General features: G+C 36.7%; 6 protein-coding genes across 9 annotated transcripts; 2 read left to right on the forward strand and 4 right to left on the reverse strand.

The window, feature by feature from the left end:
* The first annotated feature begins 5,538 nt into the window (after window positions 1-5,538).
* On the forward strand, window positions 5,539-6,775 carry LOC129272968 (octopamine receptor-like). Its single transcript, XM_054910041.2, has one exon. The coding sequence runs from the start codon at window positions 5,539-5,541 to the stop codon at window positions 6,622-6,624; it is 1,086 nt and encodes a 361-aa protein (XP_054766016.2). The 3' UTR covers window positions 6,625-6,775.
* Window positions 6,776-18,629: 11,854 nt separating this feature from the next.
* On the reverse strand, window positions 18,630-26,948 carry LOC129273597 (probable cytosolic iron-sulfur protein assembly protein CIAO1 homolog). 2 transcript variants are annotated; one of them, XR_010295212.1, is made up of 7 exons: window positions 26,393-26,686; window positions 24,922-25,182; window positions 23,979-24,070; window positions 23,005-23,206; window positions 22,146-22,233; window positions 19,978-21,678; window positions 18,630-19,860 (listed from the first exon to the last, which is right to left on the reverse strand). XR_010295212.1 is itself a non-coding variant. In XM_054910653.2 (6 exons), exons 1-6 carry the CDS (start codon window positions 26,535-26,537, stop codon window positions 21,435-21,437), a joined length of 1,032 nt encoding a protein of 343 aa, XP_054766628.1. In that variant the 5' UTR covers window positions 26,538-26,948; the 3' UTR covers window positions 18,630-21,434. The 2 variants fall into 2 exon arrangements, 1 of the variants encoding a protein (XP_054766628.1); XM_054910653.2 differs by having other exon boundaries at window positions 18,630-21,678; window positions 26,393-26,948.
* On the forward strand, window positions 26,665-37,400 carry LOC129273596 (spermatogenesis-associated protein 24-like). The gene is made up of 5 exons (XM_054910652.2): window positions 26,665-26,835; window positions 31,985-32,050; window positions 32,952-33,082; window positions 34,024-34,094; window positions 35,442-37,400. The coding sequence occupies exons 1-5, from the start codon at window positions 26,731-26,733 to the stop codon at window positions 35,654-35,656; spliced, it is 588 nt and encodes a 195-aa protein (XP_054766627.2). The 5' UTR covers window positions 26,665-26,730; the 3' UTR covers window positions 35,657-37,400.
* An 11,810-nt stretch (window positions 37,401-49,210) lies between these two features.
* On the reverse strand, window positions 49,211-75,323 carry LOC129283738 (bifunctional UDP-N-acetylglucosamine 2-epimerase/N-acetylmannosamine kinase-like). Of its 2 annotated transcripts, XM_064107304.1 has the most exons (13): window positions 75,070-75,321; window positions 74,599-74,643; window positions 67,619-68,048; window positions 67,087-67,261; window positions 66,379-66,591; window positions 63,526-63,613; window positions 61,977-62,187; window positions 61,213-61,345; window positions 60,240-60,308; window positions 57,191-57,343; window positions 56,311-56,493; window positions 54,889-55,005; window positions 50,217-53,408 (listed from the first exon to the last, which is right to left on the reverse strand). In XM_064107304.1, the coding sequence occupies exons 1-13, from the start codon at window positions 75,267-75,269 to the stop codon at window positions 53,170-53,172; spliced, it is 2,256 nt and encodes a 751-aa protein (XP_063963374.1). In that variant the 5' UTR covers window positions 75,270-75,321; the 3' UTR covers window positions 50,217-53,169. The 2 variants fall into 2 exon arrangements, with proteins under 2 accessions (XP_063963375.1, XP_063963374.1); XM_064107305.1 differs by lacking the exon at window positions 74,599-74,643 and having other exon boundaries at window positions 49,211-53,408; window positions 75,070-75,323.
* A 28,033-nt stretch (window positions 75,324-103,356) lies between these two features.
* LOC129272458 (uncharacterized) lies at window positions 103,357-111,248 on the reverse strand. The gene is made up of 8 exons (XM_064107769.1): window positions 110,789-111,248; window positions 109,600-109,851; window positions 108,739-108,795; window positions 107,866-108,134; window positions 106,898-107,014; window positions 105,704-105,891; window positions 105,233-105,457; window positions 103,357-104,847 (listed from the first exon to the last, which is right to left on the reverse strand). Exons 1-8 carry the CDS (start codon window positions 111,030-111,032, stop codon window positions 104,409-104,411), a joined length of 1,791 nt encoding a protein of 596 aa, XP_063963839.1. The 5' UTR covers window positions 111,033-111,248; the 3' UTR covers window positions 103,357-104,408.
* Window positions 111,249-118,815: 7,567 nt separating this feature from the next.
* Window positions 118,816-137,887, reverse strand: LOC129272964 (beta-1,4-galactosyltransferase 6-like). Of its 2 annotated transcripts, XM_054910038.2 has the most exons (8): window positions 137,556-137,887; window positions 134,395-134,481; window positions 132,601-132,657; window positions 128,309-128,577; window positions 127,338-127,454; window positions 125,485-125,672; window positions 121,011-121,235; window positions 118,816-120,618 (listed from the first exon to the last, which is right to left on the reverse strand). In XM_054910038.2, exons 1-8 carry the CDS (start codon window positions 137,647-137,649, stop codon window positions 120,489-120,491), a joined length of 1,167 nt encoding a protein of 388 aa, XP_054766013.2. In that variant the 5' UTR covers window positions 137,650-137,887; the 3' UTR covers window positions 118,816-120,488. The 2 variants fall into 2 exon arrangements, with proteins under 2 accessions (XP_054766013.2, XP_063963599.1); XM_064107529.1 differs by lacking the exon at window positions 134,395-134,481 and having other exon boundaries at window positions 119,919-120,618; window positions 137,556-137,843.
* Between the last annotated feature and the right edge of the window lie 6,292 nt (window positions 137,888-144,179).

Here is a 144,179-nt window from a genome sequence, read left to right on the forward strand (position 1 = left end):
AGTATCTGCACTGGACGCTGGTCATTAGCCTTTAGATTTGTTTGTCTTAATGGTCGTACGACTGCATTTCCCAACATGGCAATACATGTGATGAAATGAGCTTTAAGAATTAAAATGTGAACTTTAAGCAGGGGCCGCGGAAGCGGGGGGGGGGGGCTTCAGCCCCCCAATTTTTTCAAAAACCGTATACAAAAACGTAAAAATGACCATAGGATTGTGATTTTTTTTGCATGGTCAGCCCCCCACTTTTGGCTCCGCCCCCCCCCCCCACTTTGAAAACCGTTCCGCGGCCCCTGTTAAGAACCTTCTCTTTTGGTATTTCAAACATAATTCTCCACAGATGAAAACTCTTAGCTCATACAAATGGTTATTGACCGATCTATATATTTTAATTTCTGGTCTAATGAACTGTTCAATAAACTGATAAAGAGACCGTAGTTCCATTAAACAATGCCTTCTACATTCTAGAATTGAAAAAATGAGCTACGGACACTGACGTAAGCCTTTTGATGGAAGATGCATAGAAGTGAGGGGGAGGGGGAAACTTGCCCCCAAAAATCAAGAAAAAGCATAAAACAACAGAAGCAAAATAATGGAAAGCTTGTTGGGGAGGGGATCATTTATTTATTCTTTTATTTATTTATATATTTATATATATATATTTATTTATTCATTATGACCTCAATTGAATGTAAACATTGTAATTTAAAACATTTTTTCTTAATAAATACAAATTCTTCCCTAAATTAAGGCTTTTGTTAAAAAAACTTGGTCAGTCAGCTCGCTCACCAGCAGCGTAGCTAAGCTTTTGTCAGCAGAGGAGCACGGGGGCGGGGTTTGGTATTTTGCAGGGGGGGGGGGTACCAAATTAGATTCATTTATCAAGTATTTATTTTTAAGTACATATTAGCTTTATTCTCACAAGCACGATTAAGTATCTGACAAGGCCTATTTGAATAATGCGAGCGCAAAGCGCATGCCAAGCAGTTTTTGTATATGCCATGAAATTTAGAGCTGAAATTTAGAAAGTTACACAATTCGTACGTGTAATCATGAACATGATTCGTATCTAATTGTAATGTTAAAAATCTCAGAATTTTTTTAATATTCTGACATGAAAACAGGGCATTTAATACATATTTTAAAAAAATAATACACTGTTGGTCATAAAGGTGGAATAAAATATTTTTTAATAAAAATCGACAGTTTTGTTGGTATTTGAAAGGCTACGCGTAGACAAAATGGTAATTGAGTGATAACATAATGTTTCCCAATTACACAGGTGGCATTATAACGTGAGAAATTTGGATTACGTAATAAATTCTTTTGTTGTAGACTATAAAAGCCTATGCATATGATATTCTGTCCCTTTCCCTGATTTAGCACTGTGTATATGAAGGTTGTATTTTTTCGAGTTCCTTGTACCGTTTGAAATAAAAATCGGTAGAGACGTTCCCTGGACTATGCCTGGTCCAACGGCAACAGCAACACGCGAGAGAGTGGTAGCACTGCGACAGGAGGGCTACAAGCAGACTGATATCGCAGAAGTCCTGGGGATATATATCACAGAGTGCAGTCTCTAAGATCCTGAAACGTCAACGTGAGGCGGGGAATGTGCAGCCACGGAATCTCCAGGACGTCCCAGATTGACCACAAGAAGAGATGATCGCCAACTGTTGAATTTCAGCCGCAGAAACCGGAAATTGCCCACGAGCCGTCTTCGTCGCTTGTGGAGGAGATATCATGGGATCAACGTTTCCCGGTCAACCGTTAATCGCAGATTGCCCCAACATGGTTACCGAGCACGACGGTTGACCAAATGTCCTCACCTGTCTGTTCGCCATAGAGTAGCTCGTCTTCTTTGGGCTAGGGAGCACAGAAGGCTTCATCCAGGATATTGGCAATATGTGGTCTTCACGGACGAGAGCCGGTTCATCCTTGACCGAAAGGATGGGAGACAACGAGTTCGTCGATTAGCCGGGGAAAACCTTCGCGATGAATGTATCCACGAGACGACTCAAGGCGGAGGCGGCTCAGTGATGATATGGGCCGGCATCCATTGTGGAGGGAAAACGCCACTGGTGGTTCCGGACGGAAACGTCAACGCCGCCGCCTACAGGGATATCTTGGAGTTCCACTGTCTTCCATATATGCAAGACGAGTGTATGGGCACAATTTCCGACTGCAGGATGACAACGCTAGACCGCACAGGGCAGCTGCAGTAAGGGAATTCCTGGAGGCAGAGGGCGTCGTACAGTTGCCATGGCCAGCTTGTTCGCCGGATATGAACCCCATAGAGCATGCATGGGATGCCCTAGGCCGAGCCATCAACGACAGAGAGGTCATTCCTCAAAATCTGCAGGAGTTGGCAGATGCTCTGAGGGAAGAATGGGACGCTATGCCTGTTGACGTCATCAACAAGCTAGTGGACAGCATGCCACGACGTCTGCATGCGCTGATTCGTGCCAGGGGTGGACATACCCGATACTTGTGACCGAGTAAGAACAATGACTCAAGTTTGATGCAAATTTGTCCATGAAATCACAAAAAGAAGTCATCTGGAAAACTGAGAGAGATTGAAAACAAATATCTCATGATCCTCTAATTTACTGTATATTGTCGTCATTGTTGTTCTATGCTCATGACATCCATCGCTTAGGACATAAACTTGTAAAATATCACTGTCAAACGTGTGTAAAAGGCAGAATAATAAAGTAAAGTGGTTATCATGCACCATAAATGCCATATTCAAATCATGTTGTAATAATTACGCTGTGAAAATTGGGTGAAAAAAAAATATTCCACCTTTATGACCAACAGTGTATATAGGCTATTGATGCGAGCGCGAAACGGAATCTGATTTTTATATTCCAATCCGTAAACTGGACATTTTGAAGAAAATAATGTTATGTATCTGTTTAAAAAAAGCCAGTACAAGCCGAGCTGGTTTTTTTTTTATTAGAAACGAAACATTCTAAGGCGCGATAGCTCAATCGGTAGTGGGGGGGTTTCGGATTCCGGTGGCCTGGGTTCGATTCCCACTTGGTGCGCTAGTGCCAAGGAAGGCATTTAAATGCCTTACTTGTAATGGTAGTAAGACATTTCAATCCTCATTATAGGTCCATCGGAGAGTACCTTAAGCCATCGGTCCTCTGGTTGCTTGCTTAGAATTTATTAATACCAGCGCGAAGCTCGAGTCGAAAATTTATTTGGCATCTTTTTTGTAATCCCGTGTAGGGTGCCTATCTCGCTAAACCAAAATAAAGTATACACTCGAATCGCGAGCAGAATACTTTGGGTATATTATCTTGAAAACGGGATACTTTCAGCTCCATGTAATCCTTTCGGACACTACACATGACCTTAGGCAGTGGGGGGGGGGAGAGGGGGGGGGGGCAGAGGCAGTTGCGGCCAGAAATTTTGTAACTCGTTTTAAGTATGTACTTATTCATGTAATTATGTTTATAATGTTTTTACATTAAAAATGCCCCCCCCCTCCCGATAAATTTTGCATGTCCCCTCTCCGAAAATATATCTTCCATCTTACTTGAAAATTCTTTTGATATTTGTGACATTAGAAACGATCGATATTCAATAGATGAACCAATTTAAATCGAAGAATTTAAGTTGTAAAAGACTTAGAACTATTGATAGTGTTCACAAACTTTTATTTTTAGTTAATCACGATTTTTTATGTCATATTGCCATATATGTGTGTGTAATATTCGTAATTGAAATGCATATTTAGTAGACTTATAATTTGAAACTCCAAATATAAATGATTGCATATCAAAGGGAATCAAAATTTCTTACAAATCCCGTCAAAAGCTCAAAATGCGTGATTTTAGACAGTCTGTCAGATTTTACGCTAAAATGATACTTTCACGCAAAAGTGCACTTGGCATCCGCCCGTACGTTATTCCTCAGTATTTCCGCAAGACTTTTAGCTGGGATGCAAAGAATTGACAAATTGTGCTATTCAATTAAAAACTCGCTATAGTGTGTACTTATACATGTAATTAAAAACTCACTTTAGTATATTACATGTAATTATGTACATAATGTACGGTATTTTCAATTTTTCTTTCAAAATGCGCACCTGGTAAAATGCACATTGTCTCCTTTCGGATTACATAAAAAGAGATATCTTCCATCTTACTTGAAAATTCGTGTAATATTTGTGGCATTAGGACATTTACTATACATTCGATGGATAAACGAATTGAAATCGAAGAATTTAAGTTGCGTAAAAAACTTCAAACTATTGATAGTTTTCATAAACTTTTATTTTGAGAAAATCGCGGTTTCATGTTTCACTGTGCCATATGTTTGTGTGTAATATTCAAATCTAAAATGCACATTTATGAGACTTATAATTTGAAACTCCAAATAAAAATAATTCCATATCAAAGATAATAAAAAATATGATAATCCGTCAAAATATCACAATGCGTGATTTTCGACATTCTTTCAGATTTTACGCTAAAAATGACACTTTCACGCAAAAGTGCGCTTGGCATCCGGCCGTACGCTATTTCTAGGTATTTTTGCAAGACTATTAGCTGGGATGCCAAGTATTAGCAAGCATTAACAAATTTTGCCGTCCAAAGAATAAAAAATCATTTTGGCCGGTCTACTAGTAGTATAAATCATTATTATGCTAAAAGTGAGAAGAGAGAAAGGGGGTTCGGTGTGGGAAGAGTGAAAAGGTTTGAATAATTTAGAAACTAATATGCCCGATGCAGGCGTTTTCTTCTGCCCACAGCACTCGCAATTTAAACCTTTCATAAAAAATTGGGGCGTGTTGACGAATTCTGCCCGACGTACGCAGACTATAGACGCTAGTGCGTCTTCGTTAATATGATCAATATGAATGTTGCGAACGTTATCCTGTCAGACGTTTTGGGTTCAGACAGTATACACTGAGCATGATAAGATACTATTTAATATTTTTGTTTTCATCTCTTCATAGCTTGGATCATGTCAAAATAAAAATCGTGCGCAAAGGTGATGACAAATTTCACCCATTCAGCAGATACTAGTATACCTTTCGTCAACTCTGCATGCAGTTGTCTGCATTTTAAAACCATCGACTCATAATGACTGTTTCTCATTGTGATCAGCTATTTGGCTGTGTTCGCCTTTCCTTCATGATTTCGTCGAAAAACTAAAACTTTGACATTAAAAAATAATTCCCGATCCATGGCTTACGAATTATTTCCGCTTATTCCATAATTATTTGACATGTTGAGGTGTTGGAGAAAGCGATCGGTTTTATCTTGTGGAAAGTGGTAAAGAGTCTTTACTAAATTCCAACGTTTACAATGAGAATATTAAAAATATTGGAACGAATCTTATTCTAGCCTCTTGGATTCAGATTGTACATTTACTTTCCTCTATTTTAAGAATGTACTAATGCTATTTATGTGGCTGAAGCTGAGTACGTCATCTATAATCACTGATCTCAAAAGGTTAGCGGACTTAATGTTGTGAATTGAATTTAGCACTGATATTCTTACAAATCTTGGTCGACCTGAAATGGAAACACCCAGCGATCCAACGGAACCATCAAGTGTCTTAATGACGACATGGACGGCTTTTAAGATAACCATTTATGTTGTCATCATGTTAACCGCCATCATTGGAAATTCTATGGTCTTTATTGCCATAGGATCGTTTCAGAATTTGAGAACAGTATCCAACCAGTTCGTCTTATCACTTGCGACATCCGATTTCGTTGTATCTCTTGTGATCTTACCCTTTTCAGTCCAGGAAGCCTACTATAGTAAGTGGTACCTTGGAGATGTCCTCTGCAGGTTCTGGCTTGCATGTGATGTCCTCTTTGTCACGATCTCCATTTTCAATCTGGCGGCGATTTCTATCGACCGGTACCGCTCCATCAAGAACCCACTCAAGTACTCCCTCAAGCGCACCAACCGGATGGCTTACAAACACATAGCAGTTGCCTGGCTGCTTTCGCTTCTTGTAGGTGTACCTCCTTTCTATTTTTCTGCATATCATGACAACAGTTGTTACCTGAGACTATATCCGTACTTCATCATTCCTGCCACCACGATAGGCTTCTTTTTGCCCCTGGCTATAGTTATTTTCACGCATATCCGCATCTTTTGGATTGCCAAGAAACACGCGTCTCGAGTGTCCCACGGACCTGGAACAGTTTCAGAAGGCACCAGAAGTGATCCAAACCGCAGGAAGGAGAGCACTGGCAAGAGGGCCACATCACTTGCTGTAGCTGAAACAAAAGCTTCTGGTAGCCGAATCCTCAACGAAGATGCCTCGATAGCTGCAAGACCTACTCCGAGCGGGTTACACCAGCCAGAATTTGGGAAACCCATCAGCAATAAAATCTCTGTGGCTCGAGAGAGAAAAGCTGCTCGCACTGTTGCGATTGTAATAGGAGTCTTTACGGTTTGTTGGATGCCTTTCTTCGTGGCAGTATCGGCGGCTTCAGTCTGTCCGTCTTGTGATCCTCAGCAGTTCCATCTTCAGGTTCTTACGTTCATAGGCTATGCAAATAGTGCCGCCAATCCGATCATCTACACTATCTTCAACAAGGAGTTCCGACAAGCTTTCAAGAAGATACTACACTGTAAATTCAGATAGACGTAGATACAATCATAACCTGGCAAGAACGGACTCGATATATACTTGATGTGTAAAATTACCAAATTGTGCTTTACAGAATTATCAACTCTTATGTGCTTTATTAAGATTTAGAATGATATCCTGAAATCATGCAAGGGCCGAGTAGGACTCCCATGATACCACCCACACTTTATGATCTTGTATCATCAGCATTCTTCACGACATTTAATAGGTTGGTGCTACTGAAGTAGAAATCTATAGAACTTTTGCACAGATTGATGTATAAAAAGAAAATCGCCTCAGATCTAAATTAGATGTGAAACTCCTGCAGACTTCACATTGGGCAAATTCAAAATAAGCCTACAAGATGCTGCGGTAGTACTGTGGTGGTTTTCTGTTGTTGATGGTCATGTGCTAGTTGTGCCAGAGGTGCTGGTGGTAATGTTGTTGATGATCGTAATGTAATTGTGGTTAGGGTAGCTTTGATGTGGTTGTGGTGAGGGTGGTAGTAAATTCAGGTGGTGTCAGGTGTGTGGATAAAAGCAGAATATAAAGTGCAGAATAAAGTAGGGGAAACTATCGCCTCTATTTCAGACAAAAAAGTGCAAGAATATCCTGTACTTGAAAATGTGGAACTGCTCATTGATTTTAATTTTCTGTAATATTTATCAAGTTGTTATGTTTCGGGGTTTTTTTCTTCGCTCTGTGGACTGGGTTCAATTGGTTTCATGTAGTTAGACGAAAAGCCGATGCGACACGATTTACAAACCATGTCTACCAACACTCTTATAATGGATTTACGAAATATCTAGATCGGCTGTCACAGTAGTAACTGCATGGCGGAATTTGAAATTATATATTTATTGGAGTTACTTTAATTAGATTTCTGTATCTGTTGCTTTTTTATTGCCAATAAAATCCCTGTGGAGTGAAAAAAAGTATTAAAAAAAATTACTCGTGGAGTATTTTAATTTAAACATGAAAGTTATTTGATCTCAATTCATATAGTGAATTAAATCCAGAGTTCGTCTGAAGGTCTACTCACATAATCAGTGGCGTACCGTGGGTCACGGCATTGGGGGGGCACCCGAAATTTTTTTGAGCCACTTACTGATGCGAGCGCGAAGCGCGAGCTGAAAATTTTTTATATTCAGACCTAAAAAAGGACATTATAAGCAATTTTTTTTGTAATCATGATACGTACCTGTCTAGCTAAACAAACAATGCGAGCGCAAAGCGCGAGCTGATTTTTTTTATATATTGACCCCAAACAGGGTTATTTTAAGGGCTATATTTTAGGACTCCATTAAGAGTATACATATCTCACAATAATCATGCGAGTGCCAAGCGCTAGCTGATTTTGTATACATCTAAACACATGAAGCAAATGTCATTATAATCATGATTTAATAACATACGCATCTCACTAATCAAATATTGCGAGCGCGAAGCGCGAGCTGAAAATTTATGAAATTCAGACTTGAAGAGGGGCATTTTTAGGCTTGTTTGTAGGAATTCACTAAGACCATATTTTATCAACATAAACATGCGAGCGCGAAGCGCGAGCTGAAATTTTTTTATATTCAGATCAGAAAAAGGGACATTTTTAAGGACCAATTTTAAGAATTCATGAAGAGCAGATACCAATCCAATCCACTAATGCGAACATAAGCATGGACAGGAAATGTTTTACATTAAGACCTTAAAATGGGGCAATCACTTTAAGAAGTCATGAAAAAGAAGCATATGTCAGTACATAAAACAATAATAACTCGAAGTGTGAGGAAATATATTTGGTTTATATTGACTTGAAAACGTGAGGTTTTAGTATAACAGGATTATCTCGTTAAACAGACAATTCAAGCACCAGGAACAATGAAGACATAGGCCTTGAGCAAATTATGTTCATAAAGTTATCAAAAAATGTTTCTTATGTAATATAACATAACATGATTATAATATAACATTATAATGAACAATAACTTCTCCTTTCCCACTACGTTTCTCTTCCTTTCTCCCTCTTTTTCTCCTTTTCCCCGTTTTTTTTTTTTTTTTTTTTTTTGCCAGCCGATTGGGGGGGGGGGGCACGTGCCCCCCCCATGCCCCCCCCCCCCGTAGTTACGCCACTGCACATAATTATCAATTCTCTGATAACAATATTGGAATACCCCGCAAGATTGAGACGACTTCCTTTGAATATGTAAGAAGATTAATGTTGCCGCCCACTCAGTATAGTTCATACAACACAAAATGTAGCGAATTGCATGGGAATAATGAAAATTTAGGTCACGACGAGGAATAAACGTACAACTTTCCATGATCTAAATATTATAGATCATTGGAGTTCGTCTTTAAACATTGCTGGATAAAAATTTCGTAATGAATGATAATGTTACAATATATTAGTGCTTAATACCTAATATTTCTAAGCGCTTTACCTTATATACCTTATATTATATTAATTATTATTTTACACCATACTTCCTCTGGATTTAATAATTGGGATATGGTAATTGTATTGTGTTTTATTTCAGTTTTTAGGTCAAATAAAAATATTTTTTAAAGATCTTAGACGAAAATTGAAACGGTCGTACAAGAATTTCGAAATTAAAAGTTGGTTACAAAGTTATATTTTATTCAAACGTTTATCTGGATGCTTAAATTACATATATCGATCGATCCCTTAAAGCTATATTGTAATAGTTTGATATAACTGTTAACTTTGATAACTTTGATAATAACTGTTTTGATAGCTAGTAACTAGTGCCTTTTCATCTTTGTAAATATTCATATAGGATTTTTTTTATTTGTGTAGTGTTTGCCTATTTCTTGGTTATCCTGTCTTCATCTAATAGGCACAATATAAAACTCAGTTTATGATGATTATACGGTGTCTTGTTAATTAGGTATTGGGTATTAGAAAGGATGGTGCGACAGGATGGATGGGCAGGGGTGGTCACCCCCCCCCCCCTTCCCCGCTCTCCTGAAGATTTTGAAAAAATAGGCACGGGGAGAAGCATAAAGAGGAAGAAAATGAAGAACGAGGGAACAAAATAGGGAAGAGGTAGCTTTATCATATACAACGTCTCCTTTTTCAATAAGAATAATTTTGGGGTCAATACCCCCACCCGACATAAAAATACCCTGGTATTACATCTGAGCATATCCCCTGCCTCTGATTTTCATATCTATATCATCATCATCAGCAGCAGCAGCATCAGTATCGACATCACCACCATCGCCACCACCATCATCATCATCATTTGCATCACCAATTTACCGTGACCATACCGAAAACACCACCATCATGACCACTTTCATCATAATCATCCTCATCGCCATCACTACAATCTTCACCATATGGTCATCGTCGTCGTTAAAATGAACTTGACCTCTCAACATTATTGCTGTATTATGTATGGAACTACAGTACATGATGTACCACGGAACTACGTGATGCGCGTACGCACATTATTGTAACAGGGCTTAGGAGGCGCGTATTAAAACCTCCATCTTATATTGGGAGAGTCCCACATCACAATCACAATGACAAATTCTGCTCTGCACTTAATTGTAAACAACATTAATACAACAAACAGAGGATATGTTATAATGTATCCTTTATGTGCTCACCCGTCATGTCAGTACTAATTTGCTGTCGGTCACATATTGAAGAGTAGGACGTCATCTCTTTATAAATGTGTTTTCCATAGGCCTATATTAATTGCATGCAGATAAAAGAATGAGCCTCGACCACTAACATCGACGTGAGAATAAATAACCACTTAATGTAACTTGTTAGCTAAGATATGACATTTCACTTTTCGTCGTAAACACCAAATGCTGCGTTCTCATCTTAAATGCAAATCTTACAACATAATTATAACATGATTTCGAACTTTTATTATACTCACGCACGCTATTGATGGTATCCATGGCAACTGTGATAGACACTTAGCTCTCAATATAATTACGATACTTAATGTTGGTGTACTTAATGTTGCACATAATTTGATGTACTGAATCTTTTATATATGACATTTGGATTTTATGTGTGCCAGGTGTGTGTCTATACTTCGGGTGACTGGTATTCTCCTCCTGTATACAGTGAACGTGCTGCTTTTAATAGGACAATGGAAATGACGTTTTGGGCCGAAAAAATAAACCTACGCATAATCTGAGAAATTCTTTTAAAGGTTTTAAAATAAGTAAACAAGAATGTATATTTCTTTTTTAAATCTTGGAAGGGAATCAGTAGCTTTAAAGGCAGACCTGTTGGAACAGCAAAACTATGTTGATCACCATCATCGATCACCTTTCTCCGTTTATTGGGGAGTTTTCTCAAAGCAGGCACTTTCTGGAACGTAGAGAATCTTTTTTTTTTTCAAATGCCCTTCATGACAGAGTTCTTTGTCGAGGATCGCTATATCGAAACAGCAAATTCATCGGTGACTCTGGACAATGACATAATTATTTTCTTCTTTTTTTCGTCAGCTCTGAGCGTCTAATGAAACTGCTGTTTCGAATCACCGGCCCTCGATAAAGACTTCATTGTGAATTGACTTGAATTTTCAATGCATTTGCTGTGTTGACGCAGTCATTTCGCGTCGCCGAGCAAAAACTCGCTATTATCCCGGCCTTCGCCGTTTGCACCTCTCATTTCTTTAATGTGAGGGTTAATTTGTCATTTATAGCACTTAACTGCAGCTGCTGTCCATCCATTTCTCTCCTAACTACTTTCCAATATCTGAATAGCCTCCCTTCTCTTCATTTTCTTCTTCATCGCCAGGAACTCCCCCGCCCTAATTAAGGCCGCAGGCGTACACTGCAAAAACTCCGGTGTTGATTTAACACCAGCCCGGAATTTATATATGTCCACACCAGAGAAGTATTGAAACAAAACCAGTTTGGAATCAAACCGATGCTGTTTTAATACTAATTGGTGTTGTGTAAACACCTATTTGGTGTCAGACCAAAACGAAACTGGTGTTGTTTAACACTTCTCTGGTGTGGACATATATGGATTCCAAACTGGCGTTAAATCAACACCGGAGTTTTGCAGTGTATGGACTTAGAGAAACAAAAAATGGAAGAATAAAGGGTGACTTTCGCTATCATTTTCGTTCTCTGAATATCATGCCAAATCTATTACAAAATTAAATTTTCATTCAAATTAGGTCAAATTTTTCTTTCGCTGGCATACTCGCGAGTTTTCAGAAATTTTGCTCCGTTGATCGTTGTTTAGTTATGTACCATCCTTTAAAACTTCAGGCTGGGATGATGATCCTAAAACCAGGGTAATAAAAGTGCGCCCCGTAACAGATTATTTCTCGTATGTCTCAAAATACTGCATAATATTAATGCCTTTACCATTATTTTTTTTCTAATATTATCAGTTTACTACCTTAACCATCAAACCAATCATGAAATTATCATCTTACAAAGTGGACTTTATGCAACATTTACTCAAAATGTTTTCCGATTATTCTACCCGGCGGTGTACAAACAGATTCAACTCACCAAGCACACCTTGCAAATAGTTTTGATAAAAATATGAGATTGCTGAAAACGATTGCCCAAGACCTCATCTTCCTATGTAAGGAAGCATTAAAGTGCCACAACTGGTCGTTGTGGCGTGCACCTGTAATCCAAGCTGTGGGGAAGTTACAGATTGATACAGAGGTTTGAGGTTCAAGCCCTGGTCACGTCTTTCGGATGGTGACGTTAAAGGTCGGTCCCAGACGTAAATAATCATATCTGATTGATACACGTCTGACAAAACTCAAATACACACACATCTCCTTTGACGAGACTGTGAGATATATTGTCTCGCCATGTCGGCTTTATAAGCTTGTCATGTCGACATGATGAGATACGTTATCTTGTCAAGTCGACGTAAAAAATCTACATGTCGATACACGCCTGCATGGCTAGGTCGTCATGGCCAAATATACGCTAGCTTCCTTGTAATGTCGACTTTTACGAAAAGCTATAATAGGCTTGTCTACACAATTCTTGTTAACTCGACTTGTAAGGTATTTCTTGTTTTCATGTCAACACATAACGCTTTATAAATCGACTCGTCGAGATTTCTTATAGCGCTATTTCGACATGATAAGGCTATATCAATTCGACTTTGCAAGATAAAATATCCCGCTAACACGATCAAGTAATGTAAACGGCGCTTTAAACTATGAGACAGAAAGGCAAATGGATTTTAATAACCATTTCAATGATAGCATTCATCAGATACAGTCCTCATCCACAGAGTTTGTTCTGACTATGTTGACATTGCAATATTCAAGGGTACTGTAATATACCTTAACAAATTCCTAATCAAACCTTTTCACGGCTTACCGCCGGGCGAGAGGTTTGCTCTCTTGCATATACCTGGCTCGTTAAGTAGCATGTTTTAGGCATTTCCAGTCATCAACACCCCGATGGCATTACCTAAGGAAATAAAGAGAAGATTTAGGAATACCTCACTGTCAGAAAAATCAATTGCACTCCCGTTCTTATGAGTATATAAAGTCTACTTTTGGGAGTGAATTTAATGTGAATTAGTAGTGGATGTTTTTTTTTTCATTTTCATGACGTTCATCCAGGAATAGCACTTTTGGCCTTGGCCTCTCTTATGTTCCCCAAAGCCAAACATTGAAGGATACTTAATAAAAGGCAACAGTACCCCTCCCCTTGCGACAATATTGGTAGTGATTTTGCAATTTTGGCGCGTTTTGGCGTCAAGACAGTTGGTTGCCAATGAAGTGTATTACGTCGCAATGGTGTGTGTGTATGTCGGGGGAGGGGTATGGGTAATTTGATCTTTGTGAGTCTCACTGTATGATGAGGTGTCGTTTCGTTTCTTTCTTTTATTTTACTCACACGGTATAATATGTTCCTTGGATGACTTGCTCGGGGCAATTATCATAGAATTTATTACAATCCTCCAATCAAAAGTGTCAATGAATGATGTATTGGAATATAATTAGAGCTGTATACCGTTGTCGTCATGTCTTACATTAATTTTGACATTACATTATTAAAGTATTTTTTATTCTTATTTCACCTCGATTATGCTATCACTTTGAAGGTATACCTGTGTAGCGCCGGACCATGGCATTAGCTGATCCATCGAAGAGACGCATTATCATGATGTCATCATTATCCTTCCATTCCTTTCTAAGGCATCTACTCATACTAATACATGTTATTTGTCTTGAAATATTGTACGAAAATACAGGACATCACTTAGCCTAAAAATATGAACCTGGCTATAGGTCTTTTGTGAGAGGGAATTGTACCACTAACATGATGCTAGACGTAAGTGGGTGAGCATTGGAGCTAGAAAACATCCTTTTTTATGAGAGGAAAAATACTATAAGACCAAATTTGAAACTTTAACTTAATCTTGATGACTCTATCAATATTAATGTGACCCCTACTGTAACTATACATATTTTGAAGAAAAAAAAACTATGAATTGCCCTTTCCGTCCCATTCTCTCCCCTCACACATACACACTTACCACCTCCTCCCCCCCCCCCCACACACACACACACACGCACACACCCTGAGCCTAAGACAAACACGTACACAAACGATGGATCCATCGTGGACACGAATAGAAGGGGGCACTCAATCAGCCGGGGTCTCCTATTTTCGTCCAAAATTATTTGACAAAAATTGAATGATATAGCCAGAGGGTTGGGCAATTTCTTAGAATCATAGAATCATACTTGTCCTTGTATTGTCTTTAAATCAATGGAAGATGTTGACATTTTTACTCAAGACCAGAAATGGGGTGCCATCCAACCCTAGATCAACCACATACTGCTGTATATACATGCAACCGTCACCTGTGACAATCTACGATAAAATAAAAGTTCATTTTGTATCAACCGATGGTGGGCATATAAGCGACAATATTAGATTGCAACCTGTGTAATAAAATCATCGCAAATATGATTACAATGGATCTCCTGACAAGAAGGCAAACTAAGAAAACGATAGACACCGGAGTAAAGGGGGTCAACAAATTGGCATGATTGACATCCGCGGAAGACTCTTCCTCGCCGGAACATCGGTCGTCAAGCAGTAAATTGGTGATGGATATTTCCTTTATATTTACAAATATCTCATGTCCAGTATGAAAAAAAGACAACCCAAAAGCATAGCATGGGAATTGATAGTCAATTATCGATGATACGATCCCGACAGATTCATTTTACAACGTGTACATAGTGATAGGGGAGCTTATTCAGGGGCGGCACCGTGGTATATTTTGTATTTTGATGAGGGGGGTAGGCTTAATGAGATAAAGAGGTCATTTATTTATTGAACAACACGGGGGTCACATTGCACGACACGAGAGTTCCTTTTTGACACTATTCCATTCTTATTTCTTCATCTTTACTCCACATATTCATTTTTTTTAAAGAAATCAAAGTGGACACGTCGCCTCCAGAGCACCGCTCCTAGAATTTGCAGATATCAGTGATGGGAAGCAATTTGTCCCGTGTCAATCGAATAAAGATGGATTAAATTCGATCATATTTAATTCTCTTTCAGTCTTTCTCTTGCAAAGTTGAAGTGATATCTTCGCATAGCTGAGATGGAACTTTACATAAATCTTTATTTTCATATTTTTATACTATACTTTATAAAATAAAATTTTACATTTCAGAGCACCCGGAGAGCAGAGTGTAATTTCGCATCATTATCCGTTACACAATTACAATTCAGTCATCTAAATATTTAAGGGGAAATCCCAAATTCAAGGGGGACCCCTGCCTCCATCTCTGTTTCTTTTTCCTGTTCCCGGTACAAAATCGGAATATTTCTAAATTGATTGGAATTAAGCAAGTCAAATTAACGGTATAATCAATATCACCAACATAACTTATCAGTGTGGAACTGGGATGAAAGTTACAATTAACAGCTCACGGAATGTCACAAACACGTGAGGTTGGAACCAACTCAACCAGTAGCGGAGGCGGTCACGTTTCCAGTATTACTTTGCAATAGCCAATTCGTAAATAAAGTTAATTTCAAAACAATTAAAACCCTTGGTCTTAGTGCGGCATTCAAAACGTGTATTTATTTACTTTAAAATGTCAAACCTCACAAGCTCAGAATTGAGCACCGTAGAAAAAAATGATTTCGTTCTGTCAGGATTCATTTTAAAAATATAAAATGATAAATAATATTTTATTGGGATTTCTACATCTGTGGCAGATCTACCTACCTTCCTCGATCTGGATTCGATATTCTCCTCTCATACTTTTTATATTTCAAATTTCCCTTCCTCCCTTCTTCCATTGACCCCAATTCTTTCCCTATGTTAAGTCAGAGATACTAATAGAGTCAGAGAACATATCTTCTTTTCATATTATAGGCAACTCGCTTTAAAATGAAAACAGGATCCAGACACTATACTTAATTGGCAGAGATTTTAAATAAGAAAGGTTAGTAGGTTACACACATACCACTTCGTTTGACTCGTTAGACATTTTTCTATCAAATTATTAACAAAATGTAATTTGCGATACTCCAGAATATGAATTAAGTTTTGATCAAGACTTGTACTTCAATTACAATCAAATCAAGAAAATTAAGTCTGATTTCTTCATGACAAGATGTCAAACGATATACTCGAGAAAATTAACCCAACAATAAGCATTGTGTGGTCGACCCAATTTTATTCAATACACCTGTCCATCTACCGGAGGTTGTCATCTGTCATGAATATGTATGAAAAAAAGTGTACTCCAGTGACTTTGGAATAGTGGCATAGCCAGGAATATCGGCACTGGGAGCATGTGCTGAAATTGCACCCCTTTCAATATGATTGTGACAACAGAATGTAAAATTTTGATTTCAACTTCAAAATTTTTATGCCTGTGGCATCTTTGGTTTGTTGGCTGTTCAACTTTCCTTTCCTTTTTTTTTGGTGCTCCTCCCCCCTGAAAGTGGCTCTCAGGGCACATCCCCCTCTGCATGGGTGTAGAGCTTGGATGGCTGGCTCCTGCCCCCCCCCCCCCCTCAAAAAAAAAAGGAAAGGAATGAGTCAAGGGTGATATATGATATTATTTTCCGAATTTCATGTCAAAATCTATCACAAACTTGGATTTTTGTAATAAAAATGTCGAAATTTTTGCTCGCTCGCTTCACTTTCTCGCAACTTCTTATTAATTTTACACGATACGCCATATCGAGCCCCCTAAAAACTTTTGGCTCATTACGCCACTGCCCCTCCGTCCTCCAGATATGCCACTGTATTCTGAAATATTGATAACAAATACTGATCACTAATAAATTCATATCTATAGTTTAAACACAAATTTATCTTTTCTTTTGACTGTTAATGTACCTTTAGAACCTCAGCCTCAGGGTAAATCCAAATATTTTTCTTTCTACCTATCTCTCTTTCACCCTAGATCATTTCTCTTCTCCCTATTACATGCCCCCCTCCCCATCCCTGTTACTTTTATTTCTTATTAACTGCACCATTAACATCAAGAGATCAAATTCACAGATTTTTTTCTCTCTCTCAAATGCATAATGAAGTTACAAAATACCTGCCACAATTGCCATTTAACCTTTACTGAGCTTTGTATTGCTACATTGAACATTGGCAAGGTGTCACTATCACTGGAGTGGTTAATATGGCGTGCTGTCAGTCAAAGTACTGCCATTTAACCGAATTTCATTTATTACTTCCTCAAATATATGTTTAAAAATGCATTCATGACATGAGCTATTCACATACCAGAATGGCAAATTACATCAACTATTCAAACATTTCGTGCCCTGGTGCAGTCATTCATGTATCATATTTGCTTGGCAAATAAAACGCTAAGATAGGGAGTAATACAAGGTTTTGCTCATCCCTTCCTTCCTCTCTTCAGTCTTTCAACATCTTCTGTCAATCATCCCCCCCCTCCCGTCATCTCATGTACATCATAATTTCCGTTCTATTGATAACAGTCAGTTGGCAAGCCCTCAAAAAGTAGCTTCTTTTATCAAAGTGATATTCATGGCCAGAAGGTTTTTGCATTGTTAATGAGCTTGGTGCGGAAGAAAACACTTCTTTTTATTCGGCCATTGCTGCTCTAAATATCATGTTTTTGGTATCTTTATAAAGAAAATCGTTCTTTTAGGTCATGTTTTTGGACTTTTAAAAAGATTTTGTTATATAGGTGAAACTTTTGATCTAAAACATGCAACAAAATAATTATTTTCATGCAACAAAAGTTGTTTTTACACTTGATTTCTGTTTGAGCCCAAATGATTTTTGGATTATGATAAAGCTGAAGATCTAAACTTAATTATGGTATAATTTTAAAAGGTATTTTAGATGGGTCAGCAGCCAGCTTTTCATAGGCCAAGTACATTTGGTAGGTCAAAAACAAGAATACTGCACTCTGATTGGTCATAGACGGAGACCACACACCCACGTATAAAGAGTGGCATTGTAAGAAAGTAGGCCTATAGAGTTTGAGCTTTCTGATGATATAAATGTTTGTGCCCAAAACACAGAATTTTGCACAATTTGCAAGTGAAAACAGAGCAAGAAAATTCTGTTTGAGGCATCTTTTCAGGCATGAAATTCACTTATTTATCAAAATATTTTATACACAAGAAATGACCAATATAAAGAGTAACATTACTCTTTCCTATGGTATAAAAAAAAACAATTTTACTCATGGAGAAAGTGGTAAAATTCTTTGAGAAAGAAAGTCTCACAATTCACGAGATTTTGCAGGGATATGAATTCAGCCACGAGAGGACTTGGATAAATCTTGCTCATTTTCTCATTAGGGACTTGCAGACTGACTGATTAAGCTTGATTTCAAGTCTTTACCAAGGAACCATCATGGAATAAAAAAACAAACAAAAAAACCCTATATATTCCTGAACAACCGGTGGCTCCCTTCACGAATCAACAACAGAGACATTGAATGCAAATAAAAGATGCACAAAGAAAGCAAACGTGCGAATGACGGAGACAAGAGAATCATGTATACATGCATATGAGGAATAAAATTTATTTTGACTGCTTCAATAGTACTACTCTCAATACTATTTTCACTATTACTGAAATGAATAAATGTGTCACATGCACTGTCACAATACAAATATATGCCTCAAGCAAGTTTGTTCAGCATTAAGGCACTGTAACACATGTCTGCACTGCATCTTTTCGCTGGAAACCAACTCAGTATTTTTCACAATGACTTTCCTGTATTCTTCATTGTGTTGTTGAAGATGAAATTGGATGATTAGACTTGTAAAGATGCTGAGCAGGGTGGTGTTTCATAAAGCTGCTCGTAAAGTTACGCACAATTTTAGGAACGACTGGAACATGTTCTTAGGTACTTGGTCAGCTACACGGGGATACATCCTGCAGCATAAGCATCAACAGTCGTGTGTTAAGTCAATCGTAACTTGCGAACAGCTTTATGAAACAGCCCCCGGGAATCCTACTGAAAGCCCCTTTTTATACATGTAGAAGCTTAACACAAGTGGATTTTTTTTTACAGAAAACAGACAAATCGGATTTAAGAAGTTTGAATCAAAATCAGATGAATCATACGTTACAAGAAAGTTAAGAATTTTCGAATATTTAGTAATCATTATACTTAGAGTAGGGGGATTTCATATTGGTAACACACAGTAGGTGATGTCATCGAGATAGAAGGTACGGGTAACTCCTCAGTTTGTTGAAAGCAATTTTTTTTAAGGAGATTGAAACTTGAGATTGTGGGGTCTTTAAAGACAGGTTTTCTAATATATTCCTTTCAAATAGGAGATAATTGTGTTACTCACCTAAGACAGGTGGCAGCACAGACATGCTTGACTGTACACAAAACAAAAACATGTGTAATCTAATTTCTCAAAGTAAATGATTTAATCAAGCATCATTGATATATGAAAAACATTTCCTAGAGTAATAACCTATTTGGAATACCAAAGACATTTATCGCATCCATCTTTCAGGAAAAATTTGAAAGAAACTGGACAGATCAGCATCATCACAAATATTCCCATTTTAGGTAATCAAATTTGCAATCAGGGAGTCACTGATTATTGGTTGTTCTTTCAGCTGAAATTCATCTACTCTCCAGGTCCAAGTCTTTCTGATAAAAACTTGGGACCTCTGTGCATGGACCAAGTGAAATGTTTTGAAGCTCTACAAGCCCTGGGGGCCGTTTCATAAAGCTGTTTGTAAGTTAAGAGCGATTTTAAGAACAACTGGTGACTCTTTCTTACGCGCTAGACCATCGGCAATGAATATACCATTTACCAAAAGAAAGGATCACCAGTCGTTCTTAAAGTCGCTCTTAACTTACGAACAGCTTTATGAAACACCCACCAGGCCCTTATTTCATCAAGACCTCTGATTGCCGGGGGGGGGGGGGGGGGGGGGCTACTTGAATTATAAAATGACACCAAAGTCGAAAATAGGGGGCTCTGGAACCAAATCTTGCTCCTAAACTGGGGGTTTCTGAAACAGCTCTTTGATCAATTATTGCTAAAAATCCAATGCTCTGGAACTGACCACATAAAAAATGGGGGTCTCAAGAAAAATATTTGTAGCATGTAGCAGCTACCGTAGGCATGACTCCGCACCATAGGGGATCGAACTCTACTCTGTGCCGATCGAGCTCGTCGCTCTAACCGGCTGAGTAGTTCATGATGGGCGTGCACTGGAACGAGAAACCACAAATTTGAGAGTTTCTGGAACGGAGGGAAATAGGAATTTCTATGGCTTTCTAAATTGGTGATACTCTGGAACAGAAATTTAGGCTGAAAATGGGGGTCTCGACAGCGGCACATATGTATCATACAAAGTAGCCCCCTCCCCTGAGTTCCGATTATGGTAACCTTGCCATTTTAACTATCATATTAACAGTGCTCAGCAGCCAATCAACATCAAGATTTCCATGGTAGTTTCAGTAATGGCAAGACTCTTTGAAACAGGGCCTTTGTACTGAAATCCAGGGCCCAAATACAAATAGTAATAGGAAAGTGTTATATTCCCACATTCCATTTCTATGATTATTTCAATCCTATTATGATATCATGATATGGAAATATTAAATTACAAGAAGTACATTTCAGATTAATGATAGAGATTAGATTTGCCAAAGCAGTTTACAAACTTCAATGTCCTAAACAGGATTATTCTTTTCAAAAATCATTCTATTTATTTTGTAATTATTAGTACTGAAATATGGGGTTAATCCAATAAAGAATAGACAACGGATTCTGATCCTGATAAAACAATGACCGTTTTAATACTTTGATCATTTCAATTGTCAAACATTGATTCATGACACCCCAGTATGGCACCATGCAAGGAGTAGCTACCAATGCTAACTCTGGGATACTGAGTACCGTAGTTTTACTCATAGTTCCCACCCGACATAATTCCATACATGTGATTTTCTTAGGATACTGATAAATTGCCCAACCTTATAAGCCAGCGTTTTGGTGCACAGATGTATTTTCAAGATTTTTTCATTCATACAGCAAAGTCACCAATTCTCTTTAATATTCTCATGATTCTCATGCTGTCATGATTCGGGAGCAGCAATGGCAATATACAAAAGCTGTAATTCTGGTGATGCATAACAGATGAAATTAGCAGAAATAAAGCCTCTGATCAATTTTCAGATTATTACAAAAGCTGTTCATCATCATCTTCAAATGTCCAAAGTCAATCTGAAGAAGTCGAACAAGGCATTATGAGAAGCTTGCAATTACAGGATATCTCAAATATAGTCACTTCTGCAGAGAACGTTCAGTCAATGGCTTACAAAATATCAAGACAACTCTGCATCGTACTGCCATAGTTTCACCGAGCCATCATCAGAACATGATGCCAGGAGTCCTGGCTGCTTAGGGTTCCAGCATATGCTGTTGACATCCTCAGTGTGAGCTCTGCTTGTCTTGACCGCAAGATCAAAGGTTGGTTGGTTCCGCCTGTCTTGGACTGATTCATCCTCCTTGAAGATGAGGATGCTGTCATCCGCTGCACAGGTTGCGATCAGGCCGGTCTGATGGCACCTGGGGGGGGGGGGGGGGGAGATGGAGGAAAAGAAGAATCTGCATGAGATGACCGTCTATATCAAAGGAAATTAATTTGATAGATCGATACATACAAGCAATTAAAATAGTAATGTGCTAAAAGGGGTATGAAAACTCTTTGCTAAAAATAGATTTTTGGTTTGATACAAAGTGCATTAGCACCACAATAGCACAGGGACTACTTACGAGAATGAGTGTGTGTAGAAACGACATACATTCTTGTTAAGTGTGACTTCACAAGAAGATTGAAGCCAATGCCTTCAGTACAGTCATGTGGCCATGGTCAATCTTCAAAAGATAAAACTTGGGATTTTCTATCTTTGACATTTGTTCAGACAGATACTTCGATAATATAATAAACAATGCTATGCTTTCAGGAACTTAATTTTCCTCAAAATTGAATTTAGTTCCTTTTGGTATTTAAAACTGGGTGTGTTCATACTTACCAATTGATGTCAAAGATAGTTCTGGAATGGTATCCTGAAAGAGTACAAACGCACTTCCAAGAAGGCATACTACCTGATGTAACAACACCTGTGGAGATAAAACAAATAATGACTGAAACGGTGAGTCAATAAAAGCACTAATCTTGCACGTGATATGTGGGTACGCTTTGAAGACAACAATGTCACAAGCTTTAGATTGGAATGTAGATCTATGAATGGATCTCATATCACACTGGAGTTGGTATAGGCTTTTGGATCAGGAACAAGTCAAGCCACACCAAAGACTTTATGAATAGGACATCCTTTCCTTCTAGTCAGGCACTCAGGATGTTAGAGTGGGGGATTACTTTGAATTGCCTGCAAGAGCTTTTCACAGTTGTCCAAGTTATGAAGACAACTACTATTACATTATCTGGGAACAGAGATATTGGTAAGTAGATTTCTTCCTTGATTGAATGCAAATGTAAAATTTAGGTCTGAATTTGGTTCAATAAATGCCCACACAAATCATAATTAGTTTTCATTCTGTCTTGCTATTAACAAGCAAAGAGATCAGACATAACAGTTAGCACACAGCTTGCTCTTTGCCATGAAAAGCAAAACACAGTTCCCATGATCTTTCTCACAACTTTTCATTGTTTTTGCTTTTTACACTTTCCTAAATTACAATTTGTGCGAATTAGGCCTTTCCTGTAACAGGAAAAGCATGTAGGCAACCACAAGGATAGAGCTGGGCCCTGTGATATAAAGAGATACGACTAATATTGCAACCACTTGTATTGACCATAGAATTAAAGTTATCCATAATTGTTCAATCAATCTTATCTCTTATGTTGCTAGGCCATGTTTGTATATATACCTTCAGGATTTCCTGGCTGATATTCCTGCCAGATCTTGACGGTCTTGTCATCGCTGCAAGAAGCCAGCCTGGAACCGGTCTTATCGAAGCTGATGGCCCATACCGTCGACTCGTGACCGTCGAGGGTCTCAAAGCTGCTCCAGTCATCGTCTTCCTCGTGGAACAACCGGATAGTGTTGTCATAGCTACAGGATGCCAAGATCTATGTGGTAAAGATAAACATGAACAGATGGAGAGAAAGTGAAAAACAAAGCATTGTGAGAAGAGGACAGGGAAGAACAAAAATTTGAGGGAATAAGGTAAGAGAGAAATAAAAGAATAACTATGTATACTCAGGGTTTCCACAGAAATTTGAAAACAGAATTCCATGACTTTTCCATGACTAAATTGCTGCTTTCCATGACTTCCTGTGACGTCCCGGGAGTAATGTAGATTTTGGGATGTCACAAAACTGGGAAAAATGGAAATCATGAGCACCAATTATAATAGCATAGTATGAGAGTTGCGAAACACGACAAACTGGAAAACTGCCATAGCCAAGAGGTAAATGCAATTCCATGACTTTTCACAAATTTCCCAAAGTCCCTGACTTTCCATGACCACAAATTTTTCCACGATTTTTCATGACTGTGGAACCCTGATACTGTTGAGAGACAGAACACATTAAAGGTGAAGAAAATTCAAATTATACTAAATTGTAACTCAATAGAAATAAAACTACATAATTACTATCATTGTTTAAGAAAGGCAATTATTGACTCAATGACTTACATATCCTTTCATGATGCAATCTTGTATGAGTTTACGGGATATTTTCTTATATATACCTGTATGATTATTCATTTTCTATTCCATAAGAGTGTCAATACTAATTATGGTATCTTAAAATTATAACAAGTTACATATCTAAGGGAAAAATGCAGTCTGATAGTTATGAACAGGTGTATTGATTATTCAGAATGCATATATCGTACCTCACGTCCAGGCTGCCAGGCGATATGCTTCACATCTTGAGTATGAATGCTGAGTACACTGGCACATTGGTAATCATCGTCTTCTTGGTCAACTGCAAATTAGTCATTCAAATATAAAATAAAAACACAAAACAAAATAATACCATATCGATAGCTCCCCCGATCATATGTCCAAGCTTTTTCAAAAGTTAATCAGAACAGTTAATTCAGAAGGATTTATGAACATCCACAAGAAGGCTATTGCAGTAAGTATGCTTTTCTTAATAGTCTATCAAATAATCTACATGTATGATCCAATTTTTCTACACCTTGGAACAATACCTATAGAAGTAGGCATTTAAAAATCATAATTGATATAATAATTCATCGAATGGTAATATGGATCCTCATCAAACGATTGGCTGAAATCAATCACATGGCCATTCATCAGTAGCTAACAAGATAATTTGACAAGTTCTATTGACCAGTCATGGTTTTGCAATGAGGATGGTTCATCAAATAACAAGGATCAAACATCACTATCCAGGGGTGGATCCAGGATTTTCCAAAAGGGGGGGGGGCATATTTTCCAGAGGAAAAATTTGACAAGCTGAAAAAAAGAAAGAAAAAAAAGAAGAGTTTGACAAGCAAAAAAAAAAAGAAAAAAAAGTAAAAGGTCTTCACTTTCAAAGGGCGGGGGTACACTTCTGTTTTAACAGCATTTTCACATTACAAATTTTAATTGTGCTTCTCAAAAGGGGGCACCGGCCGGCTTTGCACCCCCCCTGGAACTGCCAGTGTCACTATCTCACAAAACATAATCCCATAATACACATGATTTTGCTTGGACATGAGAATAATTACACTTGTTACATCTGAAACAGACCAAATAATAATTATGGGGCTCTGGCGTTTTATTCTAACACATGCCCTTGATGATGTGTGTTGTACTGTCAATGCTTACCTTCCCAGATCCAAACACTTTTGTCCCTGCTGCACGTTGATAAGAGTGAGCCAGACTGTGACCAAGCAACACTCTTCACCTCATTCTCATGGCCCTCTAGGGTGGCGCTGCACTCAAACTCTCCGCTGCGACGATCCCAGATGCAGGTCTGGGCATCAAAGCCTGCCGAGGCCAGCAGCTGACCGCAGGGTGACCAGGCAACACGTCGGATGGTCCTTGTGTGGCCATCCTGGAGGATCTTCTTACAGACCCAATTATCACCTTGTGAGAGAACACAATAATCATTATTGTCATGATAATAAAGTGTTTAATGGAGTAATGAACTAGAACTCTCAGTATAAGACAGATAAAAACAGCTTCCAGCAGATTTTCTGTATTTTTTTAATGCAAATAGAGTCTCGTCACTTAATGCAAAAGAAGAAAAAAAACACTACCGTATGGGTACTAGTATTCAACCCGGCATAATTCAAAGATTTTGACATATTCCCCAAAATATTTAGAAATAGGGAATTTATCTTACTTTCATACCTTTGTTATTTCCAGGGTAATCTGTTGTCGATATTTTCTTTGTCAATCTGTCGACTGTATGCGCGGAGGATCGAATTATGCGGCGATGGCCTTTTGCACTGAATGGTACTAGTATTCAACCTAGTGAGGATTGATAGCAAATCTCAAAAGGGTTTAGATTGCTAAATTAGATGTAGATCTATGTAAGTCTCTGGCTTTGATTAATTCCCCGTTTGGTCTCATCTCAAATGGTCTAGTCCATAGTCGGATGGGACAAGGGCAGATTGAGAGACAGGGCCATCTTTCATCGCTAGGTTGAATACTAGTACCGACGGGTTGAATACTAGTACCAAAATTCGTCGCCGTATAATTCGATCGCCCGCGCACACAGTCAACTGGTTGAAGAAAAAAATAACGGAAAAAGAATCACCAGCATTTGCTCTTGGAAATAAGACGGGTCTGAAATTCAGGTAAATTCTATATTTCTATATATTTTAGGAAACTCTCCAAACGGGTTGAATACTAGTGCCCTTACGGTACCGGTACAAAAAGATTTTAAAAAAAAAGTAAATTAGGAGTCTATATATTACAAAGAGCAAGAAAGTTATTGGTGTAAATAATTTTCATAACGAGTAGACGTAGGGGTCTACAATCTACTTGAGTCTAGGCCCGCCCTAACATTAGACCCAACTTAGATATCGAACTTGTTAACGTTAGATCTAACGACAACGTTAGATCTAACTTTCGTTTAATTTAAGGCTAAATGACGCACGTGAGCGCCTAACGAAGTCAGACTAACTTTAAGTTTTTAAGTTTTAACTTTAACCATGTTCTAATGTTAAACTTGTTAGGCTCCGCCATTTCAAAAATCTTTGTAAACAAGGCACAAGTGCACACATTATTAGCAAGAATCATTCCCTATAGATCTACTTAGCATTCAATTCTTTGATCGGGAATTATCTACCTTCTTTGCCCCAGATTCTGACCGTCTTGTCACCTCCACAGCTCGCCAGAAGTGTCCCGGTCGGATTCCACGAAACGCACCAAACGCGGTCGTGATGACCAGACAATGTTGAAATCGGCTGCAAATTTCCATCCATTTGGTTCATTGACTGTTTTACAGGTCCTTTCCACTCCTGATCCTTTAGGGAGAATAAATAGATCGTTAAAGTTATCAATAATTGGGAGTTGTTTTTCTTCTATTTCGGCTGGTTGCATATGCACATCACAAACTTTCCGGTGTGTAGCGCCATCTCGCGACATTTATAAAAAATTGAAAATCCGGGAAGATTAAATTTGGAAATGACAGAACATAACATTTCAGGATCATCTCTGCAAATCGTCTTTAACCAGCTTAAGGATGTTTTGACTGCACAGAAGAAACTAGTGGACCGTAAATATTCAAATGTGAGTTAAATAACCAACCGACTTCAATCAAAAATACAAAGGAGAGCGAAAGAGGGCGAAAGAGATCCATTCCAAGCCGAGCGCGCGCCGCTACGTCTGCGACGGATGCTCATGCTCCCCGCGGGCCGGTGCGGTGGCGTGATGAGTCAGGCCAGGGCCGAGAGCGAGAGCAAGGTGGTAGTGTAGATCAAAACAAGCTTCGGTCTCTGTTAAATTGGTTGTTCTGCTGGGGCCTGTTGCATGAAAGGGTCTTTCGTAGAACCATTCTACGTAAGAACGAGATATCGCTCAACTGTTTAACAAAGCCGATTTGGGCGATTACGAAGAATGGTCCTTGGAAAGACACCTCCAGAGGACCAGACATGTCCTACGACGAGGCATGATCTTCTTTGCACACCGCCCGCCACCGTCGGCATTGAGAGAAAATGCATTTACGGCAAGCCACACTGACATATCACCTCTAAACATTTTTTTGGTTGCACTCTGATGCATTTTATCTGGGTGGGATGGCGCCAAGTTATTTTTTATATGGGGGCTGGTTGTCATCAATTTCAGGTCGTCTTTTTGCACGGCAGGACGACCAAAAACGGATGTCATTTTAACTTCTCCGGGGTACATGTATTATTCCCGGGGGTAATGTATAGTAGCCAGGCGGCTTCTTGAGAGTAAAAATCATTTACTAACGTAGGCTTACTCTCCATGAAGCCAGGGAGTCCTTCCTATTCATCTGCGTGTACCGCAAAAAACCCTGAAACTTTCGCCCCCGATCGGCGATCCGAAGAGAGCCTGAGGCTATTTTTCCATTAAAGAATATTGATGAGAATCATAATGTAGGCCATGATACATGTATATATTTCCATAACTAATAAATTTAGCTAGTTTTTGTTATTTTGGGGGAAATATAGTCCTTTGCAAATCGGACTTTTGAGTTTGATCATTACAAGAAAGGGGGGGGGGGGGGTTAGACCAAAAGCTTCAGTCTCTGTATTTTGGTTGTTCCGCTGAACTGTGTTGGCTCCACTCACCAATACATAGACTGAAGAGTTGTTGGCAGTATTAGCAGTAACATTAGATCTAACATTCGGCGGAAACCCGATTTTTGGATTGTTTTTTTTTTACATAAAATGTCACATTATAAAAAAGAAAGTACATTCAAACTTAGCAAAAAATTAAATCTGTGGTAATTCTTACAGCTATAGACAGCACATCTTTCTCTGCCACCCATAATTAAGAAGAAAAGTGATGTTAGACTCTGGAACAAATATGACGAGGCGTTTACTGGAAGTTAGCAAAATGTTGGCTGCGGCGTTGATCCTATTTTGATATACTATGGAAATCGTCCACTTTATTGTCGGCTGCTTGCGTTCGCATGTCCGCATCCGGACAATAGCGGCGCTATTGCTCCCTTTTTGATCCCATGATCCTTTTCGTGAATCTATTTGCGATAAGGTCTATCCTGGTTTAAGTCACCACTCCATTCACTGCCGTTCATTTTGTAAGCGGTGGTGAATTCTTTCATCTCCCATTGACTTTGTACACAGCGAGCGCACACACACTGACACACACGAGAAGAGAGGTGACATATTTCAGGATAAGGCCTAATAATCTTTATTTTGGTCCAGTTCTTTTTATATATTTTTATGATATAAAGACAAAAATCGATGAGCCCCGTCCACTCAAGGGTTCATTACATGCCGCCACGCACATAAAAATCAAGCCATAGAAGTCGTGTGTTGTGGACACCAGAAGTGGGATCGCAGCACGCGCGACCCACTAGTTAGAAATCCACTGCCAAACGCGGTTCATGGTGCGAGGTTATAGTATACTAATACTAACCTCGCAATATGTGTGAGTGAGCCCCATCGGGGGGATTTTGCATTGTTAATGCCCTAATGGCGGCTGCACGATCGCGAGCCGACTATGTACGAGGAGAAATAAAAAATTAAAAAATGTTAAAAAACTCCTCGAAACAGACGGCTGCCAGCTGTCTAGGCGGTACAGTAGACTGCTGGCAGCCGTCTGTTTCTTAACATTTAATAAATTTTTTTAATTCTCCTCATACGCAGATGGCTCGCGATTGTGCAGCCACCATTACAGGGTTAACAATGCAAAATCCCCCCGACGGGGCTCATTGATTTTTGTCTTTTTTTTTCTTTAGACCCTATTTCATTGGTCTAGCCCTAAAAAGAAGATTATTAGAATTTAGATTCCATTTTGGCCTGAAATGCACCAAAACGGGAAAAAATAAACTTAAAAGGAAAAAAAAGAGTGACTTACTTCGGCTGTCGAGTAACTCCCACTGCTCTGGTTTATCCGAACTTAATACATGTAGTTCATAAACATATGGCCATTGAGTCCCTGTAACTACAGATCAAGTTAAGTTAGAACTTCGGTCTCTGTAATTGGTGAGTGCAAGAGCCAACGGAGTTCAGCGGAACAACCAATATAACAGAGACCGAAGCTTTTGGTCTAGGTGGTAGGGAGCCAGCATGACCATGCCTGGGCCTGTTTCATGACGAGATGAGCATAGTAGGGACGTCGAAGGACCATTCTTCCGAGATAGGAAGATTGGCGACAAATCAGCGCTTTCAGTTTCACGAAGGCAAATTTGTCATCCAATCCAACTTTGACATTGAATTGTTTGATTAGACTACCTGGTATAGGCCTAGACTACATGTATATACATCATTTAGTCACGACACGTTAAGTTAGATCTAAGTTAGTATCGTCAAAAAATTTTGTCTTCATCGCCACCTGAACCTAATTCAACCTATTACGGAATGACAACTTTTCATAAAATCGTATAGACCTATTTAATTTTCCATAAATGGAGATCAAAAAATTATGTATGTATTACAGATTGTGGAATTGATGTACATATGGAGATGTTGATATCCGGAGCTTACATGTACTTTATGAGGTGAAAAAAAAAGAGAAACAACTTTAAAGTTAAACTAGATCCACAAACATAATAACTGGATAAAATCGAAATTTTCATTATTTTCCTTATCTAGAACACATAGTCTTTTTAAGGACACCTTTCATTGATATACGAGAGAGACACTTGTTCGAAAATGAAAATGGAAGTAAATCAGTAATTTCGACATATTGAAATATTCTGAATTTTTATGAATACTTTAATATTTGAAGTGATAATTTTGCAAATTATGCTTTAAAAGTTATTTGTTGAGGTAAAAATAGGGTTTGAATCAAGTAAACAAAGTCAACGTGTCTGACTGTATGAGACTAAGAAGGAAAATATGAGAGGCTGCTTGTGAAAAATCTAATTTATTTATTTCAAACGTCAGGTATAATGCAAGAAATACAAATGTGATTTAATGTTTAGACTTGAGAGAAAATTGGGTATGAAAAGTAACCAAGGACAAAAAAAAATGTGAAACTTGCACAGATACAAACATGCCAAGTAGGTAAAGTAGCATGGCAATAATAAACAAAATAGAAAGATGTGTAAAATCAATATTTAGGCAGTGGAAAAATACTATTTAACAGAAAACAATGTTAAAAATTACGATGATCATAAATGTTGGTCATAAAGTTCATAACTTTATGGAAGTTTATATACAGAAAGTCAAAAAGGGGCCTAAGCTTTTGATCCTAGCAGAATCTTCGTCGGAGGCAAAATGACAAACATATAAAGTGGAACAACCATAATATAGACCACAAACAAGCTACAGCAACACTATAAACAAGGAGACAAAAGGGGCATTAGTGAGTAGAGAAGACCAATCAGGTTAGTGAAGGGGATGAAAGAAAAGGAGTAGGCAGACACAAAGGGAAGTTAGTATAAGTAAGGCCAGTAAAAGACCTCAAGCCAAGAGGGATTAAGATAATGAGGCAGGCAATATCAAACAGGATCTGGAACAAAACAGTGATAATGGGATGAATAACAAGAGAATTAGTGAGAGGTGGGTCAAACAGGTTACAAAGAAAGGCATAATAAACTGGTGCATAAGAGTGGGGGAAAAAAGGAAAAGAATGGGGAACAACTGATAATGTGCAAAAGACATATAAGTATATATGATAAAGCATTAAACAAACTAAGAGAAGAAGGTAAGTGTAAATATGTATCTATAAGTGATATGTATAAAAATATATCCAAAAAAGAAATGTATATGAAAAAATATAAATAAACATATGGTGTAACTGATATTGTAATCCGCTAGGTGTGACAGGAAAAAAACATAAGACTATATAGTAGGAAAAAAAAAAAAAAAAAACCTGTATATGTGAAAAAGAGGAAGCAAATTGCCTAAAAAGGTAAAAGCAAATATAGAAGAGAAGGGGTGTATTATGAAGAAACCAAAGTATACATGTAAATAAGCAAATGTGGTAAATCTAAAAGAGGTGAGTGGAGAAAAAACAAATATATATATATAATAATTATTATATCGCCTGAATAAGGAAGGAAAATTTGGAGCTGAGCTTGTATGAGATATGGGAGGAAAGTAGAGGAAGAAACTATAATGTAACTATTCAAAAGAGCTGAGGGGAAAAATTATATGTATATATAAATTGAAAGTGGATAGGAAAGAAAAATCAGTCGTTCCCCTCTTGGATGTTCAGGCCATGAGGTTGGGTGGTGCGAAGTCGTCTCATCCAGAGCTTCTCCCTGCTAGTACGGACTGAGTCAGGACGGGTACCTAAAGATTCGATGCCCTGTAGCATCATGTCAGTGATGGAGTGGTTTATATACATGTAGAACATGAACTTCAAGAATATTAAAAAATATATATACATGTATATGTCAAACACTAAGTTAAGGAGTCGAGACATTATTTATTGCTTTTGACACCCTATGGCTTAAACTTTATGATGTCACAATCGTTAATATACAGTGTAATAATAAATATTTTGCTTAAATTTGGCTTTAATAATAAAGTAAAATACTTAACAAGTTTAAGAATTTTGCTTTGCCATTGTTAAGTATTTTACTTTGCCAAGTAAAATTATGCTAAGTAAAATTAATACTTTCAATTGAATACTGGCCCATTGGCAATTTGACAACAATGAATGTGCATATATGCATGAAATAGTGTGCACTGGGGAACCTTCCCCCCCCCCCCCCCTTCTGTTCTCCCTAAATTGTTATTTGTAGCAGTTTACAATTTGAATGTTTGTTTTGTTTTAGGTGCCTTCATCAAAGAGCTCTGGTATTGAACAATCAGAAGTTGACAGACTTCAACAAGAACTTGAGGTGAGATTGTCAAGATCATCTTGTATCCACCTTAAAACCAAAATTAAATCACCAGGAAATGTCCTCTATAGTGTCGTTAGTCAAAATAGTCATGTGGTTTTCATGAATAAAAAATTTATAATCTGAAGGAGGCCAACAGTATTATCTTTTTCTCCAAACTGTAAAAATGTTAGTTGAAAAGTTATTAAAGACAAGAAGATTTTTTTTCTTACACTTTGTTTCTGCATTGCTGGAATCTTGCACATTATGTATCATGCCGGGAAAAACCACGAATTTCAAATATTAATTTCTCTTTGTTCTTTGAGAAATCCCCTCTGGAATTATTCTGCCTTATACTGTACATATTTACAAGTATAATTTGAAAGCTAATTCAAACTTCAGAATTCATTTTGGCTGACTTATTTGGTTTGAGGCAGATGGTCACAAATGTAGAAAAAGAGGAAAGTGAAATGATAAAAATTCAATAAAGAAAAGAGAGAGATATATAAGAGACAAGAGGGAAAGAGCAAGGAAGGAAGGAGGAGAAGACAAAAAAAGAAAGATAATTAAATTTGATTTTCATTTAATTTATTACTATGTATCACATGATACATGCATACATTTATCACATGGGTAATAATATGTACATTGCAAACAGTGAGGGCAGCTTAAAGATACTTGAAGAGTTGCAATAACATTTATTGAAATCACAATTTAAATGTATATCAACTTCATTGCCATTCAGAATTTCTTGTTTGAATGATACCATAGATATCAGGAGGGGGAGGAAGGGAGTTCATATTTGCTAGCAAACTCAAACTTGAATTATTATTATTATTTTTTTTTCATATTTCCCTTTCTCTCTCATCGTCATACTGCACACCATTCTAATGTCCTGGTCCTTTCCCCACCCTCATTTTAGGATGAAAGGAGAGAGCATGAAAAGACAAAAGCATTGCTAGCAAGCCAGTCGGACAAATTTCAGTATGCACTGGGTGAGATTGAGATCCTGACAGCTCAGCTTACCAGAGAAAAGAAGCTCTTTGAATCATCGTAAGTTCATTTTTTAAATGCTCTTTTTAAATTTATTTTTAACCAGAATAAGAAATTGACGTTCCCAACATGATGCTATAATGCTATTTATGATCGCAAAAGGGTCCCTGACAAAGTTAATTGAAAAAAACAATAGAAAACAAAGGTTTGAAAAACACAGAAATACATAAGAATAAAAAAAGCAATGAAATACATATGAACAAAATTGTGTTTTGGCATTTTTTGTAGCTATTTGTTAAGGCCAACGCACACCTTACGACCCGACTGGTCTGCAACTGGCTTGCGACTGAGTGAGGGGAGATGAATCGCAAGGTGGTCATAAGCCTCGACACCGCACACCTTGCGATCCGATCTGCGACTCACGCATGCGCTTTTTGCTATTTGGCATAGCAACTGAGAAAGTGCACTTACTAGTGCGTATGCGCGTTGTTTATCATATACGCGTCGTGCAACTCTGCTGTCTGATTGGCTGGAAGCTGGATTGAGCTTGCGATCAAGTCATAAGGATTCGACATGTCAAATCCTTCCGATTTTCCTTGCGACATGTCTCTGACCGGTCTGCGACTCGAAGCTGACAAGAGCTGTGACGTCACATCTCCCCTCACCCAGTCGCAAGCCAGTCGGCGACTGGTCGGGTCGTAAGGTGTGTGGTGGCCTTTAGAAATGTAATAATCAATATTTTCATTAAAAAATTAGCATTCACTAGCTATATAAAGTGAGTTAAAGAAAAAAAAAGCGTATTTACCGCAAATTTTGTGCGCTCATTTGCATAATTAATTAAAGGATGTAAATAATCAAGTTTTTGAAAATTTTACAATACAGTCTTGTAGTTGACATCCGGTTTCAGGTGCGTGCAAATTTTCACGGCGATTGTGCCATCGGCTTATATCGTGGTCTGAAATAGCCAAGTTAAATAGTGTTAATGGTTGTATATCTTTCAGGTTTGGTAGGATCAGTGAAAGAGTGAAGAAAGAATCGTCAAAGAGTCAGCAGCTGGAAACAAAATGCACAAGTAAGGAGATAGACAAATCTAGACAAGTCTTACTTTTGGACAAATTAGCAAGTTTGGTGTGTATATGTTTGTAACTTTGATATTTTTATGCAGTGCTACATGTGGGGGTGGGATGATATGCCTCCGAGAAACAAATATTTATTATGCTTTTATCATCGCTGACAAGCATGTAGCATTGCTCCATTCTGTATCGTTTGTTTTTACCATAAGAAAAGTCATTAATGTTTGTATCAGGATTCGGTCAAATAAATAATACTAATAATAATGAATAGTATCCACATAATATTAATTTTGTGGGCCCCTTTCGTTTTATACACAGTGATTCCTACCTACTTTTCAAATATGCTGAGATTGATAGATCAACATTGCATTTTTGCATCAGATTATAGTAGGCCTGATGCAAGTGGAACCTGTTACTAGAATTGTTTTTCCCATTCCTTTGTCCCATCGAAACAAGTAAATAGCATTTCATACCAATTAATTCTATGTTGTAGTTAGACAGCAAATATTCTTTTTATTTTGTGTTTCTCACAATATGTCAAACTAAGTGAAATCATTCTATAGATGTGGAAATAGAATGCTGTACTGCATTTTTTCATATATTATTGTCCAAAGTCATTGTCCTTAATGTCCATCATAAACAAAGGTTGTCTATGCTTTCTTGTTGCAGTGGTTGCAAGCGATCTCTCTACAGTTTCTTTTGATTTGGCTGATGTGACTTGCATATTTTATCATTTCAAAAAGCCTGCTGGGCGACAAATAGTGCATATCATCGTAGCCTCATATTACGGAAAACATGAACATTTGTGTCCTTGAACAAGGAAATTATTAAATGTGACATTCTAAAATCCTGTTCTAACTTTTGATTTGATTGATTTAGCATTGATTTAGCATTTTTTAAATTCTGATCAATGTAGTTTATGGATAAAGAATTTTCGTTTTTTATTAATGGGGGAAAATAAACTATAATCTGATGCAAAAATGCAATCTTCTGAGATCCATCTTTCGGAATACAGCTTTCCGTCCCGTAAGACTTGGTCAGAGTCATGATCTGAGTGACAAATTCCAACAACACACAGCCCTAGGTTCCAGCAATTTTGTAGAGAACAAATTCTAAGAATCATATAGTGATTAAACACAGCTTGGAGTTAAGTATTCATTAGCATGAAGTTTTATAAATTGTACTTAAATGATTAACATGCAATTAGAAAGAGGGTAATATCTTTACTTAAACGAAGCCTCGCTTGTGAGCTTATCTTTAATGTTTCAAGGTTGATTGTTTTACATTAGTTTGGAATGATCTCATACTGATTATCTCATTTGATTTTTAAATATGTGCAACTACAGCTATCAAGGCTGAGAAAGAGAAGCAAGAGGAGATACTGGCCTTCAAGGACTCCAAGATCCTGGATCTCAAGAAACGTCTTGCTAGTCAGAAAGAGAATCATCAACGGCACCTGGAGGAAGTCAAGATACAGATGGAGCAGGAGGCTTACATTAGTCGTAACCTATCAGCCAAGCAAGGGAGAGATAGGACTCTGAGGAACAGTTCTTTGAGATGACACTGTATGATTCATCATTGCCACTTGGGAGAGGTTGAGATGCAGATGGAACAGGAAACCTTACATCAGTCATAACTTATCCACCAAGCAAGGGAGGGATGAACTCTGACGAACAGCTCTTTGAGATGACACTGTATGATTCATCAACGCCACTTAGAAGAGGTTGAGATACAGATGCAGCAGGAGGCTTACATTAGTCGTAACCTATCCACCAAGCAAGGGAGAGATAGAACTCTGAGGAACAGTTCTTTGAGATGACATTGTATGATTCATCAACGCCACTTGGAGGAAGTCAAGATACAGATGGAGCAGGAAGCTTACATTAGTCATAACCTATCCACCAAGCAAGGGAGAGATAGAACTCTGAGGAACAGTTCTTTGAGATGACATTGTATGATTCATCAACGCCACTTGGAGGAAGTCAAGATACAGATGGAGCAGGAAGCTTACATTAGTCATAACCTATCAACCAAGCAAGGGAGGGATAGAACTCTGAGGAACAGTTCTTTGAGATGACATTGTATGATTCATCAATGCCACCTGGAGGAAGTCAAGATACAGATGGAGCAGGAAGCTTACATTAGTAGTAACCTATCAACCAAGCAAGGGAGGGATAGAACTCTGAGGAACAGTTCTTTGAGATGACATTGTATGATTCATCAACGCCACCTGGAGGAAGTCAAGATACAGATGGAGTAGGAGGCTTACATTAGTCGTAACCTATCAGCCAAGCAAGGGAGAGATAGGACTCTGAGGAACAGTTCTTTGAGATGACACTGTATGATTCATCAATGCCACTTGGAAGAGGTTGAGATACAGATGGAGCAGGAAGCTTACATTAGTCGTAACCTGTCAACCAAGCAAGGGAGGGATAGAACTCTGAGGAACGGTTCTTTGAGATGACACTGTATTATTCATCAACCTCACTTTGAAAAGGTTGAGATACAGATGCAGCAGGAAGCTTACATCAGTCTATCGACAAAACAAAGGTGAGATAGAGCTCAGAGAAACAGTTCTTCAAGGTAACATGGTATAAATCATCAACATTATCTGGAAGAATTTGAGATACAGAAGCAGCAGTAAATGGAGTGATTACAACTTTCAATAAAGTTAGGTCTTTCTCAGTTCAAGTTGGCTTCTCTGATTTTGTCGTATTTAGATCAACTTGCAGATTTCTGTACTTACAGCTGCTCTCCTGCAGGAATACTGCAACATTTTTTTTATTTTTTTATTACCAGTCCATACATTTCATCATAGACAAAACGATTGGTTGGCAGGATTCCTTGTAAAAGATGCAGTACAGACATTTGGTAAGGTGTTTGCAAGTGCCTGCACATTGAATGCATGTACGATCCAGACGCTAGTCTGATATTAGGGTTCATATTAACCCTAAAATGACCGGGGGGGGGGTTGAATCAACCCCCCCCCTCAACATTTTCTGCGATCATTTCGCCGTGCGAAATTTTTTTACCGCGCCACTCACAGAGTTTATACTTTCAAGTCTCGCGCATCTTTTGAGACCAAATTTGCGACGCCCGGGTACGCGGTTCCGAAATTACGCAACATTTCGTAAGTGCATGTCAGACCAAAAATTGTTCCAAAACGTGATTTTGTGTACAAAGTCAATGCAAATTGAGTTTTCTCATCTTATTCATAAAGATATGATTATTTTTGCTTTAAACAGCTGAAATCAATTGATTTTAGCATAATTATGCTTCAAAAAGGTTGTGCAATAAATCTGGTGAAAAAAACAAAGAAAAACAAAAGGTTGAAAAACAAAGAAATACATAAGAAATTCATAAAACAATAAAATACATAAGAAATTGATTTTCAAACCAAAGTTTTTTTCAATTGTGATTGTTAAGAATGCTACAAAGAATATTTTTACCAAAAATTAGCATTCTAGAAGCTTTATTTAGTGAATTAGAGCAAAAAGTATGATTTATGCATAAATTAGCATAATTAATTCACATAAAATAAAATCTCATTATTTTTTAAAATTTTACCATACAGCCTTGTAGATTACATCGCAATCTACCAGCGTGCAAATTTTTGCGGCGCTAGCGCGATCGGCGGCCGAGATCTCAGGGGGGGGTTGAATCAACCCCCCCCCCCCGGCCACAGAACAGCCAAAAAAGCCTGGTCTAGTTAGGGTTAAGATAATGGAAATTAATTGTTTTTGCATATTCTTTCAGAAGATGATGTTAATGCCAATCATTCTAAAACAAGACAATTACCAGAATAGATGGTTCATGCTCACTTGGTGTACAAGCAGTTGGTCTATTTTCAATTGATATAATGGTCATTTAATCTACACTTCACTTGATCTAATACCCACTTAGTCTAATTTTCACTTTTTCTAAAGCCCAGTTGGTCTAATTTCCACTTCGTCTCCTTTTATTGTGTACTTTTTTAGATGAAAAATTTGCCTTTTAAACAGTTCATCTTACCATAGATTAATTGGGCATTGCAAAAAATGTTATATTACATATACAGTGCGTCCCAAAAAAAACTATACACTTTTGAAATGGCTGCCAAACAAAAAATATAGCACTTTGGGGAAAATAACTTATAGATATGAAAAGCCAATAAAGTCAACTTTCAAGTGACACCAAAAAGTTGGAAAACTATTCATGCTTGAGCGAGCACTGCCCACTGAAACAAAGGGTATGAAAATTAGGGTGGGCCGGAATTAGCCTTCCAATTTCTTTCAGGTTTTTTGTTTGGTACTTGCAAAGTTGAGGGTTATTTGGTGAATTAAAGATCAGTTGTGATCAGTTTGTTGTTTGTGAAAATTTAATGCGTTATTAAATTGAATTTATTACATTGAAATTTAATGCATGAGTGATCGTGAATTGCAATTTTTAGTGCAGCATTTTGTCTTTTTTCATGTGGATCTCAACAATGTGTTTACGAAAGTCAGGAGAAAAGGGGGTAATATGACTTAGGTAGGTGAAGAACATTGATGGGAGAAAGGTCAACAGAACATTTAGCAACCCCTCCCTCCATCTCAACCCCCCCCCCCCCCCCCCCCGCTTCTCTCCTCCTCAGACACTAAGCTCGGCTAGGCTGGGCAGGAATTAGCCTTACAATTTTTTGAGTGGTTAGTCCTTTGGAACTTGCTAAGCTAAATTAATGAGTGAGATAAGTTTTGGTTTCTTAGGCAAATTTCATGAGTTACTAAATTGAAATTTAATGCATGAGTGAACAGGAATTGTAATTTTAGTGTAGCATATTCATCTTGTTGACCTCAGAAATGTGTTCGTGAGAGTCAGAGTAATGTGATGGTACCTGTTACAAGCAAGAGGGCGAGATATGCTAAGACTTGGTTAAAAGGGCATTCCTCTTCTTTTTGTCCTTTTACAAATTAAAAGTCATATGTACCCTCCCCTCTCCACCTCCATTTCCCAGCCCCCCTCTCTGTCTCCCTTCCTGGCTGCCAAGTGACCGGTGGCTGATGGTCATTTTTTATTGAATTATTACCAAGAAATTTAATGATTATGATGATTAATGAAATAATTTATAGAAGAAAAAAACCTGAATGTTTGATTGATCACATTGCACATTGAATGAGTTGATTTACTGATAAATTGTTGATGAAATGATTGATAGGAAAAAGTTGATGCCCCAATTCAGAATTAATCATTAAATCAACATTCCGCTCTGGACTTCACGCGTACATGACAATAGCCATCAGTCTCTCAACAGGAGGGGAGGGCAGGAAAAAGGGAGGGGGCGGGGGCTGAATGTTCTGTTGACCCTTATTCGATCAACCTACTTCTCCCACTTAAGGCCTATCTCACCCCCTATTCTCCCGACTCCCATGAACACACTGCTGAGATCCACATGATAAAGTTGAAATGCTGCCCCAAAAGTGTAATTTGTGTTGACTCATGCATTAAAGTTCAATTTAATAATTTAGAAAATTTGCATAAGCAACCAAAACTGGTCACGGTTGATCATTAATTCATCACAACGCCCTTAACTTTGCAAGTTCGTAAGGATTTGCCTCTTAAAAACTGACATAAATTGGAAGGCTAATTCCAGCCCACCCTAATTTTCATACCCATTGTTTCAGTGGGCAGTGCTCGCTCAAGCATGAACAGTTTTCCAACTTTTTGGTGTCATTTGAAAGTTGACTTTATTGGCTTTCCATATATGTAAGTCTTTTTCCCCAAACTGCTATATTTTTTATTTGGCAGCCATTTCAAAAGTGTATAGTTTTTTTTGGGACGCACTGTAAATTACATATTGCACGCTTCGAGCAAAATATATTCCCTTGGGAAAATATAACTCCACCTGGGAAATGAAATGTTATATTCAAAGTCGAACTTTACATAGGCAATATCTGTATAATGTTCAATTGCAACTCAAGCAAAAGTCCCAAGTTCAAGCATATATTGAAAGGTGTTCTAAGAATTTTGAAATGCAATTGGGCACATCAACTACAAATGTGGCTTTACCTGGCTCAATTTTTTAACACTTTAATTGGAATTGAACATCGATGTCTTACAAAACAAGTTTTATTAGACCAAGTCGATTTTAGACTAAATGGATATAGCGGAACTGAAAATTAGACAACATGGTAAATAGGCAAAATGGCATAGACCGATTGTTTGGAACACATCCTGGTTGTAGAGGAACCGTGAGACCACATTGGATGAGACTGGACAGAAAGAAGACAAGGTGTAGACCAAGAGGCAATTCACCAAATAGATAAGGCAGTCATGTCAGAAAGAGATTTGATCAGGTTTGGAGCATGGTTACTCTATTAATTATGTGATAAGCAACCCCAGAACCAAAAAATAAGTTGCCAGGGCAGGTTCTCTGTAAATAGCCAAAATGGTAATTTGGTCTTCAAAAAAGGACAAAATAGAAAATAAGTTTATCTGAAAGAGTAATTTTTCTTCATACTGTCAAGACTTCAAGTTCTAAAGTTGACTATAAAAGGAGATACAAGAGTTTCCATGACACCAGTCTTTGTGGACTGTTTGGAATTTTCACTGAGATTACACAGTGGGCTCATCTCATGCTTGAGTGAACCCCAAACTTCAAACCTTGTTTTCTCATTTTTTTAAAGCTATCGCTGAGTTTCTTCTACATTCAGTCAACGACTTATATGAGTTGTTGTTGATCAATTTTGCCAAGTTATATATCTTTTTAAAGCTAAGGATATAGGCCTACTCTTTCAAACTGAATGAAAATCCCAAAACTCTTTGGCCCGAATTCACAAAGGTGGTTTTTAAAACCATCGCTTGAACCCATTGTTTATGCAGATTTCCTGTACAAATTTACGCCTATTTACCACGTATATTGAAAAATGTCCAATGCTGATGCATGCTTTTGTCACAGTGCGCCAAATTGAAGCCAGCTGCTATGGTTATCCACGCTATTTTATTCAATAGTCCACTGTTTTGAATTAATGAGTCCACTCAAACAGTAGACTCATGAATAAAATGACGTGCTAAACCATGGCATCAGGCGTCAATTTGACGCACCGTGACAAAAGCGCACATCAGCATTGGAGGTTTTTTAATTTACGCGGACAATAAGGGTAATTTATACAGGAAACCTGCATAAACCATGGGTTCACCCGATGGTTTTAAAAACCACCTTTGTGAATTCGGGCCATTATGGGTGACTTATTGTTTTAGGGTGGCTGGTCACATATTAAGTGTGTTGGTTCCTTATTCATTGCCTTTCTGTTTTAAAGGAGAATGAAACCCTTGAAACCAGCTGAATCCATATCAAAGAGAAAAATCAAAGAAACATATTGTTGAAAGTTTGAGGAAGATTGAATGAATAATAAGAAAGTTATGAGCATTTGAATATTGAGATCACTAATGCCATGTAGATCCTCCCATTGGCAATGCGACCAAGATCTGTGATGTCACAAACGTACAACTCCCTCATTACTTTAGTACTTATTTCACTTATATTCTCACTTTTATAGAGTCTATCACAAGGTGAGGTGTTCTCTTTATGAGAGGACAAGTACAGAGGTTTCACAACATTATATCATTGACGAATCGTTTGTCATATGATTAGAATGAGCAAAAAGAGATGTTTTGGGGTATATTTTCAGTGTCCAAAAGGGGAGAGTTGTTCATCTGTGACATCATAGATCTTGGTCGCATTGCCAATGGGAGGATCTCCATAGCATTAGTGATCTCGACATTCAAATGCTCATAACTCTTCTATTGCTAGTCCTATTTTACTCAAACTTTTGTTGATCTTATTTGATTTTTCTGCTTTCACAAAAGCTAACTTGCTCCAAGAGTTTCATTTTCCTTTAAGCTTTATGTGGGGTATGAGTAACCACAAATGAAAACACCTAAAATTGCAAAAGTACACAAAAAGCTGAAAAAATAGCAGAGTTCAGCTAAAAAGCTAAACTCTCACATCCCTGCTTTTGTGTACATGTATTTGTATCTCTGACTGGTGCTAGGAGCGTGCTGCATGCATTAATATCAACAAAGATCTATATGAGACTTTGAGTGAAATATTCATGAATCACCACAAAGACTATTTTGCGTGTTGCAGAGTGTTGATGGTAATGGGGGGGGGGGTGCCCCTAGCTCCCTTTCTGTACAGTAAGGATTAAAGTGGTTTCATTTACATGCATAGGTCGATATACATATTCTTTTTACGAATTCAAAACTAATCTTTTGAGAAGATCAGATTTGCTCAGTCTGGACAGATTGACTTTGGGAAGGTCACGTATGTGTGTGAATCAAACATTTTCTGTATACTTGTGTATGATTTGTATATGATATTGAAACAGAATAAAAAGTCTATTAGTAAAATGTGATGATAAATATAATCTCTTGGTTTTCATGAAATTCTTTTGATAAAGAGAAAGGCCTTGTGATTTATTCAACTTTAATAGCAAAGATTCAATTTACATGTGGTTATCATGACACGGCCGACAATGTAAAGAATCTGAAATACAAACAGAGCAACTTTGGTGGGTTTATTTTGTATTTAATACATTATTATGAACATCTACAAGAATGCACATTTTAAATAAGCAAATACAAAGATAGTAAACTAAGCAAAATACAGAGGGTAAAGATGAACTTGATAGATACACAATAGTAAGACATGGAATGCTTTGACAGACGAGGAATAAATTAACATTTCTACAGCAAAACAAAAAAAAATCTATTTCTTTGTACAGATACTTATCTACATGGTGTCCAATATGCACAAAGCATTAGCTACAACAAATGATAAAACGTGTCAAATAATGAGCAACTACAAGTTAAAATTGTCCAATGTAAGGAGGGCATTAGCATACATGAAATGAAATCAATGATCATTATACAAAAACATGCAAATTGTTCAATAAAATAATACATATAATTTTGTCTTTGGTGAAACTCAGAGCAAATGTCCAATTTAATGTGCAATGGTATGTCTAATAAAGCAGCTAAGCATGTGCAATGCTATGTCCAATTAAGCATTTGGCTTCATAAATACTGAATACTGCTATCATTTAAAAATTAAAATCAATCAAATACTGATTAAGAATCTTTAGATTGTGCATTGGAAGAATACATTGACATAGTATTGGTAAAAGCAACTCATGAAAATCATGTATATCATTATTTAATTTTTACACTTCAAGATTGGCTCCCATAATGCATTATTCTTCCTTTTTAGGAGCTTCTCATACTTCATGCATTTTTTACTTGACAATAAGTAATGTTTGTAAAATATATAGTACCAATAGAGAAAAGTATACTTTATAATTGAATTAGAGTGATCAAATATAATTTCAATTTTTTTATGTGATAAATGTAATCTAAATTACATAATGCTGTCATTCTTTGGGTGTTGCACAAAACTTGTATGAATTGCAAGTCAATATTAGGTCCCAAAGTCAACTGAAATCAAGTCGTGTAATTTATTGCAATCTTGCTAACAATTATCTTGAGAACACATTTTCAAATGTTTGGGTTCATCAACTTTGACATGTCCTTATGACTCCTGATAAATTGTCCTTAATATGAATAGCATTGCTTATTCCTTATGGATAGAGCTATACCCAAAACTTCTACATTTGCGTTTGAATGCAAGAATGGTAATTTCTCGATACATCACTGGAAGTAAAGTTGATCTCCATTAAAAGGAAAATTAGATCAGCTTTGGCACATAGCAAAATCAGAAATTCAAATAAGAATTGAGAACACATTTTCAAATGTTTGGGCTCATCAACTTTGACATGCCCTTATGACTCCTGATAAATGACATATGAAGATTCCTAATACTGGAAGTTCAGAATTTGGTGCAAGCAATCAATTTTATGGTAATGAACAAGTTTCCAACAAAAGTTCCGGGAAGATGTAATGCTAAGAACTACATGGAAACTAAGGGATCTGTTTGCTATTCACATACTGTATAGGGACAACTATTAAAGCAAAACGTGGTCTCATGTTTAAACGGTTCTGATGCATACATGAAATTGTCCTTAATATGAATAGCATTGCTTATTCCTTATGAATAGAGAGCTACACCCCAAACTTCTACAGTAATGATTCAAAATTTCCCATTATACTCCTTTCTTTCAAGGTTTCAGTGCCATTTTATAAGAAGTTGAATAAGTTAACATAATGTAGGGTTAAAGCCCTGCTACATGAAGACAATCGATCAATCCCACCATCAATCGCAACTGAATGGTACATAGTGTGCCATAGACCTACAATTGATATCAATCATAAAATCGATCCTATCTTTCATATAACAGGACATACTTATTACAACAAATCTGCCTTCTGAGAGGTAGAAAGTGAATAAACAAGGAAAGATATGAATTGGATAATGATGAAACGGGTGGCAATTAAAGGAAAGATGAGCATACGCATGGCGGCGTATGGACTACAAAAGGCGATACGCGACAATAATGGTTACATGTCTTTACATACGTATCAGAACTACACAAATTAGTTTAACAGACTCCTATATTGACCATGATGTCATAAATCCTCATGTAACAATTAACTCCCCCTTTCCTTGATATTAGAAAAATCATATAAAATTGAGTTTATTGACAATTCTATAAAAATATCAGATATAAAATATAAAGGTTACACTTACGGGAAATGCATACACATCTTCATTAAATAATACTATGCATGACAACGGTTGTGCAAGTACATACTGTGTACTGTATGTGAAAAAGTGAGCCAAAGCTTTTCCCAACTCACTTTTATATTTCATGTATTCAAATTTGTCACTCCAATAATGTTAGATGCGATTTTACATTAAACCCAATGAAGAAAAACAAATTATATTTTTTATTTGCAGTAATTTAACAATGAATTCTTCTTTTTTACTGCGTTGCACAAAAAAATTAAATATTTGGACACTTGATCATCAATACATGCAAATCACTGAGATATGTGCATACACCATTAGGTGAATCATAGACAGGTGAGTGTGTCATAATGCTGCTTGTAAGTTACGAGCGACTTGAAGAACGACTGGTGATCCTTTCTTACGCGCTAAATAATCACCAATGAACATTTGATGGTGAATATCATTTACCACAAGAAAGTATCACCAGTCGTTCTTCAAGTCACTCTTAACTTACAAACACTTTATGAAATGGCCCCCAAGGGTTATTGACGTTTCAATTTGTGAACAGCAAAAAGGAATATTACCATGTGATACAATTATAACAAGATCATAATAATCAATACTGAAATAAAAAGAATACAATTGTCCAATACCATCACGCATATAATATATAATATGCAACAGCTGCATCTTCTGATGGTGGCAATATCTGGCAATTAAATCATTCTTATGTTAATCAGAATTAAATCATTACTATGTGAGCAATCAAATCTAAAGCAAATTTAAAATATCACAAACCAGGATATCCAACCTATCTTCAACTTTGAAGACCAAACATATCAATTACAAAGCATTCCTTTTTTGTGTGTTCCTATAATTGACACCGAAAAGCTTTTCAATAGTTTTTGTCGCTTTTACTAAGAAATTTAGGGAGAAATTTACAACCATTTATACATTCAGGTTTCCATACACTTATCGTTTTGTCTATCTAGTACTTGTGATCCTTTTCATATAGAATTATATTTCACATGCATGCTCAGTCAGGCCACAGCTCGCGCTAATGAGCATATTCACGAAGATTTATTCAGCGGCCCTCTAGCGGTCTCCGAAGGAAAACGTGCGATCAATTTGGCTTGATTTTCCCAGTGAATTGGAGGGGCTGAAGTTATAGCTCTGTACTGGTCGCTAACTTCAGTTTACGTCCGAACTAATTATGGTAAGTTATTCTCAAGACCTTCATCTAACATCATGAAAAAAATCATTTTTTCTAAGCTAAATATCGGTCTTCAAAATACGTTAAATGTGCATTTTATTTAACTGATCAGAAATTTCAAAGTTTTATCTATAAAATAAGACCAATTTTGTGAGGAATAAACGCTTCTAAGAGCAAAAAACACTGATCGGAAAGTTCGTCTTCACAGCTCATTACGTATGCATAACCACGGACGGCTATGCATACCGCTGAATAAAATAGAGCACTTTCGGACGGGCTGCGGACTGACTGTGCTATTACAATATTTTAACATGTAAACATTAAATAATCAAATACTAGTTTTAAAACAGTTATTTGTAAACATTAAAAAAAGAACAATACTTTTGCTTCATGGTACATCATATGAACTCAGCAAAATTTGTTACAGCATAAAGAGGCTGACATGCACAGAGAGTATCATATCAAATTTCATCTGCATGCCAATAATAATGATCATATTTGCTCATATAGCGCTTTGAATTTTATCATGAATCTCTAAGCTCAACAATAATGCAGCAGAATTAACCTGGCTTTAGAAGAGCAGCTGTTATACCTTGGTCACATTTGTTCTACGGCGGCCGTACGGCGAGTCGAAAACAGCCGTTTTAACATTTTTTTTGTACCAGCTACACATAGGTGGTTTGAATAAAAATGAATAAAACGGCTGTTCTCGACTCGCCGTACGGCCGCCGTAGAACAAATGTGACCAAGGTATTATGCACCCTGCATAATGTAAATGATTTACGGGAAAATTTCAAAGAATAACTGCATATCATATGTCAGCCTTCTAGTTTCCCAATGCTTGTAACTATATAAGAAAACAAAATTTATGTCAAAGAGAAACATTAATCACTTTTTACTAATTCATGAAAAGATGAAATCCTGATTTTTGCTGGGAACACAGCGTTTGGCATTTAACATCTCAGAGTTTGACTATTGTAAAAATTGTTTAAAAGGTGTTAAATCATTTCAAAGATTTAAATTCATTATAAAATGAAGTCAAAAGTTGTGGGTGCGATCTTTTATGTTTTTTATAATCGAAGCAAAGAATGAAAAAAGTGAATTTACATATGTGATTATATGTTCAGGAAAAACATTAAAAAATGTACTTCTATATGTACCATCTTGTTACAAAGGGAATTTTCAGGTAGGGGGGGGGGTATACAAATTAAAGGGACACAATATAACAAAGATCTTTTGAAAATCCTTAGTAGGGAATTAAAGAAATTTGTTGCTTTAACATAACAAAATCATGTACCTTAACTAAACAATTGTTTGCTCAAAACAAGTAATAGTTGGTGTTATAGGAATATAATACTTCTGAAAAATCTACCATAATCTAAGCGCTGACAGAAATGTATTCAGAGTAAAGACATTACTCTTTCCTCTCAAATCTTCTTTTGGCTGCCTTCTTTTATTTAGATACATAAGAAATCATTCAAATACAAAATCATACCATTTTAAATAAAGAATGACTGAACTGATATCTAATGGGATGTTGCAAGAAAGTTACGTTGCAATTGATTGCAAATCGACTGCAACTTTGCAGCCGATCCCGATCGACTGCAACTAGCAATCAATCGCCAATTTGCGTTGCAAGAAAAAGGCTTGCGATTGAACGCAAGTTGCAGCTGATTTGCAGACGATTTGCAGCTGTAAACAGGGTCTGCAGCACAAGACTAGCTGATGAAGCAAAATAATCCTTGCAATAATCATGATTGTGGAAGAGAGTAAGTAGAAAATATTCATTTTTCACTGCTTTCTTTCTCCATTATGTATGTTTTCAGAGAATTTATATGTTTTAGACCTATGCCAGGGAAAAAATTATTTTGTAAAATGTGAAAATTTATCTTTATCGCCAGTCGAAATTTCACCTTCAAATTTTTTTTAACCACAGTTTAAACCCAGTCCCACACTTGACTTTTTGTGTCGGTAATGCACTGTTGTACCAACAACACGGCAGGACATTCCCGGTGCAGTGCTGTTAAAAATCACCCTGAAGCAAGTAAATTTGTAGGCTCTAATTATGTATGAAACATCGAAAATGACCTTAAAAGATTATTATTGTTCATATTTGAAATGATTTTTAAGTTATATAAGTTTCAACGGCTAATAACCATCCAGTAAATGGATTCAATGCAGTCGAATGGCCACAACTTTTGAGAAACACTCGACAGAAAGCAATTTTTTGTTTTTAACTTAAAGGATTTTTAATCTAACGTTAGGCTTTAAATCAAAGACTTCCATTATTAGATCCTCTCCATTAGTCTCTCTTTTTTAAGAGTCTGTCTAACCTCCCTTTTTATGACTTTCCTTTGCCTGGCCTGGGATAGAATGAAAATTTTGCTCTTGACTTTGGAGGAATTGTTTAGATTTATTTAATATTATTTTATTTATTTATTCCTTTATTTTTAATTTTTTGGAGGGGGGGGGGGGGTTCTCCACATTTTTCGCCAGGCCAAAAAAAAAAAACAAAGGTATAGGGGGTCTACATGTAGGCCTATATTATTAATTATTTTTAAAGATGTTATTGGGCTATTAAACCTATTGGCCACATCTGCCACATTCTTTGGGAAGTTTTAACATTGAACAGGGAGTTGCCCGCCCGGGGCTCTTTTTAAAATTTCTTACGGGCAGATTGCACAAGAGGTTCTTTGCAAGGACAGTCTATTTGTGTCGTTGATTTGTAATGATGTGCCGTATGAGTCACATTTTTAATATCCATCACATATAAATATAAAAAGATATAGGGCCTACATGTAAGCCTAAATAAATCTATTTTTTAGATTCAATATGTAGGTCTACTATGCCAGGGGGAAGGTACTTAGATTTGGTTTGGACAAAGGTGTGCGGCTGAAGGTTTGAAACCCGTACCCATATTTACAGGTCATTTCGGCTAAAAAGGTACCCATTATTAGGGATTCATTACAGGGGCGGATCCAGGATTTCCACAAGGGGGGGGGGGGGCACATTTTCGCCTGGAAAACTTGACAAGCAAAAAAAAAAGAAAAAAGTTATTGCCCAAAATGTAAGGTAATTTTGTATTTGCACCAAAGACAAGAGTAGAATATGGACCCATGTTTAAGGCCAGTATCTAAAAATTGGGCCATGTTTAGGGATTTTCCAGCATAAAATCATACCCCATGTTTAGGGATTTCTTCCAAAAAGGCGACCCATTCCAGCGGCACATCCCCATATGCATTATTTTGTGAGTCCCCCCCCCCCCCCCCCCCCCCCGGGCTACTATTTAACTGACTCTAGTCTTAACTTGATTTTTATGCAAGCACATGAGGTGCTATATAGATGACAGATTTTTTTTCACTTTAAATTGTTTAATGGATGATTACAATGCTTTTCCAGGTGCTTACAGTAAAAGGGTGTCTCATATGGTGCATCATTATCATTTTATTAATATTGAATGCATAATCATGATTTTTTTTTTACATCCTTTTACATCAAGCACAATACTCGGGGGGGGGGGGCATATGGTCCCCCTTCACATTTTTCAGAATAAATCTGCCACTCAAAATTTTATTACCGCACCACTGACTGGCGTTTTACTTTCAAGTCTCGCGCAACTTTTGAGACCAAATTTGCAATTCCCAGGTACAGGGTCAGGAAATTTTGCAACATTGTGTTTGTTTAAGTACATGTCAGACAAAAACATGATTACATGTAAAAAGTTAAATGGGTAATTTTTTTTATTGACAATAGTAATTTAATGTCACTGATGAACTTTGTCTTGAAAATAACCCCAAAAAAAATACATTTAAGAAGTTAAGAAAAAATATTTAAAAAAAAACATGAAAGGATTTTTTTTTATACCAGATTTTTTAAAGTAAAGTTGTTAGGAATGCTCTAGAAAGGAATATGTACACCAAAGTTTAGCATTCTATTACAAGCTTTTTTTAGTAAATTAAAGCAAAAGGTATGATTCATAATTTTTTTATTGCGCCGCCCATAGCTGAGGAACCATAGTACCCCTCCCCAGGACAGAAGTGACTTTAATCAAAACACCCTGGGACTACTATAATGATTAACACACTGGCAACTGAGCTTAACTTGTATATTAATTTCATGAACATGTTTTATCTCTTTGCTTTTTGCTTTTAATTGCTTACTACAGTTATGACAAGGAAGTCTGGAATAAACCGAACCACCATAACTGTGTCTGCTACCATGTGTGTTCTTGCAACCAGCTGATTGATTCATTTTATCAACTCTTGAATGGTAGGTTACATGTAAACTGTATTATTATTAATAATTCACCATGATTGTAATGCGGATGGGGGTGAAATCTGTACACATTGACCAAAGGATAATGCAAAATGAAAAAAAGGCAAACACAAATCTCTATCTTGACTGGACTTCTCAGCAATGAAGACATCCCATTGATGGGGGGGGGGGAGGGGAGGGGGCGGTTGTTGTGCTCATCCAAGGTGTACTGTATGAAAGTGTGTATTTTGCTTTCATTGATTTAATTTATTGCATATTTTAATTTCCATGATTCATTTATTTGGGGAAAAACAATCAGTTCACACTTTTTTAGATTACATCATGGCAAATTGCCAATTACTATGGTCTCAGGAGTAAGCCACTTTCCCTCTATCATATCATCATGTCGGTGCAAACAACGCCCTTACCAGCAGGCATAGGGGCATTTCTGCACCAATGGGGTGCACAAAAATGTTTTGCTAAGGGCGTTTTTGCACTGAAAGGACAAAATTTGAACTAACCCAAGCTACATGTATGTATAGTTATGGGCTTGCATTATTTCCTATATTATTATTTTTTTATGGACAGGTTGATTATCAGAACTGAATTCAGAGCTGCTCCTGTCTGTAGTAAGATCATTTAGAGTGGACTTCAGAATGAGGGCGTTGCTTGTTTAAAATCTTCACTCCATGAAGCTCTCCAAATTCATCTCAAATTAGACTGCTTCTGGTTTCTTGCAACACCCCATTAGACTGATATCATAGCACTACATTTCAGTTCAACTATTGTGACAATGAGCAATGTTAATACTTCATCTTAAATGCTTTGTGTTAACATAATTATACAAGATTGTCATCATTAGAATAAGTCAACATTCTATGGCACCTTTCAATTCATTTATATTACAAATCAATGTTAAGCTAGCAGTCTTTGGCTAGAGCTAAAAATTGTTCATCATTAGAATAAATGTTCTTTCTAGATATGGCACCTTTGAATTCATCGATACTATGAATCAATCTTTACCGGTAGCTAGCTGTCTTTGGCTAGAGCTAGAAAAAGTCAATCATTAGAATAAGTGTACTTTCTATGGCACTACCGAATTCATTGATATTACAAATCAATGTTTAGCTAGCCATCTTGAACTAGAGCTAGAAATAGTAAATGTTGATCTTATTGTAAGCCACGGCCAGACGGCACTATTAGCCAACACAAGTCAAATGCAAGTGGAAGAACTTACTAACAACGTCACAGTTTACTCCATTAAAATGATACACAGCACAGTTCAATTCTACTGTTTCAACAGTATCAGAAATTAAAAAGAAAAATCCTAATTTTCAAACTTGTGTTTACCATTGAAGGACGCAACAATTTCAAATCATGCCTTTGTTCCCAAAGGTGTATGACTAATAATGAACCAAAATGAACCAATTGTCAGATTTATGTAAATTATTTAGATTAAAATCATATTAAAAATATGAAAGCTAATGAATTAGTAACAAATTTTTCATTTCTTTTAAAGAAAGAAAATACAAGTAACAAGTGATAATTGTGCTACTATGTGTTTGTCTTTTTCTTCCTTTCCTTCTTCTTGTGATCTTGTAAAAAAAATCATTGGAAAAGTATTTTATTTCTATCTATCAAAAATATGTTCACATAACATAAAACTCTCACAATCTGACCAAATTAAGATTCTTCTTTAAAAAAAAGTTGTCTTTTAAATGAAAGTTTATCATATTGTCACAAGCATATTGATGAAATTAAATAAAATTCGTACAAACACTTCCATTTTGATCGATGTAAATATTCCGTTCATGATTTTCACAACAGTATAAGAGCAAGAAACAAATATAATTGTGGGGAAAACCAAGAATGGATATTGCAGAAATAATCATCGATGTTTCAGGGTGGGATTTCACTAAAAACAGGGAATTATTGATGGGCTCTCTTAAAGAGGTGCAATTGATTTAAATCAGACTCATACAGATTGATCTCAAATCAAATTGAATTCCATTTTGAATTAATCCCAATTCGTGTAAAGTGGGCCCCTGGACCGACATCAAATTTCATTAACAACTATGACTCACCTCTTGTGAGGATGAAATATAGTAAAAGGTTTTCTTTACTGTCTATGGATTCATTGCGTCAAAATTACCATCAATATTTACTTTGCCATCAAATGGTAGCTAGCCAAGAAACTGATTTGATTGGTTGTTGAGCAATGATGGTAATTATTAATACAATTTTTATGCACTGAGCTTTGAACCCTCAGGCCCGTATTCTGAAGCCGGGTTTAACTTAAACTCAGTTTTAAAGCTGTGGTTGAAGTATGGATAGCCAATTGTTACATAAATCTCTAACAGTAGAGATATCATTTGGCTCTCAAATTATTCATAATTGTCTAGGAAGTATAAATAGATGATTGTCTTCACCATCGATGAATCAGGAAAGAGCACAGTAAACATAATAAACATACAACTTAATAAAAATGTTGATACTTTTGGCTTCCCATAATTTTAGCACAGAGTTAGACCACGGTCTAAGTTAAACCTGACTTCAGAATACGGGCCTCAGTCTTCAAAATTGTCTTGACTTTTTAATATTGCAAATACTCCCGAAACAAGAAGATAATGTGGTGGGATTGTACGTTGGGTTAAGGTATAGTCGTCAGCAACACAAACTCCAAAGGTGCTGACGATTACCTTCAATTGTTGGGTTAAATCTCACTAAAGATGGTTATACCTAAGTCTCTGGAAAACTGGCCCGGATCGCACAAGATATAAAAGGATTCTCATATCAAGCAAGCAATATACACCAATAAAAATTCATAACATTCATACATTCTCATACATGTAGTACATTTCTTTTTGAATCATTCACGCTGATAGCATTGCAGAGATAGATGTAATAAATTGAATAAGTGCTATGCAAATGCAGCCAAGTGTTCTATGTCCAAGGCTTTTTCACATCAATACGTTCTCCTTGTGGCGTATTCCAACACCAGGCTTGCGGCACCGAGCAGGGCCGAATCCGTCAGGTGTGAACTGACGATTTCCACATCGGACATTGCCGAGGGGAGACTGTGGGAGGTTACCGCTTTCTTGACGGGTTCCAGGTACACGCTGGACAGGACACCGCACAGGATGACAAGGCTTGGGTTCAAGACGTGGAGAAGGGATGTGATGGCTATCCCAAGGGCTTGGGCACCTACAACAACAAAGGTACAGGATATATGTGAAATGGGATGGGAAATGGTGCTGTTCTTCTGACTATCCTCAGGGAATCAGAGGACCATGTGTTAAAATTTCATTGCACAGGACTCCATTGGCACGACACGTTGCAAGGCACTTCTTAAATCGGTAGCTGGAAGGATACAAAAGCAAATATAGTATGCTTGGCTATTTGAGCTTGGAAGCTCTAGCAGGGGAATGGTTACACTGCATCCGAATATAAAGCCAGATTCAGATGGCCAGTTTGATGGTATATCTGTAAGCACATGCAGGTAAAATCTTGCTCGATTTCATGTAAGTGCAGAGCTGCCAAGTTGTATTTTGCATTTTCAGTATTCTTATCCCCCAAAATCAGTATTTTGACAAAAAAATCAGTATTTTTACCATGTGAGATAAATATGCATGCATAATGGCAAAGTTCGATCACTTTTTACATTTGCGCCCCACACGTAAACAATTGTGTTGAAGACTGAACACTCCACAATGAACAGAACTCCCTACCTCCTGTGACTTGTGCTTTTTTTATTTCAAGTGTGCTTGAATGTCATTCGCTCCTCCATGGCTCACAGAAAAATCATATTCACAAAGTGTGCATCTCGCACTGAACTGGTCCCTCTTTGACGCAATGATACACTTCCATCGTTTGCAAGATTCCTCCTTGAAATGTTGTTTGCGTGGTTGAGCTGATTTAGAAGACATTTTGATGATTTCCACAATAAAATCTCAAATCAAACCACAAAACACCACTGGCACAGTGCACAGATGAAAACGATGCAATGCGCGATGCGATGCGACACACGTTCAATCAATGATGTCGCATGCACACGTACACACACACACGTGTATATACATTGGCAAGTTGGAGCACCGATTTACTACAAGCACCGCACACATGCAGAAAACATACACACATGGATGTACGAAGTCCGTTGCGAGTGACGCGGGCTGGCCGCCATATTGTTTCCGCCCGAAAGCTCCCGGATGCGTAGTGGGGCGAACAATACCTTTTCTTCTCTAATTTGTTTTTTTCCCGTATTTTATATCATGAAAAAGCGTACTGCCGTATTTTGAATTGATTTCCGTATGAAATACGGGAAAATCGTACTACTTGGCAGCTCTGTAAGTGCCATATAAAAGCAAAAAGCTATCATCATTATTATGCAATTCTCGGTTCCATCAATAGTTTTAGGAAAAACAATTGACCAGATTGCTTGTAAAGCAGTGGTCTTGCACTGGCGAATAGTGGTCTCTAAATAACCTCATTATCAAGGCTCCAATGAAATGACTGAATACTAGTCCCTAAAAGCTGATCATTTGCTTTCAAAATCAGGTGAATGGTTGAATCATGAAATAGATGAATGGTTGAATTGTGAAATTTTGAATTTCAATACAATTTGTAACAAGGACAATAAAGTGAAGAAACATCAAAATTTGAATGATATTCTACAATTACACACCTGTCTCCAGTGTCTTCTTAGCTTTTAGATTTCCATGGTTGGAAGCTTGGATGAGATGTTTAGCAGTGATCTCCTCGCCCTTCTCTAGAATCATGCCATCTACAAGAAGTGCTCCAGCTGCAGTAAACGATAGGAAAGAGGAGGATTGTTTAAACAACTATTAACCCTGTCGTGACCGGCTGCTCAGCGGATGTTTCGCCCTGGCTTACCGGGTCATATTCAGTGTCACATGTGCAAAACAACTCCATGATTTCCATGATGGATAGAGTGGTCAGAACAGCAATTTTGGCACATGTAGTCAACATAATATATATTTAGTATATCATAAACTTCTATGTCTTACCTTGAACAAAATGTATTTCCAATTATTTAGGTCAGGGGAAGGAAAATAAACATTGTTTTACCTCGCAAAACGAGATATCAACGCGTCTATGGGATTTGTGTACATTACGAAAATCTGTGCGAGCGACTCGATGCGACCTCACACACAGAAAAGATGGTGCTTGAAAACGGAGTGAAGACTCGAGACGCGTCCGATGATGTCACTCATAGCGTGGGCTACGTGTATTGTATGTGTACGTTGCCTGCTCGGACCAGGCAGAGTGCCTAATCCATCATTCAAAGAATCCCGAGTCCGCTCGTATTCAGGCTTTTCAGCAGCTCTCCGCCGACATGCATGGAGTCTCTTCGTCGGGGAATGGCCCACAAGAAGTTCATCCTCCGAAGAAGTTTCCATCCTTTCAAACTCGGAATCACCATGAATTCGATCTAATGTGTTGTCAGAATGATCCGAATTTGATTCTGACATCGTGTCCGCGAAATACTCTCCGCGTTGCTCCGCCATCGTGGACCTTCTCAACGCTAAAAAGTGAAATACTTCGATAGTTTCTCAAACTTTGATGAAGGATTGCGTAAAAACTTTCAATAGAAGTGTGTGTAGCGACAGTCACGGCCGGACAATGAGCTTTCGGATGATACCAAACTCGACTTGTAGGGGTGTTTGGTTCGTGAAATATTCTTTTTTTTTCGGAGGGACTGATTCTCAAATGCGACATTGGTAAATGGCGCGGGGTTGCCGCTTGTCGCAATTTGGCGACAATGGTCACGAAAGGGTTAACAACTATTATCACGGCAATTTACAACTTGTCACAAGGTCAACAGCTTGATGAAACAGGGGGGGGGGGAATTTAAGGCTATTTGTAAGTTTATGTGACTTTATGCAAGTCTTGTATCCTTTTTTGTGCTAAAAGATACATCCCTATGCAGCCGACTTAGCACCTGTAAACATTCCAGTTGTTCATAAAGTCATGCATAACTTTAAAAGCTTCATAAAAAAACATTCAGGACCAGCACCTAAGAGGAACGTGTGAGTGATAGAAACATGGCTTTAATCAACAACAAGTGCCACTGGAGGATACCCACCTTCATGCAGCTTGATGGCTTCTCTCTGCAGAGCCATGCCTGAGCTGTAAGCCTCCACACACCCATGGCTTCCACACTGGCAGGCAGGGCCATCCAGGGATACCTTCATATGGCCAAGCTCAGCAGCGCAGAAGTTAGTGCCATGGATCAGATGCTTGTCTAAGACTATTCCTCCGCCGATACCTAACCAAACAAATAGAATACAATAAATGACTTCACCAACATGTTAAACAATGCTAGTACATTTGCGGTTTGAGGTGAAAACTAACATGTAGACTTATGATGCATCACTTTCACCTATAAACACTTACTATTATGCATCTTGGAGCATTTGTGCAGAACAAATGCTAATAGAGTCAAATGCAAGTTCTAAAGCCTCATTTGTTGCAAATCAAGTTGTCCAAATATGTATTACATGCTGGTAAAATGGGGAAATTATGACCCTACGCCTTGAAACTACATGCATCTTTAAAAATCTTACTTCCAGTATTTGGGGTGTGTATTTTAATTCAATTTATAATATTTTCCATCTAAGAGAGTACAAAACTATAATATGAATATGACAACAGAAGTTTCTTAAGTAAGGTTAGGAGCAAATTCCCCTTATTTAAACTAAACCTTTTATGTGCTCCATTTACATGTATTTTTTAATGATATAAAGCTATTTTAAGTGCAAGTTTCAAGTTTTCAAACTTTTCAAAACAAATAAATTTTAAAAAATAAATAAAAATGGAATACAATAAAAAAGGTTTGAACCCTGAGGAAGCAATTTTTGTGAATTTGAGCAAGAACCTCAAAATTTCAAAAAGAATTCTTACAAATGAAACAAAAAATGCCAATATCTCTTTTTCTCGACAACTATTTGAAATAATTGACTAACCTGTTCCCGTTGCTATGGTGATGAAATCTTTAACCCCTTTGCCCAGTCCAAACTTTCTCTCTCCCAGTGCGGCACAGTTACCATCATTATCCACCCAGACGGGGAGGTGAAGGGTAGTTTCTATTGGTGTTCTGAGATCAATCTCGTCCCATCCTAATAAAAAAAAAAAAAAAAAAAAAAATTATAAAGATTTATGAATCATAATGCTTATTTGACAACCATCAAATTGGCAAACTTTGGTATTCTTACTGAAAAATAGCAGCTAGCTTCAGCCCATCAACTAATAGGCATGACATCTCTACATTTTTACATTGACCTTTAGCATACACGTATTTGACAACTCTACTTGCGTGCAGACTCGCTTGAGAATAAGTAAATCATCACACGTCAGAATCGCAATTGGAAAATTTTCACCTCTCTTCTTCAAGATTCCAGTGTTATTCCATGTCTATTTGGACATTATATTGGAAGGCAATTGAATGTGAGAACACATAGGTCTACAACCTATGCTCATTTGGATCCATTATAGGCTATTATTAATAGGAAACAAACAAAATAAAGAACCTGTTCAGGGAATAATTTTGCTTTACAAATTTGAATTGCATTTTTGGTCATAAGAGAAAAGCTCTCAACTAAGTAATGTACAGTCCTATGTAAAAATATGCCATACAAAAGACTTCATGCATAGCAGTCTTTCAAAAATGTGGAGCAAATTGCGATGTGATACCAGGAAAATTATTCCCTGCTATTAATGAGTAAGGCTGTATAAATTAACAGAAACACCCCGTCAATAAACATAATGGACTATCATAAACACCTTTTTGCAGAAACAGGAAAAAGAATGCATATAATGACATGATATTTTTGGCAAATACCGGTAATTAAATTTGTACTCGTACCCCTATATATTCAAACAATGCAACTTCATGCACAACCACTCATTCAAAGATAACGAGATGGAAACCTGTAATGAATTACTTCCAGACAAACTGTTTGTCAGGGGCGATACCGGTTCAACCATTTTGTGGATTACATCGACAATGTTTACACATTACAAAGCCAGGATATGGGATGAGCAAGATAAATACACAATGGAAGAATAAACATGAACTTTAGACAGAGGCAAAATCTTATGAATTAGCTGTGCTTGGGAAGGTCTTGGGAAAATAATTCACTTCAATGTCATCTTGTGTCACCCTCAGTCACCCCAAAGGTAAATAGTTTGACCTTTTTTTCAGTAAGAAAAGTAAATAAGAAAGGCTGTAGTTCTTTCATTCATTTTTTAGTACTTTGCAGATACAAACTTTTCTTAAAGGACAAGTCCACCCCAACAAACAGTCGATGTGAATAAAAAGAGAAAAATCCAACAAGAATAACACTGAAAATTTCATCAAAATCGGTTGGAAAATAAGAAAGTTATGACATTTTAAAGTTTTGCTTAATTTCACAAAACAGCTATATGCACATCCGATCGATATGCAAATGAGGAGACTGATGATGTCATCTACTCACTATTTCTTTTGTATTTTATTATCTGAAATATGAAATATTCTAATTTTCTCCTCATTTACAAGTGAAACAACGATTAATTCCTTCCTGAACATGCGGAATTAGTATTGTTTAATACTATATGGTTCAGTCAAGTTGGTCCTTCATTTCAAATCTGTAAAAAATGAAATAATGTATAATTCAAACAATAAAAAACAAAAGAAATAGTGTGAAAGACATCATCGACTGTCTCATTTGCATGTCACTGAATTGTGCATATCACTGTTTTGTGAAAAATAAGCGAAACTTTAAAATGTCATAACTTTCTAATTTTACATCCGATTTCGATTAAATTTTTAGCATTATGCTATTTTGATTTTGCTCTATTTAACCAAATCAACATTTTTCTGGGGTGGACTTGACCTTTAAGTCCAAAGGGTCCATTAGACTATCCCTCAATGTAAACAAGTGTATAAAGAAGAATCCTCTTCCACATCCACCAACATCATCATTCAGGCCTGCCAACATTTGAAAACGAAGAAAGGAATCCTAATTGCGCAGCGCTAATTTTTCTGCAAAATGTCTGGTGTGTCTCCCTCACTTTTTTTTTAAAGGTCAAGTCCACCTCAGAAAAATGTTGATTTGGATCCATAAAGAAAAATCAGACAAGCATAATGCTGAAAATATCATCAAAATCGGATGTAAAATAAAAAAGTTATGACATTTGAAAGTTTTGCTTATTTTCACAAAAAAGTTATATGTACAATTTAGCCAGATGAAAATGAGAGAATCGATGATGTCCCTCACTCACTATTTCTTTTGTTTTTTATCGTTTGAATTCAACAATATTTCTATTGTTACAGATTTTATAGTAAGGACCAACTTGACTGAACCATAAAATGTTAAACAATGGTTATTCCACAAGTTCAGAGAGAAATAAAACTTTGTGTCACAGGACAATAAGGAGAATATTTCACATAATAAAATACACAACAAATAGTGAGTGAGTGAGTGATGTCATCAGTTCCCTCATTTGCATACTGACTGGTTGTGCATATAACTGTTTTGTAAAATTAAGCGAAACTGAAAATTGTCATAACTTTCTTATTTTACATCCGATTTTGATGAAATTTTCAGTGTTATGTTTGTTGGATTTTTCTCATTTTATTCAAATGAACTTTTTATTGGAGTAGACTTGTCCTTTAATTAAGACATGTTTAGCATTCTTATATTTAAACATTGAGAAATTACAAGTGTTGAAAAACTATATTACTCTTACACCTATACCCCACCACACAAATACATATATGGGCTGATTTATTTTTTTTATCTTAAATAAATGGAAAAACGGAATGCTCCTCTTTTTGGTTGATAAAAAATCTTAAAAACGGGGTAACTCCTGGAAATAGGACGGGTTGGCAGGCCTGCATTATTACTACACAACTACTACTTCTTGCCAACTTGGCATATGTGACGTAGAACATGCAGAAATGGTTTACCAACTGTAATCCTGGCCGTCTTCCCATACAGTAAATGCAAATAGCATATTTGGCCAACTCACCTGCTATGGCTTTTGTTGAATGCATGACAAGTCCTTCCTTAGAATTGACCCTGCCTCCAGTACTGATGCCTATAAAAGGACAAAACATAAAACTCTTATCAGGCTAAGCTTCCACATACATGGAGTACACAAAAAGTCTATGTAGTGAAAATGTACTTCTCTTATGGGCAAGGAGCATAACATTGGACGTGTACACTATTCATTTTGCAAGGTGGGGAAAGAGATCCAATAAGATCTCTAAAATATGATCTGGGGCTCGTTGCAGAAAAGAGCTTCGATCAAACGCAGCTCGTAAAATCGAACGCAACTTGACTTTCGAACCAATGAAATGCACATATTAGGGACTTGTGCCTGATGTTTCAAGCTGCGGTTAAATGCAACTATTTCTGCAATGGGCCCCTGATGTAATTATAATAATAATAGCTGGATTTATATGGTGCTTTTTGCCTGAGGACACAAAGCGCTGCTATTATTACCCAAGCTTTAGCTGCGCCGCCTATATAGGCGCTCAAGCATTCAAGGAATATTTCTTTGTACCGGGTACCCATTCACCTCACCTGGGTTGAGTGCAGCACAATGTGGGTAAATTTCTTGCTGAAGGAAAAAACGTCACGGCTGGGAATAGAACCCACATCCCCCAGATTGAAAGACGAGACGAGACAACACCACGACGCCCCCACTAATATCAATATTCACATCATTCAAGGAGATGCTTCCTACAGGGTCAGGCAAATATGTGTCGGCAATTTCAAATGAAAGGAACGCTTCAAATAGCCGACCCCAAAGATGCAGCCATGATACAGAAACTTCTAGTACTTTTTAAATTGTCTATCAGTAACTTGTATTCTTTTCTAAATTATTGCTTATGACACATTTTCTTTAAAATTAATACTTGTCAAATTGTAAATATCAGTGCCATGAATGGTATCCTGAAAAAAAAAAGAAAAAAGAACACAGAGAAAGGTAAACTTACCGACACCCAGAACTCTACAGTTAAGGGCATAACTCTCCTGCATAGCTTCTAAGAGAAGCTCCAGAAGTGCTTTTATTCTTTCCTCATTGGTTGTGTGGGGAGTTAACTTTGATTTCCTCAATTTAACTTCGCCCTGTTATGAAAAAAAAACATGTAAGACCCTATTTTAGTTCACAATTAGTTTGGCACACCCAAAGCCTCTCTCATACTCATATCATATCATGCATGGTATTTTTTAATGGAAATCTACTATTATAAATTCTTTACAAACAAGAACCCCCCCCCCAAAAAAAAAAACCTATTGTGGACAATAATGTGGCTTTTTCATTTTGATATAACATGGGAACATGGCCCATCAGCCCATCAAATCCAGGTTTTAATTGTACAAATATACCTCAGTCACATTTGCTCTACTGCGGCTGTATAGCGAATTGAAATCAGCCGTTTTATTAATTTTAATTCAAACCACCTATATGTAGCTGGTACAAAAAACGTTAAAACAGCTGTTTTCGACTCACCGTACAGCCACCGTAGAGCAAATGTGACCGAGGTATTGGTTAATATAATGGCAGAATTATAATGGTAAATCTTTTGGGCCCAGACCCGTTTCCTCTAGCATGTACCTGCTGTGAATAACCCAGAACAATGACATGGCAAAAATTTATATTTATAGGCAATAGAAAGAAAATATAAATTCAGTTTCTTTTGGCAATAGTTTGTAACCTTTCAATAAATACAAGTTTCATGATAAAAGGCTCACTCACATCTGCAGCTATCAAAGCCACCCGGAGCTGCGTTCCTCCCATATCAACAGCGAGGGCGCTCTGCGTCTCTAGGATGTGATCGATGTCTATGCTGGGGCTCTCTGGCATGGGTGGGAAGATGAACTGTTTCTGGATGGCTTCATCCTTTTTGATTGATTTTAAAAACTTGATGATTCTTGGTACAGCATGCCCATCCCCATAGATGTAAGATCTAACATGAAAAAAAAAAAAAGTAGATGATGGATTCATCTAGTGCTATGTCAGCTGGAGAGGGTACGATGGTTATCATTCCCATACATGTAATTTTCAGAAGTGTGATCCAATGGGGACATAAGGGATCCAATTTTTCTTCCAAAATGTTGAAAAGCAATAAAAATTTCACTACAATCACCCATTCCCCTTGATGAGAGAATTGGGGCGGTTTTTTTCACACTTTTCAATTGTTTTTCCCAGAGTTTTGATATTTTTGCTCAAGGGAAGGGGGGGGGGGCTAGATCCACAAATGGGCTGATTTACTATGGCAGACACTCATCAGTATTAAAGGGGGTGGCTATATTTAATTTTTATTTTTTTACAAATATCATACTTGCCATGCAATTTCATAAACACTAAACATATTGTTTACTCTAAAAATGCATTTCATCATTTTAAAAACCTTCAAGATCTTGGCCAACCAGTTTGAGTAGAGTAGGAGTCTAATATGAAAAGTAAACAATCATTCTACAGGTGATATGGATTTCATTTGGTGCATATACGTCATTGCTATTTGCATAATCAATTTGAGCTTAGACATAAGTGCTTGCGGCATTGTATACCCTCAATAGAATAGGCATAGCACAAGAAGCTAAGTTCTTTGCTCTGGAAAATTACCGAGTTCACATCAAGGCCTTGAGTAGTTCTTTCTACATGAGTTGTTTGTTATTTTAAATTCTCTATGAACTCCATGAAAGGAAACAATTGAATGCAATGATTGTAGAGTTAGGAAATTCAAACTAAAGACATTTAAAATATACCCAATATGATTAGGAACACATTAACTGAAGGACATGACCTTTCATGTAAACTGTTTCACTTTTTGCTATCTGTTGCAGATAATCACATATAATGTCAGTTCATCAGACAAGCTACAGATGTAATACATAATTCACATAAGCAAGGATACAAATCATTTTGCTGTGCAAAGGGTGGCAAGAGTGATAAATATAGAAAGATGAGAAAGCAGAAAATATGGAAAAGGCAAAATTAGCCATATCTTCAAATAAATTCTTTTCCACTTCAAAGTCCAATGATCACCCCTATCCTCCATCCACCCATCCATCAATGATACACATACTACACCATAAATAAAATTTTCACTTATCTATTTGGCCAATCCTTCATATGAAACCGTAACCAATAATGTGAATGTAACCAATCCTAAATATATATACATGTATAGGCCTATATGGAATCCTGGCTTCTATGATAACTGGTATGTACAGCACACAAAGATTTTTCTTTTTACAAGTAATTAAAGACAAAATGAGTGTAAAATGAAAATCCAACTTACGGAGGGAAGTGTCTTTGGTATTGGATTTCTAGAGCATGGTGTATCTTTTCTTTGGTATCCGCATCTCGACAGTGTAACACATTTTCACCTGAAATGTACAAAAAACATAATTATAGATGATTTGAAACTATCCATACACATGTACATGTAGGTAGATTAGCATTGTATACACAACAAAAAAATCTCACATCCATCCCTGACTTTTGTTCCCTAATAATGATGAGCATGGACAACATGACAACCCCTAAACCCTGGTACATAATTTGCAACTGTCAATCAACTGCCCACTTCACAGCATACAGCTGCATTGTTACAGGAGTATTTTCTTTGAAGTCTCATTCATGAATGTTTTGCTATCAAAGTTACAAAATCAAATAGGTTTGTGAGAGGAAGGCACAGTTTGTTACAGTATATGAGCCAAAAAAGCATATAAATAGGCTCAGAAGAAATAACAACATAATGATATCAAAATATACCAGGTTTTGAGTATAGCAGGAATTATTCATCCGAGGTTGGACTGGCATTACTACTTAATAACAAATATTTTGCCAGTACAACCGAGGATGAATAATTCCTTCTATACTTTCGAAATAAAGGCCTTGTATATTTGTTTTATATCCTACTTTGATAAGTTAGAGCAATAGATCTTGATAATCTAGTTCCTGTACTCGTAGTTCATCCGTTTTTTAAATCTGAACCAAATATAATTAACCTGCTGCGCTGAATTTCATTTTCAACATCATCGCAAATAGTGAGAATATGTTTGGTCATATTATGATATTTAAACCAATCAGCACACAGGATTTAATTCATGTAGGATTTCATAATAATAAGTACCCAAAATATCATCTTCTTTTTTTTTTAATGTGCAATAACACAATTTACACCTGTCTGGAATGTTCATATGTTCAGTCAATTATACCTTCTGGAGAAGAAATCTGAAGGTCAATGGAACAATCAACCCCTTCTTCCAACGGTTATCTTCAAAAACAATTTCTAAAGAATTGCTATTAAACAGCATCTTATCAAAATTTGTTTGAAATGTCACTGATACATGAGTACCTATCTTAACCCTAATTCTCCCGGGGGGGGGCCATAATGGCCCCCCCTTGACAATTTTCGCGATATATCTGCTGCGCAAATTTTTGTTACCTCGCCGCTCACTGACTTTTTACTTTCAAGTCTCGCGCAAATTTTGAGACCAAATTTGTGACACCCGGGTACACGGTTACGACATTACGCAACATTATGTAAGTGCATGTCAGACCCAAAATTGCTCATAAACGTGATTTCATGTACAAATCCAATGCAAATTGTGTATTTAGCCAAAATTCATAAATGTATCATTATTTCTACTTTTACTGATTAAACTGAATTAATTTTGCCTTGTTTATGATCAGAACTAAGTCTGGAATGATTTCCATTGAAAAAACAATAAAAAAAAAAAGTAAAAAAACAAAGAAATACATAAGAAATTCATAAAACAATAAAATACATAAGAAATTGATTTCCGAACCGAAGTTTTTTTAATTGCGATTGTTAAGATTGCGACAAAGAATTTTTTTACCAAAAATTAGCATTCTAGGAGCTTTATTTAGTGAATTATAGCAAAAAGTATGATTTATGCATAAATTAGCATAATTAATTCATATAAAATAAAATCTCATTATTTTGAAAAATTTTACCATACAGCCTTGTAGATTACATCGCACACTACCAGTGTGCAAATTTTTGCGTCGCTCGCGCAATCGGCGGCCGAGATCTTAAGGGGGGGCCATAATGGCCCCCCCCCCCCCGGGATTGACAAGAATCAAAATACCCCGGGAGATTGAGGGTTAAACATACTTTATTGCCTTTACCAAATCAGTTGTGTATCAAACGACATATCTGACGTCCCTGCCACACCGTTCCGTGCAAGCCTTGTGGTTGAGTTGTGGGCAATCCCCCGCAACTCACCCACCATTCAAAACTTTTCTGCATGCAAATCAGACTTGTGTGCACTTCTGTGAGCAACTACATGTGAGATACGTGCAAGATTAGGTCATTGCGAGCAACCTGCGGGTAAGAAAAAAAGGCACCCGCAAGTCCACACAAGGCTTACATGAAACGATGTGACGGGGCTTAAATTTTGCAAAATTACATAATCAATTTTAATGAATGGTAAAGGTAAGCTACGTAAGCTACATGTTTGTAGCTTGTTTCTTGCAATCTTAAATTGTAAAACAGGTTTACCCACAAGAATGGCCTTGAATAAATAGATATTTGTTTGTATTGGAGTACATGTAAGTATCTAAAAATGCATAGGCCAGGTTTTATTGATTCTGTACTAAATAGCAGACATGATAGTTTATTACTGCCACGTACTAGTGGCACATGTGTATTAATACTGCTATAAGTTAGAATTGGACATTTATCTTCAGATCTGCCAAGGGAGATTGTGTATGTGTGTGTGTTTGGGAGGGGGTCTGACTTTTTAAAAACAAAAAATAAATCACTTATGCTGGAACCCAGCAAGAACCCAGCTGGAAAGAGTGTGTCTTATCCCATAAGGAATGACTCACTGGGTTGTCTCCAAGGTAACTTCTGACTATCAAAGTACAAAGTGCTTGAATTCATTTCTGACTCTTCTGCAGTTACTGTAGATTACCATGCAGACATTTATTTCTTCGATGACTTTAGATAAACATCGGGTGTGAGGTTAGGATTCATGTTAGATTCAATGTTTAGATTTTCCATCAGAATCATAGTAAACGTTTCCAAAGAATGTATGGGATTGATTTGATAACAGGCATATCGCAAACTGCTTAGATGAAATTTGCAGGGTTTTTTTTCATAAATAAATCAATTATTAACCTGTCTCTCTCCCTGTTTGCCTTGATCCAAGGTTGACTACCGGTGTACCAAACGCTCCGGCTTCTCTGACTCCCGCACTGCTGTTCCCGATCATGCACCCTGCATTGGCCACTAAGATGATGAATTCTTCAAACGGTATATGCTTGACAGGATAGAACATGGGGTTGGTCTCCACTCCCTTCTGCCGCATGATGCGGACGATGTCTTTGCTTCCTGGAAAAGGATGACATGGAGACGAAAACTATGTCGTCGTTCACATACTTTTAAACTCTTTATCGGGTGTTTCCCAACACACAATTCACTTTCAGTTAAAATATCTTTTTAGGCACATTTTTACAAAACATGCCAAATATTTCATGCATGAAATTGAAAATAAAGCCCAAATGTGAAATAACCTTCAAATTTTTTTAATATGGTAGAGGGTCAAATAGAAAACATTGTTATATGAATTACATATAAAAAGTAAAGGTTGTGGATAAGTATGCAAGTAGAAACCAAAAGCAAATTTCCATTCCAATTTGTTGAATATTTCAGAAAAAATATGAAGTGAAATGACTCTGTACAAGTCAAACACAAATCAATAACACTTAATTAAAAAAATAGCATTTCCAACTTTTGAAGTACACTATTGAAACAGATGTATGATTATTGATTGACAACATCAATCAATGACGTGACAGAAATAAACACAGGTGGTTGCTAACCTACCTGCGTCAATGTTTGGGAACAGCATGAGGACACGCTTATTAAATTCCATCAAGGCGTCAACCATAAGACTGTACATCTTTAGAGAGTCAACAATATTTGTGGTCACGGGATGCTGTACGGCTACGATGTATTCTTTGGGCTTGCCCTTACCCTTCAGCCATTTGTCTAATATGTGCTGCAAGAACGAGAAGAGATGGAAATTTCAACGTAATGTTATTAGAGGAAATTATGTCATTTTCAATCTGTTGAATGCACTACCTTGTTATAGTGAATTCTATCTTCTCTTAAAACAAAATACAAATACACATATTATTGACCAAAACACCACATTTTATAAAAGGAGAAACTTTTGAGCATTTAAAGTATTAGCTTTCAAAAATCATGGAAGTAATTTACCTCTATTTTATTGTACTTATTTCATGAATTTATACAAGTAATGCACCTGACAATTACCAATGTGCACCAATTATTATGATAGAATGGGAGTGAAAAAGAAAACAAGTTAGTTTATAATCAAACTTTTGTCACTTACCTGACAGTTTTTCACATCTGCACTTAATAACCTGTCGTACGACGGACATCCTGCCAGCAGTATCCTATCGTTATCCTCGCACATTGCCAACAGACGCTTGTGAGCACGCTCAGTACAACACACGTGATAGTGCGCAAGCTTTGAGATAGTATGTCTGATGCTATCATCTATTGTGCCGCTAACCTCTCCACCTTCCACGTGGACAATGCGAATGTTCATGAGAGCGGCGCAGGCGGCTAACGAGAGAACGTCAAATCGGTCCCCGTGAACGATGACGACGTCGGGTTTAAGGCGGAGCATGATGTCGGGGAGCTTGACCATGGCGAGACCCACCGATTCCACCATAGCGGCTTCGTCTTCCCCTCTGACGATGGTGTGGAGCCGACTGTCAATCGTGAAGCCATCTTTCTCAATCAATCGATAGGTAGATCTGGACAAGATGGAGACAAATTTGAGAGCAAACTTAATATTACAGACCAATCAATATCAATCAATATGAATTGATGTTGAACTGTAAGTTAGATGGTAAACTCCTAGTTGGATATACATGTGTGAAATGAACTGTGGAACCCATCTACATGTATGCGTCCAATCCTGAAATAAATACAAACACGTTTATGATAACAAGTTAACAACCTTATATTTATTTTGATATCAAGGTAGCCACTTCAGTTCCAAAACACAATTATTCACTAAAATCAATATACTAATATGCAGTTCGACTAAAAAGCACGTCACTGGAACATCAACTCTGAAATTCACTCGTAATACATGTGTTAACTTTTCATGGACCAATGCTAAAACTTACACATTACTTATACATACATGTAAAACTCCCCCCCCCCCCTACGAAAATAATGAATACAATATAAATCAATAATTCATCAATTCAAAATGCAACATAAAAATCATAACATTAGTAATCATAATAGAGTTTTAAAAAATACATTCAGCTCTTGGCTAACAATTTATGACAACTATTAAACAAATCTGGCAGGAGTACAAATTTGAACCATGAATCTAGATATCCGATGAATCAAACCACAGAGAAATCCATAAGTCAGGGACTGAGGGTTAACATTTACAAACTGATTCAATATGAAACATCTGTTTTTCTTGAGCTTATTAAGCACCATACCCTGGACCACCCATCCAAGTACATGTAGTATGAATTCCATAAATATAAAGTTTACAAGGGGGGGTTCCTGCACACTTGTGATCCAACCCCCTCCCAATAACTTCCATTGACATAAATGCACTTTACTCTCACTAGCATGATAGGTCAATTTTTATAAAAGGAATTAGTGTTGTTGTTTTCTGGATATGTAATATTTTTAAAATGTTTGTGCTGACCAATGCAAAAAATAGCAGTCGTTCCTTTAGTTTTCTCTAGTGCTCACTCATCGTGGGCCCACTTTCACAAATAAATCCTAAGAAATAGGTGCCTACATGTATATTTTATAGCAAAAAAAACCCCTAAAAAACACCCATGGTGGATGTGGGTATGGGTTTGGAGTTCTCAGCCACATACTGAGTAGCCCCTCCCCCCTCCGGCGCTGAACGTGCAATAAATTTTGTACATATATGTATCATTGCACATTGCACACGTACTGTCCAAAATACATGGTTTATAGGTGACATCACAATTAGATGCAATTCATACTGTACATGCAGTGCTGGCTATTGTGCAATACTTGCAGGCCTACTAAAATGCGCACTGCTGCGCTGGCACGGCAGATACATGCATGATGCGTGCTTGAATATGCTGCTCCGGGATTTGCTCTTCGCGTAAACCTAGGACTTCATTTTCATGGAAGAATGTACATTGTGTAGGGAAACATGCTCTTGCCCTAAATAATTCTTTCCCCATTTTTATAGATGAGCATAGAAAAAGACCAATCATTCTTTTCAGCATTTATATTTTTGTTAACTTCCATGGCGTTGTTCAAACAAAATCAGCAAATATAATCGTTCAATGGTATAAGATTTCGTGTTCTCTGAATGAGAGAATGCTCTATTCAACATGCCTGTATTTCAGTTTACAGGCATGGGAAATCTATCACCATGGTACTCTGAATGTTGTTCAGACTTTCACCATCTGGGCAGGATTCACCTTTAAAATATTCAAAATTGCTAACAAGTATAAATTAATTTAAAAATCGACTAAAAACCTATCTTTTCAATCAACAAAAAAGTAAGCTGTTGCAATGACCAGTTGTCTGTTATTATCTTGCATTTTCATTCATTGATTTGTCATGTACTTACCTCTTAACGTTGTACACTTATAATAAATACTTTGTTTCTACATGTAGTTTTATTTACCTTCAATTAAAGTTGTAAAGCGCTTTTAGAAAGTGTATTGTATTAGCGCAATATAAAAGCTCCATATCATCATTATGGAGTCAGAAATAGTTCTAAGTATTAGTTTGTATGTTAGTACCACATGCAAAAAAAATTGAAAATATCATTCTGTAGCATTTAATATGGACCCCATCCCCTTAAAAAAATGTTAGGAATACAGAGTACTACATGTACCCATTAATGTACGTATTATTACAATACATATAATGATAATCCAATAGTTCCATCACAGGAACAAAGTATATAAAAAGAGAATTTTATTCTTTTCTTTAATCATAATTGACCAACAAATAAAATTGGTCTTCCAACTCTTCAACTCCATGTACAGTAGGTGTACATGTTTGTACAAAAAAGCAGCAAAAAATGCAGTACATGAGCATATTTGTTTTATTAGATCTTCTAGATGAAATCCTGGAATACAAAAGAAGGGACCCTATTGAAACCAAAACAAAAAAATCAATTTTGGCAAAAAAATCCTACGGGATAACACACCATACCGCAATTTATCTCCATATATTTAATATCACCATCACTGAAGGTGAATAATGCACATGGAAAAAATATGCCTTGCCCATTTTTACCCCAAGAACTATGTGTGAGCAAGGTATCATGAGAATTGGTTAAAAACTAATGAAGTATTTCGAACCGCAAGAATTTTGACCAATTTTTTACATATAATATATTGTTACCAAGGCAACACGATTTCCAACACACAAAATATGTCCTGCACATTTTTACCTAAGGACCAATGTGTGAGCTAAATTTCATGAGCATTGGTAGGGACAGTGATTTTCCGCGATCGCGGAAAACGGACGGAATTCACGGAATCGGCCTTTTGAAACGGAAAGTGGCTTTTCAAACGGAAAATCACGGAAAACTTGTTTTTTCTCAAAATGCACAAAATATCAACAGAAATTAATCCCAAATCCTCAACAAAATACGAATATCAACTGAAAAAAACACGATCTCACTTTGCAACAAAAATCATGACAATCAACACATCGTAACTACACTCGAGCCCCTCCATCACTCGATCGTATCTAAATTAGTTTACACTGACGTCCGCATATGAGGCAGAATACGGCCGTGTGTTGCTGCCCTCTGCGTTCGGTCATATTACAATGATCACGGTGATTCAACATATCCAACATGGCGGATAAGCGGAAGTCGTCGACTGCTCAAAACGATGTCCGAAAAGTCCCCAAATCAGCAATAAAATCCCATGTAACCATAAAATAATGCTAATAATATGAAAGGTGAGGATGTATTAATGTTGATTATGTTTCTCTAAATAGTTTTTGAGCTCGAATCTCTTCGATTAAAATGGATTTTAAAGCGATTTTAGTACATTGGTGGATGCAAATTTTGACCAGCGCTAGCATTTTGACATCGCGCTACTCATTGCGTACTGGTTTTCTATGTAAACGGAATTGTCACTTTTTCATGTACACAAAGTCTATGGGGAAACGGAATTTCCGTTTTCAGACATGCTGAAACGGAATTTGAGATTTTCTGAAACGGAAAATGCAATTTTTAGAAACGGAAAATCACTGTCCCTACATTGGTTGAAAATTGATGAAGTAATAAAAACTGCAAGTTTTTAACCCAATTTTGCCATAATATGTCGTTACCATGGCAACATGATTTCTGACACAGACAAAAATACGTCTTGCACATCTTTACATCAATACCAATGTGTGTGCCAGATTTTATGAGAATTGGTTAAAACTGAGGGTGTAGTTTGAACTGAAAAATGTTTACCTTAGTTTTGCCAAAATATATTGTTACCATGGCAACACAATTTCCAACACATGTGAGAAATGTGTATAGCACATCTTCACCCCAACATGATATTGGAAGTTAATAGATGATACTCAAACCTAATTCACAATAATGACCCTTTACTGAATCTTCAGGCCAAATAAGATATGCATAGAATTACCGGTATGATAATATTTCATTTTATCAAATTCAAAGATGGTAAACTGGAAAACTACAGTTCTGTAGATTTGTTAGAATGGGGTTTAGTGTTCAAACTCCTAATACTAAAAGTATATATATTATATAAACCTCTACATGGTTTACTTTTTTTTTTCAACAGCTTGGACTAAAAGAAAATCACAGAATTGAAATAGTGAGAGGGGAGATTTTTCTTTATCATAATTCATGTAAACCATAACCGAAAAATAAAGCATAATAAATATAATCAATAAAAAGACAATAATAACGATGATAAAATATCTCCCATAGACCCATCATTTAACCATAATCTCCCAGTTAATGTACTGTATTACCAGGTCCTTTATAATGATTCCTAACTAGACCAAATATGCACCTCCATAGTAGGCCTACTGTTATTATTATGTATGTAGGGCAGGTAATATATCATCCCAATAAGAATAGAAGATTGGGAGGGTGAGGGTGTACATTGCGTTGCCAAAGAGAGACATTGATATACACGCAGGATTAAAGGGATGGTCCGGGCTGAAAATATTTATATCTTAATACATAGTGTAGAATTCACTGAGCAAAATGCCAAAATTTTATCAAAATCGGATAACAAATAATAAAATTATTGAAGTTTAAAGTTCAGCAATATTTTCTGAAAACAGTCGTCATGAATATTCATTAGGTGGGCTGATGATGTCACATCTCCACTTTCCATTTTCAATGTTATTACATAAAATCATAATTTTTTCATTATTTCATACTTGTGTGAATAACATGTCTCCCTTATAATGAAATAAGTTGCAGCAATGAATATCTCATGCACTAAATCAGTTGTCAATCCAATTTTTCTAGTTCTTGGAGGAAAATTTTTGAATAAACCTAATTTCATATAATAAAATACAAAAGAACAAGTGGGGATGTTGGTCTAATTTCCATTTCGGCTAATTTCCACTTTGCCTAATTTCCAGATAGTCTAACATCATTTCGTCTACATGGCACTTTTTCTTATTTTGTTAAATTAAGTGACTTGTTTTCAATTTTCTGGTGAAATTTTTAAGATACTTTCCGCACGCCGGCTTTGAATCTAAATTATTCACGGTAACGCTCGCCCACTCGGCCTCGTAAATCGATTGGAGTACCGTACGGTACAGTTTCAGATTAACGTCAGACTCGTGCCGATTGTGGGAGGGTATATTTTGAAATGGGGTCAGTTGGTCACGAAAATATAGAAAGATGACATAAAGCTGCTCAGAGGCATGTAGAAAATAATTATTATTTATCTCCCTTTTCTCTCCCCTCTCCCTTTCTCTTTCCCCTTCCTTTTCTTTTCCCTTTCCGAAAAAACAGATTATTCGTTTTTCCGTTCCAATCACGAAGAAGCGAAAATGGAAATCAGCCCCGTGGTTTGGTTCTTGAAAACACAAACACGAAATCACAACGAGAAAAACATGTTGTGATTTCGTTTTTGTAGATCAAAAACAGAAAATTGAAATCAGAAATACGTTTAGGCTTTTTCTGATTTCTCTAGATTTGTGTTTTTATGTATCAAAAATTTAGCAAATCAGTCCGCTCCGTGATTCTGTATTCGGACAATTGCACAGCAAACATCAAAATTGCCGTCGGCTCTCTGGGCAAGACATGACATAAAGGGCTAAATTAATTTTGTCTAATACCACTTGGTCTACTTATCAGTTTGTCCAATATCAATGATTGTATAACAGCGTTATTTTACAGAAAAATAGCAAAATTTATTGTTTTTCCCCAAATCAAAACCTTCAAAAATCCCCAAAGTTTGTTTAATCTCCAAACGTTTTTTTTTCATCTCCACAGGCTTTGAAAATCCCCATATTTTTCAAAATTCGGGAATGGAAATATAGTCACTCTAACTGTACTCCAATATCGAGGGGCGCACGTGTGAAGATTCGAAGCCGGCGTGCGGAAAGTTACTTTAAAATTTCACCAGAAAATTGAAAACAAGTCACCAAGCAAACTTTACAAATTAGACCAAGTGGCATGTAGACGAAATGAATGTTAGACTATCTGGATATTAGACCAAGTGGAAATTAGCCGAAGTGGAAATTAGACCACCTGCACATTAGACCAACTGAATAATGGACCAAGTGAGGATTAGACCAACTGGTATCAGACCAAATGCAATTAGACCAAGTGACAATAAAATACATTAGACGAAATGGCAATTAGACCAAATGAAAATTAGACCAAGTGACGATTAGCCCAACTGGGCACTAGACCATATGGCTATTAGACCAACTGGTCATTAGACCAATTGGATATTAGACCAAGTGGAAATTAGACCAAACGGTCATTAGACCATGTGACAATTAGACGAAATGAAAATTAGACCAAGTGGAAATTAGGCGAAGTGGAAATTAGACCAAGTGGTGTTAAACTAACTGGAAATTAGACTAAATGGTGTTAGCCCAACTGCTGATTAGACGAATTGGATATAAGACCAAATGAAAATTAGACCATATGGATATTAGACCAAGTGGTCATTAGACCGATTGGATATTAGACGAACTGGTTGTAGACGAAATGAGTTTAGACTAAGTGAAGTTGGACGAACTGATAAGTGGACCAAGTGGTATTAGACCATCCGATAATTCACCATCCCAACCTCTTATTGAAAGAATACGTTGCACACTTACGGTCCGGAACCTTTAATATATTTCTCAGCCACAATATACACATCTCTAAGAGAAAATGAAGTGAAAGTAAGTGGGATAATGCAATTGAATTAAAAGGGTAGAATTTTTTTTTTTTTTTAATTAAAATTTGTCATTTAAAATATTCATGATGGGAGGGGGGGGGGGCATGGCCACAGCCTACAACTATCCCGATCCTTAATTGACTAGAAATTTATGTGCACTTTTGAAAACTAAATGGGAGTTCATACTGAATGACAATGTTTTACCAAATACACTGTAACCAAATGTTGAGTGCTGGAGGTCTACCAGTTTATATCCAATAAAGGAGATGGTATCATATTTTGCCTATAAAAAGGGAAAGGAAGGAAAATTCTCCCAAGGACTATTCGCTCCAATTCAGTATCATTCTAATTTTTTTCTTCTTTTTTTTTCGTCGGAGGTAGGGGGTGGGGTGGGGCTAGCCCAACTTACCCATAATCATCGATGAGATGGCATCCTAAGACAATGGTCGATAACTCAAGGTCTTCGTCTTCTTTAATGGATTGCATGATGTTACCGAGCTTGGAATAATCTGCTCGGTTGGTGGTCGAGACACAGACCCGCAGCTTCCTCCTCTCCACAATGTCGCTGTCACCGTTGGCATGGATGCCTGTGCCATTCATGGTCGCCATGGTACCGGAAAGTTTGCGTTGGTACTGCTCGTTTAGAAGAAAACGGTTGTAGGCAACCTGGAAATACAAAAGGAAATAATTTAAGTAACATTGACAATTTTTTTTAACAAACATTTGATAATGATCATGCAATCATTGCAATGTGCCTTTTCACTTCAAATCATTAAAAAAAATCAAAGGCATGATTTCAAATGTACAAGATAGGAGGTATTAGGAAATATATTGTACATTGAAATGTCGAAAATGGGGGATGCTAAAAACTGAGCAAGTAGGCCTATGCTTCATTCATCTTGTACATGCACATTCATGTAAGATACAAAAACAGGCATTTAAAAAACAAATATTTACATACAGGTATAGGGGTCTAATATTTCAGAACAACATGTACATAATACATCAATATGGACAAATAAATAAAGAGCGAGTCATGTACATGTGTTTTGAAGTACTTCTTGACCGAGGTGTTAATCTGTAAATTCTTTATTTCAGAAGGTGGTTTCAAACTGCCTTGATCACAAGAATCTCTGTTAAATGACAAGAACTCTTCAGGCTCATTTTTATACCCAATAACTATTCCCCTTTCACACTCCCCCAAAACACACCGTACTTGGAAAGTTCTCAAAATTACGAGCATGCGCAGTATAGTCTGATAAGCAGGCAAGGCGCAAGATTGAAAATCGCGAGCTCAGCAGCCACCAGATGACGCCCGCGCCCTAAGAAAGTTCTGGTAATTTGCTTTCACACTGCCAAAATCCCTGCAAGCTTGGATAAATCTCTGCAAAAGTTCTCGTAATTTTGACAAGTACGTACATGTACTACATGTATTAAGCACATTTTTCCTTCTGGGGATATTACACATAATTTGCTTTCACACTGCCAAAATTACCTGGTATTTTCTGATCGGGGTAGATCAGGGCAAATTTCCCAATCAGAAAATACCTGGAACTGACACACTTCGAGGCGGTCTCAAACCACCTAAAGGGCGCAGAGTTCCATAGTTGGGGGGCTACAGTTGAATATAGGCCCTACCATGGCATCAATCAACTCTTCCTTTGAAACATTTGCATAATTTGTGTATGGATGACCGTGAGTTTACATCAGCAGGTATTTGGTTTGTCAACTTTTGTAAATTTGTGTGGGTTTGGACGTACCTTCTTGAATATGTATTTAATGAAAACCCTTGAACATTCAAAATTAGCATTCCTTATCTCTGGTTGCAGAAATAACTGCAATCAAACATAACTCCTTCAGCTACCAATCCCTGATCATCCTTGATTATCAATAATTAGCATAGCCCGTGGAAAATTCCATGGGCGCTACCTGTATAATAATCATTTGCCATTACTTCGTAAATGAGTGCTGCCTGATATCACTCAAGAGGATTTTTTCTACCATCAGAACCAACAGAACTATCTTCTTTTTTCCCATCAGGGCATTTTCAAAGAGAAAATTCTAAAAAGAAGAGGAATAGAAATATGCCTTGTGAATTTATTTGAAACAAAATTAATTCCATAACCTCAATTTCCTTCCTTTTGTATTTCCCTTTCCAGCAACCCTTTCATATTCCAATATGACATATTTTGATTAATTTCCCCCCTATTCACTCATTTATTAGTTAATTCCCTTTCCCCTCTATTCTTCTATTTTTCCTATCTTCTCTTATGTCCTTTCTTTCCCCATCTCTCATTTGACTTTTTTCTTTCTTCCCAGCCCATCTTTACTCTTTTCTTCCTTTTCCCTTTTCCCCTAAGAAATCGCCAGGGGGCAGACTGTACCCTTCCCCCTCCCGTTCTTATTTTTAATCCTCGGCAGCCCAGCCGTGTTATTTTTCTTTTCCCGTTTTGTTATTTCCAATTCAGCTTTTCCCCTAGCCTTTTAACTTAAGCAATTCCATAACCCCACTTCCCTTTTTTTTAGCTTTAACCCCTTTCCATTTTTGTCATTTTTTATTTACTTCCCCATTTTCACTCATTCATTCGTATTTAAGGGTGATCTGTTCTTTCTAACATATTCTTCTTTCCGTAATTCATTTTCCCTGTTTCCTTCTGTTTCCATTTCTTCTCTCTTAATGATGTCCATTTCTTTTCTCTTAATAATGTCCATTTCTTTTAGCTCTTCCATTCCCCTTTCTGCTCTTTATTTTTTCTTTCCCTTTTCCCCTTTAACCTTCCCTTTCTTCCCGGCCCTGCTTTCCTCTTTTCTTCCTTTTCTTTCCTTTCCCCTTTCTTTCTCTCTTTTAACATCCCCTGTTTTTTTTTCATTTTCCCCGGCAAGATCTGCCGAGGGGGGTCAAGCCCTGCCTGTAACACCACTAAGAAAGGAAGATATACAATAAAACAGAGGGAGAGAAAGGGTAATAAAGGTATGATTTGGATATGAGGTTGTATTGAAGTATAAGAGTTTAAAAGAATGTGAACGGTAAGGAATTTCGTATCATTATCATTATTTGTAAGTTTTTGCTACTTGTTTGATGCAATTAATACAGGACTGATTAAAGCTCAAAGTGAGAAGGAAAAAAGTGAAAAAGAGATAAAATAATGGTTTGGAATATTTATAACATGAAGAAAGAAACATAATTATTTAAAAAGTTTTGATTAAATGAAAAAAGAATAATAGATTTGGGAGATAGTGTCTGTGTGAGCATAAATAGCACTTTCTTCAGCCTTCATGCCTAGCCAGCGATTGGAAAATCAAATGCAGTAATAAAGAAGTAAGAAACTTGTTCTAACTGTGGTTGGAATGGGGAGGTACATGTAAATGATTTATATGAACAGAAAAAAAATAGTGTATCGCCACTGTTATTACATGAAATTTAGCAAGACTATAGGCTTCACAAGCGTATTTTTTCTTCCTGTTCTTTATTTTTATCTACGGCAGACCGGCCATGTCCTTAGTACTTTTTTTATCTTTTCTTTTTTTTATAATTCCAATTCAGCTTCCATCCTAGCATTTTAGCTCATTCCATTCTACCCCTGTTTCCCTTCTTTTTGCCTCTTTTTCCACTTTCCCCGACATCCTTTCCTGTTTTCATTAATTATTTCCCTTTTCTCACTTACTATATTGGTATTTTCAGATGATCTGTTCTTTTTAAAAATCTATATTATGAAAATACCAAGGAAAAAGTGATAATGAGAAAAAGAATTGGGTTGGGAGAAATTCAAAAGCAGTAATAAAGATGTATGAAAAAATAAATACTTCTAACTGTGGTTAGAATGGGAAGGTATATGATTTTTAAGAGATAAAAAAAGAGTATTTCTTCCCCTCCCTATTCGGGACTGTTAATTGCATGAAATCTATTTAGAGTTTATAACAGATTTCATACACGTACGGCATCTTTCTTCCCTGTCTTCCACTCCTCCCTTAAAAAGAAGAAAAAAAAAAGAAAAAGAAATATGAACATATATATGACTCATTATTAAATATAAGGATTGATAACAGCTAAGAGTGAGGAGGAAAAAGTGATAAAAAGATACGAACTGTGGGTGTAATGGGGATGAATATGATTTTTCAGAAAATAAAGAATATTCCTCGCCTTCCTTTAAAAAACAAAATATAAAATGAAGAGGAGGATAGGACTCAATCCCAGGTCATCTAATTCGAAGCACTGAGAGCTCAGTGACAAAAGACTCACGCAACGCGCCACACTGCCCATTGTTAGCCGGAAAGAGACAATAGTGTATATACCGGTATTCTATTGCATTTGACTTTGCAGCACGTACCGTTTATCATACGTAAGCGTTAATCATCTGCGCTTCTTGAAAACGACGTGCATCACGCGGGTGAATGGCGTTAGGGCATGAAAAACATGGTACATGTACATTTTTCAAAAATAAGACAAATTCAGCCCTAATAAAGAGCGTTCCATGAGTGTGAGCGAACAATTGGCTGCGATGCATCATAAAGCGATCTCTAGGGTAAAGTGGGAAAAAAAGCCTTTTTGGGCCTTGCAATCACGTTTTTATAGCACGTAATTGCCGTTGAGGCACGGACAGCTTTGTGGGGGTTGCCCTTACGGTATTATTATATAGATTATGCAATGAAATTTTCAATTCTGAAAATGCTTTTTAAACTTCTTTCTCATGCTGACACAACTGACATAATGTACATAAAGGCAATACACCCGAGGGTTTAGGCAGGCCCTTCATGTAGACTGTTGTATCTGAAAATAGCCTCCTTAGGCAGCACAATATGCACTTTAAGCCTACACGTAGATGAAAGTGAAACATCAGATTTTCTGAGATGAGGCACCCACGACCTCTACCTACTCAGTCCTACAGTGTATACAATTGGTATACTGGGGTGTGTTGTGCATGCAAATGCAAAGTTGTGTACACACATTTCAGGTACTTGCTCTGATGTACATTCATATTTCTATTAACAAAAAAACTGGATGTATCCTTCATATCAAACAAAATACGGCAAACAGCCAAAAAGTTTTAAATGTTCATAAACATTTTTCATTCTTTACAAGTATTTTTTCCACAATAGATAGAGATCTTCATAAATATTTTCATTAGATTTTAGATCTATTTTTTTTTTTTTTTTTGCTGCAGTTTCCCAATTTCTTCCCCCATATCAGCTTATAGAAAGGAGACCTGAAGTCTGCTCGTGAATATTGTAGATCAGCAATTGCTGGCCCCGGATTTGTACATAAAATGTAATGGGTAAATAAGTCTGGAGACAGCTTTAAGTCTGGAGACAGCTTCAAACTGGTGGGTGTAAAGCCAACTCTGGGGCCAGCAAATAGAAGCCATTGTCTGTGTCATTTACCCCTTTCACAAACCCAATTATGCGGATTATATCAGCATAATTTGGTTGTAAAATCGGAGCGGGACCAGAGTTATCCGCATTATTTCGATGCCACAATTATCCGCATAATAGCAGCATCGGGACCAGATTTGGCTTTGTGAACGCATTTCCAAAGAAATGCGGATAATTGCCATGGTGCGGTCACAAAAGGTCACCCTTTTCCAACACAACCCCATCGGAGGGGGCGTGTGCAGTTGCCATGACAATTATCCGCCTTTTTCAGGTCGGGCGCTCGTAAAAAAATAGTGTGGATTATTTTCAGAGTTTGTGAATGCAATTTTTATTGAATTATCCGCATTACTTTTAGGCGGATAATTGGAGGATGGGTTTGTGAAAGGGGTAATAGAGGACTCAGAGATGTCCTCATATGGCACGAAACCCACACAACCGTCATTAAAGATTTAAAGGAAAGTCAGCCAGAATCTCATAAAAATTCCATCACCTCTTTGTATTGTGTGGCTCCTACGTGTAGATATGGATGCTAATCATTAAATCATAGTGATAAAAATATGAATGTTTGATCTACAAAGACAAAGAAATAAGATCTCTGGGCCTCAAAAATAAAGAGCTCATGTACAATATGTACAAAGCTGGGGATAAGTCAAAACCACAGTGTGCAGCTGTAATGTACATGTACATACATGTATATGTACTGTATCGTCTGGGGAGCGTTTCGTGAAAGGACTTGTCGGACGTTTTATCCGACAAGTCCCATTTTATCCGTCAGTTACCATAGTAACAGTACCTCTCAGCCAATCAACATCAGAGAAAGATGTCAGATCTGACAACTTGTCGGATGAAAATGTTGATGAAACACTCCCCAGGACTTTCCACTCAATATTTCTAACCCTGATCAATTCTACAGCCCTATATATTAATTGATTTTCAGTAATTTTTTTTTATCATCATTTTACACATGGCAGAAGTCCTGACCTTGATTTCAAAGGTGCCTTCACTACAACCATGTACTTATATAGATGTGGGATGTGTTCATTACTTATTAAGGGGAAAACTCGATTTTGAGATCAATGTCAATGTCAAATGCTTCCAAAGATGTCTTCATGCAAAATACTCGTACCTAATACTAGTAGCTGATAGTGCATAACACTTTAATAAAGCTGTTAAATAGGCATAAAGAGAAATTTGCAAGCTTGTTTTTAATTGAAGCTAGTGGCCAGAATGCTTGCAGCACACCTATTTCTGTATGGGATATAACCGGTTCCACAATTGCTCTAATAGCAAATCTGCACATTATTAAGCCAAACATAAAACCTAACCTCCAAAACTGGGCAATTCCATGAAATACATGTCTGTACATCCTAGCCCCTACATGTATGTGGGACCTTTATGAAATTTTCTGTCTCTGATTTCTTGTTCTTTTGACAGTCTGTAATGTTCTGAACAGCCCATGACTTGGTCATTTTATGAACTTAGTGAAGTATTATAGACTTGAGAAAACTGGGGGTCGGACGTACAAAAAGATTTATAATTTTTATAATAAGGAATTGCCCAACTAAATAAACCCTAATCTCAATTCTTTACATTATTCCGAACCCGAAATGTACTTTGCCGAGATACATGCTGAGCTGGAAGTCAAAGGTTATATACATACATTTACAATCTCTGCTTTTTATGTGGGGATCATTCATGAATGCAAAATTCATTCTGTTTTCTTCAAAATTTGAAGTTGGATATCTTTGAAAGAAAACGTTTATTTGATTTTCAAAGCTAGCAGGAAGCCAAAAAACAGGATCTCCAGGAAGAAAAAAAACCACAACAGCTGGTTTTGACAGATTACATACAGTATATATATATTGGTTTATACAATTCATTGATCAAATTAAAAGGCTCTATAAATATATGCCATTGTCCATTCAATTGTTGATACTGTACATGTACATGTGTCCAGATGTGACTACGATCTAAAATTTAAAAAAAAACTTGCATTGTCTACCCAAACAAAGATGCAATATTAATTTCTTTTAAATGGGAAGTTAGATCATGATATTATTAAAGGGAATACAGGTACATTAAATTGCAGAGCTGCCAACCTTGTGCAAGCAAAAAAAAGGAATCATTATGGCCAAAAAAAGGAATTTCCAACAAAAAAAAGGAATGTGTTAAAACGAACCTTAAAACCACACGCGACAAACATCCAATGCAAAAAGTATGTATGCAGTGAACAATTAAAAAAAAGTTAATCTCTAGGCCTAGTCTGGGCTAAGTAACGGAGTGTTACAAATTGGACCCTTAGTCTTGGGCCGTTTGATATAATCTACCAACTTTAATTAAGTCAGTAGCAGGGCTTGAATTGAGAATTGAGAGGGGCAAGGCCATTTTTAAATGAGCACTTTCAGCTTGGGGCAGCCGGCAAAGTGGCCTTGGATGCCCCAAAATTTCAAGGGGTATCAAGGCCATTCTAAAGGGCATGAAGGCCACTTTTATTCTAGTCAAATGGGCACCTAGGCAAATTTTTCTAAAAATGACAAGTAGGCCTTTCATTTTGTAGTGCAACCTACTCCGGCACTTATCAAAGTGAAGATCTGTCGAGAAAAAATTCTTTCAGGGGCACCAAAATCAGTTTTGATGAACATTTTTAGGGCTCCATTTTTCTGGGGCTTCCTTTCCACTTCTAAAATAATTCATTGTTTTATGTTGAGTTTCCTGACAAAACTACCAAATTGTAGACTAAAAGAGAGAGAGAAAAAAAGTTGACATCAATTCAGACTTCTCTTCCCAAGTAACATTGTTTTTGCCAAACAGTACCCTTTAAAATTAAAGTGTCATAAAATGGAAGTGTACATGTAACATTCCACAAATATAGAAAAATTATTCATAAATCAATCAAATCTAAAATTCAAATAGATCTATAGTATAGATAAGAAGTTGAAATCATTCCACAAAAGTCCCATCGTAAATCACTTCACGATGTGCACAGCTCAGCCTCAATCACACTGCACGCACATTCAATCATCCCCAGCAGTGACAGCACTATACTTATAGAGCAGACATCTAGGCCGCCAGAACAGGGGGAGAAATCTTCCCATTCCTGCTAAACTGAATGCTTAAGTGCCGACTTTTTTAATGAATTCCAAAGGCAGTAGGACATCTCTCTAGTATAAATCATGTGAAACTATCAATAAATGTTGAATATCACCCAGAATTATTACTTCAGGGGACAATGAAGAGCTTTCCAGGTCTTTTCAAAGCCGAATTCATCGTATTTGTTTGATACGAGTTGATGAAAATTAACCAGACAGTACCGTTATCCAAAGGGAATTGATATTAATCAATTCAAGAAAATGGCCTCAAAATATCATTTCTTTATCACTACAATTAATTTTAAAGTATATGAAAAATATCTTTTGATGATTCAATCTTTAATATATATGATGAGCATTTTTGTAAAATTTTGCAAATGGAATAATAATTCCCCTCAAACCTCCAAATCCCCCTCCATTACAAATGGACTCTTCTCTTACTACATTTGGGGAATTACCCTACCCAATTCATCGTACTCCTCGCTCTGCGCTGCAAGAACAAACGTTGGCTCCACTCACCTGAAGAGTGTTGGCCCGTGCGTAAAGACAACGTATTAGCAGTAACGTTAGATCTAACATTCGGCGGAAATCCGATTTTCGGATCGTTTTTTTGTACATAAAACATCACTTTATAGGAAAGAAATTACATGCAAATTTAAGATAAAATATATAAAATTCAGAAATATCGTACCTTAGACCGCAGTTACTGTTATTTCCTTTCAAATGATGATCAAAACATAATCATCCTCGATCCTTTCGTTTGTCATCGTAAGTTGCCATCTTGGATGACGTCATCATCCTTACAGACGTATTTACGAGTCGCTATACATCGCGATTCGTACCATGCATGCCGCTCGCATATTCAACTAACGTATATGTACGTGCACGCTATCAAATTATTAAAGTGCGCTGGAAAACCGGCCGGCGGGCGACTACGCACGCGCAAGTACCAGGCTCATCTCGGGCTCAACACGCACTCCACATACATACAATTATGTACACACATTATCAAAATTGTCAAAAAACGTAATTTGAAAAGAAAAACCATAATGCCGTAATTTGAATGAAAAAACGTAATGATTACGGCAAAAACGTAATGGTTGGCAGCTCTGAAATTGGTTTTAATAAAAACAAAAAATGTAACTAAGGAATATATTAGGTTTGACTAAAATCTATCCCTGTCCTTTTAAACTGTGATATCATGAGAGATGTTGCTTGCCAGCATCTGCTTTATTTCCTTTTCCTTGTGGTTCATGCTGAGTTAGAATATCTCTTGCACTGAAAATCGTAGGAATAAAAAATTGATTGTGGTGTGTGCAGGTACAGTAGGGACAGTGATTTTCCGCGATCACGGAAAACGGACGGAATTCACGGAAAGGGGCTTTTGAAACGGAAAGTGGCATTTCAAACGGAAAATCACGGAAAACGTATTTTCCCTCAAAATACACAGAATAGCAACAGAAATTACTCCAAAATCACAACAAAATGAGAATATTAAATGGCCACAAAACCCCAGAAAACACGATCTCACTTCGCTACTATCATGACAATTCACACATCGTGACTGCACTCGACATCAGCACACTCGATTGTACCCCGCACCCGGCCGGCCGGGTTGGGCTTCACATAGTACATGCACACATATCGTTCAACTACACGGTCGTGTGTTGCTGCCCTCTACGTTTGAAGATGTAACAGCACGATATCGTGGTCTTAAAATCCAAGATGGCGGATTGGCAAAAGCCGTTGACTGATGATAACGATGTCCAAAAACCCCCTAAATTATCGATGAAATATCATTTCACCGTGAAATAATGCTAATAATGTGAAAGGTGAGGATGTATGCATGCTAAATGGGTTCGTAAAAATATTTTATGCACCCGCATAGATCCGATTCGAACGGATTCTATTGTGTTGTTGGTACAGTAGCAGATACAAATTTTGCTATTCAATGTGTAAACGGAATTGTCACTTTTCCGTGTGTACAAAGTCTATGGGGAAACGGAATTTCCGTTTTCTGACATGCTGAAACGGAATTTGAGATTTTCTGAAACGGAAAAGGCAATTTTTTGAAACAGAAAATCACTGTCCCTAGAACAGGGTATTATCATTTCCTATTTTCAAAGAAAATGGCATTTTATGAAAAGTATGTACAGTACATGTTGCATCACTTGACTGTGAAAGTTACAACTCTTTTTAATAAAACCTCCAAGTCAAGTACACCCTAGCAAAAAAAATTGAGAAATTGAGAAATATCAAACAAGCCAAACAATGAAAACTCTTATTTATAATGAATGGACTGAAAAATTTCCTTTAAGATTGGATGTTAAAAGAAATTCAAAGTTTCACACATTTTTACATACAACGGTTTGTATGCACATCACTCTCAGTTAATGAGGGTTCTACATAGTCTGCTGGGCAAACCCTTCACTCGAGTTAAGAGTCTGAATGTGCAGCCTACTCATGCCTTGTGTACTGAAGGCATTGGAACAGCAAGTTTTGTATGTGCTAGTCTTTGCGTGGAGGCACACTTATTGATCAAAGTTCCAATCAGGGTCTGTGCCTGCAGACTAGGTTCTACATGTAATCACATCCCCCACTCATTACTACTTTAACTTATGAGCGGTTATTGATTTTTTTTTTTTTTTCTATTTGTAAAAAATGGCTCACCCTATAGTTTTCCCTAAACATAAACCTACATGCATTTCAATTTAAAGAAGAGGTTCCCGAGATTGTTACAAAAGTAGATCTGAAAAAATTGAATAAAAGTGAGCGATATCAACTCTCTCAATAATTTGCATCACTCTCTGGTGCATAAATATATTGTGACAAAAATAGGAAAAAACTTAAATATGTCATAATTTTTGCATTTTACATCTCAATTTGATGACATCTTCAGCATCACGTTTGTTGATTTCTCTCTTCAATATTCAAATCCACATTTACTGCGGTGGACTTGACCTTCAGTATAAAATTACAAAGCCATAATATATGGATTCTTGCCAATCAATACAAAGCCATAATAGATTCTTGCCAATCAATGTTTCTTTCATGCTCTATAAAGAAAAAATGAAAATAACACATGCAACAAAACACAGAATAGAGGGCGATAGTTTCACAAGATGCATGGAACAAGGGATGTTCAACACTAAACTCTGCCCTATACACTGTACTGTGATATTTTCTCAGAAATTTGGATTGCAGAGAGTACCAGGTATTTGGAAAATTCTATGAATTTTTTTATAGTATTGCTCTTTCTCAAATTTGGGTAAGTCATGGGGTATGAATTATGCAAAATGTAGTGGGAAACTCAAAGTGGCACTTCAGATATTAATGTACACGTTCTGTGAACTCTCCCTTTCCCTTTCTCACCTCAAAATAAAACAAAGAGAACACTAAATTTTTCAGTTGCTTGGAGAAATCCTTGTGGGAGACCTCGCGAGACAAGGGGGACTATCAAAAAGACTTAATAGAAGAAAAAAGAAGACAAAAATGTGTCGACTCAAAACATCACCCACATTGACATGAATGACAGGACATTATGGAGGGAGCCATTACGGAAATGAACAGTCCCAACCCCACAAAGTGGGAAAAACAAGTATTGAATAATGTCGATGACGATGATAATGATGATGGTGATGATGATGACGTAGTTCAACTACATGTAAAATGAAAATTGTTAGATCATAAGTTACAATTTACAAACACAGGAATCATTTGTTTGATTGTGACGATTAATACAGTTCTAGGTGAGAATTTGAATTATTTAACCCTTTGAACCCTGAATTATTTGGGAAGGTTGTGACCCTCACCCTCAATTATTTGCAGATATTAAATTTATTTGCAGAGTGAATGAATACATGACATTGGAAATATTGATCTCCTATTGTTCTCATGATGCAAGCCTACATTGTAGCTACATACATGTATAAAGCCAGCGGAACCCAGCTGGGTGATACCCATCCTGGCCCGGCTGATATTGTATAGCTTCCTGCACTTACGATAATCTCACATTAGGTGGTTTCAGACAGCCTCGAAGTTCGTCAGTTCCAGGTATTTTTTGATCGGGAAATTTACCCGATCAGAAAATACCAGGTAATATTGGCAATGTGAAAGCAAATTACGCGTAATATCCCCGAAAGAAAATACCCACTAAATAGTAGGTACTTGGCTAAATTACGATAACTTTCGCGGGGATTTTTCCAAGGTCGCAGGTATTTTGGCAATGTGAAAGCAATTTACGGGAACTTTTAGCCCAGCGTGTAGTTGGGCGCGGGCGTCGTGGGTGGCTGCTGAGCTAGTGGTTTTGAATCTCGCGCCTTGGCTGCTTATCAGACCATACTGGGCATGCTCCTAACTTCAGGAATTCATCCCGAAGGGTATGTTTCGGGGCAGTGTGAATGCAGGAATAATTAATGGGTATTTTTTAGCCTAAAAAAGTTCTCGTAATTTAACAGGGATTCTTATGATCGAGGTGATTTGAAACCACCTATTTTGTCTCAAAATCACTGCTTTGACAGAAGTAAAATTCATCAATAGCTTACGCATAGTCCGCATATAACTCGCCTTGTATTATCGCACAAGCCCTCTTGGTAGGGTTTAATATGAAACGTCTTAAATTTGCTTTTGCAGTGGAAGCCGGCACAAGCAAGTGCCAGAATTGACTTTTCTTATGATGGCTCAAACTGCGCACTGAAACTATGCTAACAAAAGCGGGAAATTCTAGACGATCAACAAAATAATCAGCTTTATATTTTGAACACCGACAGTGCACTGCTGATCGTGCTTGTGTTCTGTGTTTTGTAATCGAGTTTCAATCGTGATTCATGTTGCTGTTTAAATTTGAAAATGGACAAGTATTGAACACACCTCAAGTCTAACCAAGACTGACCCAAAACAAGAAAACAGGTTTAATTACGTGTAGGCGGTCTGTAGACACCGTGCACTGCATAGTTCCGATTTGAGTACAAATCAATACACCCTTCTTACATATTTACCCAGTACACAGTATCCCTGATAACAAACAAGACAAATATGATTAGCTTTCGCAAACAACCGTTATGAAAAATAAATATTAAAATCCTCATACACTGTACATGTCATTTTACCCAGGAAGGCTATCATTGAGGATCCTGATTAATATTTAACCAAGAGTTAGTCATATTATTAACAGCTGCTGTTTAATATTCCAAGAATGTAATCACAAATATCTACCACACATTATACATGATGTAGGCCAACGTGAAGGAAAGCAGGATGTTTTCATTGAAGTATCACAAGACGGCCAAGAGACCCAGATCAAAGAAAATAAAAAATCTAAATTTGTATTGGTATGAATTGGAGTAGAATTGTTAAATGCTTTAATAAAAACCTCCCAATATCATTATGGTTTCCCTTCATTCCCCGATAAAAATAGGAATATTTAACTTGTATAATATAACCAAATGATCAAACAAATGCTAAACTTTTTATAAGTCAATCTTAAAATTTATTTTCTTGGGATGGTTTGTAAAAAAAGATGCTATGTTAGGAATGTACAGTCTCCATGGTAGCAACTTTCAAAGAAATATTGGCTTGCATCCAGCATCAGGATGTCTCTCTCTTGTATACATGTACATAATGTACCGGTACACAACAATGGCCCTTCAATTAAACTAACTGTAGTAGTCATAGCAATTGATATTATTTAATTTTTTTTTAAAGCTTTTTTTTATTTCCCTCCGATAGGGCATATATTTGCATAAACATTTTAACAATGATATAAATGAAATAACATATCATACACACATAGCATAATTTTGTACAAAGTATAGGCCTACAGGGCGTTTCAAGCAAAAGGCAACTGATACTAGAGTGGCCATGCCCTACACCCATCCGTTCCGCCGCCGACACTTGCAGCAGCAAAGAACAAATGAGCACCGAACAAGGCCACTCCAACAATAATTGATCACCTCTCACCCGAAACACACTGCACATTCATCATGAAAATATGTTTACATTAAACAGAAATACATATAAAGGTCCGGAAATCTTATTACAAAATGACAAGAATTCTTTCGAAATTTACCAATTTTTTATCAAATTTATGTGTTTTGTTTTCCATAATACTGATTTGCCTCTCATTTTTGTAACATTTTCTTATATATTGTTTAATTTTCTCAAAATTAGGTATGGTTTTTTCCACACGAGCAGAGTATACTTGTTGTTTCGTCCAAATTATTAAACAATTTAAAGCATCGTTTCTTTTTTCTGTGAAACCAAACAAAACATGTACAGCAGAAAGATTTATTCAGATTCTAAATCTTGTTAAACTGTATAACCAGTCTGTAAATCGTACCCAGATAAGATTTACCACATGACATTGATAAAAAAAATGTGTAGCGTTTTCTTCTTCCCTTCCACAATAGTATTTAATAGTATCGAGAGAGCATTGGCACTTTGGACAATTAACGGGGGGGGGGGGGGGGGGACTCACGAATCAACTGATTTGTCCGAGTGACAAAGGTGGGATTTCATGAGGGAAATATAAAACTCATGCACCAACACGATTTTAAAAAGAATAAAAAACTTATCTTTCTACTTTTCATTCTAATTTCACTCCGTATCCATCCTCCGGTTAGTCTCAAAATTGGTGATTTAGAGCCAGTATCGGGTTCCTCACACTTATTAAATCACTGCCGATTCCAAAACATCGCAAACTATTCGAAGAGGAAGTTCATTCTGACAAAAATGTCAAAATAGCAGAAAAAAGAAGAAAAATATTGGCAAAGGGTTAAGGAAAATCCACTCAAAAATAAAAATCTATTAGTATTCAAATTATTTGATTGTGACGTCATATGTAATGCGAGTAACTTTCCTACAAGTACATACATGTATTGTATAGTAAATAATGAAATGTCATTTTCTCAGAAAATTGACATTTTTTTGTACCTTCAGTATATCACAAGACAAATCATTTCACATGGATCCGCTCTTCTAAAGAAAAAAATAAGGAAATCATTACGAACAATTAAAAACTTTGAATTTTATGTATTTACACATAACATATGGGACAGATGCTTGTTTATGTCACAAATCAAAACTTAAAATTCTAATAATTTTCTTAATCTTCGATGGACTTTCCTCTAACCTTCACAATTATTTCTTCTTTTTTCTGCTGTTTATACAACAAACTTTTTGTCGTTGAACTGCCCCTTTAGATACCAAATCCTTTGTGAAGTTGAAATCAATCAGTTTTCCCACCTGATTACATTCATCTACATACATGTACAAGTAATCTATCATATCAAATATTTCCTGGAAGGTATTCCCCCCTCTTTACAGAATACATGTACCATCTTTACACCTAGGGGGGAGGGGCACTTCTATGGGGTCTTGAAAAACACCATAAACAAGTATTTTCCATTTTCTGGTGCTCTCGCTCATCACGGCGCTCAAGCTGCATGCAAGCTAAAATGCGCACTGCTCTTGTAGATGAAAAAAAAAAACATTTAAATATGTGTATATCTCACCCTGGTTTTAACAAAATGATTGAAAAAAACCCAAATTACCTGAAATTACAATGATCTTGAAAAACACCATAAACAAGGATTTTCCATTTTCTTAAAATGCACTCCTTAGCAAGTATAGGCGTGTGAAACCCTACCCTTTATTGGAAACAAAACGATACTTTTGGCAAGTATTCCCTGAATTGAACCCCTAAACAAGTAAAGCGATATTTAAGGACGTTCCACAGTAAAAGTGAAATCCATGTCATTTTCACCAAACTTTGCACATAGATACTTTAGAACCTTAGTATTCGAAATATGCAAAAATTAACATAGGTCCATGTGCTTGATTTTTTGCTATAGAGCTTCAAAGTTCACCCAAATTGATGTTCTTAAGAATTGCGCATTCAAAAGAATTTGGCATTTTTAGACCGCCCAGGATTACTACAATGAGGTTAAACCTCTATTACTCAGTCAAAATACATGAAAAAGTCATCAAATTTCGCAAGAGAGTTACTAATTGTATCGTTAGAATGGAGAATCTATTTAGAGTGCTATTTGTTTGCAATTTTTAGTTTAACAGCACTGTCAGTTCTTAAAAATGGCGTAAAAGATAACAAAATCCCAATCTAAAAAATGTAAAATTTCAGTAACAAACTACAAACGTACACTAAATGCTGCACTTTATTCAAAATCGATGTCATTTTCACCAAACTTTGCAGAGTTGTAGAGGAAGGTATACCTAAGAGGTACAAACATTAAAAAATAGGGGTTCATGTGCTTGTTTTTAAACTATCAGCATTTTTATTAGAGCAAATGTGCTTGTTAAAACACAAAAAATGCGCCGAATGCTATAGTATCTATGTGTAGAATAAATCAAAACCACTCTACCATTTATTCAAACTCGGGGTAATATTCGTGATTCTTGGCAGTACTGCAGAGTAAAGTATTTTGAAATTGTAGAGAATATTTTTTTGAATTGTCCATGGAATAATTCAATTTTTTAGCTTTATGAAATAACGCAACGGATCTGCAGTTAAGTGCAGAAGATGAGAAAAATCAGCTCATACCCGCAGCTAATTAATCACCTGTTCATCCATTGTGACGTCAGCGCGCAGAGTGTAAACTATGCGCAGATCATAATGCGCACAAACATAACTGTGGAACGTCCTTAAATTGTTATGTCATGGGCCGTCGGTTTTACCTTTACCTACAATCTACATCATTGGGTTTAGTACCGCCCCACCTCCCACACCTCGTACTCTAAACATGTAGTGATGACTGTTGGGACAAAAGTACCCTTTATAAAACATTTTAGTCTTAATTTTTTTATACAAACACCTACATGTAACCTTCCGAGCAAAATAGATACCCTTTTTTCATTATTTCAGTGTTTTTGACACCCTTATTACATTACTTACATGTATGTAACATGCCCTATTTTGAAAAGGACATCCTTTTAACGTGTTTTTTAGTTGCGCATGGTATCCACTCGTCAATTTACATGTAAGTGCCCCCCCTCCCGTCTTTAAAGAATACATGTAGGCCTACATGTAGGTAGTTACTCAAATACCCTTTTTACACAGGATTTTCTTAACCCCGGACTATCGCTAACCCCGTACTATCCTTAACCCCGTACTATTTTTTTTCCTTTTCACACATGCCAAATTGTTATCGCTAACCCCGGATAAGGAATGCTTGCTTTTCACACACGAAACTCGCTAACCCCGGACTAGTGGTTTTTGTCGATCATTCGTAGTACAAGTACTTCACTCGTACCTTTTTACACACGCTAAAATTTCCTTAACCCCGTACTATATAGTACGGGGTTAAGCTTAGCCCACTTTCGTTTTACACTAGCGATCTTAACCCCGTACTATCGCTCTTAGCACCGCAATTGCTGGGATAACCCTGCTTTTTTGCAGGGCCAAATAATCCCGTACTAAAGGTGGGGTTAGCCCACTTTGCAAAAATGCTGTGTAAAAAGAAAGTGGGCTAAGCTTAACCCCGTACTATAGGTGGGGCTAAATTGCCATTTAGCCCCACCTATAGTACGGGGTTAAGGAAATTTTAGCCTGTGTAAAAAGGGTAAAATAATCACTGAACATTTGGGTTTTGTCCTGTATAGGTACATTGAAAGAAGGTTTCAGTGTGTTTGTTTTGTTGTTATGTACACACAATATTAGATACTGAACCCAAACAAAGTGTACAATGAGTGAGGGATATCAACCATTGGGGATGGGTAAAGATTATCAAGACAGGTCAGTAGAGAGAGGAAGAGAAAGAGAGATGGAGAAAAAAAGATATGCTAGAAAGAGAGAGAGAGACAGAGAGGATTAAGAAAGTCACATTTATTCCAAGGGGAGTTGACAGTTTCCCTGAACAGTGCCACATCTTTTTTTGTAATTGACAAGATCATTCATACTTTTTGGACAAAGACTCTGACTCTAAGCCTAAGAAATATGCAAATCATGTGTACTGCATACTGGTCATATTGGACTTTATTAAAGTACAAAATCACCTGTGCATTAACCATGCAACCAACATAGAACATATCAAAAGTCTAAAGATAGTATCCCCTTAAATTTAAAACAAAAAAAACGTATTTTTTCTTAATTCAATCCCTTCACACTCACATTTTGATGTTAGATGTCACCATGATTTTTTTTCAAATATAGCCTTTTTCTGATGTAGTTATTTCCATTTCCCAATAATGTAATCACTTGATTTCTTGTTGAACAAAACAACAAAGAATCCCAGTATTAAAAGGAATAAAGGTCACAACGCAGCCCTGAAAAACAGAAGCTCTAAATCCCTCTTATTGGGCATTAATCTGTACATCAATGGTCTATTAGAAAATGTCTTGTCATTATGAACACTTACATGTACATGTAGTGTATTGTACCATTTGTCTTCACAATGATCCATCATGAGAAAGACCCCTCCCAAAGAAAATGGAACAAAGGGCTTTTAAAAGCCATACAATCAAAATACAATGATGATCCCTTTGACAGCTACATAAAAGCATTGTTGGTTTCCCAGTATAGTGCAGAAGTCAATTCTTCCTTTATGAACTTCGTCAAAGCAATTCTTATCCAAGAAAAATGATCCTGTATTTATCAACTTCTTGACACTTTCTCACAATAATGTGGGGAACTCAGCAAGTGGTGTACATATAAATTACTTATTGAACAAAATATTGCTCCAATTTTTGTTGGTGTCCTTTCTAAGTTTTCTTTTTTTCTGAACAAAAAAACAACAAAACAAGTAACTGTACACAAGAAGGTATAATTCCAAAAAAATAAAGTTCTGCAATTACACTGTATAAATATAATATTTTGAAGTAATCACCATGGATCTTCAGGCTCGTTTTGGGACAGTGATTTCCCGTATACATTTTCTATCACAAAATGGAATTTCCATTTTAGATTGATCACTTTTGAAATGGAATTACAGGTTTTCAGAAATGGAAAAGACCATTTCTCAAAAATGTTCTTAGAAATGTAGGGACAGTGATTTTCCGTGATCGCGGAAAACAAACGGAATTCACGGAATCGGCCTTTTGAAACGGAAAGTGGCTTTTCAAACAGAAAATCAAGGAAAACTTGTTTTTTCTCAAAATGCACAAAATATCATCAGAAATTAATCCCAAATTCTCAACAAAATACGAATATCAACTGAAAAAACACGATCTCACTTTGCAACAACAATCATGGCAATCAACACATCGTAACTACACTCGAGCCCCTCCATCACTCGATCGTATCTGAATTAGTTTACACTGACGTCCGCATATAAGGCAGAATACGGCCGTGTGTTGCTGCCCTCTGCGTTCGGTCATAATACAATGATCACGGTGATTCAACAAATCCAAAATGGCGGATAGGCAGAAGTCGTCGACTGCTCAAAACGATGTCTGAAAAGTCCCCAAATCAGCAATAAAATCCCATGTAACCATAAAATAATGCTAATAATATGAAAGGTGAGGATGTATTAATGTTGATTATGTTTCTTTAAATAGTTTTTGAGCTCAAATCTCTTCGATTAAAATGGATTTTAGATCGATGTAAGTACATTGGTAGATGCAAATTTTGACCAGCGCTAGCATTTTGACATCGCGCTACTCATTGCGTATTGGTTTTCTATGTAAACAGAATTGTCACTTTTTCGTGTACACAAAGTCTATGGGGAAACGGAATTTCCGTTTTCAGACATGCTGAAACGGAATTTGAGATTTTCTGAAACGGAAAAGGCAATTTTTAGAAACGGAAAATCACTGTCCCTAGAAATGCCACCGTGCTATAAAAAGCTGCAGGGCTACAGCCAGGGTAATAATATCCAAGTCCTTTGGAAGCGCAAAGGGACGTTATGTGTGATATGCGCCATTCTGTGTTATCATAATTATCATTATTAAAACTGGGATTACATGTAAACTGTCTCTTATATTTGTTGTGGTTCGGAGAAATGAAACCATCAAGTGAGTCATGCTTGACTGTGTTGCTCCTGCATACATTGTCATGTTACCCTTGTCATTATTGTCTGGAATGAACAATGATTTACACTTCATGGATTATATATATAGCTCACTGAACTATTAAGTCCATTCTGGTGGCAGGTTTCTTTCATCCTGATCATTTGTATTAAAAATAATTGTTTCTGAAATCAGAAGTCTTTCAAATGAGCATGTAATTTATTTGAGTTTAAAATCATTTTTATAAAGAGGCAAAGCATTTTATAAAAGACAACTAACAGGCAATAAAAACATTTCAAATTTTCGGTCCTGATCCTTTCAATTACCCCTTCATGTACTAAGAAGATACAATTGGGTTGCGGAGGGGGGTCTTTTGTTTAAAAATTAAATAAATCTAATCAGTTTTGTAGAGCTGGAGTGCGAACAGGGTTCTTCAATAAAACCATAAAAAATATGTTCAACTGGCTGTCATTGAACCTGGTTACCCAATACCCATGTGATAACAAACTCAAGGAGTCACACGCATATATCACTCTTATCTCTGGCTTTTGTGTCTGATTACCAAACAAGAACCACATTTCCTCATCAATATCCATGTGTACAGACAGTAAATAGGTAAATAAAAAAGAAAGTTGTATAACAAAATTAGACTTTAAAGATGAACCAAGTAAGTATAAAACACAAACTACAGTACTGAAATACATGTATCTCATATTTTCCAAGGTCGATCCCAACACCAGCCTCTTTTCAATTATGGAGTTGTGGCTGATGTTGGTGTTGTCAACACTACATTTTAATACCATGTACATGTATAACCCTATGGTAAAGTGGAACTGAACCTTGTTACTCCCCAACGCACACGGTTTTGTGGGGGGGGAGGGGGGATACAAGTCTGTCACACATGAATGATAAAAGCAACACCTTTCCCTCTTCCACATTTGCATAGAATTCATATGCACTGGAAGACCTTGCAGCAAACCCTGCCATGGATTCATTGGTATTGCATGAATATATATGATCAATCATCACTTTTTGATAGGCCGACTATGACCACTGAATTCTTTTGACATGAAAATTTTTTAGTGAAATAAGCTGCTGAGCGCTGGCAATATATTTGAATTCTAGTAGCCTGAGGACAGTGGAAGTGTGCTTGTTTTTGCCATCATTACCGGGTTGATACCGGAACACACCAATATTTTCCCCATTTAGATACCGGTACAATTAGTGACACCCTCCCCCCCCCCTCTTGATCATCATGATTCCATGTAAGCAGAAGTCATAACATTTTTTGTTTTTAGTTCTTGTTTTGACTGGTGCCCGTCAGGAATTTTTCTGCAGGAACCCCTGGACCGGTGAAATAAAAAAAATATGTTTTAAAAAAATCATTGTCATCAATCACTGTAAATCAGTACATTTAAGAACTAAATTTACTAGAATCTATTTTTCTTTAATATCTTAAGACTTTTTAGTTTTTCATGATATTTACAGGTGTATCCAACCAAAATAAAAAGTTATTTTTAGAGAAAAGAGAATAATCAGAAGACTTTCGAACAACAATAAGAAATTCATGAATTTTTAAAAATTGTCAAGATTTCTATAGTAATCACTATACCAATGGAGACTTCAACTTGGCCGCATTGATGTCATAGTAAGGCCAAGGACTACTCTTCCATAAGACTCCAATACGGATAATGGCTTTTTTTTTCAATTTTTCTTTACTTTGAATTATATTTTTCTTTCATGACAACACAGAACTATATGCTACCTTGGTTATAATCACAAGTAGGTGAATAGGTACTTTGAAGAATTTTTGATAATTCAACTACATGTACATATGGCCTGTAGGAAAGTTGTCCTTTCCACTTGTCATCATATCCAGTTGCCAATTTGAAATTTACTTTGGGATCTCAATTTTAAAACGGCCATAACCATCTCTTTTTTTTGTCCAATTTCTTTAAAACTTTCTTCATTCTGTACTTATTTTTCTCCTCTCTCACATAACATTTTATGACCAAGGTTGGGTTTTCCTTTAATTTCAAACCTTCAACCAAGTATATAGAACTACATTGCTTACAGTTTGCTCAGAAAGTTTTCTAACCTGGGTGCCCATGGTTTGAGAGGAACACAAATACATGGACACTAAGAACAAGAAGAATATGTATTGAACCTAGAAATAGAACTGATCGCTACAGGAACAGCCCAGTCCCCTTCTTTAAAAGACTTCTAAACTCCATGGACTGTGAAGAATTTTTTATACCTTTGTTATTTTATTTGTTGCTTCTCTTGAACTGTAACCAACTTTTGAAGTATTTTTGTAATTGTTAATTCCTGCAGAAATCATTGAACTTTCTTTTCCGAAAAGTCACTTGCACATTACCTCAAGTGATGTTTGTGTAGGCTTCACTCCACTTCACTACCGCTACACTACGCTACACCTACCCAAACATCAAGGTAGTGAACTCGCTCTGATACTCCGAGTGACAAAGGTGGGATTTTATGGGGAAATATAAAACTCATGCACCAACACGATTTTAAAAAGAATAAAAACTTATCTATCTACTTTTCATTCTAATTTCACTCCGTATCCATCCTCCGGTTAGTCTCAAAATTGGTGATTTAGAGCCAGTATCGGGTTCCTCACACTTATTAATTCACTGCCGATTCCAAAACATCGCAAACGCAAATTGCGCATGCGCAGCTCAATTTAAGAATATTCATGATGGGAATAAAGATTAAAGATCGGGATCGTTTCGCAGATCTCTATTTATTAAAATCTTTGGTGGGAAAATAATGAATTTCAAGCATTTCATGTGATGACGGCCTCAAAATGCAGCCTTGCCCATTCTCATCGAAATCTCCAATTCATGTAAGTGAATGGGTGTGCAGACATGGGGCGCCAATTTCTTTTTTTCAATCTGAAAATGATTGGCCCAAGGTTTTTACCAAGTTTCTTTCAAATTTTTATGAGATTTTTAGCACACTTACTCAAAATAATAGGCCTAGAATCTATATATTATAAGGAACATTATCAACTGATTTTCTTTTGTGAAATTAAAAAATATTATGATTAATATTCAGTTAAATTGTTAGGTGCACACACATGGAGGCCCCCCTTCATACTACTCAGCAAGTTAGCAATAGCAGGGCTGCCAATTCTCACTCATCAGACATTGTCATTAAATCATAAATGAGGGTGAGAACAATTCATTTTGGTCCTTTCTCACTCTTAAAAAAATCTGAAATGTTGTTTCATTTGCAAGCATTTCCATTGATCTCACTCATTTTTACCCCAAAATTAACTCACTGGCCTATGCTATGGCTATGGAGTATGGGAGTCTAACTCTCAACTAAAATAACAGAAGTAAGAGTTAGACATAGTTATCCAATCTTGGTAGCCCTCACTTAACGTTAGACTTCGTTTGTATTGGGGATGGAGATAGAACTGGGCCGGGTTCTTTATGGGTTGATGCACACGAAGAAAACGACATGGACACGGTAGAGTCGTTATAGAGACAATACACAGCACACAGAGAACAATAAATAAAGCCGAATACATACGTCGTGAGGATCTTTGCCTTCAAATCTTGACCGCCCGTTTATTACACATTTTTCTTGGATTCCAGATCCTGGCATTCTTCAATGTATCGTGCAGTTTGAACCGTTCCAACACCCGTCATGCACATGCTACAGTTGTTTGTAGAATGAATGGAAGAAAATTGTATGCGTACCAAATATATTTGCCCCGCCTTCCTAGATCTTGATCGATCCTCCGCGACGACCTCGAAGTTTATACGTGTGCATGTGGTGATGATATCGAAGATGCAATACTAGTAAATGGTGGAACGATGTTCATTTTACTAACAGTAGAGGGCTTATTTCTCCATATCGCTCATGTCAAATTGCTCATGTCAAATCGCTCATGTCAAATCTGCTCAGAACTTTAAAAAAGTCTTTCTGTTTGGATTTTTTTTCATCATACATTAAAACAATACCGCATTATTATACAGTAAATACAAGTTTTTGTGTTTGTATTATGGTTTATGATAATCTTTGTTCAAAAAATATAATCACAATGTATAACATTTTTTTGCTATATTGCTATATACATGTACTTCACTTTATTTTGTATAATTTATTTATTACCCTTGTATATATGAAAAACTTATGTGATATTATCTCAATAAAGGCTAAATAAAAAGCATTAAAACAAAAACAAAAATTGAGCATGCTATTGAATATCATTCAATCAAGTAGAATTTATCTATTTGATAAATTTCATTTTCCATTGATTCGATAATAATTATATATGTTATTATGAATTAGAAATAAAATTATCTTCGATGCTGAAATTTTTCATTCACGAAGGCTTTTTTCATGAAGTATCGGCTATAATTTTTGATTGATTTCATAATTTCATATTTTTTTAGGTCTACATTTCACAAATCGCAAAACATGAACAAAATAGTAAATAAATTACATATTTTTAAAGATATATGGTATACCATCAAAAATAGGCAAGTGAGCATGATCGAACATCTCTCCGTTAAACTGAAGATAATTATAACATTATAAATATGATATATTTTGATATTTCTGATTATTCACAAAACAGCCCATCGATCTGCACCTGCTTCGTGATTCATCTACCTTCAGATTGTCCTCCCCACATAATAAAATCATAGTTCGTTTTCAACCCATTTTTTTAATTTCTATTATATCAGAAAGGCTGGGGTCGTTGAAAGGAAACTTCGCAAGATTGAAAAAATGAAATGTTTTGTTAATAAGAGTTGAAATCAATTTGCTACTTACCGGCCTACCGTTCACTTATTAATCTTGCTCCTTTTTATATTTTCTGTCTCATTCACCCCGCTCTTTTACTACGCGCACAGGTCTTCGCTCATAATTTCATTATATAAAAAAACCAAGTACAAAAATGACATAGGGGTGATAAAACATTCTGTGCTGCTGCACCTGTCTCTCTTCAGCCACTCCAAAGAAACTTGAAAAGAAATGAAACTATGACCATCTCATGTCTATATCCTCGGCCCCTCTCCCTGCGAATTACAATTTCATTTCGATTTTTTTTAATCATTAATGTTTGATTTCATTTTTTCTACCTTACTGTCTATGTAATACTGTCTATAATCTATGTTGAATTCTCGGGCGCCATGAGCATTCCTTAAAGTGGATGTGTGCCCATAAGAATATTGGTTTTTATTATTATTATAATTAGTATTATCATCATTATTATTCGGCCGTGATCTGGCAAAACCTTGTAAGATTATGTGTTTTTCTGTTTCTTAGAGTTTCTTATAGTTTTGAATATGCTCTTTCATCTGGCAAAATTTCAAGTTTCAACTTTAACCATTTTTGGGGATTAAAAAACAGTTTTTGAAAAAAAATTATCAAAAATCAGAAAATATAAAAGGCAGAAATACGTAAGTCGTCTTACGAAAGTAGTTTTTCAATTTTTGACGATAATGAAAATGTAAACTATGTAAGTCTAGTTTTGTAGTTTTATTAGAACAAAAGCTTCAAAAGTAGAAGTTGATTTATCAGGCAAAACTACGTATCTCCCACATTTCTGCATTGTAACTGCATCATGTGCAGCTAGCATTATTATTGTTATTGTTGATACAAATTTAATCTGTTAACACAGTGCAGCTGAAAACAAAGACTTGAAGTTGATATTCCATATTTTTTGCTCCATTTAAAAAAAAACCCTGGCTAAAGCATGGCGATATATATTTTTCTTAATGTCGATTATCACATAATTTATGTTTTAAAATAGGACCACTGACCTCTATACAGATCAGTGAATGGGACTTATTATATAGATTAAATTTGTATGTAAACAATGTGCACATCTCCAAGCAACACCATGCTGCTTTAACTATAGATGGCGCTATATCACTTTTTTTACCTTTTCAATGACATGAAAAGTGACTGGTAAAGCACGTTTTAAATAAACGAGCCAAGTGAAAAAAAAAATACATCATACTTTGAACTTTCAATCCATTATTTCCTTTGAAAAGGGATAGTTTATCTGAAATAAGAGTTTATAAAAAAGGCCCAGTTTTAACAGTATAATGTTTCCAACTACAGATGGCGCTATAAATTTAGTTACACGTTCAGAATGTTTACTTCAAACAAAAATGCAAAGGGTTACAACGGCAACAACATCTACCCTGCATGTACTTGAACTGCTAGAATGAATTGTAAACTAATATTATATTATATTATATTATATTATATTATATTATGTTATGTTATGTTATGTTATGTTATGTTATGTTATGTTATGTTATGTTATGTTATGTTATGTTATGTTATGTTATGTTATGTTATGTTATATTATATTATATTATATCATATTATATTATATTATATTATTATTTATACATTTATGCATTCATTCATTGATTTATTCATCTATTTATTTATTTAAAAAAATATGTAGAAGAAGAAGGAGGAGGAAGAGGAGGAGGAGGAATGGGAGGATAGAAAGAAATTTTAAGCAAATGAATAAAGTAAAAAGAAAACAGAGAAGGAAAAGCCATATTTTATAAATCAGACAATACGAGGAATAAGTAAACTAAATGAATCAGCCTACATTAACCAATCCTGAAACTTTAAGGAGATTCGGAAGGTAAAAATATAAAGGTAGAGAAATGTATGGGCAGAAAGGAAACTGTAAAAGGGAAAGAGAGAGAGAGAGGTGGAGAGTGAAAATTAAAAATATATAGATCAAAAATATAATATAAGAAGCATCTTCAGTAACAATACAATGAGATGATTTAATAATCCGCCATGGCCGGGTACCTGTCATTATCATCATCATAATCATCATCAGCATCATCATCATCATCATCATCATCATCATCCATCATCCAGCATCCATCATCATAATCATCATCATCCATCATCGAGCATTATCATCATCATTATCATCATCAACATCATCATCATCCATCATCAATCATCCGTCATCGTCATTCATCATCATCGTCGTCGTGATCACCATCATCATCATCACCACCATCACCATCATCAATCATCCGTCATCGTCATTCTTTATCATCACCATCATCAATCATCCGTCATCGTCATTCATCATACTCATCATCAAAGAGCACACGAAAACAATAAAGACGAACATTATTGATCACTGGACTGTCTTTGTCATCACTACAAAAAGTGAATTTTATGATGATTTATTATTTTTTGTACATATTAAAACTATTGCAATTTTGCACACGTAAAATAAATATAATCATGTAAAAAATATATACATGAAAGAATGAGCGTGCTTCGAAATACGATGGATGCAAATTTATATGTTGCAACATGATAAATATTGTTTTCCTCCAATCATAGGCGGCGGAAGCGGGGGGACGGTGGGGACCCCCTAAATTTTAGGTGGGGGACGATCCCCCCTAAATGTTTTGTTGATAACCTTTTTTTTTTTTTTTGCTTGTCAATTTTTTTTCCTGCGTCCCCCCTAAAATTTTTGGTGGATAACCTTTTTTTTTTTTTTTTTTGCTTGTCAAAAAAATTTTGTGGTCCCCCCTAAAATTTTTGGCTTCCGCCGCCAATGCCTCCAATATGTCTGAATAAATAATACACAATTTTTACTCTTGTCAACTTTTCATTCTTTTCTTCAATTTAGCTTTGTCCCTGATCGATCGGTCGCATCTTTAACTGCAAACATTAGAAAAATAATTTGCTGTAGTTGGATACTTTCAGGCCTGAATAAACTTAATTCTTCAAAATAATCGTAGGTGAAGTACGTAGGCCTACAATATCAGCAGAAAACTCTAATAATATCACAGGTTTCCGACAATTCTTTTCTGTATTTACCAGGGGTGGTTCTTAACATCGCTCATTGAGATCCATGGGCCATTTCTCTTTAAAACAATAATAAGTTAAACATAGGGGATCTCGGAAGGGGACACGTACCCCCTTGCCCCCCCCCCCCCTTCCCCGGACCCACACCCGGCTCTGACCCTACTCTTGGGGAACGGATAAACCCTTTCTGGACGTAGGTCAAGATCTGTCCAAGATCATCTTTATGCAATTATGCTGTCGATTATAATTTTGTATTGATTTTGTATTACTTGCTGTTGTAAATGAACCGTACGAATTTGAATTCCAATATTAATCTGTTTGATAACCCAGCACCTGACTATCGTCAAAACGATTGCCTATCACCTATCGGCGGTCGTAGCATTACCCCGATATTGTATATTGCTATTGAGACTGACATTGTCATTCAGTAATTCAGTACATGAACTCCCATTTAATTTTCAAAAGTACACATAATTTCAAGTCAATGAAGGATCAGTATAGTGATGGCCACCCCCCATGAATATTTTAAATGACGAATTTAATTGCATTATCCCCTTTATTTTCACTTCATTTTCTCCCAGAGATGTGTATATTGTGGCTAAGAAATATATTAACGGGTTGCGGACCGTAAGTGTACAATGCATTCTTTCAATCAGATGTTGGAATCATGGTTCTATGATAATTGGGATCACTACCTGCCCTACATACATGTATAAAAGCATAACAGTAACAATATGGAAGTGTATAATTGGTCTAGTTAAGGGCCGAAGGGGGGCCGAAGTCCGAAATATCGCGCAACTTACATATGGGACATTCAGATATCCTCAACCTCTGAAAAAATGTCCATGTAGGCCTATAAGAAAACAATACACCCTGTAATATATAGTCAGGGGCGGATCCAGGATTTTCCAAAGGGAGGGGGCAAATTTTTCAGAGGAAAATTTTGACAAGCCCCCCAAAAAAGGTTTTCAACCACAAATAAAGGATATTTCGTACCCGACCAAATTTGACAAGCAAAAAAAAAAGGTCTTCAACCACAAATTAAGGATATTTCAATTTCATAAGAGGGGGCACACCTCTGTTTTAATGGCATTTTTACATTACAAATTTTAATTTTGCTTCTCAAGGGCCCCTGGATCCGCGCCTGGATATGTCAAGGGAACCCATCAGCGCTTTGAAAACATTGCAAAGCGCCATATTAAACTGCATAGGTGTATTATGTGAATAACAAAAACGTCAATCAATGACCATGGACCTGTCCACAGAGGATCATTCTATTGTTATTGGGGGTGCTGAGCATTGTCACAGCACCCCCAATAACAATAGATAATCCTCCGTGGCCAGGTCCGTATATGTCAATGACGTTTTACTTGCGATAATGGTAAAGATAAAACCACGGAAACATTTTCACTTTTGGCTAGTTTGCATCATCCTCCCTTGCCACTGCATCTCCCGTCTTCTCCTTTAATTGACCACCCCTGTTTCATCCCCTTTCTCCTCCTTCATCTTCTCTCCTCCGGCCATTATTTTCTATCTTCTCTCCATCGTCCTTCTCATTTCCTTCCGTCTTGTCTTTTTCAGGCTTGTCGTTTGCACCGCCATTTTGCTCTTTGCCTGTATCCGCATTCGGCTGCGACTCCTTCTTGGCTTCTGCCGGAGCTTTCACGACAACCCTGCGGACTCCTGGCCCTGCTTTCCTGCTGGCCACCTTGGCTTTCATCGCAAGTCCAGAAATCTTCTTAGCCAGATCGCCTTGGTTCCCAGCCTTGGGCGCTGGCATCGGATAGTGAGGTTTGATCCGACGGATATCCACGCTGATGTTAGTGTACAGGGTGTGCAAGTCGTAAATAGGTGTCGGATAGATGATGTCGGATAGCCCATCCATTTTGTACCGGTTATTGAAATTTTTCAGTAAACTATATCTACAGAAACGGAGAAGAAGAGAATCAGATACTGCTTTAGACGTCTTCGGTATGCTAAGAACAGAGGAACTTATTTGAAATGCATTGAAAATGTTTATTTATATATAGAAATTGATTTGTAAGTACAGGATCCAATATTTGTCTATAAGCTCTCAACTTGTTTTCAGATTTCGACAGACCTAATACATTTAGACAAAGTCAACTATTGGTCACAATTTACCCTGTGAAAATAATTGCACGTAACATTTATTCTTGGGAGGGTAATTATTACCTTTAATGTATTACATTTTCCACTCCAATCGGAGTAATCAAGGCAGACGCCTGCACATTGAAAACGGCCCGATCTCCAACAATTTAAGGCACTTTGCATCAAAATAATACCTACCTGTCTTTTGCCAGTGGTGCGCTTTTGTGATGATGCCTGATGACGTCATAATGGGCGATAGGTCCTTTATGGCGAGTGATTTCGAGTCCAACGTCTTTAACCCTCTTCCATATTTCATCATCCTCACCGCCCCATCCCCAGTAGACATTGGGGAAACCATTGATGCTTCGAATGTTACCTTTCGTTAGACCCGTGACAGCTCCGAAGAAGTTATCATATGGCAATCTAAAACAATTGATATGAAAGAATGGTAAAAATAATGATGATGATGGCGATGATGGTAATAATAATAATGATAATAACAATAGTAATCTTAATAACAACAACAATACTAATGATGATGATGATAATAATAATAATAATAATGATAATTAGGGCTTTACTTAGGATGGAATGCTTGTATATGGTATTGTGAATCATGATACGAGAATTCATTTTAAAAATCATATAAAAATGTGGAAATATTATTACTTGTAGTTCCATCTGTCAGCCCCGGAGACAAAATGCCTAGGCATACCGGAACAGCCGTAATAATTACGATCGTCCAAAGGTACGTGGTCGACGTCATGAATGACGAAACAATCGTAGTCGGTAAAGTTGAGAGATTCGAGGTATCCAATGTTCATGAGCATTGCGCGGTTGAAGAGGTCTTGATTAGCCTTGGCGAGAATAAAAGTAAGTGGAAGAAAAATCAAGTATCTTATAATTAATAATGTTCTTCAATTTTTAACAAGTGCACACCAAGTTACTAGGAATATCGTTTTCATTTATTTGAATGGAGGATGAAAAGAGCACGATCGATTAAATGCCTCGCGCAAGGGCACAGGTACGGTGGCTATAGGGATCGAACCCCGGACTTTCAAAATAATGTATGGTCAGGCGCCTTCGAGTCGGCCACGGCACCTCCACTAAATGTGGGTGGAAATTTCGATACATTAATATTCACTTTTTAAGCCGTAGTCATTGTCGATTCTTTGTTGATGTTGATGATCAAAGAGATAGTCGAATAACTTAACAAGAAGAAGAGTCACAATCTTCACAGAAATTTGGGGGGGGGGATGATGACAGAGCGATGGTATCCTTTTCCGTTTTTTCTTTGTTTCTTATTTTAATAAGAAAAAAAACTTCAAATTATTTTCTTATCCAATAACATAACATTTAGATTTATTTCTAATTCAGTATTTGAGACATCATCGTTTTTGCTTTTCCGTTACATGGTAGGTATTTTGTATTTTGTATGTATAATAAAATGAAATAAAATAAAAAATGCATTACACATGATACAAAAATTGGGAAGTAACATAATGATCATCCTCCAATGAATACAACTGCTTTGCCGAACTAATGTGAAATTATAGAGATTCAATAACTTTTGTTTTGGTTATTCAAAACATTATATTTTCGGCATACCCCTTTAATGTGTTAATAGAACCCAAATCAATGAGAAAACAATTAACAATGAATTTTCTAGCCAAACAACTATGTCAACGATGATAACAAAAACAACATAAATAACAAAATAAGTCAGTTGATATTTTCCATTTACTTGGAGGAATCAACAACCAATATCAACATTATTTTGTTGTCTTCCATTTCGATGTTTTCCCGTTATGTTGTTTTTTCCGCTGCAAAAGATGAGATTAAAAAAATGGAGAATATACCAACCTGCTCAATGATAAAGAAGCTGAATTCGAGGAGCTGTCTTTGAAGCATTGGTACCAGGTAACGAAGAATAATTGGAAGATGATGGAATCGATCTCTGAATGGAATTAAAACGGCAACCTAATCAGGCCAAGCCCAAGAGAAAAAGATATTGAAAGATGTTTACAGGAGGGGAAGGTGCATCTCTTTTCGAACAAGCAATTGGGTTTGGGGCCCACCATAGCAAGGCGCCATTGGCTTTTGTCATAAATCATAATTATCATTGAAGAGTGAAGACGACAATGAAAATTCGATTTCATTGCTCCATCGCACTATTTGTGACGAAACCTATTAGTCAAGGGGTTTATGACATATATTTTGATCATTTTCAGAACTTTCAAAATGCTACATATTACATCAGAAGGTGGCAAGTTGCTCAGATAAAAAATATGTATGTATATATTAGATCCGCGGTGCGTTGTCTATAGTCTGTAAGAGATAAAGATAGATTAGGGCCTAATCTGATATTGGATTTCGCAATATTTTCGATGTACAATGATATCAAGATAAAATTAGCTTCCCCCAAAAATGAAATGAATATTGAACATGATGTGCATGTATGTTTGTTCTGAAAATTCGAAACGAAGATGATAATTACAATAACAAATAACGCATTGTATAGTTATGTATATATGAAGCTGCATGACAAAGTGGAAAGACATGTGGAACAATTCGCCTTTTGATAAGGAAGACCAATTGCTGTTCTCAATATTTTCGTGATAGGCCCCCTCTCAGAAAAGGGGAGAAAGGGGGGGGGGGGTGTGCACAATTAAGGGATGAGTGATCATCGATACTGCCCTTATATAACAAACAATCAGGCATTCATTGCCAATATCTCTCTATATACACGCGCAAACAAAAACAATATATTAAGAAATCTATTTCAGATCTCATTCTGATTTCAAACAGAATGAAGATGAACGAACATTTACCTTCCATCTTGGTAAACAATTCGCTGGTTTCCAATGTCCTCCCGGAAGATACCAGTATTTGCTAACATTTAGTGCCTCCGATTCAATCACTTGATCGAACAGCCAATCAACGTGACTGATGTTTCCAGTCTTGGGATCGACGAGCTTCTTACGGAGAGTGTCATTGGCTCGTTTCACCCCCTCCCGAACCCTCTCGGCCAATGGTCCAAAAATAAGGTCCTCTGCATTCTTCATGGTTATATCCTTCAGATCAAGCTTTCTTTTACCAACTGCATCATGTGAAAATAATAAATTCATAATAATACCTTCATTCTTAATTTTAATTATTATTCGTATATAAAGAACTCGAGGTATCAATCCTGAAACATATATAGGCCTACATAATATAGCTAATCCAACCCGACTACTTTGATAACATCGTATTCAAACCTACTTAATTGTTCTTCCAGAAATTTGTTCAAAGAAATGGAGACATAAAGTATACTAATAGGAAAGTCAGGGCCCCGTCTCACAAAGAGTTACGTTTGATCTAATCAATCACAACTATCGAAAGCCAGCAACGTCAACAGCTAAAATGCATGTTTGTTCAAAATATTTTCTAGATAATATATTTGTACATTCATTGTTTTCTTGATAATTCAGTGTGCTTCTCTTTGTTTTCAAATGACATAGTTCTAATTTCCTAAAGAAAAAAATATGGCATTGATGGATTTCCATATCCTAATTGAGGTTGATCGGATCAATCGTAACTCTTTGTAAGAAAGGACTCTGATAAAGTAGGCATAATGCCACGTTATGGGAGCATTTCAAACATCAAGAGGCTGATCTCTCCCGAGTTTACCTTTTTTAATTATTACAGGTGTTTTTACTTACCAAGACCGGGTATATCAATTTCTGGACATATCGGTTTCGAAGTGCATGAGAATGGACCTACATAAATCACAAACACAAAATAAAACGTGCATTTAAGAAAGAAAAATCTACTTACTATTCATTCCAAATTGAATTCGATTTGAATAATACAATCCCCGGCCGTCTTACTATTATATTTAAGACGAATTCGAGTAATCACAGAGTTCATTCATTTCAAGAGAACGCCTTTAGTTCAGCCATAATGAATTAGTATTGCCTTAGTTGGTCAGTTAGTTGGATCCTCTTTTCTTCCATTCTTACCGTACCCAAAACTGACAATTATCGTGTTTTTTATTACAATATTATCATAATGGTTGTGTTAGCAGGGGTACCCATGCACACTTCATTCTCTTCCTCTCCAGAAATGTTCAAAGCCGGCTATATTTACACACGATCGCTCAATCCAACTAAAAATATCGAATTCAGCTAGGTCGCTTCGCTTCATCGCGCATGAAAAAAAAAATGTACGTATACCCTGCCCCACAAAAGGGAACACAATTTCGTACGGCCATGTTTTCATGATCATAAAGATGAAGATGGTGACAAAGCTGATGACTAGGAGGACGAAGAGGACACGGGAGAGAATGAAAAAAAAATGGCCTGTCTTTTTAATATTTATTTTTGCTTCTGTGAAACTCATTTTTACTTGAATTGATTTCAAAACATTTAGAACAGTTTTGCATAATAATGTCATACCATGAATATTTCGAAAGTTTTGGTAGGGCAGGAGTACATAAGTTAGAATGCTTTGCTCATTCTATGATACTACAAAATCTGAAAGGCTTTTATCATATAAATGATTAATTCTCCAATGACATATACCGTAACCATGGTAACTATGGTGTCCTGTTTCTTGCGGAACTTCGATGTCCTTTTTTCTTTCTATTTCTTCCCTTTCGTACTGTTCAACAATCTTGTCTTGTTCCAGCATCTGAGCCTTGAACTTGGACTGGTCCTGAGCAGGCTCAACCACGAATAGGTTCTTTAGGTCTTCGTTAACATTGGATAAATCGAAGAGATCTCTAAGGCCTCCGGTATCAAGACTTCTTACTGCCCGGTAATTTGCTTGGGATCCTGTCAATAATTGATGGATGCATTCAAACAATAAAGTTTAAAAACTGAAAGGGGAATCCAACTTTGGAAAGATATATTTTGTGGATGGAGACAAATAAAAGAAAGCTGATGGAGAAAGCTTGAAAGAAATAGACAAGAAATAAGAAAGTTGTAAATGTTTGTAAATGAGATTGGTTACTTATCAGTTTTGGGATTTTGCACTACACATCTTTCACCATAATTCGGGGAAATGATAAACATACAAAAAGCATATTGCTACATAATTTATACATTTTCAAGAGTCAGTTTGTGTATTGAAGAAATAGAGGAGTTATTCTACCCTGCACCACAATGACAGCTCCTATTTTTTAAATTCCCATTATATATAGATAAAGATCTTACTACTTTTTACCAATTTAAAAAATCTTTTTGTTTCTTTCCAGTTTTGTTCAAACTTTTATCTATCCGCTATATTTTTTTCTGTCAACAACTTACCTCTTTTGTTGGACTTCCCTCTAAATTTTAACTCTTATCCTGCGTCAATTTTTCTCTACAAAATCTTTGTCATTATTTATCTTCGATCACAGTTTTTATTTCTGTATATGTCTTGTTTACATGTACGTACATCCGACAGGGCTCCCTTGAAAAGCATAACAATGATAATAATGATAATATGGTGCTTATATAGCGCATAATCAATCAAAACTGCTCTGTGCGCTTTACAAATACATTAAAAACGCTGTTTAAAAACTTTATACAACTTAACAGTAGCTGTTTAACAGCTCAAACAACTGTTCTTTATTTATTATCATATCTAAAGATTGCAACATCAGCGGGCAAAGGGATATACACTTTGTACTTAAAAATATTAAACTACTATAAAGTTCATGTAGTAAACGGCGTTGAATGAATACTTTAAACAGCGTTAAACTGTGTAAAAGTATGATATTTCGCCTACCTGTTGAGCTGTTGAATACCATAAATTGCCAGAGAGCAAGGGTTGATACAACGCTTGCTCCAATGAGTAGATAGATCACAGCAGAGATGCAATCCTTGTTGGGCTTAAAATGCGAAATACATTTGAGGTCTACGAGTCTGGCCCTGCCTGACTCTCCCAGATCTTTCTCTCTCCATGAGGCAGTATTGCTACACCGACAAGACAAACATATAGATTTTGCTCCTCGAGAAATCTTCGTCAACATTTTGATGGCAAGGACTTAAATTAACATTTTTACGCTCTGATATTATCAACACGCTAAATGTGGTTCAAGATCATCATGATGACTTAAAACTCAAAGTATAAATAGGCCTATATAACGAAGAGTGCGAAAAAGAAAGTATATCGAAGTAAGACGCCAGTATCTTTCGATGCGAAATAAACTATTGACAACACTGACGTTGTGACATTTAACAGAATCAAGGGGTAGCATCGGCATAATCAATAACTGACCGTGGACAGGTGCTTTCGTTCAACAATTTTATTGATTATAGCATTGGGGTTTAGAAGTAGTCCAAAGGCGATGTGGTAACAAAGAAGTTCTGATCATTATTTTACAAACCATACTACTCAAGAAGTATACATTTTAATGTATTCTCTGTCAGAGAGCAATGGTTCATAAAGTTGTAAAAGAGTACGTTTCTATGCAACTGATTTGTCCAAAGTTTGTCACCGAAGTTTGCCATGTAGGCTTATTATTATCTGTAATTGTTTTTTTATCTATCCAAATAACACTCGATACATCAGAGAATAGATCGAATATCGAAAAATCACGGAAAGTTCAATGATACTTCATTTTTGCATTTTCTTCTGTATGTGAGAGTATGCATATAGATACTATGAAAAAACCTAAATTGAGCTAAAGGAATGAAAAATAAGATGTTGAATAAACTCAGTTCATGGAAATACATGGATCACTACTAAACGCCACAACTTGTATATAGTCCAATCGAAGTAGGATGGTATCATACACTGTATATAGTTTACTGTAATTTTGTTGTCCGTGACAACTCTTCTATTTCACCGATTCCTTATAAATTTATTATGCTATGTTGAACGAATTTCGTAACACCGATTTTTCTGATTTAATGTATTTAAATGAATTATATTTGTAGAACCTATAAGTTACTCTTTCTATAATGTATCTACTGTTGTTATTGTTTTATGGTAACGTGCTGACAAACAGTCAACCTTAGCATGTTATCCTGTATAAAGATACTTTATTGAATAAATAAATAAGAAATGAATATTCTTCTTCCAATTCGGATGTTAATTAGCTTTCATTCCAGTCTGGTACAATACAGGGGCCGCGGAACGGTTTTCAAAGTGGGGGGGGGGGGGCTGAGCCAAAAGTGGGGGGGGGCTGACCATGCTAAAAATCACAATCATATGGTCATTTTTACGTTTTTGTACACAGTTTTGGAAAAAAGTGGGGGGGCTGAAGCCCCCCCCCCCCCCCCCAGCCCCCCCCCCCCGCTTCCGCGGCCCCTGCAATATATTGAGTTTTCTAATCCAGTCCAGTTATTCGCCATGTTGACATGTTTTTCCTAATATTGATTATTGGTCTATGGTGGGGTCTATGGCTTCCTCCCTTCTATACCCATAACGTATCTTTTAAGAGGATTTTGTGGTTCACTGTTGAATACCGTTAATGGTCAGGATTGTAATGTCCTAACAGGCAAGATTCGTCATCCAACATGTCCAAGTTCTATAAACCTCGTGCATAGCGAGGCTTTCTTTCTGGACGAGTTAACCAATTCATCTTATTATTACATTGTTTCCATATACATCCATTACATTTAAATGAATGGTCCAGGCTGGAAATATTTCTATCTCAATAAATAGGGTAAAATTCACAGAGCAAAATGCTGAAAACTTCATCACAATCGGATAACAAATAACAAAGTTATTGAATTTCAAAGACTTGCATTATTCCGGTGAAACAGTTCTAGGCATGTCGTTATGAATATTCATTAGGTGGGCTGATGATGTCATATCCTCACTTGTTCCTTTGTATTTTATTAATGAAATTAGTGCATTAGTTATTCATTGCTGCAACTTATTTCATCATATTGGAGACACATCATTTACGCATGTATGAAAAAATGAAACAATTATGATTTCATGTAATAACATTAGAAAAAGGGAAGTGGGGGTGTGACATCATCAGCCCACCTAATGAATATTCATGTCGTTGTGCATATAACCGATTTCAAAAAATATTTATAAACTTTGAAATTTAATAACTTCGTTATTTGTTATCCGATTTTGATGAAATTGTCAGCATTTTGCTCTGTGAATTTTACTCTATTCATTTAGATATAAATATTTTCAGCATGGACCATCCCTTTAATACCGTACATGTAATAATTTTCCCAAATAAAGCATCGACTTTACAAAAACCACACATAAAACATGTACTTTCAAGTTATAGTGTTTTTATTTCAGAATACAACTCAAGAGTAGAATACGAACTTTCCCTTTTTATAAGTACAATATGGTTATACCTCCTTGACCTTTTCATTGTTCAGCATTACGAAAACTTGTACACTTTTTACAAAGAAAACAAAATCTTGCCAAAGAGAGTATTATGGCCTATATAGAAACAAAATATTAACATTAATTTTTGATATGTCAAAAAATAGTAACAATAATTGCTGGGTTACAGTGCTTTTTGCCTGAGAATACACAAAGCGCTGTTATTATTATACCCCAGCTTGAGCTTGAGGTACCATCACTGGCGCTGAGTGTTTTCAAGGAATTAATCCTGCCGGGTATACCCATTCGCCTCACCTGGGTCGAGTACAGCACAGTGTGGATAAATTTCTTGCTGGAGGAAACACTCCATGGCTGTTCGAAAGGTGAGAGTCAAAACCACGATGCTCCCCACGTTGAATTTATTTGACTAAAAAAATGTGGGCGATTGCCCGTTGACTTATAAAAAAACTTTCATCAGGACAAAGTCTAGGCCTTCAAAATATTAATGTTACAACAATGCATTAATTTTTAGCATAATCATGCTATTGCACTTTATTGTACACACTATACGGTTTAGGTTTTCAATTGGTCTAATACCAATTCGTCCAATTACCAACTCGTCTACGATCATTTGGTCTACCATCAGTTCATCCACTATTTACATGGTCTAATTTCCGTTTCCTCCACTGACCACTTCTTCTAATAACCAGTTGGTCCAATAGCCATTTAGTCCATATTTCATTTGGTCTAATTGGACTAAGGCATGTTAATTGGGCGAAATGGATGGAAAGAAAATTAGTATTTGACCAACTGATTATATGAGACGAAATGGTAATAGACGATCTGGTGATATGACGAAGTGATGATTGGACCAAATGATCGTAGACGAGTTGGTAATTGGACGAATTGGTATTAGACCAATTGAAAACCTAAACCGTATAGTGTGTACAATCTTTAATATAATATAAAGGGTAATTTTTTTTTTAAAGTAACAATGGGCTTAATAATTGTAATAATAAGAATAAGAATAACAATAAAAATAATAATCATGTCAATAAAGCGCCAAATTGTTTATTATAAATAATTCCTATCTGATAAAAACTTTCTAATGATATATTTATGTATTAAAATGGATTGCACTGCAGTAAACTACTACTTGTAACAACAGAATATCATACATGTACACAATTTCCCTATCTCAAACATTTCATAAATATAGTTGTCCAGTGAATTTAAACTGTTTAATCATTAGGATCTACTTCAGTTTTTAAATATGAACATAGGTAATGACATTTTCATGGTATAGAAAAAAATATCGAATAGCTAAGATCTGGATACCAGAAATATTTTACGGGTTCTGGGGTTAGGGAATACAGAATTACCAATATTGGAACAAACGAATGGATAGTGTATGGTGTACCACCAAGGAAAGCCATTCACTATCTGTAACCATTATAAAAAAAAAATAGCGCGTGTTAAGCCCGTCTCACACTATGCGATCCGTTGCGACGCGATTTTTCAAGAAATCGCATTTTGCATTAGATATGAAAGTTCCAAGAAGTATAATTATTTTGTTTAAAGTTTGGCATATATTGTTAGGAAAACTAAAATCATATTTTTACTTTGCGGCAAGCCCTAAGGTCGGAGTAAAGTCCAAATCGGCTGCAAGTCGCAGCCGATGATGACGTCATTACGATTTGGAATTGAATTTATTTTTATTCATTCAGGGAGGCTCTAACTAGACTGAACTTCGACTTCAGCAGTCCTACCACTATTCTGAACTCCAGAGACTCCAACTCTCCCGCTTTCGGCAGGAGATCTCCCACCGAAAGCCCATTTTCCCAAAATCTCCCGTTCTCCCGCTTGAGATTTAATATCTCCCGCCAATGCTCTGTTTCACCCGCTTAAGATGTATTTTCTTCCCCCTTAAAATGATCTTTATCCCGCCTAAACACCTTTTTAAAAACTGGAATTAATTTTTCATATCCAAGCCGATTTCAAGGTAAGTAGAGCGCCAAAGCTGTGCGCAATCTCGTTAATTTAGAGGACGCGAGCCATCTAGGTAGCATCATCCCTCCTAGGTCCTCCTACGTTGCATATACCATGGACCTATAAAGAATTGATAACATGACATGATATGAATTGATGACTATACATCATTAGAATGTTGGTTTCTAGGAATACCATGTGAACTAATTAGAGAAAGCAGTTAAATTGCTGATAACCAACTTTAAGCAATCTTACTCCAGAGATCATCATCAGGGGCCCGTTTCATAAAGGACTTGCAAGTGTTTTAACTTTGTCATTATGATTATGGCAACTACCATGGAAACCTTGATTATGATTGGCTGCTGAGCCATGCTACCATGGTAGTTGCCATAGTGGTAAAGTTACGTGCAAGTCCTTAAAATCAGGCCCCATATGAGACAAGATGGATATGGAAATGTCAATTAAAGGTGAGGTAGTATTTAATATGTCTTTACTGGTTGATACGAATGAAGATATCGCAAAAATGTATGGTTTTGTAGATGCTTATCAATTTCATATGCATGCATGAATAATGATATATGAAAAGAAGTTTCATAAAGCCAAAATGTATGATTTGATTCATTGAATTGTTATTTACTTAGAGCCATCATATATTGAAAATAAGCCTGAGATAGCACGGGAAAGCATCTAGGACCCTAAAGCTACACCCCGACCGCAAGGGACTTCGCGTTCGTGATGTGCGCTTCGCGCAAATCAAGTTGAAGTTTTCAGTTTGCTTGGGAATCCAGGCGGGAGAATCTCCAGATCAGAAGGTGCCTGGGGTTGGAGTCTCTAAACTCTGATCCGTAATATTTTATTAGATGGAATATCCATATCAAATGTTATCATAATTTATTTGAAATTCGGATCGCAACCAATCGCATAGTGTGAGAAGGGCTTTAGCGCGTGCATTCAGGGCAAAATAACTACCGTGTTTACACTTAATCGGCATTTGAATCGGCTCGCGGTTCTGAACCGCGAGCCGATTCAGAATCGGCTTTTTTACTACGTGTAAACAGAAAGCCGATTCTGCACCGGCAATTTGTGCGCATTTCAATTACTTTACCATTGTGACGTAATTGTAAGCGCACTGATCCAGCGTTGTATTTATTATGACGTATATTGTAGGTATGCGTATCATTTCAGGTTTTTGCATCGGCTCGCGGTTCTGAACCGCGAGCTGTAACAACGTGTAAACGCAATCCAAATGCCGATTCTGCATCGGCATTTGGTTCAGAACCAAATGCCGATTAAGTGTAAACACGGTAAACGTCTCAATGTGCGAAACTTACGCGCACTGAGGTCCGCAGAACCGCTTGTGGTGGGCATAATTTTATTATCCATGTATTTAGCAATTTGAACGCTTTGTTTATTATTTCGGCCCTTGAACGCAAAGAAAAACAACCTCCCTATACCATTAACAGTTATAGTCACTTAGTTGCACTAAAAGCAAGTAAAACGAATTTAAGGTTTTTTTTTTCTTTCAATTTTTATTGATAAAAAATCTATGTTCGATCATCACATTAAGTACTTCGCGCAAACATTGACTCGTGCGTTATGCCATGCCTTAAACACTCCGCGCAATGTAAATTTACATCTATAATTCTGAGCCTGTGCGCATTCAGCCAACCAAAATGTATTATGCATGCACTCCGACAAGTGCAGTTTATACAACTCCCAAGAATGTTGGTCCAAATCGGATCACATGATATTCAGCGAATTGCACAATGGCATCCAATGCACTATCCTGCACTCTGACGTCATACCGCATGTACTATCCTGCACTCTGGCGTTAGAGTGCAGGATAGTGCATTGTGGCGCGATGTACTATAGACCCTAGACTATATCTAGAATTTATATCAAATATAGCATTCGAGGCAACTCAGTAACATGGGGAAAGGGGGGGGGGGGTTGTATAAAACAAACAATACACGCATTTTTGTGAATAGAGAACCTAAATAATGAACTATGTGCTCGACTCACCAAATGAATATACCGCACTCGGTCATGCGGACCTCGGTGCGCTATAGTATATCCATTGGCTCTTCTCGCACATCGTTCGCTATTTGGCCCTGCATGCACGCGCTTACGTGCATTATTTGTATAATATCGTACCCACATTCGGATGCTGCAGACAAGCCATATCATGTGACCCGATCTGAACCAATCAAATTACAGAAAATTACATTATTCATTTTACCGTGCAATATTACGTAAAATTGCACAGGAAATTATGTACATAAGCCATTGGGGAATTTGTCCGATTTTTGCACACTGTGCAATATGCTTTGTTATACAACACATGGATAGATCCTTTACAGCTGATTGGATGAAAGCGTGTCACATGACATTCAGAGGAATCTGCTATAGCACGCTAAGATATGCTAGCCGTGCTATTGTCGACTATTGCACGCTCGTGCTATAGTCGACTATAGCACGCTGAAGTAAATGAGCCAGCACTGCACAAGATCCCTGGGCACACTGAACCCATAGACATGCCCCGTACACGTTAAGTGAATTAGCGGTATACGCGCATATACGTAATCACGTTTTCGTATCTCTGACCATGCTCTGACCGATGTACGTAGCACTGCGCATACACGTTGCTAAGCTGAACACAATGCGCGTACGTACGTTGCTAAGCAAACTATTCCCAGGGTACGGCTGCGTACCTTCTGGATTTCCTTCTGGATTTTATGGAATTCGTTCACAAATTGGACTTCATGGATCTATGACTTTATGGATCTATGTTGAAAGTACTTGACTCTCCTGGGATTACTGGAGTAAATCTACTGACGCACAAAAGACAACATTGTAAGCAAAATAAGACCTAACGCGCATTAGTCATAGACTAGACCTATAGATCTAGCCTATCTAGATCTAGTCTAAACTGTAAGCTACCGGTGTTGTATAAAACAAATATTCAATGTTGTATTCGTGCGACGTTCCGAATATTACATTCGTTGCAAGTTGAAACAGTCTATTCAACTCCGCTTCGCGTCGTTGAATAGACTGTTTCAACTTGCAAACTCATGCAATATTCGGAACGATCGCACTCATCAACATTGAATATTTGTATAATATTGCATGGACAAGTCATGCTGATTAAAATACTAGTTTTATTGCATCAAATTCATCATTGGCACATTTAAATATTTCATTTTATCTAGCATCTTCGATTTTCATGTTGAAATCGTCATTCTCAGAATACAGAATGCTGCCTTTGCAAGTTTTTGTTTATCAAGTTTATAAACTACCATGGACATTATACCTAGCTTTCTCAACTAAAAGTCTACATTCTTTTTGAGGTGGATGACACTGGGATATTGTTTTATCATTATCATTTGAATATTTCAGCAGTGAGTTGATTATCTATCCGAATTATCAGGACTTTTATATTTATCGTCTGGGGTTTCTTTCATTAACATTATCCATAAAATGTTCAAGCCGACATCACAACTAAGATGTTTTCTTTTTTTCTTCATAAAATTGAATCATACGTAATGAACATACTTTGGATTGATTTTCCATTTGGCACTATGTCATACATGATGAACAAATAAGTGAGCTTATTGATGAGAATGAACAACATGTATTAATTTCTTTCGAAAGGATTTATAATTGAAAAAAAGTTTCATGCTCGTACTTAAGTTTGGACTTACTCTAAAAAATGGAATGTTAAATCAACGATTGAAAGGTCGGAGGAGTGACCTTTTCAAAATGTTATATTCAACCTTGCTTACAGCTGAATCCAACAATTTAAGTGATTGGTCGAACCAGGGGCGGATGCAGGATTTTCCAAGGGGGGGGGGCAAATTTGTGCTTTGACGGCATTTTTACATTACAAATTTTAATTGTGCCTCTCAAAAGGGGGGCGCGAGCCAGCTGTGTCCCCCCGTGGGTCGAACCATTTATAGTAGTATATGCAATATTTAGAAAGTTGTCATTATAATTATACTGACTGAATGAATTCGGGATAGTCTACTTGGCAAGATAGCGTTTCGTGTCCAAATGAAATACTGAAGTTGAATTGGTGAGATAGTCCCATTCGGTAGATCGATGTTAAGATCTTAATTTAATAATTCCCCCTTGATGTTTTTTTAACAAGTGACGACAATAATGTATTGCATTTTCAAATGAAACACTTTCATTGTCGTTTTGACGTCGCTATAGGTATACACGTCGACTAGCACTGGCGTACCTAGGATTTTCCAGAAGGGGGGCAAATTTTTGGAGGATATTTCGATTTCGTCCGCGAAAAAATTTGACAAGCAAAAAAAAAAAAAAAAAAAGTCTTCAAAAGAGGGGGTACACGTCTGTTTTTATTGCATTTTTACATTAGAAATTATTAATTTGGCTTCTCAAAAGGGGGGCAGGGAAACGTCCCCTGCATGAGTTGTGACTCGTCTTCCCCCCCCCCCTGCCCCCCCCCCCCTTATGTACGCTAGTGTCGACTAGTCTATAACCCAAAATATACCATACCTTATTGGTATAGTTCAAAGAACGTATAGGAACAGGCAGTGGCGTACCTAGGATTTTCCAGGATTTTCGTCAGGGGGGGCAAAAAGGTCTTTCAAGCTCGTCAGGGGGACAGGGATACATGCATGGGTGGTGACTTTGAATGGGTGTTGGCTCGTCAGGGGGGGGGGGGCAGACTGCCCCTCTGCCCCCCCCCCTGTAGGTACGCTAGTGGGAACAGGTCGCTCTTACGTTGACATCCTGAAAATATGTAATTGCCTGTGCATCATCAATGAAGTGCTGCCATGCAGATCCTATGCGGGTGGAAAATATTCGGCTTTAGGCCCAACGTCGACAAATTCACTTTCTGGTACCTTACCGGTACTTTACTTTGACTTGGAAACTCTTAACCTTGTCAATTCCCACTGATGGTAAGTGTAATATTTTGACGTGTGTAAACTTCTTTTGCATCCCACGAGATCGCGATTTGGGAGTCATGTTGTCATAGTTGTCGTCTTTAGCACAAAACCGATCAAAACCTTCACCCGGAAACAGTTGTAGTCAACATCAGCTGTTGGCAATGGACGAAAGTCAATGTTCAGTGTTTCCCTTTGGGATATCTTAACTGTGTTTTACATGCAGCTAGGCACTATAACCATGCTGGGATTTGAAAGGAAGTAATATCATTCATTTAGATTTAGATCCTATGGATATCGACGCTTATGTTCGTATAAAGTGTATGAAGTTCGTACACGGGGGTCGGATAGACAATATTCGATAACCCATCCTTTTTCAGTCGGTCATGTGATTTACGGAGCAGTTCAAATCTAAAGAGAATAATAATAAAAAAAGGCGTAAAATAAACATTCAAATCGACTCACACAGTAATAGTTCGATGTCAACTTAATTTAATAAAATAAATGAATGAGACAAAAGAGGAAGGCATAAACAGAGAGGGAGGGGGTGGTAATAAGGTGGGGCATTTAAAGATAAGAAAAACAAATCTAACAGTACAACAGAGGTAGGAATAAAACAATAAAAAAAAATGCCAGTCAATGGCATATAATTAGAAAACCATGACACGTTTTTAAGACTACCACTTATAGTGATAGCCTTAATCGTTACAAACCCTGTACTATGTATATCCATGTTGCAAGTTATAGAAGCCGATTGCAAAAATACTGAATGGTTCAAGCTCCCCCTCGCATTCCATAATCACCTGTCTTTTGCCAACGGTGCACTTTTGTGATGATGCCTGATGACGTCATAATGGTAGACGGGTCCTTCATAACGAGTAATATTTAGGCCAACGTCTTTAACCCTCTTCCATATGTCATCATCCTCACCGCCCCACCCCCAGTAGACATTGGGGAAACCATTGATGCTTCGAATGTTTTCTTTGGTTAGACCCGTGACAGCTCCAAAGAAAGTCTTGTATAATAATCTAAATAGGGTGAGGACCATCATATAAACAATTCATTTTTGAACAAATATTACGACTCGAAATAAACAAGAGAATGCATTATCTACAAAGATCTAAACACAAGATAAACATTAGATACTTCTACTTCTGTTCATGATTAATCATGAATTATTGGCTTTTCGCTTTTAGACTTATGGAATAACACGAAGACATGATGCAGCATTAGATCACCCTCGTGGTGCTCATGTCTTCTTGTTATTCCACAAGACTTCAAGCGAAGACATGATCCTCATAGTGCATCATGTCTTCGCTTTAAGACTTGTGGAATAAAACGGAGACATGATGCACCACGGGGATGATCTAATGCTGCAGTCACACAGGAGAAGCCAACGCAAGATCGACCCAATGATACATGATCGGTCGGTTTGGAGGCTGTTTCATTGGTGTGAATGTGGTGAAACCGACCGATGATCCGTCAATAAGTTAAGGGCATAAATCCGATAAAATTGTGAGGAAGCTTGCCACCCAGATGTTCAGATAATAACATTGTTGTGTCTACATATGTACATCCCTTAAAAAATTGACCAGATGACGCCGAGATCGCGGATCTCGTCACCCATACATCCTGAGGGAGAGATGATCAGATGACAAGATCTTGGATCTCGTCATACTACATCCTGTGGGAGAGATGATCAGATGACTAGATCTCGGATCCCGTCATGTCTACATCCCATGGGAGAGATAATCAGATGAAATTAAAATCTTGGATCTCGTCATATCTATATACATCCTGTGGGAGAGATGATCAGATGACAAGATCTTGGATCTCGTCATATCAGCAATCTTTGTGGGAGGGATGATCAGATGACAAGATCTTGGATCTCGTCAGGTTTACATCAGGCCTGTAGGAGAGATGATTAGATGACAAGATCTTGGATCTCGCCATGTCTACATCCAGTGGAAGAGATGATAAAATGAAAAAATCTCGGATCTCGTCATGTCCACATCCAGTGGAAGAGAGGAATAAATGACAAATTCTTGGATCTCATCATATCTACATCCTGTGGAAGAGATGATCAGAATGACAAGATCTTGGATCTCGTCATATCTACTTCCTGTTATGGGAGAGATGATCAGATGACAAGATCTCGGATCTCACCATGTCTACATTCCATGGGAGAGATAATCAGATGACACGATCTTGGATCTCGTCATATCTACATCCAGTGGGAGAGATGATCAGATGACAAGATCTTGGATCTCGTCATACTACATCCTGTGGGAGAGATGATCAGATGACTAGATCTCGGATCCCGTCATGTCTACATCCCATGGGAGAGATAATCAGATGAAATTAAAATCTTGGATCTCGTCATATCTATATACATCCTGTGGGAGAGATGATCAGATGACAAGATCTTGGATCTCGTCATATCAACAATCTTTGTGGGAGGGATGATCAGATGACAAGATCTTGGATCTCGTCAGGTTTACATCAGGCCTGTAGGAGAGATGATTAGATGACAAGATCTTGGATCTCGTCATGTCTACATCCAGTGGAAGAGATGATAAAATGAAAAAAATCTCGGATCTCGTCATGTCCACATCCAGTGGAAGAGAGGAATAAATGACAAATTCTTGGATCTCATCATATCTACATCCTGTGGAAGAGATGATCAGAATGACAAGATCTTGGATCTCGTCATATCTACTTCCTATTATGGGAGAGATGATCAGATGACAAGATCTCGGATCTCACCATGTCTACATTCCATGGGAGAGATAATCAGATGACACGATCTTGGATCTCGTCATATCTACATCCAGTGGGAGAGATGATCAGATGACAAGATCTTGGATCTCGTCATACTACATCCTGTGGGAGAGATGATCAGATGACTAGATCTCGGATCCCGTCATGTCTACATCCCATGGGAGAGATAATCAGATGAAATTAAAATCTTGGATCTCGTCATATCTATATACATCCTGTGGGAGAGATGATCAGATGACAAGATCTTGGATCTCGTCATATCAACAATCTTTGTGGGAGGGATGATCAGATGACAAGATCTTGGATCTCGTCAGGTTTACATCAGGCCTGTAGGAGAGATGATTAGATGACAAGATCTTTGATCTCGTCATGTCTACATGCAGTGGAAGAGATGATAAAATGAAAAAATCTCGGATCTCATCATATCTACATCCTGTGGAAGAGATGATCAGAATGACAAGATCTTGGATCTCGTCATATCTACTTCCTGTTATGGGAGAGATGATCAGATGACAAGATCTCGGATCTCACCATGTCTACATTCCATGGGAGAGATAATCAGATGACACGATCTTGGATCTCGTCATATCTACATCCAGTGGGAGAGATGATCAGATGACAAGATCTTGGATCTCGTCATACTACATCCTGTGGGAGAGATGATCAGGGGAGTGTATCATCAACATTTTTGTCCGACAAGTTGTCAGATCTGACATCTTTCCTTGATGTTGATTGGCTAAAAAGCACTGTTACTATGGCAACTGTCGGATAAAATGGGACTTGTCGGATAAAACGTCTGACAAGTCCTTTCATGAAACGCCCCCCGGATGACTAGATCTCGGATCCCGTCATGTCTACATCCCATGGGAGAGATAATCAGATGAAATTAAAATATTGGATCTCGTCATATCTATACAGTGCGTCCCAGAAAAAACGAAACCGAGATTTAGCGATGATTTATCATAACTTAATGATAAATAAAATAGACAAATGACCTACCAATGTAAAGCTTAGAATCTCCTCTTTCATCTGGTATTACTTAGATTATTCCTCATTCACGCATGATTGAGCAAAAACAATTCGAAGAAAGGATGCCAAAAACTCATTTGGCGGGGGGTATCTATATTTCAAAAAGAAAATCACATGACTAAAAAGTTCAATATCTTATCTTTTCTTTGATACCTAAATCACAAAAAATGGTCAAGTAGTAAAAAAGTTATGATCCCTCGAAACAATGCTTGTAATTCCATAATTTCATTAAATAAACGTGTTTTCACCGGTTTCCCACTGAAGCTATCGCACGGTAACAAAAGACTTAATGCATGGCTGAGCGTCAACAAAACGGAGTGTCGAGTGAGTTCAAACGCTTGCCTGTAAAACCTCTTCATTTTATGAAATTATTGAAATTCAAGCCTTATTTCAAATAACCAGAACTTTGTTATTTCTTGACCATTTTCTGTAATTGAGGTATCAAATTAAAGAACAGATATTGAACTTTTTAAAAATGTGGTTTTCTTTTTAAAACCCAGATACGGCCCGCCAAGTGACTTTTTGGTATCCCCTTTTCAAATTGTTTTTGTTCACTCATGCGTGAATGAGAAATAATCTAATTAATTTTAGATGAAAGAGGAGATTCTAAGCTTTAAAATGGTAGGTCATTTGTTTATTGTATTTGCGATTAAGTTATGATAAATCATCGATAAATCTCGGTTTCGTTTTTTGTGGGACGCACTGTATACATCCTGTGGGAGAGATGATCAGATGACAAGATCTTGGATCTCGTCATATCAACAATCTTTGTGGGAGGGATGATCAGATGACAAGATCTTGGATCTCGTCAGGTTTACATCAGGCCTGTAGGAGAGATGATTAGATGACAAGATCTTGGATCTCGTCATGTCTACATCCAGTGGAAGAGATGATAAAATGAAAAAATCTCGGATCTCGTCATGTCCACATCCAGTGGAAGAGAGGAATAAATGACAAATTCTTGGATCTCATCATATCTACATCCTGTGGAAGAGATGATCAGAATGACAAGATCTTGGATCTCGTCATATCTACTTCCTGTTATGGGAGAGATGATCAGATGACAAGATCTCGGATCTCACCATGTCTACATTCCATGGGAGAGATAATCAGATGACACGATCTTGGATCTCATCATATCTACATCCTGTGGGAGAGATGATCAGATGACAAGATATCGGATCTCGACATGAATATTACTAATTTCCCAGGAATTGGCCACCCTTTCTTTTGCCGAATGACTATAAGTCGTGCGTAAAGTCGTATCGCGACTGTCGTGCGTAGTTTTAAAATTAGCTTAATGAATTAGGAACACCTTTAAGATCTATCAATACGCGCAAATGTATATGGTGAATTATTATTTAGAAAACAAAAACCCTAAGAATCTCGTTTAGAAAAGTAGCCGACCATTAACTATAGAAAAATCAAGTAAAATAATTTTGTATGGAGTTGTAGAATTGTACTTACTTGTATTTCCATTTATCAACACCTGAGAGAAAATGCCTGGGCATGTCAGTACAGCCGTAATAATTACGATCATCTAAAGGCACGTGATCCACGTCATGAATGACGAAACAATCGTAGTCGAAAATTTTGAGGGATTCGAGGAATCCAACGTTCATGAGCATGGCTCGGTTGAATAGGTTTTTATTGGCCTTGAAAGAATAGGGAGAGAGTGAAAAAAAAATCATAATGGTGCAATTTAGACAGGTTAGATCCATCGGTATACCCTCCCTACCATTTCCTTTCCCCCTTCTCTATCTCTCTATTCTGGTCTCTCTCGCCTTTCCCTTTTGCCCTTTCAAAATTGTTTATAACGTCTCCTACCCATCATGCCTACACTTGTATATAGTGTATAGGCCTACAAGGTAATTTTCAGCCAGATGTCCCCATCCCCAGTGTCATGACCCCTGAGTATTGTCTATAAACATTTTTTTTTCACATAGGCCTATTTGTAATTATCGATTATATAAACAAGTGGAGCGCCTCTGGCAGTCTCACCTGCATTACGCGATTCAATATAGCAGCAGTGCTGACTTTGAAAACTACTATAAAATAACTATTCACAAAAAACACCATTGATATAATGATACAATACGTTCATTGACCCTAAATGACATTTGACCTTGATCAATGTGACCTAAGACTTGTTAGTGATACATGATTACCCCTATGTCCACATTTCATAAACTATATCCATAAACTTTGAAAGTTATGACAGCAATTATTTAATAATTACCTCCAACATGGCCATAGTTCATTGACCTTAAACGACCTTTGACTTTAGTCATGTGACCTGAAACTCACACGAGATGTTCCGTGATGCTTGATTACTCTTATGTCCAAGTTTTATGAACTAGATCAATACACTTTCGGAGTTATGATGGTTATTCGACAAATACCCCCACATGGCCAAAGTTCATTGACCTTAAATGACCCCTTACCTTGGTCATGTGACCTGAAACTCGCACAGAATGTTCAGTGATACTTGATTACTCTTATGTCCAAGTTTTATGAATCAGATTTATAAACATTCGAAGTTATGATGGTATTTCAACAAATACCCCCAACTTGGCCAAAGTTCATTGTCCTTTAATGATCTTGACCTTAGTCATGTGACCTGAAACTCGCGCAGGATGTTCAGTGATACTTGATTACTCTTATGTCCAAGTTATATGAATCAGAATATAAACTTTCAAAGTTATGGTGGTAATTCAACAAATACCCCTTACTTGGTCAAAGTTCATTGACCATAAATGACCTATGGCATTGGTCATGTGACTTGAAACTCAGGCAGCATAAAGTCATACTTGATCACCCTTATGGCCAAGTGTCATAAACTAGGTCCATATACTTTTGAAGTTATGACGAAATTTCAAAACTTAACCTTCGGTTAAGATTTGATGTTGACGCCGCCGCCGCTGTCGGAAAACGGCGCCTATAGTCGTTTTGCCCATTCTAAAGTAATTGCTGCTTATTCTTTTTACCTTACTGGACAATATGTTTCCCGCACTGGGTAAAATACTGCCCCAAATCGGTTGGACACATAATTAATTATCCTCGTGGTGGTAAAAATGTTACCCAATATTATTTACAGTGTAGATTTTAAATGTTACAATATTTTTGGCATCGTCCCTTTTCAACGAGTGATGCAATAAAACTAATACTAATAACAGAAGTTGTTCGTTCAATTTTTTTTTCAACAGAAACCGATGCAGAGAACATGTACGAAAACCCATGTTTCCATAAAGTCCATGACCAGTAAGATATCCAACTTTATTTTATTTTCCTTTCAATAGATAATGAAATAACCAACGTACCTGTTCAATAACAAAGAAACTGAACTGTAATAGTTGCTTCTTAAGCATCGGAATTAGGTATCGCAAAAGGATCGGAAGATGAAAGAAGCGATCCCGGAAGGGGATCAAAATTGCCACCTATAATCGGGCAATAACAACGAACAGAGAGAAAGGGGGGGGGGTAGAAAAGAAAACATTGATTTTCACGGGCTATCTTTGAGGTAATTCTTTTAAACATTATCTCTAAAGGTTAATTTGTGAAAGAGGCAAATGTTCACTAAATATTGGTATTTTTCAAAGTCCGCCAAATTGGCATACGCTAGGGTTTCAAATTGTTGCCAGGCTGTTCTTTTGCACAGTTTCGAGAATGGGGGGGGGGGTGAAAAGGCGCGGTTATAGACTTGCATTTTCGTTAAGGGGGGGGGGCTTTGAAAAAAGTGTGACATTATCATAACCTAATCATGATTAAAATTAATGAATGATACGCATTTGTAAAACTCAGATCAAATTTTCAGCGTGACGGACGTATATGGACATAAATATCAAATGATTGACTGTCATTGATCACGTGACCAGCCAGTTAGATTGGCTGAAAGGTTCATTTACCAATGACTGGTACTGATGACTCGTTCTGCACCATAGTAATATGCATAATAATTTGAAACAAAATTTTGATCAACTTTTCAGAATTGTCCCGTTTATATTGATTCGCACTGTATTGACCGGCCTCGCTTTATGAGATGAGGATGGTTATCGAATGACAAAGATCCACAACAATAGCTTATAAAACAAATAATACACATCGTGAATAATTAGCTTGTTACATTTGAAACTGTCTAAACGCCTGATGGATACACGTCATTAGAACTATTCCAAAGGTTCCTTTTGCGTGTAATTCGTACTAATACCATGAACCTATACTACTCTAGCTCCAGGCTAATAACCATGATGATGATTGCATTATATTTTTGTTCGAATATTGAAATTCCTACCTTCCATTTTGGTGAGCAGTTGATTGGTTTCCAATGTCCACCTGGTAGATACCGATAGCTATCGTTTGTTTTTATTTCCGGTTTGAGAAGTTCATTAAAATGCCAATCAGTGTCCGTTTTGTTTCCGGTCTTGTCATCGACGAGTTTCTTACGAAGCATCTCATTGGCCACTTTCACAGCCGTCCGAACTTCTCCGACCAAGTGTCCGAATACTATTTCCTCTGTGTGTGCTACGGGTATAGCGTTCAAATCGGGTTTCACCCTGCCCACTGTGTGACGTAATAATTGATATCTCAGATTCAAGATGGGGCAACACGTCATACATGTTCAAACATAATAATCTGTTTTATATAGGGTCCTCAAAATTTCTTTTACATGATATTCGTGAAGTTTAAACTGTGCACGCGAACAGGGACGCACGGGAGTGCAATGCTAAAAAGTTGGATTTCATATATGGCGGAGAAATCCTCCAAACTTTAACAGGCACTTTTTTATTTTAAGGTGAAACACATTGAAATTATTTTTGTATCAAATTTGGTATAAATCGTTTTTAAAATGACGTCACGTATATGCTGATGTCACATCCGGTAGTTGTAGTGCTAAGTCTCCTGGATGTTCATGTACAAACATTCATGGGATGAAGGTGAAAAAAGGAAATGCAGTTGCTTTCACCAAAAAGACATCTAAATATATTTTCCGCTACAACCGTAGTCTGCAGTCTATACTTTTTGATAAAATAAAAGATATATCTCATTTTATCCAGGGATTTATTCCTACGAGCTTACTAAAAAAAAGAAGAAAAACTGCGTATAAAATATTTCATTTTGAAGTTTCGATGCGGTATGATCGACCTTCCATTTGTCATTGAAGTTTTGAGAGCTGCAACTCTCTATTCCTACTGAATTATTCAAATTGACTTTTCTAATTGTTCTATAAACTGTTTGTCTTCCTTCTGACGGGTTCAACTCCTGGTACTTACTTTTACAATGTCCTGGTTTGAAGACTATTTACATAATCGACAACAATACGTACATTTCCAATCTCAAAACTCACAAAAACAAAATATCAAGTGCGGCGTACCACAGGGATCAATCCTGGGACCCCTACTTTTTATTATCTATATTAATGATATCATAAATTCATCCCCAATTCTAAATTTCATAATTTTTGCCGACGATACTTGTATTTTCTATTCCCATGCTAATTTAGATACTCTAACTCATATTCTTAATTCAGAACTCTCTAAAATATCCCAATGGTTTAAAACAAACAAACTTTCACTTAACATAAGCAAAACCAATTTTATACACTTTCGAGAAGCTAATCCACACTTACCAGCTCCCAATTTATCAATTGACGGTTTACCTCTTACTGAAAAGCACTCTACCAAATTCTTGGGAGTAACAATTGACTCCAATCTAACGTGGAATGAACACATACACAATGTACATACATCTATATCAAGAAACATAGGAATAATTTACAAATTAAAAGACTTTCTTTCTGAAAAATCATTATTGGTTCTATACAACTCCCTAGTACTTTCACATATGATGTATTGCAATATTGTATGGGGTAACTGTAGTATAACGAAAATAAACTCTCTTCTACTTCTCCAAAAACGAGCAATTCGTAACGTTACTCATTCGCATTATATTTCCCACACAGAACCTCTATTTCAGCGTTTAAATGCACTTAAAATACAGGATATTCACACTCTACAAACAGGTATATTTATGTTTAGATACACTTACAATAATCTTCCATCATTATTCCAAAATCTATTCAATTTAAATTCAAATATACATGCATATCCAACCCGCCACTCTTCTGATTATCATCTACACAACCCCAAACTTATTCTTGCTCAAAAATCAGTTCGCCATCATGGACCAGATACCTGGAATTCCTTACCACAATACTTAATTCCTTACCACAATACTTAAAACAATGTCCCTCTCTTAACTCATTCAAATCATCCTTTAAAAAATTTATGACACGCAAATACAATTCTGAATAATTTATGCATATATATATAAAAAGAGTTCTACGGGTCTTGGTCAATTTTCAATTTTCTTGGTAAATTTTTAATTTATATCTGATGTCATAAACTGTTACATCAGACAATGAAAAAAGTTAAGTCATAGTATCAAACTTTTCTATCATTTCAAGCTGTATCCTGGAACCGTTCAATAATTCCTAATTAATACTACCCCCACACCCTCATATACCGACACACATACACGCACACCCACTCTCAACACACACACACACACTTATACATACACATACAATTTTAAATATACATTTGCACACGCGCACACGTTTGCACATGCACAAACACATGAAAATACGTCAAATGTGCACATAATATCAGGCATACAAGGTTCTTGCATGTAAATATCGTATTAATAATATCTGTTTATAATTAATTTAAGTCAATGCTTGATTTGTACTTCGTTCTTTTTTTGTCTATTTCGCTAATACGTTTTGAGGCCGCTACCCTAGTCAAGCACTGCTTATGGTAGCGGTCTCCAGCATTTTTTTTTGTCTACTCAACAAAGTACAACTTATAATATTGCAAACTAATACTATCTATATACATTTTTGCAAATGAATGATTATTTGTATTTATTTTTGTAAAAAGAAATGTATCACTATTTTTTTCTTTATGTTGTACATTATGTTTGTTAATTATTTCTGTTGAAAAAATGCTGAAATAAAATAAAATCAAAATCAAATCAAATGTATTAAAGCAAAATCATCTTATATCTGTGTACCACATGTGAAGTTCGTGTAGGCTCCACTCTACTTCACTATACCGCTATACACTATGCCAAACATACTCGGGTAGCATAGTGTAGCGATAGTGAAGTGGAGTGGAGCCTACACGAACATCACTTGAGGCAAGTAGGTCTATGCTTGAGGCTTGAGGTAATATTTGCGTTGTTATTCTCGAGCCTGGTGTTCATTGAATTCGAGTTACAACATCCAATTCAATGTCATGACAGTCCGATACTAATTGCAAAGGCGGGGGGGGGGGGGCAGAGGCGGACTGTTTGCAGCTACCCATGGAAACAATACATATTTCAACAATCAAATAATGCGAGCGCGAAGCGCGAGCTGAAAATTAATGACATTTTGACCGAAAAATTGCACATTCTATGAATTTTTGTAATCATATTAATCAGAATAGTTATACATGGTATATACATGTAACTAAACATTTCATGCGAGCGCGAAGCGCGAGCGAAAAATATGAGATTTAGACCTAACAACGGGACACACTATTCATAGTTCGTAAGTCACAAAAAGAATTACTATTATATAAATAATGCGAGCGCGAAGCGCGAGAATTTTTTTTTAGATATTCTTATATGAAGCTGGATGATTCAAGCACGTTTTGAATAAAGAACAAACTGCGTGGTTTTGAGATTTAGACCTAGAATCTTGGCATTCTAGATACATTTCTTTCATGAAAATCAATAAAGCGCATGCGCGAGCTGAAAAATCGATTGCGATCTGAAGAGGGTCAATTTAAGCACTATTTCAAGCATGGTAGGAAAATTGTGGAGTGGATAATGATTCGAGCGCGAAGCGCGAGCCGATTTTTTAAAAAATTATTATTTAGACCAAGCACCCGGGGAAATTGTAAGGACATTTTGTCATCATATGAAAATGACGAATTTTCCTATCCCTCTTCCTAAGCGCGAGATGAAACTTGTCGATATCGATAACATTCTTAAAAAAAGGGACAATTTCATTATTTGGAATTAATGAAACAGTTACCTTATTTATCTATCCAATATTGATGAGAGCTCGAAATCTGTTGATATTAAGGCCTGAAAATCGGACATTTTAAGCATTTTTTAAATATCGGCCGTTGATGGGCCGGTGCAGGAGACCCATGTGCAGGAGTATGTCTTGATGCGCGCAGTTGCCGCTGCAGTAGCGTGCATGGTTTACCTACATGTGAACCAACATAACGCGGTGCCACTGCAAGTAGGCCTGGGATCGGGCCGGTCGTTACGAGGCTGTAAATTAAACATGGGTATAATACCTCCTTGATACTTTTCTTTCTGTTTTTCAGCGTTTCTCTCAAGTTAAAAGGAAATTTTTTTTGGTTGCCAAAAAATAGGGGGAGGGGGCCGGGGCCGGCTCGGCCCCCTCTTGGATCCGCGCCTTGGGGTATAGTCTTATAGTCAATCTTGCTTCCGCTTCTGTGGTCAAACAGATATTTGCATTCTATTATTTTCTGTTAGTATTTTCAATAGTTAAACAATAATCCTTACCTTGTCCTGATATATTATGCTCACGACATTCCGGCTTCTTGGTATTAAAGAAAGGATCTATTAATGATTTAAAAAAAAGAAAGTCCGAATAAACAAGAACAAGCGTCATCAACCAGAAATAAGTATCTCTATAATCATCTCTCTTAATGATTTAAAAATAAAAAATAGTACTGATGAAAAAAAGTTCGAATAAACAATAGAAGTGTCATCAATCAGAGATAAATATCCCTATATTATTGTCTATATTATCGATATAAAAATAATAAAAGTACTGATGGAAAATAAAAGTCCCATCAACATGATCAAACAATAAAGAGTTTCATCGACCCGAGCAAACAACATTCTAGTCAAAAACTTTCTGCAAAACTCAAGAGAGAAAAAAAAACCCGGATGATCCGCAAAAAAGAGAGCTTACACATATACTTTAAATATTATTTTTTATTGTAAACATTTATTAAAATTTAAACAATACTTTATCAGTTCATGAGTTCAATCATGTTATATAATCATTTGAGCTGTATAAGAATTTTAAGAACTGATTCTAATCACACTTCATCTTAATAAAGGGAGGTCCTGTGAGTTTGTTTTGATAAATGCAGAAGAAATTCGAGAAAATATTTATATAGGCGAAGGTTTTATTACAATCCATTAAAGAAAGAAAGAGTTATGCCTTTTTAAAATTTTTATTTCGTGACGGCGAAGCAGGCGAAAAGGTAAAAACATGTTGTTTCTTAGGCCTACTTAAAATCAGCTAAATGGCATTTTCATCCCTCGTAAATAAAACATTGTGGGAAATTTACCATTCATATCATGAAACTAATTTTGTGGCAATTGAATATTCATGTTACAAAAATTCAAATCTTATATATGAAAATGGCAGCCAATTCGGACGCCGTCTTTGATTTGGAGGTTTTCCCACAATTTTGTTGAGGTAGACCTCATTATTAAGGAAAATGAAACCTTGGGACCAAGATAGCTTGTGTGAAACAGAAAAACCAAATAAACAGATCAACGAAAGTTTGAGAAAAAAACGGACAAATAATGAGAAATTTATGAGCATTTAAATATTGCGATCACTAATGCTATGGAGATCCCCTTATTGGCAATGCAACAAAGATGTGTTATGTCACTTAGATTTAAATTTATTTATTTCATTTAAAAAAATGATATAATCGAAGTAACAGTGTAAATACATGCTCAAAATAATACATACAGTTCAATAACATTTTATAACAAGCATTTAAGATAAATTAACAGAACGGAGGGACTTGCCAAGAAAAGCAGAGCTTGTAAAAAAGGCAAGTCCCTAAACTTAGTTCCAATACTAATTAAACATAACAACTCCCCCAGTACTTTTATATATATTTCACTTAAACTGCCCCTTTTTATGCCCCAATTATTCTTTCTATATAGGAGGACATGTAATACAAATTTTAAAAGAATACATTATGGATGAAGAGTTTGTATCACCATAAGAAAGAGCAAAAAGAGACATTATGGGTTTTTTTATAGTCCACCAAAGGGAAAGTTGTTCACATGTGACATCACACATCTTTGTCGCATTGCCAATAGGAGGATCTCCATATCATTAGTGATCGCAATGTTCAAATGGTCATAACTTTCTCATTATTTGTCCGATTTTTTTCAATATTTCTTTGTTCTTATTCTATGATTTTTCTGTTTCCATACAAATCCACATGTTCCAAAGCTTTCATTCCCATAAGCCTGGTCTACTGTGAGGATAGTAGAATGAAACTTCCCTTTTCTGACTCTGGCTCTCCGAGTAAAACGTACCGTGAGTTGGTCGTAATGACAGTCCGACTTTCTCTCGGAGCTGCTGACGCCAAACTTCCACGTACCTCGGCAAAATCTCATCATTCACTGTATTGATAAAAAAAAAAAATCAAGAAAATATCGTCCTGGGTTTATCACACAATATTTACTAGTTCGAAAGAACAATGTAATCATCTAAAATGAATTGAACACACAATTAGCAGGGTATTTAAGGAATGAGAAATTCACCCGGTTTGGAGAGAAGAACTAGGAGATAGAGTATGAAAATTATGAAAGCTTAAAAGTGCTTCCCAGATGTTCAGATAATCACCTCGTCATGTCTACATCAGTTTTCTAAACGATAAGATGACGAGATCTCGGATCGCGTCAGGTCTGCATCTTGTAAAAGGAATGATCAGATGATGTGACCTTATAGATCTCGCCATGTCTACATCTTGTGGGAGAGATGATGTGAGATTGTCATCTCACCATCTCGCCCAGACGCCCACAAGATGTATAGACTCGGATCCAAGATCTTATCATCTCATCATGTCTCCCACGGGATGTAGACATGAAGAGATCCAAAATATTTTCATTTCATCATCTCTCCCATGGGATGTAGACATGAAGAGATCCAAATCTTGTCATCTCATCACCTCTCACGTATGATGTAGACATGACGAGATCTAAGATCACATCATTTTGATCATTCCTTTTACAAGATGCAGACAAAATTTGATAAGATGATGAGATGACAAGATCTTGAATCTCGTCATGTCTACATTTTTCCCCTAAACCTTAACCGAATCAGCTGCGAATCCACCCGAATATGCGTATTCGGGTGGTTTCGGGAGTATTCTGTTCTCCCTCCGCGAATGCGAGAAAATTCGGGAGGGATTCGAGAACGTTTGCGGAGGAATTCAGTTCGTTTTGAAATGTTCAAAACCAGCCGAATACCCTCCTAAATACTCCCGAATGTAGCCACAACAAATTTCATTTGTGCCACATTTGGAATGTATTCGGATGATATTCGGTTGGATTAGGGGAGGCCTTCGGAGTATTCTGGGCATATTCGGACCTATTCATATCACTCGGGGCGTAACGGTACGAGCTTGGTGCATTCAGCCATATTCGTTCCAATTCGGGTCAACATTCGGGTCGTTATTCGGCTGTAATCGGAGCAATCGGGCCACATTCGGCTCAATTCTGGGAACTTTTGACTCGATTATTGCCACTATTCGGGTTGCATTCGGCTTTATTCCGGATGGCCAAAATTGATTCGAGTCAATTCTTGGCGATTTTGCGCTGAATTGGGACCTATTCGAGACCCTTTCGTCTCCCCGAATCAGACACGAAAAAGTTCAGAATCCATCGAAACCATCCGAATCAGGCCGTATTCGGGCAGAATCGTTTTGTTCCGAATTCATTCAGGAGATATCGGTTCTGGTGTAACCCTGTCTTCAGAGATAATAGACATGACGAGATGAATATCTGAACATTCTGGGTGGCACTTTTGAGCTTCCATATAAAAAAGAGCGCTCTGATATTTTTGAAGCCAAATGAAAAAGAAAAGAATGGCTCGAAAGGTTATGTACAATGAAAAGAAGACGAGGAATGAACAAATAAAAAAAAAAAGAATTGATAATTAAGAAGAAATTCAAGAAAACGTGGAGAAAGGAAGAGACTTGGTTTACCCCCTCTGCGGCTCCGCCTTACAGAAAATTGTTAAAATTGTAGTTTGCATTCTATTTTCTTGTTAAGAGGGGTATAGACAAAATGGTTACATCACCTATTTACTATGATTATGATATTACCTATTCATTCTGGCTCCATTTTCCAAGAGAGCAAATACATTTATCATGCAGTGTTGGTATTTGCCACTGTCTCGGCATTCAAAGCAAATTTGATCATGCAGCTGCAGCAAAATAATGTCTGATCAAAATTAATGGTTTATTTTCAATTGGTCTAATGCCAATTCGTCCAATTTCCAACTCGTCTTCTATCATTGGTCTACCATTGGTTCGTCCACTATCCACATGGTCTAACTGCCATTTCTTCCACTCCACCGTTTCGTCTATGACCAGTTGGTCTAATAGCCCTTTAGTCCATATACCATTTGGTCTAATTGGACCAACTGTTATTTGGGAGAAATGAGTGAAAAGAAAATGGGTATTAGACCAACTGGTTATGAGAGGAAATGGTCTTAGACGAAATGGTGATTAGGCGAAGTGATTACTGGACCAAATGGTTGTTAGACGAAACATTGATGGACGGAATGGCATTAGACTAAATTTAATCAAGTTAGACCATGCGACGGCTTGGCAATAGATGAATTCGCAATTTACCGATCTGATTAAAGGGATACTCCGGGCTGAAAATATTCATATCTTAATAAACAGAGTAAAATTCACAAAGCAAAGTGCTGAAAATTTCATCAAAATCGGATAAAATAACGAAGTTATTGAATCTAAAGTTTAGCAATATTTTGTGAAAATCATAATCATGAATATTCATTAGGTGGTCTGATGATGTTATATCCCCACTTTCCTCTTTCTTATGTTATTACATGAAATCATAATTTTTTCATACATGTGTGAATGATGTGTCTCCTCTATAATGAAATAAGTTGCAGCAATCAATATCAAATGCACTAATCAGTTGTCAATCAAATTTTTTCAGCTCTTGGTAGATAATATTTATATAAACCTAATTTCATATTAATTATTATAATATACAAAAGAACAAGTGGGGATATGACATCATCTATTTGTTCATTGAAAATTCATGAAGACATGCCTAGAACTGTTTCACTGCAATAATACAAATCTTTAAAATGCCATAACTTTGTTATTCGTTGTGCGATTTTGATAAAATTTTCGGTGTTTTGTTTGTCTGATTTTCTTTATCTGTTTAAATCACATTATTTTCAACCCGGAGCATCCCTTTAACAGGGCTTAGTATCCTCTGAAAAAAAGCGTTATATAAATCCAATTGTTGTTATGATTATTACTATCAATATCATTATCAAAATATTGACAGTGTATAAAAGTTAAAATACTTCAATCATACACTACCAGATTTCTAATTTTCAAATTACAGCTTACATGATTATACCAATAACAGGTTCTCAAATGAGCCTTGTTTTTATTATACACAAGATCCAATAAAATGGTAATACCTACCTACTGAACTATTGAATACAAGCGAAATGGTATATCCAACAACCGAACATATTAATACAATAAACACCGCGTATTTAATCCTTGTTAAAAACATTTTGCAGCACGTTTTCCTAAATTCCTCCCAATTTTATATCCTGATTGATGAGAGTTTTATTTTCCATCTCAGACACATCGAAATATGGCTGCCAGTGAAGTGCCGACGAATGGAATGGTAATCTCGCTCTTTTCTTACCAGCATGAAAATAGGCGGTGTCAGCCTTGTAACAGAAGCAGTCAGCGCTCATGGATTCATTTACGAGTGGTCATGTTGACAGAATCTTTTTGCCGTGACTGCCGAGTTGTGTGCATGGACCCATGTTGTGTGTGACCCAGTGGCGCAATTAAGGGTGGCACGCCCCTCCTCCCATCGGCTGGCAAAAAATAATGAATAAACCATACAAAAAATGGGGAGGGAAAGGAAGAGGGGAAGGGAAAGAGAAACAGATTGGGTAAAGGAATTTTTTTTTTTCACAATTTCATGAGACATAATTTGCTTTAGGCCCCTAACGTATTTACCGCTCTCTACATTCCTTTCCTACTTTGAGTGCTAAATATGACATTTTTTTCATGTTAACACACGTCCCTTCATTAAGTAAAAATGCTGGCTAATTGTGATTAGAGTAGGCTACAAATCCAGAGAAGGATCGGGGGAGGGGCGGCGCTCACATTGCCTGTTTAATTTGATGCATAATCCCTGCAAGAGGATTAAATGACGCTAAAAATTCAGTTTTCAAGTCAATATGCAATAAATATTTCTGATTTTTAATACGAAATTTGCTTAAAATTCCGTTTTAGGACGAAATTTAAGAAATAGTTCAGCTCACACTTAGCCGCCATCTCATTACCATTTAGAGAGCATAAAGTAAATTTATGCAAAAGTATTAGCTTGCGCTTCGTGCTTGCATTCTTAAGTGAGATACGTGGCACAACAAATGTGATAAAAAAATTCCTGTTTTAAGATCTTAATATAAACGAATTTCCAATCGCACTCCGTGCTCTCATTATTATCCTCTTCATGTATCCTACAAACTACCATAACAATGTCTCTTTAAAGGGGTAATCAGGGCTGAATGTATTTTTATCGAAAAAATAGAGGAAAATTCACAGAGCAAAATGCTGAAAATTTCATCAAAATCGGATAACAGATAACGAAGTTATTGAATTTCTAAGTTTAGCTATATTTTGTGAAAATATATGCACATCATCATGAATATTCATTAGGTGGGCTGATGATGTCACACCCCACTTTCCTTTTTCTTGTCATTACATGAAATCATAATAATCGTTTCATTTTTTCATAAATGTGTGAATAATGTGTCTCCTTTATAATGAAATAAGTTGCAGCAATGAATATCTAATGCACTAAATCAGTTGTTAATCCAATTTCTTAAGTTCTTGGTAAAAAAAATGAATAAACCAAATTTCATATAATAAAATACAAAAGACCAAAGGTTTGCGATGAATTTCAAATATGAAAGAACCACACTTATTGGTTCCTGGTCAGTATTTTAAACCAAATGAGCGTGTAACATTGATCTTTATTGGCCAGTCCATTTAGCGATTGATCGCTAATCTTTGTGTTACGGAGCCCAGGTAGGGATATGGCACCATCAATTTGCTCACTGAATATTCATGATGACATGCCTAGAACTGTTTCACCGGAATAATGCAAATCTTTAAAATGCCATAACTTTGTTATTCCTTGTCTGATTTTGATCAAATTTCAGTGTCTTGTTTGTCTGATTTTTTTCTCTATCAGTTTAAATCGCGCTCATGAAGTGACACAATTTTGTACCCCTCTATTGCCGCGGCCCACGATACGCCATGCACTGTTTCCACCCCTCTTCCCAAGCCAAAGTCTCAAAAGCATACTTTGCCCCTTATCTAAATAGGCAACGTGCCGGTTACATTTATAGAGTAGGCCTACGGTGTCGGACTCTAGACCCACACCATAAACATAAATTTCTTTAAGATCTAATCTACATGTTCTAATATTTGCCTAATATGATATATAGGGGCTGTATATAGGGGCTGTGTATCTAACTGAACAATAAATACGGAAGCGAAACACCGGCAAGCAGAATATATCTGATATTGCCTAAATAGGCTACATTTCAAGAGCTGTTTCTGGGAATTCATAAACAGGATACTTTTTTTCAATTATTTAGTGGATGCGTACATCGCTAAAACAAACTAATGAATATTCGAATTGCAAACAGAATAATTTATGTGAGTGTATACTATTGACTTGAAAACGGAATTTTTAAAGCCCCATGGTTATCCTCTTGATCGGATTATTATCTTATTCAATTACCCTGATGAACATATTAAAAATATCTGATATCAATATTAAGATCGGATTATTATCTTATTCAATTACCCTGATGAACATATTAAAAATATCTGATATCAATATCTTACAAACTGCAAATTTTATGTTCAATTATACTAATCACTTGGTTCCAAGCAATTTTAATTCAATGTATATACGCAATACCCAGGTTCATGAACACAATACCAGAGGTTCTAACAATTTTCACCTTAGTAATCCCAAAACAGTACTTGCTAGAGGACCTGATGTTTGGCACTCGCTGCTTGTGAAATTAAAAAATGTTCTTCGCTTTATTCTTTTATACGTAAGCTAAAAAAACACATTATATCATCATATGACTCATAAATCTTCTTAAAGTGTATTTTGATAATTTATATATTGTTACACTGGCTTCCAGTTCCCGATGGGGGAGGGGGGGGGGGGTTAGGACATTTTGTATTTATATTTTTTTCATCCTGTTCATGTCATCATTTTAACCTATGCCAATATATGTATTGCCATGATGGCACTCGGGGTCTGCCTCGTCAAGACCTTTCGGTCTTTTGCAGTCTCCCAAATTTCATTTTATATTTATGTATGTTTAATTGTTTTGTTACTATGTATTTCTCTGATATTGTATCTTGTATTTTTATTGAATGGAATTCGAATAAATTGAATGTTCAATAACCGGTTTTGTAAAAATATATTCTTGAACAGTGGTAGATCCTGGTATAGGGCAATTCCGGCCCGTGTGCCCCCCCCCCCCCTAATTGAGAGCCATAACATTTGTTAATTTTTTTTGGGGGGGCATGCTATTTTTTGGATAAAAATGCCCCCAGAAAATCCTGGATCCGCCCATGCTCTTGAATGATTTTTTTACAATAATTGTTCATTACCATGGATAAAGTGCATTTCACAATGACTCGTCCACAAATTTGGTACTTGTTAAAAAAAATCGTTAAATTTAATCTTCGATATTTTATCACCGGCTGGGGTTTAGGGGGGAGCAGACCGCGCTTCCTGGGCTTGGATGGGATGTGGAGGCGGTTTGGGTGGGAGCATGTATGTTTCTTTAATACTCATTCAAATCCTCACTCAAAACTCACCTTTTCTCAACACTTTTTAATTATTTTTTATTTAATTAATGGATTTTGTTGTTTACCTAACTGTGCGCTGTGAAACATCCGTTTAAAGCGCCCTATAAATGTTATTAGTATTATTATTCAGTTTCATTTGATTCCACTGCTTCGCTGTAAATTCATTTTATGTTACATTTGCATCTTTTACACTAGGTATTTACCTAGTTCTAGATTATTTTAATGTTATATTCTGTAAGTTTTGTAACTTTTTTTTTTTGGGGGGGGGGTAATATTCTATCAGATTATGTGTTAAGTATATGTTTTAGATTATGTATATGTTTTTTTAACTGAATGATTAATTCAATAAGGACTATTAAAAAAAACAATATAAATTTCATTCAGTTTCATTAACAGTGAGCATTTAATAGTTTTGCAGAAAATTCATTGCTCAGTGAGCAATGAATTTTCTGCAAAACTATTGAAGCATGATTTTGTGATTTTATACAAATGGCTAATGTTTTCATTTTTTGTTGCGAAAATTAGCCGCCTGTCTATATATAAATACATCAAAATACTATGATTTTTGTACAATTTTCTGTATTGTGAATAATAATTTGACTTTTGTGAATAGTGCTTTTGTTGATATTGTAACAATTTTGTAACATTTTGCAATGTACTCTTTCTTGTATGATTTTGAACTGAATGATTTTAATAAATACTATTACATTAAAAAAAATCGTTAGACGGTCTTCATCTTACCAACAGAATATTTGAAACGAAAATGCATGTCAGGAATGGATTGATATAGACAGGTGTTATGTACCGATTTCATGTCTGTTTCCTGCATGGTAAATATTTACTTGGATCATATACAGAAAACCATTAATACTTGAGAGAACACGCCTCCATAAAAACATTCTGTCTCTAACTTGATGTTTGGAGCCAAGTCTACCTCTCCTATATTGTGCCTTCCTTTTCCCAATTAGTGGCCGACGCTCTTATTCCCCCTCCCCATCTCTTTCATTTCCACTGCTTTCTATTTTACTATCCCTTATAGCTTTCCAGGGTGTGCTGCCTATGGAAATAACACACGACCATGTCTTTCTCTCTCTGATGAAGCAATATCAAACAATATCTAACAATCTAAGATCGAATCCCAAAATGAAACTTAAGCAAAGTCTATATTTGCATTTATTTATTTGTGAGGTATGAAAAGATTTATTTGCAAACTGGAAGGGGATGCATGTATCAACCCCCGAGCGACATTCCTCGAACTATTTTTTGTGTATTTTCCTTTGCAATGTTACAACCAGTGGCGTAACAGGCGGGGGGGCAGGGGGGCAAGCTGCCCCCCCCCCCTGGCGGAGCTCACCGGGAAAATAAAAAAAACGGGAAAAAGAAAAAAAAAAGGGGGGAAGGGAAAGGAAAGAAAAAAGGGGAAAGGGGAAGGGTAAGGGAAAGGAAAAGGGAAAAGAAAACTAAGATAAAACATAAAAAAGGGAAAACGGAAAGATAACGGGAAAAGGAAGGAAAAAAAGAACAAGTGAGAAAGAATAATTCGCCCCGATATACAAATACATTAGCATGATTAGTAAGACAGGGAAATAAATTAAAGATGACAAAAGGGTAAACAAAAGCGGGAAATAATGGCAGAATGGAATTAGCCAAAATCTAAATTGGAAAATAAAGAATAGGGACAAGATAACGTATACACTACCGGGCTGCCGAGGATTGAGATAACGAGCGGGAAGAAAAATGGATGGTATTATAGCATAATGTCGTATGAAAGTCTATCATAAACTTGCTAAATCTCCAAAGGCTCTGTCCAAGAGTCAAGACCCCGTGCAGTGGGGGCTCTTCATCTGTAACCTTTAATGGGTTCTATAACGGGCCCCTATATGGACCCTTCCTGCATTAAGCTTTACGTTGAAGCACTGGCGTACCGGGGGGTGGTTCCACAGTCAAGGGGAAATACAAGAAAATAAAGGGGACAGCGAAATGAGATGAATGAAAAAAAATATATGATATGATATTTGCTATAATGATGTAAAAATCTATCACATAATTAGAATTTCATTTTAACAGGCCTTTTTTCTGGCTCGCTTCGCTCGCTGGCGACTTTTTACAAATTTTCCCACATTTGCTATGGTGTGCCCCTCACAATATTTGGATGATTACGATACACAACTGCATTGAATTTATGTGTTGTGTTAAAGCTATATAAATATACACGCAATTTGATTAAAATAAGTGGCCATCTGTAAGGTTTAAAATGGCTTTGATATCAAGAGGTTCCGGGGCTTTGCCCTGGACCCCACCCATAAAGCACTGTTATATGGATGGGTTTGGACCATGGCCCCCAAAAGTTCTACAACCAAACCAAAAAAAATGAGGAAAGAAAGGAAAGTGTATTATATTTTTCTGAATATCACGTTAAAATCTATCTTCATGATCTTCATGTTAGATTCTCATGAAAAGGTGATTTTTTTTATCTCGCTCGCTTCGCTCGCTCGGGACCTATATTAAGCTACTTCTTGCCAGAAGCGCCATACTCGGCCCCCTCGAGCATATAGAGCTTCGCCCTGATGCTCACAATCATAACAAAAATCCTGTTCACCGTGGCGTACAAAAAGAGAGAAAAAAGGAAAAAGAGGAAGGTGAATATGATATCATCTTTTTTATATTATGTCAAAATCTATCACAAAATTGGATTTTTGCAATAAAAAATTCAAAAAAGTTTTGCTCGCTCGCTTATATATATATATATGCCCGATACGCAAATCGCCCCATCAAAATTTTTGCCTTATGACGCCATTGCCTGTACCATGATATGACCGGGAAATTTTTTGCTCTTGCCCCCCCCCCCCCCCCCCCGCATAAGAGAGACTGGTAAAAGAAAATAATGGTTATTAACGCGAAATGTCTGAGCTTTCTCAAAAAGTATGTTTGATTAGGTTTATGAAATAGAACTTGATCTCGAGTTCCTCGTAAAATTTAGTTTACTGTCAGTCATCCCAAGATATCTATTTATAGAAATTTGATCATAGGGATGATGAAGCAATCACGCACTGAAAGTCCTATATACACCGAACAACAGAAGAAAATAAATAATTTCCTTGGATTTGCTAACGTTCAAGACGAAGTAGGGAGTATCACATCAATAATTTATTTGACTGAAACAATAATTTCGACATC

Source organism: Lytechinus pictus, chromosome 12 (assembly GCF_037042905.1).
Source record: "Lytechinus pictus isolate F3 Inbred chromosome 12, Lp3.0, whole genome shotgun sequence".
In the NCBI taxonomy this organism is placed as follows: domain Eukaryota; kingdom Metazoa; phylum Echinodermata; class Echinoidea; order Temnopleuroida; family Toxopneustidae; genus Lytechinus; species Lytechinus pictus.

What these genes read in the sequence shown, in the direction of transcription:
- LOC129272968 (XM_054910041.2), top strand. Translation starts at nt 5,539, where the DNA reads ATGGAAACACCCAGCGATCCAACGGAACCATCAAGTGTCTTAATGACG.
- LOC129273597 (XM_054910653.2), bottom strand. Translation starts at nt 26,537, where the DNA reads ATGAACCAAATGGATGGAAATTTGCAGCCGATTTCAACATTGTCTGGT. An exon ending in CCTGGCAGCCTGGACGTGAG is followed by an intron (nt 23,207 to 23,978) that starts GTACGATATATG and finishes TTTACCACATAG; the next exon opens with ATCTTGGCATCCTGTAGCTA. An exon ending in ACTATCTTTGACATCAATTG is followed by an intron (nt 21,679 to 22,145) that starts GTAAGTATGAAC and finishes CCCCCCCCCCAG; the next exon opens with GTGCCATCAGACCGGCCTGA.
- LOC129273596 (XM_054910652.2), top strand. Translation starts at nt 26,731, where the DNA reads ATGACAGAACATAACATTTCAGGATCATCTCTGCAAATCGTCTTTAAC. An exon ending in GACTTCAACAAGAACTTGAG is followed by an intron (nt 32,051 to 32,951) that starts GTGAGATTGTCA and finishes CCCTCATTTTAG; the next exon opens with GATGAAAGGAGAGAGCATGA. An exon ending in GCTGGAAACAAAATGCACAA is followed by an intron (nt 34,095 to 35,441) that starts GTAAGGAGATAG and finishes GTGCAACTACAG; the next exon opens with CTATCAAGGCTGAGAAAGAG.
- LOC129283738 (XM_064107304.1), bottom strand. Translation starts at nt 75,269, where the DNA reads ATGGCGACCATGAATGGCACAGGCATCCATGCCAACGGTGACAGCGAC. An exon ending in GCAAACAGGGAGAGAGACAG is followed by an intron (nt 63,614 to 66,378) that starts GTTAATAATTGA and finishes TGTACATTTCAG; the next exon opens with GTGAAAATGTGTTACACTGT. An exon ending in TAAGAAGACACTGGAGACAG is followed by an intron (nt 53,409 to 54,888) that starts GTGTGTAATTGT and finishes TTGTTGTTGTAG; the next exon opens with GTGCCCAAGCCCTTGGGATA.
- LOC129272458 (XM_064107769.1), bottom strand. Translation starts at nt 111,032, where the DNA reads ATGTTGACGAAGATTTCTCGAGGAGCAAAATCTATATGTTTGTCTTGT. An exon ending in CCATAGTTACCATGGTTACG is followed by an intron (nt 108,796 to 109,599) that starts GTATATGTCATT and finishes TGATTTATGTAG; the next exon opens with GTCCATTCTCATGCACTTCG. An exon ending in ATTGTTTACCAAGATGGAAG is followed by an intron (nt 107,015 to 107,865) that starts GTAAATGTTCGT and finishes TGGCCTGATTAG; the next exon opens with GTTGCCGTTTTAATTCCATT.
- LOC129272964 (XM_054910038.2), bottom strand. Translation starts at nt 137,649, where the DNA reads ATGTTTTTAACAAGGATTAAATACGCGGTGTTTATTGTATTAATATGT. An exon ending in TGTATTCAATAGTTCAGTAG is followed by an intron (nt 134,482 to 137,555) that starts GTAGGTATTACC and finishes TTATCAATACAG; the next exon opens with TGAATGATGAGATTTTGCCG. An exon ending in GTCATTACGACCAACTCACG is followed by an intron (nt 132,658 to 134,394) that starts GTACGTTTTACT and finishes AATCATTAATAG; the next exon opens with ATCCTTTCTTTAATACCAAG.